This window comes from Phasianus colchicus, chromosome 6 (genome assembly GCF_987193195.1).
Source record: "Phasianus colchicus chromosome 6, bPhaCol1.hap1.1, whole genome shotgun sequence".
Classification (NCBI taxonomy): Eukaryota; Metazoa; Chordata; class Aves; order Galliformes; family Phasianidae; genus Phasianus; species Phasianus colchicus.
The window spans coordinates 13,472,262-13,601,822 of NC_143441.1; the positions used below are offsets into that span (position 1 = coordinate 13,472,262).

The 129,561-nt window shown below is 41.2% G+C and overlaps 4 protein-coding genes and 2 long non-coding RNA genes across 9 annotated transcripts; 4 read left to right on the top strand and 2 right to left on the bottom strand.

Annotated features, from left to right (window-relative positions):
• The first annotated feature begins 4,585 nt into the window (after positions 1-4,585).
• On the top strand, positions 4,586-26,584 carry DYNC1LI1 (dynein cytoplasmic 1 light intermediate chain 1). The gene is made up of 13 exons (XM_031590263.2): positions 4,586-4,795; positions 5,007-5,080; positions 13,859-13,975; positions 15,868-16,098; positions 18,481-18,650; positions 19,800-19,893; positions 21,483-21,618; positions 21,988-22,099; positions 22,883-22,942; positions 23,073-23,117; positions 24,096-24,216; positions 24,367-24,516; positions 25,644-26,584. The coding sequence occupies exons 1-13, from the start codon at positions 4,680-4,682 to the stop codon at positions 25,754-25,756; spliced, it is 1,539 nt and encodes a 512-aa protein (XP_031446123.2). The 5' UTR covers positions 4,586-4,679; the 3' UTR covers positions 25,757-26,584.
• Positions 26,585-31,286: 4,702 nt separating this feature from the next.
• Positions 31,287-44,771, top strand: CMTM6 (CKLF like MARVEL transmembrane domain containing 6). 3 transcript variants are annotated; one of them, XR_016467706.1, is made up of 5 exons: positions 32,394-32,681; positions 36,972-37,148; positions 38,584-38,682; positions 40,098-40,321; positions 42,397-44,771. XR_016467706.1 is itself a non-coding variant. In XM_031590264.2 (4 exons), the coding sequence occupies exons 1-4, from the start codon at positions 31,904-31,906 to the stop codon at positions 40,245-40,247; spliced, it is 552 nt and encodes a 183-aa protein (XP_031446124.1). In that variant the 5' UTR covers positions 31,287-31,903; the 3' UTR covers positions 40,248-41,260. The 3 variants fall into 3 exon arrangements, 2 of the variants coding, with proteins under 2 accessions (XP_031446124.1, XP_089998635.1); XM_031590264.2 differs by lacking the exons at positions 32,394-32,681; positions 42,397-44,771 and adding an exon at positions 31,287-32,029 and having other exon boundaries at positions 40,098-41,260; XM_090142509.1 differs by lacking the exon at positions 42,397-44,771 and having other exon boundaries at positions 40,098-41,260.
• A 5,125-nt stretch (positions 44,772-49,896) lies between these two features.
• On the top strand, positions 49,897-53,752 carry LOC149917437 (uncharacterized). The gene is made up of 3 exons (XR_016467707.1): positions 49,897-50,574; positions 51,772-51,898; positions 53,670-53,752. It is a non-coding gene; the product is annotated as an uncharacterized LOC149917437 (long non-coding RNA).
• Positions 53,083-78,076, bottom strand: CMTM7 (CKLF like MARVEL transmembrane domain containing 7). Its single transcript, XM_031590265.2, has 5 exons — positions 77,842-78,076; positions 59,421-59,594; positions 56,211-56,309; positions 55,175-55,256; positions 53,083-54,827 (listed from the first exon to the last, which is right to left on the bottom strand). The coding sequence occupies exons 1-5, from the start codon at positions 77,995-77,997 to the stop codon at positions 54,814-54,816; spliced, it is 525 nt and encodes a 174-aa protein (XP_031446125.1). The 5' UTR covers positions 77,998-78,076; the 3' UTR covers positions 53,083-54,813.
• Positions 78,077-78,217: 141 nt separating this feature from the next.
• Positions 78,218-91,028, top strand: LOC149917438 (uncharacterized). The gene is made up of 3 exons (XR_016467708.1): positions 78,218-78,655; positions 86,344-86,511; positions 90,924-91,028. It is a non-coding gene; the product is annotated as an uncharacterized LOC149917438 (long non-coding RNA).
• Positions 79,456-118,442, bottom strand: CMTM8 (CKLF like MARVEL transmembrane domain containing 8). 2 transcript variants are annotated; one of them, XM_090142510.1, is made up of 4 exons: positions 118,220-118,442; positions 89,876-90,049; positions 85,591-85,707; positions 79,456-80,621 (listed from the first exon to the last, which is right to left on the bottom strand). In XM_090142510.1, exons 1-4 carry the CDS (start codon positions 118,382-118,384, stop codon positions 80,595-80,597), a joined length of 483 nt encoding a protein of 160 aa, XP_089998636.1. In that variant the 5' UTR covers positions 118,385-118,442; the 3' UTR covers positions 79,456-80,594. The 2 variants fall into 2 exon arrangements, with proteins under 2 accessions (XP_089998636.1, XP_031446122.1); XM_031590262.2 differs by lacking the exon at positions 79,456-80,621 and adding an exon at positions 82,423-82,967.
• Positions 118,443-129,561: the final 11,119 nt, after the last annotated feature.

Below are 129,561 nucleotides of genomic sequence, written 5' to 3' on the forward strand. Positions count from 1 at the left end.
GGTGGGGGGGAGGGTAGTAGAGGGGCTTGCTTTCAAGTGAGAACTATTACTGCTACTATTACTCCTCACATCATATTAAAAGCTTTTAAAAAATCCTTAGAACTGTGAGGCAGTTCTAAGATAAATATTATTTTCTTCCCCATATGGACTATTTTTATTTTCTATCCGAGACCTATTTTTTGGTCAGTTATCAGATTACACTCCATGTGCTCATATTAACCAAAGTAATCCATTTATGCAGTTCAGAGGATGAGGACTCTAACAGGCAGTTCTATTGAACACATCTTCACTGAAGATATTATTCACAATTCACAGAAAGAGAAATACAGAAAAGAGTATCTTCCTCCAACATAGAACACGCTGCTCAGCTTTAATAGCAGCCCATCACCCAGGAACACAGGTGGATGGATATTTTTGAGCTCTGTAGACCTTCAGTGACTAGGCTTTTAAAGGGAAAAATGGAGGGAATTGCAGAAGTTTGCATAAATAAAAGAAACATATTTCAAAGTTTTTGCTTTTGAAGGCATATCAAACTGAAAATAGAGCTGCCTTGGAGAAAATAACAAAACAGAGCTTTCTGAAAAGAGATAGGATATAATGGTAGTAGTCTTGAGGTCATTAAGCCAGTGAGATGATGAAAACATAAACTCAGAGTGTTTAACACAGTGCTCACATAACTGGAATATTTCTTTCCAAGGTAAGTGGTGTGGAATGCTTGCTCTGATGACAGCTAAAAGCCCTCCTAAGGAGGGCTAAGGATTTTCCAGCATGGAATGGTTGTGGAAATCCCAGCTAAGGGCTGGAACCAGACAGAGGTTGAAGACTGAACAGGCACTGAGTCCTGAGGGTGAAAGGCTCTCAGAGCACACAAGGGAACAGTGGCATGACATCTTGGCAGCCTTTATTTAGAAGAGTATGTCTGAATTCATTATTGCAAGGTAGTCAGAGTACAGTTTACACTTTTAGCTATTCTGTGGTAATTGTCTCTATGAACATTCTTATTCTGCAGTAAATGGAAGGTATCTTACCTTATTCCCACTCAAGATAGAGCAAATACAAATGTCTTCAGAGATACCTAGAGACAACATGCACAATCTAGCTATGACATCACTCAGGAACATACTTCCTTGCTTTATGGTAACCCACCTGCAGCCATGCTGCCTGAGAACCAAACAGCCAGCATAAAGCAAACCACCTACTTGAGAAGCAGTTGCCCACCTGCTCTGGGTAAAGAGCCAGTTGAAGGTAGAGCAGAACTGTGAATGATACAGAAGGAAGTGATGCTGCTGACCATCTGTACCCTAGGCTGAGAAATTATATGTATTTACATGCAATAGTCTTTATCCAGAATAAAATACAACTGAGACATTTATTTCCATGAAGGAACAGTCCTGTTCAAACCAAAGGAACACGCTCATACTACATGCCCCTCAGAGAGCTGAGCATGCCCTGAGGTGACACACTTGCCATCCAGCTCCTTTCCTTTAGACCCCACACAGTTGCCTTCCAAACATACACAATGGGTACATACTAAGGGCTGGAGTACCTTTCCTATGAAGAAAGGTTGAGGGAGCTGGGCTTGTTCAGGCCGGAGAAGAAAAGGCCTTGGGGAGATCGCATTGTATCCTTCCAGTACTTGAAGGGAGCTTATAAATACAAGGGGAACTGATTTTTCACATGTTCTGCTAGTGATAGAACAAGGGAGAATGGCTTTAGACTAAAAGAGGGGAGATTTAGATTAGTTGTTCGGCAGAAATTCTTTACTCAGAGAACAGTGAGGCCCTGGCACATCAGCCCAGAGAAGTTGTGGTGGCCCATCCCTGGAGGTGCTCAAGGCCAGGTTGGATGGGGCCCTGGCAGCTGAGCTGGTGGGTGGCAGCCCTGCCCACGGCAGGGGGTTGGAGCTCAGTGATCTTGAATGGTCCCTTCCAACCCAAGCCATTCTATGATTTGCCAACCAGACAAGTACAGCACATTCTAAATTCTATTGGTTCCTAGTAAATTTAGGAGTGTACTTAAACATATATTGAAGATGCTCTGCTACCTCAGCTGCAGGATGCTAACCAGTTTAGATTAAAGAAATAAAACAGCCTCTGTCTCTGTGAAATTCCTTTGTCTGCTTTGTAGCAGACCGTAATACTCTGCTTTGTAAAATTACACTTAAACCTGCATGTATCCAAAAACTTACAATGAATATGTAGTAAATAAATGCAGAACTCAGCGGTCATACTGATGCACATCTCTGCAGAACCAGCTATCAACAACCAACAAAAACATTAGAGGATGGATAATGCAACCTGCACTTGGTCTAAAGAAATAGGTAAGACAAAGCTGGTCATAGTCTAATACTTCTTATGGATTCATCCCAGCAAGTCTCAGGAGACGTGCTTGTTCTTCCCAACTATTATGCATACTTTAAAAATGTCAGCATCCAGGCTGAATATTCAGTCTGTGTTGATGTCGTCCCTTTGCAATTCGCACTACTGTCAGTTATTCAGCCCAGTCAAACAATATTTTTTGTTTCCTGAAACAGAGCTTTGTATACAAGAAAATAATCAGCAATTCACTTTCAAGATTCACTTCAGATGACTGCGGTTAAAACTACCAAAAAGATCACTTTCAAAAATCATTAATGTCTTCATGAGCACTCTCTGAATATTACCTAGGTACAAATTCACATCAACAAATAACGACAAATCACACTTGTCTTTCTTTTCAAGGCTTAGTTTTGTAGCTTTTAATAAACTGTAGCCAAAGGCAACAAAATACCTTGTGGAAATTCTACTTACTCAGCTTCTCCACTGCTGCCTCTTCAGAGAGATGCTTTCTGCACAGTGAACCACAGCACATATAGAGCACTGCGACCTTTGTGATTTTGGTTTCAGCAACAAGGTCAACAATACTGAGAAGAACAGCTTTGCCTTAAAGGTAAAATCTCTCCAACAATCTAAAATGGATCTTTTAAATGTAATTGAACTATAATAATTCATTTCCATAGGCCTATGAACAAAATGCCTCCTAGATTCGCAACCAATTTTACAGTATTTGGCCACTGACAATACATGTAGGCAGAGAAGCTGGACTATTATTTCTCAGATTTCATGCAATGTTAATTCAGACAAAAATTTTTAGGTGAAGCCTGACAACCAACAAGGAGCCCTGTACAAAGAACAAGCAGATGAATACAGAATGATCCAAGCCTGTCAGAGGCAGGGGAAGGCTCAGAACAATGGGGAAGCCAACACTCCACTTCTGCAGTCACCAACCTCTGCACCCAGGAGGTGCCTTTCTCTGCTGCCAGTATGACTGGTTGCTCCAGGACTGGCTGCCTCAGGGTACCTCAGAGAGGTCCTTAAACCACGGACACCCCTTTTTCAAGTTAAAACTGTTGCTAACAATCAACAGCAGAAATGAAGTTATTTGTCATCATAACTGAGAGACCTAATTCTTCATTATTGTTTTACATCCCATACAACAGATCTACCCCTGCAAGCATAATGGTGCCTGGGTACCAGAACAGAACAGTAGTTTTGGAGTGGATATATTGACAGCACAATATTTTAAGAAAACATATTTTAAATGTGTAAGTTTAATTTTACAGTTTTGCACTGTGGAAAGCTCTTCTATTTAATGTGCGAGGATAAATCCCTGCAGGTTGGGTGAGGCAGCAGGAAGGGAGGCCTGCACATTCGCTGGGTGCCGTTCCATTACCAGCAGCCCCTGTCTGCAGTGCCCATCGGGTACCGGCTGCATGGAACAGCAGTTCCCATACATCCCCATGACTGTCTCTGCCAGATTACCTTACAGAAGGGGAAAGGAAACAACATTTTATAGATTTTCATTCTTTCCTACGGTTGCTCCATCCTCACTACAGGCTTTTCTAAACCTCCTCCTCCATCACAAGCACAGCTAACTGAGTAGTGCTCACCGTATAGCAGCCTTGCCTGTTAACAGCGTGCGTGCCAGCACACCGCACAGCCGATGAAGGCTCAGTTCTAGCATACAGGCTTCAACCTTGCTGTTTTATCCCCCAGACTGAGCCTGGAGAGCGCGATGACCAAGCACTTCCTTGTGATTCTGCGATTCTCCGCACTGCCTGAGAGCGGAGCGAAAGGAGAAGAGGGAGGAACGGCTGCTGGTGAAGGCACCGGATACGCAACATCACCAGAGGCGTCAGGTGCCCACCTGTGGTACGAGTCCTCCGGGCGTTCGGACTGCACACCTCCCACATCTCGTGCAAAGGCACGCAGCCGAACCCTCCACGACTGCAGGAGACGGGGAAAGCCGCCTCGAAGTGGGGACGGCTGAGGGAAGGAGGAGGGCTCCCATCGCGGTGAATAAGCTTTAGCACACTTACGACCACCGGTGCGCGTTTACCGGTCCGCAACACCGGTCCCCGTGAGAGCGGGCGGGCAGGGGAACGTGGCTCCCTCTCCCAGCCACAGGGCTGTGCCGGCAGGAGCTGCTCCCCGCGCCCTCCCAGCCCTCGGGCCGCTCCCAACCGGCGCCCGGCTCAGGGACGCCCGCTCCGCCTCAGCGGGGCGCGGCGCGCCTCCCTCCGCTCCGCTCCGCTCCGCCCCCGGCTCCCCACATCCGGGTTCCTGTCAACCGCCGCCGCGCCGCCGCCCGCTCCGCGTTTCGGGGAGGCGGCGGGGCGGGGAAGGGAGGAGGCGGCGAAGATGGCGGCGGTGGGGAGAGCCGGTTCCTTCGGTTCCTCCTCGGCATCCGGCGCCGCGAACAACGCCAGCGCGGAGCTGCGGGCGGGCGGCGAGGAGGACGACGGGCAGAACCTCTGGTAATCGCCCGCCCCGCCCCGCCGCCGGGCAGCGGGGCCGACACGGCCGGGCGGGCGGTGGCTGCCGGCCCCGCGGGGCGGGGAGGCGGGGGCCGCGCTGCGGGCGGGCGGGAAGGAAGGAAGGGAAGCGAGGGGAAGGGAAACGAAGAGAAGGGGGCCGCTGCGCGGCGGCCCCGCAGCCCCGGCTCAGCCGCGCCTCTCTCCGCCGCAGGTCCTGCATCCTCAGCGAGGTGTCCACGCGCTCCCGCTCCAAGCTGCCGTCGGGGAAGAGCGTCCTGCTGCTGGGTGAGCACCGCGGCCCTCCCGCGCCACCGCCACGACGAGCCGGAGGGCTGCGGGCTGTGCGCGGGCGGATCGGCGGGCTCGTGCCGCTTCCCGCCCGGCCGGCCCTCCTCGCTCCGAGAGCTGCGTGTCGGCGGGTGGGAGCGTGCCTGAAGCCCGCGGGAGTCGTGTGGGCTCTGGGAGCGGTGTGGCTCTTTGTAGCCGTGTGCTCATCCCTTTCTCGAGGGCTTTTTCCCGAGTGCTTTCTCTCATCATAGAGCTGTCTGTGGCTGCGACCCTTCCTGCTCTGAGTGGTGCCTTCGAACTTCCCAGCGAGGAGAATGCTGTGCGGGGATTGTGGGGCTGCTTGCTGAACCTGTTACAGAACTTCTTGCCCTCTGATTTGTTGCTTGTTACGTGATGTAACTGAGTAGGCTTTTGAGATTGGAGGTTCTGCTGATGTTAAAGAAAGATTGCGTAATAATCGAGAGCGTTGTATGTGATCCTTGGAAATTAAATTGGATAGCTGTTCTTGGTGGAGTTGGAAGGTTTCTTCCTTCCAGTGGTGATCCTTGCCAAGAAGATTACGCTGTCTTTCTCTCTTCGTAGCGTGGTGTATGGGATACTGCTAATCTTCAGTGATCAGCTGCGTGAGTCTGTGTTTCCTGCAGCGCTTGAAGGCATCGTAGAATGGTTTCAAACACTCGTTCTGTTTGTTTAGTCTCTTGTATAGAGATACGCTGTTTATTTTTTTATGTAGAGCTCGTAGGATGACTAAATCAAAGAACCATTAAGGTCGGAAAAGACCACTAAGACCATCTAGTCCAACCACCAACCCACGCCACCATGCCCACTGCCCATGTCCCTCAGTGCCACATCCACACAGTTCTCAAACACCTCCTAAACGCAACTCTTCTTTTTAGCTGATGCCTTTTTTTTTTCTTTTTTTTTTTTTTCTTTTCGGTTGTGTGATTGTTGTTGGATTTTTTGTTTGTTTGTTTTGGTAAGAATTCTATGTAATCTCTATATTCAGTTGACTGTTCCTTTGCGAGCCAGGGTGCTGTCCCTGAAGCATGCTGCCAATGGAAGAGGAGAGCTCATGTGTGTGCTGTACTGGACAGATTGAGGTTGGAGTAGGTGAAGCCTTATAGCCTTATCTCTTCAGGCAGTTTCTCAGTTGTCCCGGGTTTCCTCTGTTTTTAATCTTTCTTCCTTTAAGTAGTTCTTATACTGGCTTTTTGTTGTTCATAAGGATCACTTCTTGCCATGACTATTTCCAGTTTTTTTACTCTGAGAATTCTTTTAAGCAGGAGTGGTAAAGTACATTTTCACATACTTTGTGTTGAGCAGTTATAATATTGGCATGTTAATTCTGCTATTTCAGCATTTATTTTTAACCGTGTTAACATCTCACTTTAAAGAACCAAGAAGACATTTCAAAACACCATAGAAATAACTCAAGAAAAGTGGGATACCAGATGTCAGTTTCTGGGTATGATGCACTGTTTTGTGAAATGAAGGTTAGCATATAATGCTGGTAATTCTTTACTCAAAATTGACAAAATCCAGCCTAATTTATAGTTGTATTTCTGCAGAATTGTTTCAGTCTTAATATGAAGACCTCAAACTTTGATCAGCACTGCGTGTAGTATAAAAGCATTTTTCTGTGATTGTATGAACTAATAATAGAAATACAAGCTTTCCTAAACAATTCCGTACAGCAAATATGCTCTGATCCCTAAGCAGTTCTGTCAGAGCAGCCTTAGCCACCTCATTTAGCACATCATAGCAATAGAAAACATGCCATCCCTGTTTTCTTAAGGAAATGGGCTCGTCTTGTGGCCAATTCTAGGTACTATTTTGAAGGCAACTGGAAGCGTGTAGCTCTTGTCGTTGGCATTTTTTCATTCTTTTTTTTCCCCCAAGCTCTCCCTTCTGCTCACTTGTACGGTAAAGGTGCTGAGCAGAGGAGACTGATACTTTTTCTTGAGTGTGATGATAAAGCTGATGCTTACCGAGAGCCCTCTTGTTCATTCCTTCCTGCAATAATTAAACCTGAACCAGCAAGTGGGATAGACAAAACAGCTGAAATGCCACCACTGCGGGTTATGGATGGAATCCATAGCAGCACAGAATGTGTGAAGACTTGAATTCAGAGGCCTGAACTAATCATTTATTCAATAAATTGCAGCATGTATTCAAGCAGTAATGTGCAAAGTCATTCCATGATGCATGAGAAAACAGGCTCCATAGCTTGCAAGCCAACTGAATAGCTGCTTTCTAGCAGGCTTTGTGTTTCGTGCATTCCGATCTCTGAAGCATAGCACAGTTCTTTGCCTGCAATTCTCAGGATGTCAAACCATCCAGTGACACGTGCACCCGACTGTGTCTTGTATTGCACACTTACACTGCCGTTGAATCATTAGTATTTTGGCTTTCTCTGTGCTTTACTCCACTCTGTAATAAAGGCTCTGAACAGAGTGGGCAGTCAGCACTCAGCTGCCTCGTGTGCACATTTTCTCTCTTTGCAGGGCCAGACCTGTCTGTTTGAATCTTTGAGCTCTGCTCCTGTCTATTGGCTGTCAGGGTGCTTGAGAAGAAGTTCCCACAGCTATACAACTAATTTGCAGGCGCGCTTTTCTGCGTGAGCGTGTTTTGGGAATGACTTACTGCAGAGAATGGGTATATCCCAAGGAGTTGTTTCAGCTTGTTGCTTTTCTTTAGTGGATCCTTGAACTATAGCAAGCTTCACCATTACATTTTGAGACAGCAGATTGTCATAAGACTACCAAAGATAATATGAAATCTTTTTACTTAATTTTTAGCATTGAACACAACTTTAATTGTCCATTTGCTTTTTTTTTTTTTTTTCCTGTTCAAATGTCTGGCAGCTTTTCCACGATCACTTCATCATTTCAGCTGATGACATGTTGCTTGTTGATTGTATCCTGTTGTTCATCTTGAACGATTTGTAATTCTCTAGTCTTGCAAGAGCTGCCAGATAGCTTCTTTTCTTCCTCTTCAAATCTAAATTTGAACTTCTTCACCTTCTGTGTGATAAGGTCTTTCCAAATGTAAGCCATGTTCCGTTTCAGTCAACAGAGTTACTGTGCTAAAGTATCAGTTGTTTTGATGGGATGTTTACCTAGATAGTGTAGCAGCAAAACAACTAGGTTACTGTTTCACAATGAAGGTGTGCTTTTGGGAATGATCTTCTTCTAACTCGTTTTCCAAGAGGCCGGAATTAAATGAAAGTTGTATAGTAAGCCATATTTAATCATAACAGCATGGCAAACTGTGGAATTCTTGAACTGCATTTATTTAATTTGTCTCCACTTTGCCCGTGGTGTTGCTGATGTCTGGATCTATCTCAGAAATAGCTTTGAAGGTGATAATGGGGAAGGAATTGTGTTTCTGTACTCTCCAGGTAGGCTAGTGATGGGAATGCTAATAAAGCCATCCCTTTGATAGTAGCACAGGATTGTTCTCTTTTGGTAGTGAACCTGAGTTAAAATGCAGTAGATGGCTTACTGCTGTGTTGTAGGTACTTAGTGCTTGCCTTAGAGATGTGCTGCCTGTATTCAGCACACAGTAGTACTGTTACTGCTCTACCTGTTTCCATGGTCAGCCCATCTGTTCTTGTGTTGCATGACTTCACAAAAGGATGCTGGAATAGTTGTTTATGCTCTGCTTTATATTCTGCTGTTATGCAGAAGTACAGTTTCTGTGCTCCTCAGAAAAGCTGTTTAATTTTTTAGTGCCACTGTGAAACCAAGTAAATGATGTGTGAGGAGAAAAATGTTTTCAGTGGGGTAAAACAAAGCTTTTTGTCTAACAAGTGAAGTCTAATTTGGTGGTGAGTTATTCCAAGACTTGATACGACCTACTGACTGCAAACTTGCACATTGTTTTGAGGAATTGTGAAGAAGAATCTCATCAGCATAATTAATTTTGTTCCTCCATTCTCTGAAAGCAGACTAAACTTGGCTTACCCTGATTATTTTGGTCTTTGTCCACAGAAGGCATTCTTCAATTAGAATAGTATGTGTAAGCAAATCTCTTTCACTGATTGATATGAGGCTGTGGAAAAGGCAGCTACTAACCTGTGCTTGAGAGAAATGTTTTATCTGGAAAATAGCTATAGTACACATGCCCTTGACTGTAGTGTGAAGGCTGTTGTGTCTCCACTCTGCTGGGTTAGGGCTGGGAGGTTCCACACTGCATAGAATAGAGATCACTAAGATTCTGGGAAAGCTGCTTTGCCCTTGATAACTCAGTTTCAAGTTCCATCAAGGAACCTTTGGCATTATGGTTACATGTGCAGCTTTTCAGCAAGTCCAGAGCTTTTCAAACTATTGCCAGGGAAAAGAATCAGAGCCCCTCACAGAAGAGGGGTAGACCAACAATACCAATAAAAGAAACATTTTGCATTGTGTTTGTTGATTTCACATATTTTGAACACATTTCGTATTTTGCAGTGGAGAAGATTTACATAAGTGCAAACTAATGCCTGTTGTGGTGATAATGATACTCAGGTTCTTTGTGCAGTATGAAATTAATACATGTTTGCCTTGTTATAAGACAAGTGATAATCTGCTTCTGCTTTCGTTTCCTAAACTGGAAAAAGAAGTGGAAGTATGAGTAGTAAATATTGATAATTATCAGTGTTTAATGAAACAGAAGTTCTGTAACCTAAATTTCCTCTGGATTTGGGGCTGGACAGCACCCAGCAGCAGGGAGCAGGGCAGGGTTTTGTAGCATGCTGCCTTGGTGCTCCTGGCCAGGAGTGCTTGAGTGGCTTGTCAGGGAGTGAAGGAGCAGCGTGGGTATAGAAGTGAGATGGCTTTTGTTCAGCTGAATGCAAGGCTCTCCTTTTGCTTAACAAGATGGTGAAATACTGTGTAAGCAGATTGCTTTGACTGCTTCCTAGCTCGGCTTCCGGAAAAATTAAATCTATTGTCTCTCATGTTTGTATTCAGCTTTAGTGTACAGCACTGCTTGCTGGCAAGCATTGCTTCTGTTTCCTCTCTGTATGATTAATGTACAAGTGCAGCTTGATGTAGTGGAGAGTTCTAGTTCTTTAAGATTTATCTTAGAAAAGGAGGGGTTTTGGTTACTTATGAAAACAGGATGCAAAATCTTACATGTGCATCTTGAGTTTTATTCTGCCTTGCAGTTCTAGGGCAAGAATTGCATGTCAGAAATGTTTTGCTCTGTGAGCTTATGTATAGAAATTTGATTATCATATCTTTTGAAAGCCAAAGGATTTTCTGTCTCAAAATTTTGGAGGGAGGAGGGGTATGATTATTACTTTTCCTGGAGGTGCATGATAGCACTCTGTCTTGCATAGTGTTTCAGTAGAGCTTCAGATAAAATGAAGCACCTTATTTCATAACTTGAACAGGCAGTAAAGTTTAAGACTTAGGGATACGAACTGTCCCTTTTGTTTGAAACTAAGTACCACTGCTTTTTTACGTACTTCAGGGTTACCCAGAGACAGTGACAAAAAAATATTCTTAAGTATGTTAGGGTTCAGAATGTCAAATGCTACAGCTGTGTGTGTATCCATGTGTTCTTATTTAGAAATAAAAGGGTATGTGCACACTTTTATGTATGTGCCTGGCAGTACCTACACTAATTGTGTTATGGTGCTGTCTGTTACCCCTCAAACTTAAAATAACCAACAGACTTTCACTTCCTAACCAATATTTTCCTTGTCCTCTGGTGGAGGAAAGCTTCAATACATACTAAAAGCATTACAATAGAAGCTTTGGCTTTTTGGATGCCTTAGAGGTTAGCACTGCATGCAGGTAGAATGTGCTGAAAAGTTACTAGAAAACAGAACTATACTGCTGCTATTTCCCAGCATAACTTGGGTATATTCAAAATTGGTTGACTTCTTGGGAGTTTTGTTTTGAAGGCTTTAGGAAGAGGAAAAAAATAGATGAATAGCGGGGATCAAATGTATTTGCAGCTATCACAGTTGTAAAAGGTATGTCCAACATGCTTAAGAAATAGAAGCAGAATGGAGCATCAAGACTTTGTTCTCTTGTTAAAGGCAATCTTTTCTTACTTCCAATGAATGGTGTGTGCAAGGAGGAAGAAGTGCTGATGTCATACACCATGTCCCCGTTTTTACTTTCTGGCAGCTTTTTCCAGACATTGACTCTAATTTGGCTTATGAATCTTTTGGGAGCTAAGGATGACCTGTGGGCTGGGGCACCTTTGGCTGTGCAGCCATCTTGCACTCTTGTGAGTAGTTGTGTTTGTACACTGCTTAGTTCATGAGTTGCTTGTTTTGGACCACTTGCCAGTGTTCTTTTTAATGCCTTTCTTTGTGTATCCTTTGGCTTCCTTTATGTCAGCTGCGCATCTCACTATTCTCTTCATTTACCTGACTAGTTAATGAAATTAAGGGTTTCTTTTGTGATGTTTGGAACTTCTCATGACCACATATGTTTCTTAGACTCAGGTTGCAGGCAGTTTTGTTGAGAACTGGCAGATGAACTTTACTGAAGGTGCTGAACTTTCTCAATGCAAATAAGTTGTAAACTTTGTTACCACATATGTGAAACAAAGTAGAATGTAAGAGAACTTAGCTGGAGGTCAGCTAGTGTGAGCAACCTGGGAAGTGGCAAACTGCTATCCTCTTCGAAAGGAATAAGGATTGTTTTGTCTTTCGAGCATTCGGAACCAAAGCTACCTAGTTTTGTGTTTTTTTTTTTTTTTTTCTTTTTTCTTTTTTTCTTTTTAATTTAAGCCTGGTAAAACATACAGAAAACTTTAGCAATAGTAACTGCACCTTCTTGCAGCATACCTTGCCAGTGCAGCAGCTCAATAGAATCTCCACAGTTATTTGTAGATGACAAGTTCAAGAAGTTGGAGTATTTTGGTGAAGGCAAGGGAAGAACTATAATTCATCTGGGGTGAAGAGGCTTCAATTGTTCACCTTTCAGGCAGGATTTCTTACTTAAGAGAATATTCATATGAGATGAGGAAAAACTTTGTGTGAATAGAAACTTGCTGTGCTTTCCAGCATTTAGTTAAAATTACCTGTAATTGTGTTTTCTTGGGTGTGCCCAGACTTAATAAAGTTAAGGACCTCACAGACTAATTTTCCAAATAAATTTAAAGTTTAACTGACATCATTTCATTTTTTTCAGTTTTTACTTTTCAGTTTTTACTCTGAGTAACCCAGTTAGCATTATGCTTTCTGATAGCTTGTAGACTATTGGTCAAATCTGAAGCTGAACTCTACACTGAGTATTTCCTACAGCAACCTTGGGCATTTTGTGTTGGGAAAATTCAACATCAGTCAATCAGTATGATTTTTCTGCTGTCTTCTGTGGCTGTTTCTGTGGTCTTATTAATCTGGGTGTAATATTCATCTAGAGGATGATGCCCAAGTCCCTCTAAAGGGAAAATTCATCCTTATATGTAATAGCGAAAACTATTGCCCTTGCACTTTTTTCTTTTTTACGTAGTGCTTACACTATTTACGTATTGTTGAGACTTGAAAAAATGCTCTTTTTGGCATAAGGCTGATAAGGTACTAGGAACCTGTTATTAATTTTGATTTTGTAACCTGTGAGTGAGCTGTGGGAAGTTACTAATCTCCATCTTCACTAACTCCTATTATGGAATCAGAATCCTTGGAGTTGGAAGGGATCTTTAAAAGCCATCTATCCCAACTCCCCTGCAATGAACAGGGACACCACAGCCAGATCAAGTTGCCCAGGGTTGATCCAGCCTCACCTTGAAAGTCAACAGGGACAGGGCATCCACCACAACACTGGGCAATCTGTTCCAGTGCCTCACCACCCTCACTGAAAAAGACTTTTTCCTTATATCTGACCTAAATCTCCTCTTGCCCAATCACCACAGACCCATCTAAAGAGTCTGTCCCCTTCTTTCCTGTAGCTCCTCTTTAGCTACTGAAAGGCTGCTCCCAGGTCACTTTGAAGTCTCCTCTTCTCCAGGCTGAACAGCCCAGCTCTCTCAGCCTGTCAAATGTGCTCATCACATTATCAAATTAGAGAAGCAAAACCTCTGATCTATGTCCAGGTGTACTTAGGTTACTCTTTCGGACTTGAAGAATGGTGCATGAAGTTTTCCAGCTCGAGGATGTGTACTAAGAAGATTTTCAGGATGAGTCTTTGGCAGCAGTTGAGCAGTTTATAGTGTGCTTATGGTGTAAAGTTCACTGGCAATCTGAGGTCCCTTTGGAGGGGAGGGAATAAGTGGGCATTAAGAGTGGGATCAATGGATCTGGACTGTAGGCTGCGTCAGAATGTACAATAGTTTCCTGTTTTCCACCTCCTTTAAAGCTTCTTCAGAACTGTAGAAAAGATTCAGAGAAATCAGCTCATAAAATTATAGGGAAACAGTTTTACCCTATTCAGCCTGGTGTTCTGCCCTGTTTGACTGGGGAGAATTGTCAATGGTATTCTTCTGATTGTGTGGTGAACTTACTCTCACTTGGACCTCTACTTCAGAAAGAATTTGGTTACAAGTGAAAGACTGAAATTGTTGCAAGTGATAAGTTAGCTTGTAAAATATATATAAAAACTTTATTCAAAATGGATATGTACTGTCATAACTGCCTTTATAACTAATTAGAGATGAGACTTGAAGATGAAGCATGCACTTTAAACAAATGGTTGAGTTGGGCAAAGCCCTCCATATTTTGAAAATTTAATGAGCTCAGTTGTCTTGTTAAAGAATGTTTCCTTCTTGCCACAAATGATTTTTAAATGTAGCTGAGTTTAAAGATTGAGTGCTGTCTAATTTCTGTCTCTCCAGGTGAAGATGGAGCGGGTAAAACTAGCTTAATAGGAAAAATTCAAGGAATCGAGGAATACAAAAAAGGAAGAGGCATGGAGTATTTGTATTTAAATGTGCATGATGAAGATCGAGATGGTAAGTTGCTAATAATATCTTAAACCAAAGTAGTGGTTCAGTATTGTGATGTTTAGAATGAGAACGGGATGGTTTTCTTTCTCAGGAGAAGGTCAGTTCAATCCACAAGCAATTTGTTATAATAAGGTTTCTCATTCTAATCTCCTTTACATATATCATGAATGACCGGGCATGAGGAGGAGAGGAGCCAGTTAAAAGGCTGAAAAGGCCAGAAGAAAAGCAGTCTTTTGCAACATTCTGAATGGATGGTAGGCAAAAGTGCACTTGTCAAACCTAGAGGAAAAGGTGTTTAAGACTCACACTACAGATATCTGTACCTGTGGAATGCTTTATTCCACCCTGATGCTTAAATTGAGGGGGAGAGGGCAAGGGAAGGAGGCTGTAGACTATTTATGCGCTGTATTATAAAATAGTTTGGGTTGGAAGGGACCTTTTAAATGCCAGTGAGTTCTAACCCCCCTGCTATGATCAGGAGCACCTCCCACTAGACCAGCCTGCACAAAGCCCCATCCAGCCTGGCCTTGAACACCTCCAGGGATGGGGCATCCCCAGCTTCTCTGGCAACCTCTTCGATTGTCTCATCAGACTTTGAGTGAAGAATTTCTTTCTAACATGTAACCTAAATCTCTCCTTTTTCAGTTTAAAGCCATTGCTCCTTGTCCTGTCACTGCGTGCCTCTATAAGAAGTCCCTCCCTGCCTTTCCTGTAGGGACCCTTTAGGTACTGGAATGTCACTATAAGGTTTCCCCACAGCCTTCTCTTCTTCGGGCTGCACAACCCCAGCTCTCTCAGCCTCTCTCCATAGGAGAGATGGTCCAGCCTTGCTTGTGGCTTCCTCTGGACATGCTCTACCTGATCCATATACTTCCTATCTTGAGGTCCAAGGCTGAACACAGGGCTGCAGGTGGGGTCTCACCACTGGCTGATGAAATGTAATGAATTATCTAGAGGCAATGCTTAGAAGCAGCTGAGTGTGAAAAAGAACATGAAAGTACTTCTGGGTAGAAACAACTTCTCTGTGCTATGAAAACAAATGCAGGTTGAAGGAGAAACAGAAGTTAGTTCCTTTTACCTTCTGAAATCACCTACTTTCTTGACTTCCACCTCTGGTCTCAAAGATGACTTGACATCACAAAGTTAAGAATTGGTTCTGAATGTTTTTCTCAGCTTCTTTATCAAGCAATGAAAATTTACCCAAAGGGAAAATGTAATGATGCTATCTAATTTTGAATCACTGGCTCTTCATTTACTTCAGAAGTTAAGTGCTTCTGAGTGTAGGAATACACTCTTTTGGTGGAAGAAGCAGTAGGATGGCCTATTTGCACTGTGATTGTCCTTCTGCAGATCTGAAGAATAACTTTCTTGCCTGTTCACTCTCCATCTAAATCATTAAAACTTATGACAGAAATTTGCAGTTCTGCTTCAGTTTTCTGATGGCCAAGATACAGTTATACATGTACATCACATTGAATGAATTCAGCCATCCCTTTTCAGCCCTTGTCTGCTCAGCTGACTGCCATCTCCCCTTCAAAACTCCCCCTTTTAAGTTGCTTTTCCAAGAGAACCATTTTCCTTCTCAAATGGTGAAGATTAACATAGGAAATATTCCATTTTTTCCTCTGACTTTTCATCTTCAGGTACTGTGTTCAAGATCTTCACTTATGGCCATTAAGCTGAATTCTTCAAACTTCATTGTTTCTGAGGGGCAAGGGCTCTCCACAAGCTGCAGTTTGCTGGTGTGCGTGTGTGTGTGCATGTGTGTGTGAAGCTGACTAATTAAAACGTTTTTTAATTTTCTTGACTTGTATTTTACATACCTAATGAAAATGTAATAATTATTATGGAGTGGAGCGTTGCAAGTGAATCTCAAAATGTTTCTTCTTTTGTTATAGACCAAACAAGATGCAATGTACGGATTTTGGATGGTGACCTGTATCACAAGGGTCTCCTTAAATTTGCAATGGAGTCAAACTCACTAAAGGACACTCTAGTTATGTTGGTAGTAGACATGTCAAGGCCTTGGACTGCAATGGATTCTTTGCAAAAATGGGCAAGCGTTGTAAGAGAACACATTGACAAGTTAAAAATTCCTCCTGAAGAAATGAAAGAAATGGAACAAAAACGTGAGTGTTCTGAAGATATTTTAAATTCCACTTAAGTCAAGTATGCTTAATGCCTTCTGCACAACTTAATCTTTCCATTGCAGTCTTTTTCTCTTTTGTAAAGGTGGCTTAAAATCAGGAGTTCTGGGTCGAATTTGTCCTGTTTCTTAGAGAAACAAGATAAGATTTATCAAATGAAAAAAAGTAATGGCTTTCCATTTTATATTTAATTATTTTAAAGGCAGATCTTGATCTTTTACACTGCATTAGCCGTTTACTTGTTCCTGTGATCAATCAGGATAGATGATTTTGGATCTTTTTTGTGTTTAACAAAAATGTAAATGTTGAAAGCACTCAGGATTATTTCATGCATGGTAATCTTTGGGCCCTTTCTGCTTGAGGAGTTATTCTTGACACAAATGCAGCTATGTATGCTTTAGTTTGGTTTTTTGTTTTTGGTTGGTTTTTTTTGTTTGTTTGTTTTTTGTTTTTGCATGAATATGCTCTATTGCTTTCATATCTTTTTAACTTAAATATGCAGAACACAAGGTTATTGCAGAATTCCTTGGACTATCTGACTGAGCTTGCTAGCATCATAGCACCTACTAGTTTTGGGCAGCCATCGTACTTCACTTGGGGTACTAAATCATGAACCTTGCCCCTTCACCTTTCTGAATTACAACAGCAAGCATTTGGGAAGACTGTGTGTCAAGATCAAATAGTGTGATTAAAACTTTATTTATTGAAGTCTGAAGTTTGTCTCTAGAATGGTTATGTTCTTAAGCACCTGTTAGATAGCTTTTTTTTTTTTTTTTTTTAATCCAAGTTGTAGCTGTGCTATCATTAAATGGGCAGTAAGGCAACAGCTTACTTTTTTTTTTAAGAGATTATTCTTAGAGGAGTGTCATTCCTGGGAGTCATCTTAGATTCTTATTGTGAAAAATTAGGAGAGGGAGAAGAGTGCTTCTGAGTGTTGGTCATTTTGTTTTGTTGGGGGGAAGGGAGTGTATTAAAATCACCAACTTTTTTGGGGGGGATATGATTTTACTGGATGAAAGTAGGGATGCAATACCTTTGCTATCAAAGCTGTGGAGAGCTTTGCTTCTTTACTGACTGACTGAGCAGAATAGCAAAATTTTACAAAATCCAGAAAAAAATATTCCAAGGTCTCTGAGTTGATACGGTATGCTAATCCTTTTTCTTCCCTTGAGTTGCTGGCATATCCTGGTGAGAACTCTGGATTAAAACATAATCAGTCTGGGAGGCTCTCAAAACAGACTGAAGGGGCAGCATTGCTTTAATAAGAGCCTCAATCAACTATTGAAGTAGAGATGATGATTTGTACATATGCTTCTTTTTATTCTGAATTTTGGGTAGAAGAGCTGAATAACTTCAGCCCAATGCACTTTTATCCTGGATGCTGGATAACTCGGTGTTCTGTTAATTCACCCAATGCTTTTCTAGGTAGGAACTCAAGCCTTCAGTCACTTTGGAAAAGGTAGGGATGGATGAAGGCAAATCGGGACAAAGCAGTGAGAAAGTACTAGAGTAGTGAGCTGCTGGTGTGTGTGATTCAGCTGTGTGATTCAGCTAAGTCATCTTGCTGCCTGGATTTTTGGCTGATTCAAGCAGTGCTACTCATGGAAAAGTAATGGAAGTGGTTTGGGATAGAATCCTTTTTCTGCTGGGTGAAATCAGACACTTGATGTGAAAGGTACAAACATCTGATGCCTGATACTGCATCCCTGGTGGGAAGCACATTAAGTGACCTTGTAATTAGAGCCTGGGCATTTGCATCAGAACTTGACAAAAGTTGCACTTATAACCTTGTCTTTTTTTTCTTCTAATTCTTGTTGGATTCTGACTTGCCTTCCTTGTTAAACTTTAATATCTGATCTATTGTAAAATCATGCCAAATATTTAACATGCTGCTACTTAATAATCTAGTTATTAACTAATGTTTTTGTTTGTTTGCTTATTACTAGTATAGATTCATGGTACAGAAAACCGTGGATGGGGGACTTTTAGGTCAAACCAGCTAAATGATCTGTGTAAGGCTTGCTGCTGCTTATGACAGATTTCTGCTAATTTCACCAAGAACAATGCAAGGGACCTTTGTTCTTTAGGAGATTTATCAAGCAATGATAGCTAATAGCAACTGCCCAGCGGTTCTTCCACAGTGCTAAAAATTAAAATGGGTTAATGTTGTCCTCATGGACACTTAAAACTGGCCGTGTTCTTCTGTCTATCCAAATAAATGAGTGGTGCTTGCTGCATGTTCAATTCTTTCAATCTAAAGAAGCACTATGCTGTCAGCAGTACTAGAGATCAATGGCAGTGGAAATTAATGTTGAAATACTAAAGTAGATGATTTTTTTTTAATATAACTTTTTTTATTTTCAGTGGTAAGAGACTTCCAGGAATATGTAGAACCAGGCGAGGATTTTCCAGCTTCTCCACAGAGAAGAAATACTTCATTACAGGAAGACAAAGATGACAGTGTGATTTTACCCCTGGGTGCAGATACACTAACATGTAACTTAGGCATTCCAGTAGTAGTAGTTTGTACAAAGGTTTGTTTCACTTTTTAGTTCTTTTGTATGTTTTATTATGGGGATGCTTTAAATTGTGGATTTGGGGTGGGAAACTCTTGGTTCTGAATTCATTCTGAATACTCTGGTTAAGAATTCTTATAATAAAGAATTCTTATAAATAGGTTTTATGTTGAAGGTTGGAATCTTCTGGAAGCCCTGTTTGCATGTTAATTTGGGTGTTTTATTTCCTGTGGTATTACCAGCTTTCAGGGAATTGAGAAATACCTCAGACCTGGTTTTGCTCTCAGAGTGAGCTAGTCAGTAAGCAACTAAAATTCCCTTTAATTTACACAGCCATTCTATATTCTGCAAACAATGGTTTGGATTTTTAAATACTTCTGCTTTTTTTTATGTGAAAGAAAATAAGTTTCAGGGTGCAAGCTAGTAGAGTGCTGCTCTGCTAACATTGCTCAGTTCTTAGGGTGTTTCTGTGACCTGATTTGATTTCTATTAAATACTTCACACTTTTAGTCTAGAGAGAAAGTAGTGTGGTTCTCATGTTTTGTTTTATTATCCCATGGCTTTTCAGTTCTCATTGGCATTAAGCATACTGCATCTGCAGCCTCTGCTGGCCCACAGAGGAAGAATAGACCTTTTGATGCATATGCTGTTACTTTTAGCGAAGGCTGACCCTCTCATTTGAAAAGCACCTGTGTTGTTTTTTTTTCACCTCCTTGGTCTCCGTTATTCTTCCTTTACCACAATCACAATTTTTTTCTTCTCATTTCCACGCTTCTTGCTTTGGCTTACGTTTGCAAAGGGCGAGCAACTAGCCAGTCAAAAAGATTGTGCCCTGTGATAGCACAGCGTGTAAAAGCATTGTGCAGAAAATGCTTGTATTCAATGGATTGATGTTCAATAGAGATGTTGGTTTATTGCATAACGTGGTTGCAATTTGGAAGAGAATGGAAAATGGCACACTTTAACTCCCAATTTAAGGCAGCCCACGCTACATGCATGCCAAGATGCATATTTAAAAAAAAATATTTATGTTTCAAAACAATCTCAGGAGGTTTTTGTTTTTTCACTTTGCCTCCTGTGGCCCAGTTGTGAACAGGAGGTGCAGCAGCACTGCTATTTCAACAGCTGGCTGGAAGTGGTATATTAATTCTGTGCTTATTTCAACAGTGCGATGCCATCAGTGTTCTGGAAAAAGAGCATGACTACAGAGATGAACACTTTGACTTCATTCAGTCACATATCAGACGGTTTTGCTTACAGTGTATCCTTGAACACATCATGAAGATGATAAGGACTCAAAGCTTTGCATTAATTGTGACCAGCTTAAAAGAATACTTGCATCTCTATCAAAACTGTAGACAACTCTTCTTTGTGGCTGGACATCTGCTTTGGTTATTTCCTACATACAATGCTGGGTTAAATATTTCTTCATTCTGTTGAATAATTTTAACTAATTCATTACAGATATGCAAGAGTCTGGCACGTTCCCTTACTTTGAATTTCCTTCCTTGCCATTTTCATACTGAAGAATCAGTTCCTAAATCAGCAAATCTTAACCAACAAGCTCCCTAAGATAGCAAGAAGACAATTCATTTTAGCATGAAGTCATTTCAGATGCCCAGAAGATGTTCTTTTTGACCGAATATGTGGTTCAGTAATCCCACAGAATAGGGTGATGAGGGAAGAAAGAAAATAAAAATTGCTGTGGGTCAGATCCCCTGGCTTTCCCATTAGTAGGCACAACATATGTAAACTGTCACTATGCTATGTATAAAATGTTGTTTAGGTAGCTAGGTGTGCTCAGATCTAGATTTTAGATGCCAATAATGTACCTTCATTGTGTCATCATAATGTGTGCTGTAGGAAGTGGGAGTCTAAATACTACTGGAGAGACAAACATTAACAGATGGAAAGGTAGTTCAAAACCCTGAGATATCATTAAAGTACTGTGATGGCACTTCCTTTGGATCTAGTTTTTCAAAATAGAGTTACAGATAATTGCAGTAAGTTCTGTAGAAGAAAAGGAATATGAAAGATTAGTAGGAATTAGTCCATGCAGTTGCCATATGCAACTCAGTACTCTATTCTGAACCTCACTGAATGGGAATCAGATCTTGTTAGATTACTTACCTCTTTTAGAATTTGAATTTCATCTCTGTAGAAACTGGTTAGGGTTTGGGGCATTTTTATAATCTCAAAGTGACAACTACTTGAAAATTCCCTTGCTGCTTTTATTAATTTTGTGTGTAAATAATCTTCCTTTGGTACTGAACCACACGAGAATAATAATCATTCTTTTTAGTACTAACGTAGAGCACAACTCATTTACCTTCCTTTCAAAGAAGATCACTCTCTAATGTAAGATCTTGGTCCCAAATTTAAAAACCCAGCTAGGAAAGTGAACGACCTTTTGTATTTTTGGAGCTACTGATGTTAATGCTGTAGTATCTATGTCACATCTCTGTGTAGTCCTGCAGGATGGGAGAATGATGAGATAAGGATATGGCATGAAAGTTTTCATTTGCTGAAAGCAAAAAAAAAAAAAAAAAAAAAAAAAAGTTTAAAGTTTAAAAGACATCAAAGTGAAGCTATTGGTATTGTGGGCTTTGAAAGTGAAAAGCCTTTACTCAAAAACCAACAGATGAGTTGCCCTAAAATATATGCAGGAAGAGAGACTTAAATTCTTAAATAGCTTATTTCAAAAAATAGCATTGGAAGTTGCTTGACCTATTTGATTTTTGTATTCCTCTTAAATGTTTCAGAGGAGATAACCTTTAAAACAACAAAATGGTTATTTTCCTTTTTCTTACTGACCACTAAAATGGAGTTTTCTTTAACAAGTGTACTCAGATGGGGCTGCGCTTATTTACACCTCGGTAAAGGAGAACAAAAACATTGATTTAGTCTATAAATATATAGTCCAGAAGTTGTACGGGTTTCCTTTCAACGTTCCAGCTATTGTTGTGGAAAAAGATGCAGTATTTATGTAAGTTATCTGCACTGTTGTGTGTATATGACTACAATGTACATTTGTACAGGACTGCAGAACCTTTTTTGTCCTATGTTTTTGAAAGATGAGTGTAACAGTCTGATGAGCTGGAGGATTTGGAGAGGGAAGTTGGCTGAGATAACAAATACTCACTGCCTCAAAGAGAAATGATAAACCAAGAGACATTTCCTTACTGTTATGGTGAACTAGTCCCTGTCTGTAGCTACCTGTACTGGTCAATAACCCCCTTGCACAGAAGAAAGGAAAAGACAACTTTCTGGACTGAAGTTCCATGTAGATGAGAACTGCGTTCAAGATAACCTGAGGTAATGATGGAATTTAAAGCCAAATGATCCTTCTTTCTAGTCCTGCAGGTTGGGATAATGACAAGAAGATTGGCATCTTGCATGAGAACTTTCAAACACTAAAAGCAGAAGACAGTTTTGAAGACAGCATAAGAAAACCGCCGGTCAGAAAGGTAAAATGAGATGTTTTAAAAATGGAATACATTTTGTTAATATTTTTGGCAGCTTTTTATTTGCTTATCTCCCTGTCAGCTTTCAAAGCTTTGCTTCCAAGAATACGATAAACTTATTTTTGCTTATTTTGTCTTTTCATTTCGTTCTCAACATTTTCTTAGTGTTTTGTATACCTCTTCTCCAGCTTACACAGTATGTTCAGAACTTCTTGGTGTATTTCCTCTCTCATACTGTTTAAGAAAAAAGGCTGAACTGTATGGAAAACATGGAGGGATTAAACAAAATGCCAGCAAAGCGGACCCCATGTATATGTAGAAGTTATTGAGTCACAGAAATATTTGCCTTCTTTCTAGCAAAGTTAAGAGTTTGGGAGTGATCGTTTTCCAAGTGTGGGTTATTTCAGCTGAGAAAACTTAATGCTGTGTCCTTCTATAATCTTCAGGGGAGAAACCAAGATGTACACCAATGTGTTGAGTACTAAGAATCCAAGGGAAGTGTAACTGGCAAACTTTTTGCATGCTTATATACTGTAGATTATAAATTTTGGTATTTGCCTTACTTGCTTTGGCAAAGCTTGTGTTTGGTGACTTGCTGTGTAGACCTGGGATCTAAGATGTTTCTATTTCTTATGTCACTTCATCCTGGTGCAAAAGTTACTAAAAGTAACGCCAAGCTTAGGCCAGGTTAAGGTAACAACATGCATCTGTGAACAGATACTAAGCTTTGTGCTGTATTCTTGCAGATCCTGGTATTAGTGGTTTTTTTTTTCTTTTGTGTTGCAGTTTGTTCATGAGAAAGAAATTGTTGCAGAAGACGACCAAGTGTTTCTTATGAAGCAGCAGGTAATATTCTGTTTATAAAACAAACAGCCGATGTTTTATCTAACAAGATTCTTCAGGAGAAAAAAAAAAAAAGTTTTGTAATATCTAATAATACATGGGTTTATTGGTTGTTTGTTTTTCTTTTTTGCAGTCTCAATTGGCGAAACAGCCACCTACTGCTGCAGGAAGGCCAGTGGTTAGTAGTAACAAAGTACTTCCAATACCATCACCTGTATTTGAGGGCTGTTTGTCTCTTAACTGTGTGATCAAATAGTTTTGATCAATTTATTTGTGTAAACTATGTAGTGTTTAAAGCCTATTTCTTACACTGCTCTAAAATGATGACACTTCTTCTCAGCTAGGCATGACAACTTGTATTGGCAGCAAGGGCTAAATGCTGTGGCTTTACTTTTCATATGTTAGAGTGCATCTAAGCAGTTACTTGACTACCCTTTCCATCCCAAGAGTGTGCCAGGGAGCAAACTGTATGTCAGCTGAATTGCTTTGGTGAGTTTTATATCCAAAATTTAGCACTGTCATTCTAGGAATATTGAAACTCTGGGGGAAAAATATATATATGGTTAAGTGAGGATTATGATGTCTAAATTCAAAATAATTAGAAAGTAAGAAGTTTAATAGGGAGCATACAAATTTTTAGAGATTACTTCAACTTTTTTTAGATGAACTGCAATTTTACAAAAACATCTGTTATTGTTGAAGAACTGAGTAATGTTTTGGGGGGGTTATTTTGTTTGGAGCTTTTTTTGTTCACTTGTTTTTTTCCTTGGACTGCCTTTAGTCCTTTCCATGTAATTGGTGGCATGTGTGTTGTCTTCCCAAGAAGCTGATTTTAGGTCCTCTACAATCTCATCGGTGCAGTTTTCACTGTGGTCAGAGGAACTATAAAATAACAGCTTCTTCTTTCTCATTGAGGTTCCCTGGAAGGAAACTTCAGCAGTGCTTCAGTTGCACTGAAGTTAATATTTGTAATAATGTCATAAGTGTGGAAAAAAAAAAAACATAAAATCTAATCTTGCCTTATTTCAGTTGTGAGGGAAACTTATTAAAAAAGAAGTAGAACTGAGAAGCAGGTGCTTAATTTCACATGCAATTACAGTGCATGATTTGATTCTTTGGAAGACTTTTTCTAATTTTCTCCTCTTCCTTTGCACAGGATGCCTCACCAAGAGTCCCTGGAGGATCTCCTAGGACACCAAATAGATCTGTAACATCCAACGTCGCCAGTGTTACACCTATCCCTGCTGGGTCCAAAAAAATTGATCCCAACATGAAAGGTACTTTTTTCTTTTTGAGGACAAGAATTAATCTGGGGAAGTACCTTTCTTAAGTATGCTTATTTAGCATAACCGAAATATTGAATTGCTATTTATCTGGACAATGTTTGGATGTTTTTTGTCTTCCCCCCCACTCCTGTCTCCTTGTAGCTGGAGCTACCAGTGAGGGAGTCCTGGCAAACTTCTTCAATAGTCTGTTGAGTAAGAAAACTGGTTCCCCTGGTGGTGTTGGTGGCAGTCCTGGAGGTGGTAGCGCAGGAACTACTGGCAGCAATCTACCACCATCAGCAAAAAAGTCAGGTATGCTAAAAAGATCAGCTCACAATTTAGACTGAGCTGTGCATCATTCAGTGTAGTTTATCAGAAGTATCAGAAGCTATTACTTTTAACTGCATGTTTCATTGGATATGGCTTTTTATTCTCACAGTGATTCAGTATTGCCTGCCCTTCTTATGGCTCAGAGAATCAAAGAAAAACTTCTCTTGTAGCTGTGTAAGCAGCTTATGCCATAAGCGATCTTAATATTATTCAGATACACTGGGACTTCATTTCAAAGTGATGTGTATTTTTATCATCGATGTTAAAATGACTTCAATGCTTTTTAACTTCTTATACCTTTTAAACTTCCTTTTGCCTTTCCTTCTGATTTGATGAAGGTTTTGACTGAGTGACTTCAGCAGTCAATCAATTTAGTATTTTCTTTCGACAGCATGTTTAGTATTTATCCAAAATGTCTGATAGTGATTCCTTTAAAGCGAGATGCATGCAGGGCTGGGGAATAAGAGTTACGAGTGACCTAGTGGAGGGGCGGAGGGGGGAAAAAAAAGTTGTATTGCAAGCTAGGGTCAAGTTTAATTGTGAGTGTATAAATGTTTGTGCTATCCCAAGTTATGGGGGAGGTAAGCAGGTGAGGAGAGTGAGGGATTTGCCACCTGAAGGTGTGCACAGACCTTGAGCAGCAGTGTCAACTTCAGATGACCGAGTTCGTGGAACAGACTCTGGTCTGTGGTAAAACTCCTTATTTCTATTCAGAATTACTTCAAAATACAGCTGATACAGCAAATCGTTCAGAAGTGTTCATAATTTATAGAATACAGAGAAGTGTATTTTTTAGATTTTACATTAACTCTTCATATGCCCACAACTTTATATATAGTTATGGAAGTTACTTTGAAAAATCCGAAATACAGGACGTGACTATATTTCTTTTTTTCCTTTGCTGCTGATTTTTGGCCTTAGGCCTTTACTGCATGCTTTGGGTTGCAGAGTAACATTTCTAGGATTTGCCTGAAGCAATAACAGGTTGTTTTTTTCTTTGGCTTTTTTTGTTTGGTAGATTTGCAGATGCTTCTTGAGAATTGAAAATACAAAGTCTTCCCCAAAATGGTTTCATTAACATCACTGAGTGATGTGCATTTCTTTTGTAGGTCAGAAGCCAGTTTTAACAGATGTTCAGGCAGAATTGGACAGAATTTCACGAAAACCTGAAATGGTTTCTCCTACATCTCCTACGTCTCCCACAGAAGGTGAAGCATCTTGAAGACACCAAATAAAACCAATTGTTCAGTTTTCTGGGGTAATTCAAACCTGCCTCTGCCTCTTCCTTCAGTGACTGGAACTAAAGAACTGAAACGTCGTTTCAGAACACAAACAGTTTGTCTGTCTTTCTTTCATGTGTTGCCCAACTTTACAAAAGGGAGCTGTACAGGTGAAAAATGGTATCACATCACGTAGGACTACTGTTCACAGTGCAAGAATAGTAGATAAATTTCTGGGTTTTGTTAATAAGTCGGTGTAATTCTGTGAAACTGGCAATTATGTCCACTTACAGATAGAGGTTGCTTAGAGCAGGAAGCTGATACACACCACAGGCACTTAATTTATACTGATTTCCCAACTTATTAGTTGATTTTAATACCATGTTAAGTAGAGCGTAAACTTCTAAAGGAGACAACTGCTACTAGTTGTTGGAAAATAAAATCACTTGCACAAAACTGTAACGACAAACTCCAAATATCCTTGAATGCTTGATTTGGAGCATGTTTGCAAATCTGTTTGTTTGATCTCCCCTGAGATCTGTACTGCATTCAAAAACCCATGCAAAAATTTCATTCCAGACTAAGATCTTAAATTAGTGGCCAGTTTTTTTGGTTGTTTTCTCTGATTAATTTCAGACACTGAATAAAAGATGTACAAAGAAAAAGCAGAGGTTAGATGTACAGATTATCAGTATCCAGATTTGTCTATATATATATATGGCTCAGCCTTAATGTTCCCCACTATGTTTCCCATATTAATTATGGTTTAAGATTGGTCATCAAAACTGTAATCAGTTAATAAAGTGTTCTCTGCATTCAAATTTAAGTAACTTTCATTGAAGCCATGGTGTTCTTTGTTTACAGCTAAATTTGAGGATGTATGTAAAACATCTTAAATTACACTTTATCTTGTACCTCTCTTTGAATAGTACCACTGGTAGAGATTTAAACTTCCTAACAGCACTGTTTCTGGGAGGAACTGGATAAAAGTCTGCTGTGTTTGTTGCTAGCAGTAAAACTAGCTTCTCAGACTTGTGTGGGTTCTGCTGCAAACACACTAGTTACACCAAGAATCCTGCTGCTGACTCCAACACGTTAGAATGGCCTGGGTTGAAAAGGGCCATAAAGATCATCAAGTGTTGTATTAGATAGCTGACCAAGGTCAGGGCTTCAGCTTTCAGTACACAAATGCTGAGCATCCCTTCACTGTTCTATTTCAAGCTTATGGGCTTTTCCTACTGATAGCCACAGAATATTAAGTGTAAAAAGTATATCCCAATCTAATAATTACCAAGTAACTTAAATGAGTTTAAGGTTTTGTGGTTGCTTTTTTTGTTTGTTTTGTTTTGTTTGTTATTTGTTTTGGATTTTTTAAATAAAGCCTTAATTTCTCCAGCTTGTTTAGGAAACTTCTAAAGGCTCCTGATGAAGGAGTACATCTTCTGTATTTTGAATGCGATGCTAGTCATATTAAATTCCAAATTAGGTTTGCTCCCAATGAAAAAGATTGCAACCCAACAGACTGATAACTACATTTCAGGTGTATAAGTAGAAATTTACAGTTAGTACGGTAGCTAGTCCATGTAACTGAGAAGTCTCATATACATTTCAGAGACTGCCATGTTTTCAGCTGAAATGTAAGAACTGCCTGGAAATAGTGATCTTTTACCCCAAATTTTCAAGCTTAAAATTTGCAGAGCAGGTTTATTACAACCCTCAAATCAAAGAAGTTATATAAGAATGCAGAGGAAAGGAAATCCCCTAAAAGAGTTTATTTTGTTGGCAGTTGGTTCCTTAACTACACAGGTTTAGCTCTGAAAGTGCAAAGTAACTTCTTTATTGTGTAGTGGTTTTGCAGTATTCATACTGCGAAACATTTTGAAATACTGCTTTATGAAAAATCATCATCTGCTCTTCTTGTGTGCTAGGCCAAAGTAACACTAAAGGTATTAAAGGCATGCAGGAGTGATTAGAAAAGCAATTGATGTTATTGGTGCTGTTATTCCTTGTAGAACTGAAATCATTGCGCATCTCACAAGCCTACAGTGTAGGGCATGGAAGAACAATAATGAATAAGGAAGAGGTATCCTTTCCAAGCATCCTTTCATTGTTTTCACCAATGGGTGGCTTTGGTGCGCGCAAGAAGTGGAAATAGCCCTCTGTCACAAAGCTTCTTGCTTTGCATGCTGCTTCTGGTAAATTCCACTTTCTTCGTCTGCTGTTGTCAAAGCTGTCCAACCAGCATAAACAGGCTGTAGATAGTGATGGCAGCCTAAAGGGAACTTAAACTTGAAGTAGGCAGGCTGGCTACTTGGATGCTGTTGAATAGAAAGGCCAGGTAGAGAAAGTCCTTTCTTAGCCTTTTTGTAAAAAGTAATAATAATAAAAATCTTTAAAAACCAAACAGCTAGCAGTGGTTAGGGAGGTAATATATTTAAAACTTTTAAATACACAGAAGTGACTTTCTGTTTCTAGAACTTCTTTTTATGAAGTGAAATTTGAATGAGTCATTAGTAAGGTTTTCCCCGGTCCCTGCCTCCACAGAAGAAGAATAAAAGGCAAACCATCTAGTTTGATGGCTTCTAATATATTGTCTAGCTTTCCCAGTATTCTGACGGTGATGCATGCCCTGCATCCCTGATGGGAAGCTTATCCCACCACACCTTCCAGGTCAATTCACTCCATGCAGTTGTTCATCAGCAGGTCATGCATTTCTCCATGTGTCACCTTTGCTGAATCACCTCTGAAGGCAGAATTGTAAGTACTGCAGTTGGAGCAATTGATTGATGATTAGCGGTCCCTATGTGCCAGTCCACTATTCAGTATCCCGAATTAAACGTATTAAGTATGGCTAACTCTTTAATGAGAACGTATGTTGTCCCTTCAGCAGATTGAAATAAAACAAATAAAATTCTTGTATTTTGAAATAATACTACTTAATTTGCAGTTGTAGAATCATTAGCTGTCAAATACCTCATGGCTTTAGGATTCTTTTTATGCAGATGCATTGCAGAAAACCAGTAACAAGAGTTATTCTAGCCCAGCATTTGGGAAACATGGAGAGAGTTGTGCATTTTTTTTATTTTTGTGCCACGAAGGCTACTCAGAAATAACTCTTAGAAATACCAATTCCTGATCTTTGGCTGTTTAAAAATCCCACCTTGGGGCTAGTTAGTACGGTGTTCAAGCTTTGTGAAGTTCAGCTGCAACACTGAGCCCAGACATAGAGCCTTTGGAGCTGAGCAAGAGGCAGGAGATGCAACATGTGCAAGTCTTGTCTGAGTTTGTCTGCTCGTCGCAGTCCTTGCTTTGTGATTCCCATGGCTAGCTGGTCATCTCACGCAGAGAACTTGTGTGAAAGAGTGCTGTTAGATGCCTGCATGGGAACTGAAACCAGGGGAGAGTCGTGCCTATAACTGTGGAGTTTCTGTGGAGTTTCCCAACTCGTTCTGTGGTGATCTGCCTCACCACTCTTCAAATGAAATGGAGCCTGCCTCCTTTGGTGGTTTGGGCTTTTAAATTGTTTTCCTATTCTTGTACTTCCTTCTCTTTTGCCCTCATTGAAGGAAAGTAAAAAGAATTGTATTTGTGAACATGGGAAAATGAGAATTCATTTGTGAGAAGTCAGGTCAAGGGAGTGAGCCTTGCTGCTAATCTTGACTGTGTAGGATTTATGTTTCAGCTTAATCTGGGTAATTCTGTAATACAGTATGAAGCTAGTTCCAAAGGTCTACTGGGGCTTCACTTTATAAAAACTGGGATGATACTTGGCCTGTACTCACCATATCCCAGGAGCTGATATTTATTCAACTGCTTTGTCACTCCAGTCACACTTCTTTTGTAAATTTTTTCAATGCGGTGAGGACTGATATCCATGTTATAAAGCTATACTGATGTAGCTTTCTCCATTTAATAGGTACTGCTTTATGGTCACTGTGGTGGTTATCCTTGGAGAAGATGTAATGCGGGAGAAAACTAGGTCACTCATCACTAATCTGCTCCCACCAACCTCCTACTCCTTGGCTGAGTGGAGATGTTGTGGCAGTTTACAATCTAATTCCAGGACTGCTTTCTGCTGCAGTGTCCTGCTTTAAGCTCAGGCTCTGCCATTCTGGTAGAGGTTGCATGAGTAGAAAAGACTTTATTTTTTGAAAACTCTGTCAGTACATAAAGAGAAGAAATTGAGTAAGATACCCACCTGGAATGGGATTTCTATTACATCACAGCCAGCTAATAGCAGTTGTTGGCATTAAACAGACATTATGTATCACTACTACTGTTTTGATCTGCATTCCCTCTTTAAAGGGGAATGAAGTTTAAAGCTGTACTTGAAAGACAGTTTTAGTGAAAAAGTAAAGAACAGCTCTGGTTTGTGTGCATAGCAGCATTTGCATGTTTTAACAAAATGCTGCAACTATTTTTAAGATATTTTGTCCTATGCTGTCTGGTTTTCATTCCTTCTCTGCTACAGATCTTTGTGGTTGTTTTGCTTTCCATGTGTTGCCTTATAAATAAAAAAAAGCAGCCTAAATAATCTAGGATTTAAATGGCAAGCCAGCTTTTACACTTCCTGCTGAAGGCCTGAGCAGAAAAAACAAATCTGAGAAAACAGCAGTAAGTAGGAGAAGGTTACAATATATTTTATCTTTAGTCAACTTTGTGTAGTTTTTCTATTGGTCCTTGAGAAGCAGCTCCTCTCAAGAGTTGTCCTCAGCAGTAACATCTGTGTTTATCCTTTTAAAAGGCTGTCTTAGGACAAGGTAACAAGACTGGGAGCAGCTACAGGTATCCTTAGATGGTACTAAATACTTACTAAGAACTCACAACTGCCTAAGCCCTGTCTCCCTCAGACAAAAGTAGTCTCACCACATAGGACATGTTGTGGTCATTCAGCCAACTTTGAAATATAAACACGAAATAAAACAAAATTGGGAATTCCTTTAGAAAAGGCCTCTGTAATACAACCTTCCTTACAGCCTACTAATGTAAAAACCGCGATGAAAGCACAGCAGTACTCTGGATCCATAACAGTAAATATCATTCACTACACTTACCTGCTCAGCCCTGCACTCCCAGGATGCTGTATGCAAAACTGCAACGTCCCAGCCCCCAGCAGAAGCTGTGGTGCACTCATGGCAATACCTTCCTTATTTCACTGGGAACTCCTGTGCCTGAGGAATCACATGGTTTGCCGACTCACTTGCCTCTAAAGCCAGCTCCTGCAACATGCACTGTTTATGGCACAAACACACCTGCACCACCCAGCCCAGGGCTCCCGCAGTGTTCCTCTGGGTTGTGTTTTCCTACAGGGAGGGATGCCATTTACAGCCCGCTGGCAAACAGTAGCCCAGAGCACACCCCACTGCCTTTACCTGCTCTGCACTGCGTCAGTTGTCCAGGCGTGGTGGCTCCCAGCAGGCACAGATGGTGCCTGATCTCTCAGTGCTGCTCACATGTCCTGCACTGCTGGGCTGAGACGGGCAGTGTGACCATTCACTTGGCTCCTTCACACAAAGCATGAGTAGAACTAAGGCCAAGAAAGCAAACTGCTGCTTTTCTATCAGTAGATCATACTTAGCAAAGTATATCTGAATTTGACTGTGAAGGACCATAATAGTTCTGTGGATAATAGGCTCATGAAAGTCAACGTGGTACACTTTTGCTTATATACAAAAGGCTTCATCTATTTCCTCATGGCACCAAGAGCTGTAGCTGCCTATGAAATCAGGTGTGGGCAGAGGTACGGCAGTACGTTAGAATCACAGAAGAGAGTTGGAAGGGACCCTTGAAGACCATCGAGTCCGACCACGGCTCCACACAGCACAACCTAAAATCCAAACCCAACGCCTAGGAGCGCTGTCCGAACGCTCCTTGAGCTCCGGCTCCTGTGGCCGCGCCCACCGCCGGTGAAAGTTCACAGGGATGCGTCCCAGCTCCCATGCAAAGGGCGGCACACGGGGCCGTCGGGCCCCCTCAGGGCGGCTCTCCGCTGCCCGCCCCTATCCCCGTGCGCGGGGCCTGCAGGAAGCGCTTTTGTTTCAGCGTCGACGGGCGGGGCGCTGCCTCCGCCTTCCCGTTCCCGTTCCCTGCCGCGCTGCTCCAGCCGCCTCCCTTTTGCTTTCGCTTCTTGCCGGCTCGGCAGCGCGGCCATGGAGAACGGCGGCGTCTACAACGAGACCACCGAGCCGCGGGCCAAGCTGCCCCTCCGCCGCCGCTGCGGCTGCACCCTGAGGCACCTGCGGGGCTGGCGGCTGGCGCACAAAGCCCTCCAGCCGGTGAGTGCCCTGCGGGCGCGGCGGGGCGGGACGGGACGGGACGGGGCGCGCTCCTTTCTCGCGTCCCGGCTGAGGCGAAAGGCCGCCGCCAGCACGGCTCTGCTGCTCGGTGCCGCGGTTTAGAATCCTAAGGGCAGCGCTTTCTGCAGAGGGCAACGGGGGTGAAAGAGGAGGTGGGAACCCTGCTCCGAAGCTCGGGATACGGCCGTGGACTTGGCTGCAACTCACACACCCCGGCAGTGCCTCTCCTGCCTCCTGTAGAGCATCGCACGCACTGATGGTGACGGTCCGGACGGCTGAGACGCTGCTTCTCAGCGGGCGGTCCCGGTGAAAACGCAGGCTCCGCTTTTGCCTGTTTGTTGTCATGTTTTGCGTGCCTTCAGCACGTGGGCGCCCGATTCACGCTGCTGTCTGTCCAGCGGTGCTGGTAACGGTGCAGGGAACAGATAGGGGAAGTACTCGCAGTACGGCTGCTGACTGTAAGTGTGTCGGTGCTGTTTTCCGGCGAAGTGGCTGTTCGGTCAGATGTCTCATGCTCGGAGGAATCATAGGTAGTTTCCAGCCCTCTCTCATGTGCTCACTGTGCAGAAAAGAGGACATTCTGTTTTTAAACTTTGGCTCACACAGAGTCAAAAGGAAAAGAAAGGTAAAGGTAAGACTAAATGCTGCCAAAAGCAATGTTTTCTTAATAGCGTTTTAAAAACATCATGTCCAAGAATACTTTAAATAGACGTAACAGGATGCAAGCTTTTACTTTGTCATTTAGAGATTGAATAAGTAAGATCTGCTAGCTGTTGCTCCCAAACAAGCAGATCATTTATATCAGCAGTGTGATAGAATAGAATAAAATATTACACGTGCAACTTCACCAGTGTACTGAAGTCTTCAACTTGTTACCTGAGCAGAAACATTGCTTAAAAAGCTTTCCAGGTAGGAGAAAGGGAAGTTACGATGGGCCTGTCCTAACCATGATGAGTAGCTGTTTGATAGGCTCCAAAAGTAGTTTGTGATCTATACTTGTCCCACAATGAGAGGAAAAAGAAAACTGAATTACGATAATTCACTCTTCTGATTTCTGACAAATTTTCTCCTTCCTTTTGTTTCCATTTATCAAAATGCACTGTTCTGGAGTTCTTGGTCAAAGCATTTAAAAGAAGCACCAGGAATTACTGAGGGTGGAATCCTCAGTATCCCCAGTAAGAGAAATGTTTTAGGAAGGATTTTTGGAAATCCCTGTAATTTAGCTAATATTAGCATCTATTAGCTGTCTGTTAAAATAGGGATTCTTTGTTATTTTGGGGGTTACACACTGATTATCACTGGGGTGGACAACTAAATAGGGTGTTGGTTTCAAAAATCACCCATCTTTGTTACAGAATAGAATAATAGAATCCTCAGACTTTTAAGGGACCCTTAAAGATCACATAGTCCAGCTCTGCTGTTCTGCCATGAACACCACAGCTAGATCAGGGTGCTCAGGGCCTGACCCAGCCCGGCCTTGAAAGTTTCCACCACATCACTGGGCAACCTGTTCCAGTGCCTCAGCACCCTCACTGAAAAAGACTTTTTCCTTATATCTAACCTAGATCTTCTCTCTTTAAGCATGAAACCATTTCCCTTTGTTCTATCGCCACAGACCCATCTAAAGAGTCTGTCCCCTTCTTTCCTGTAGCTCCTCTTTAGCTACTGAAAAGCTGCTCCCAGGTCACTTTGAAGTCTCCTCTTCTCCAGACTGAACAGCCCCAGCTCTCAGCCTATCCTTACAGGGAAGGTGTTCCATTACTTGGATCACTTTTGTGGCCTTCCTCTGGACATGTTCCAGCAGCTCCATGTCTCTCCTGTACTGAGCACTCCACATTTGTATGCAGTACTCCAGGTGAGGTCTCACCAGAACAGAGCAGAGGGGAAGGATCACCTCCCTCACCCTGCTGCCCACACTTCTTTTGATGCAGCCCAGGATATGATTGGCTTTCTGGGCTGCAGGGGCACACTGCTGGTTCATGTTCAGCTTCCCACCCATCAGTACCCCTAGGTCCTTTTCAGCTAAGCTCAATCCTTTCGTTCCCCATCTTGTATTGGTAATAGGGTTTGCCTTGACCCAGGTGCAAGACCTTGCACTTGGATTTGTTGAACCTCATGAGATTCATCTGGGCCCACTGCTCAAGCCTGTCTAGATCCCTCTGAATGGCATTCTATCCTCCTGTCCCTCTGGTGTGTTGACTGCACCCCACAGCTTGGTGTCATCCACAAGCTTGCTGAGGGTGCACTCGACCGTGCTGTCAATGTCATTGATGAAGTATTAAAGAGTATCAGTCCCTGCAATGATCCCTAGGGGATACCACTTGTCACTGATCTCCATCCAGACATTGAGCCATTGACTACCATTCTCTGGACTTGATCCTGCAGCCAGTTCTTTGTCCATTGAACAAGAAGGTCAAGTATTTTATAAAATACTGTGAAATCACCTGCAGAAAACTTCTTTCTAGGTGTGGGTTTCTAGATTGCTGTTTTGTTTTACTTTTACTATAGCTGGATTGTTTTGTTGTTGTTTTTTACTCCATGATTGGTTCAAATTCAGCACTAAGTTAAATGTCACGGTGCCTATTGTGCCATGGTTGAGGTAGAAATGAGTTCTCATCTAAAGCAGTAGTATTTCTTATTAGCAGTTATTTTGCTTTAAAAAAAGTACCTTAACCAGAAAGGAAAACTGTAATTCAGCCTCAATCTGCTATTTGTCCTGAACTGTTTGCTTCCTATAGTAGCCCTCACCTTGGAGCAGTACAGAACTAACATATGTGCTTTTCTAAACTGGAAGGTTTGTGCTGGGAATACCACTGCTGCTTGCCTGCTGGCAAGTTCATTGATTTACTTTAAATTTGCAGCATTTCTTTGTGACCTTTTCTTTATTAAACCCACCTGAGAAACGTGACATTTGTGCAGAAGCTTGCAGTAGCAGTAATGTCAGTGTTGATGAAAAACTTCTTGCTGGCAAAGGGCAGAGGAAGATATTTATTTTCTGTAGGAGAGGGAGGGAAGGTGGGAGCTGCCTGTTTGTGTCTTAAAGTGTGACCTTGGTCTTCAGTGCGAAGGAAGCTCTGTCCCATAGGTTTACCTGAGCTGCCGCTCTCTGCTCATTGCTGACAGCTTGGAGGAAAACAGTTGTTGATATTCTGTCCATTTACTGCTTGGATGTCTCCATAGGCACAGTGTGGAGAAGGCAAATGTGAAACTAAAGCAAAGGACAAGTCCCATAAAAGACTCCAGTTGATCAATCCTTTTAATTTTTATTTTGACATGGAACCCCTTTAAGTACTCTTTGAATGTGATTTTCTCTCCCTTGCTTGTACACTCAGCCAAGAGGTTGGTTTTTTTTTTCTCAGTTACGGTTACCTGGGATACTGAAGTCTTCTGAGGGCAGGTTTCCAGAAAGGCTTTTACTTTCCTTCTCGTCTGTTTTGTTTCTGGTGAAAGTGATGGCTGATATAAAGAGTGCTGATATATAAAGGGGTGGAAATCTAAATCGCAGAAGAGAGGGGAAGAAAAATAAAAACGTACCTCCTATTTTAGCTCACCTTGCAAAGAATGTGAATTAGTCATTGGACACAACTGTAAGCTGTGTAAGTAATCTTTTGATTATTTTTAAAAAAAACTCTCTAAAAATTGGAAATTCAGAGCTTGATACGTTCCGTGGGCATCCATTGTAATCACTGATTTAGGTGTGAGTGTTCCTGAGCAATGTGCCTTTGCCAGCAGCTGCATGAGGGAAGGGAAGTATGCTGAGGCCTGATTGTAATATGCAGTTTCCCACCTCCAGTTCTTTCCCTTTCTGAGATCCTGTTTACTTTATACATGATTGTGTATTCAAAATACAATGGTTTGAAGTGCCCTTCTGAGGTGTGACTTAGTTGGTAGAATGTGTGGTTCTCATGTGCTAAGTTGCTTTTCTTATTTTTACTGTCAGAAAGCCGAAACCGAGGACAGATAATCATTTTCCAAAATAAGGTGCAGATAAAGCACCTGCAGCTGTTTTTACATGCCATATCTGGAAAATGACAATTCTAAATTCTAGAATTCAGTGTTTTTCATAGAACTGTCACCCTCCCACATGCTGTTATTAATAATGTGATCATCCTTGCATCACTCTTGATTTTATGACCGACTCTGGTTCCTAATCATTGCTTTGCTCTAATTTGCTGAACTCTTTACTGCACGGATCCATATCCTGTGTCATCTTTACAGGATGAAGAAAACCAGCGAGAAGTGGCCACAAGGAGGGATTATTTAAATACAGCAATATTCTTTCCTGCACGAAAAAGTAGCAGAAAATCCAACAGCAGATGCATGACAGCTGTATGGGAATTAATTCATGCTGCGTCATCAAAGAAGGACAGTTGCAGGAAGGCTGGCATAAGCTTCTGCACAGATTAAACATTGTCCAGCATAGCTTAAACGTAGCTTAAACTTTCTGGTTCCTGCAGTTGAGCTGCTGTTGTTACAGGGTTCTAAGTACACAAGCTACGCTTTCTGTGAAGTTGATCAAGAGAGGCAGTTGGCTCCAAACCGAAGTGCGTTTAAATTTAAATACATCTATTAGTGGTAAGCAGTAGAGATTGTGCTTCTCATCTGCCTGGTTTGCTTCCTGCTGCCTCCTGCACAGCATCACAAATCAAGAGTCTTTACTTTCTAACCAAAAAACGAGTTTGGCAGCATGTGCTCAGCTTAACCGAGTGTCGTTCACTGCCTGACTTTAACATCAAGACAAAACTGCGTCCCTATATTTCTGCATGTAATGAAATAGAACAGAATTTTATGGGGTTCTTTTTAAATCCAGTGTTTTCTTACAACTGTCTTTATTAATATTGATATCAGAGGCATTCAGACATTCATTTGTTAAAGATATTGATGAGACTTGGTACGATTGAAGTATGTTATTTGTTTGCAGGTCCTCTCTTTTCTGGCTGTTATTTTTGAAGAAATTGTGGAGGATTGTATCAACTGTCATGGGCTGTACTTCTTTGAATTTGTAAGCTGCAGTGCTTTTCTTTTGAGCCTCCTGATCCTGTGTGTGTATTGCACTATTGCATATGAAACATTTGGGAAAGATAAAGTAAACAAAATGGTAAGGAATTTTATTTGTTTTAAATAAACCATTTAATGTAAGCTCTTCAAAACTGCTTTGGAATCAAAAGGCTGTGCAGAGTGAATCTCCTATTATTCTCCATTTAAAAAGTAGATTAAAGGAGGTTATATTACTTTCACTTTTTCAACTTTAAGAGTCTTCTTAATATTGGCAGTTTTCCAAAATTGTCCTACATGCAGGATGTTAGGACTTGTGTGAAAGTCTTTCATAAAGGCTTCCACTATTACACTGTTATAATAGGTCACTCCAAAAGCAATGCCTCCTATTTATTTCCATGGAAACTACAACAGATACAAAGAGCTCAGTAACACTGTGAGATAGAGCAAATTCACTGCTAGAAAATGCCATTTGTCATCACAGTCACTGCTGTCATCCATGCATTTTCACCAGAGATGAACAAAAGCCTGCATGTCACGCTTGTAAAAAAAAAAAAAAAAAAAAAAAAAAAATTGCACCAGTGGAGGTGACCTACTGTTGCTGTCACCACTGCTGAAACACACCATCCACCACCTCATTGTGCCAACATTTACTGTTTGGTCTCCATAAACATTCAGCAAGTGCCAATGAATGTCAATGGGTGCCATTTTTTCCACATGGAAGAATTCAGTTCCACCCCATTGCTTCAGATGCACTCCCATGTCAGACACCTTTCTGTCAGACTGCCCCTTTGATGCCATCTGTCACATAGCAACAACACGTAATGGGATACTGGTGGGAAGGTTCAACCTCTGCTGCCATCCATCAACATCTGCCTGCCTCTGACCTTGTGGGTCATCATAATAAATTAGGAGGCATTACTTTCAGAGCAGCCTTCATATGTATGATATGGTTTTCTGCCAGCATGGTACTTGAAATCTGTCTGCAGTATCTGCTTTCCTACTGAGTGTAGCCTACCTCCTTTTTGATAATAATTGTGCTGGTTACTGCTCATGCTTTTATGTTTCAGAAGGTGCACTGGTGGCACAGTGTTGCTCTGTGAAGTCAGGAAGGCTGTTGTTTTTGGACTGTCCTTTCAGTGCAAGCAGTAACATTATCATGTGAAGATACAGATAAGAGAGTGTAGTCAGAGATTTGAATGAGCACCTTCACTTACAGGTTTCTAGTTTCCCAGATGAAATAATGCTAGCATGATTGACCTGCACTTGAATTTGACTGTGGAAAAAGGTTAAATGTAATGAGAGAAGTACTGAAAGAAGATTAAAGAAGAAAAAGGATTTTATAAAGTTGACTTTTAAAAATAGTTAATGATATTGAATGTTGGTTTGTAGTGAAATCAGTTTCCTGAATCTCCCACGAACTTCAGTGTTTCAAATTGTAAATTCATTGTCAGATTAACTTGGTTGCTGTTAGGATGTTTGTTTGTTTTCAGGTAGCATATCTACTTTTGTGTAACATTCATTTCTTTTATTTGCAGAACTTTTGGACCATGCTCATTATAGGTGCCTTTTTTCTAATAGCTTCAATAGTGCTTGCTGCAACTAGCTCTGGGTCTGCTTTTGAAAAAGCTGCTTGTGTAAGTCTTATAATTGTATCATTTACTTTACATTTAAATTGTATCTTAATTTTTCTGCTCTTTAAACCTCACTCAGTTTGCAGGCAAGAAGCTGGGCAGGGAACAGACGTCAGAGCATTACGTTGTTTCAGGAAGAGAGAGCTATTTTGGAGCTTCTACAAACTGGAAAGCAGGCATTCCTTAGGACTTCTGCAAAGCTCTGTGTACTCTTGAGCTCCCCAGCATCTTCGTTCCTCGCTTAATTTTGCTCCCTTGGCTCCATACTCTTCCCTGTCCTCTGCCACTGTTGACAACACTGCCTTCTCTCACCGCTCCCTGATAATCTCATCTCTGAAATGCAGATCAGCTGCATTTCCATAATATCTTCCAGTTGTAAAGTCAGCAAGCAACCATATCTTTTGTCAGGCATTATAAAACATATGTAGAGAATGCTGGCTTGTAAAGGTTGCGATAAGAATCACAGTTTCCTTAGTGACAGAAATAGAACAACGGGGCATGCATCTCCCGGGAACAATAAAGAGGCTCAGAGCAATGCACTGTAGAGGATTTGTGGCATAGTTTCTTACTTATTTGGCACTCTTTTTAAATAACCTTGAAATTGTGAGTATGTGAGTTTAAAAGATCAAACTTTGATTTTTATTCTTGAATGAATTAAAAATGGATTAGAAAGGAAAGTGAAATACTTCCACTCCATAGGCAGGATGAGCTATTGGATACGCACATTTTCGTGTGGTTCTCTGTTTTGACGCTGATATACTCATACCTCATGGTTTGAGTATAAAGGCTCCTCATTTTTTGCTTTTTTAAAAATTATTTTTGGCTGGAAAAACAAAGAAATTGTGATTTAAGACTTATTAGTGTCTAATTGCTTTGGGGAAAAACAGCTGCTTAAATTCAGTCAAAATGAGTGTAAATGTGTACATTTGATTCCTTGCTTGAAAGAAGGTGCTAAAACCAACCTTCTGCTTATCACTCTTCTGTTATGACTAATAATGAAACTTGTTATCCCTACTTACTGACCCAACAAGGCCTTGCTGAGGTTCTGCTGGTTTATCTCTCTTCACCTTTCATCTGTTACTCTTCTTTGCTTGGTCCTTCTAAACTGCATCCCTCTGTTGTATAACGGTTCTGCTATACCATCAATGCTATACTTCTTCATTAGTTTTACTGGGGAAAAAAAAGAATATATTTATATATTTATTTAGAAAATATTCTAGCATCCGTAGCTGGTTAAGAGAATGAGAACTGTAAAACCTTTTACGTTTTATATGCTACAATATGACTCCCAACCCATTGCCAATTTAAATGGAACCAATGACTTAATATATGAGCAGTATTAACATATCTCTCCAGACACTTAGAATACTGTCAATGTTTGTACATTTTTAATTCCTGTATTCCTTTCACTTTCATAGGTGTTTGGATTTTTTGCAAGTGGGGCATTTTTAGCTGAATTTATATGGGAACTTTGGTGCAGTCGGAAACAAAGCACTGAAGAATGCTCTGAAAATCCAGGCCACACTCAAGGTGCCACAGAAGATCAGCCACTGAATAAGCCAAGCTAAACTTTCTGAAATTAGTTTTTTTTTTTTTTTTTTTTGAGTGGAGCAAACTAAAACTAAGTTTCAGTGCTCTGTAGGTAATAACTTCTGTCTCTTCCTTCTAATCAGTTTTGTGTGCGTTGTAAGTCACAAAAATTTAAAGATCTGTAGGCAAGTAATGACATCTTGAGCATTCTGCTTTATTTAATTTTCTAAGTAACTGGTCCTGCCACCTATTTAGGTGGCATGCATTAAAAAAAAAAAAAAAAAAAAGTGTAAATAGAATAACTGAAGGACAATAGTGTGCTGATTTGATTTTGGTAGAAGTGACTAATAAAGGGAAATATATGATCCATAAATTCTTAGTTATGCTCTGAAGACATTTTCTATATTTCTTGGACCAGATACTTCTCTTACACGTTCCAAGTTAGAAGAGCAGAATTTATTCTTATTGGTCAAGCAATAATGTAAGAGACAACTAATTGCAGCCTTACAAAAATTCTTATCCTTATGTAAGAGTGTGGGATTTTGTTTTTACTATTCAATCTCTTTCTTCAGTTCTGCCTGTGAGATCAGTTTAATGAAAGCATAGAGTTTTTATGCAGGGCGTAATGTAGTTGTTTATTAAGGAGAGAGCTTTGCACATCGTGATCATCAGTGTTCACACTTGTATGACAGAATGTTCTTTCAGTTTCAAAACCAAGAAAATTTGCAGGAATAAAGAAAAGCTAGCTGTGAGAGGAAAAATTGAAGAATAAGTATTTTCACAAAGTAACCCTAAATTAGTAATTTGAACATCAATGGGAAAAACGTTACTGGGAAAAACATTACTTCACACTGGTACTATCCAGGTGAATAGGATTTGCAAGGTTAATGGAATACACAACTTGTCTATGCATAATTAATGGTGAACTTTACTGGAATTGTTGTGGACCATGTTATTTTCTTTGCTCTAGTGCACTATGGCACTGGTATAAGACTTCTTAATACTGGCTGGCTCAGCTGGTGAGCAGGTAAATAAGTACATGTACCCTAAAGCAACAGGCCATAGGACTGCAAGAAACACTGCTGATGCAGCATGTATCAGACCAGTGATGGACATATCAGGCTAGATGCTGATGGCTATAAATAAAATGGAAAAAAGGCATTTTTTAGATGTCTGAGGTAGAAGCAAAATTGCTAGACATCATGTAGAGGAATGCCTTCAAAAGTAGGGCAAAATGCCATAAGCCAAGAGATGTTCCAAAAATACCACAGTACGTGAGAAAAAAAAAAAAAGCTGATTATGCAAAAACAGTTCTTGTTTGAGTTCTCATGACATCTGTAATGTCTTCCAGCATTAACACCATTTCATCAATATTCTTGTCTGACAAATTTATAGTCCTGTAACCTGTTGTGGCAGCGCTGAGACTAAGCCCTCCAGAAATTGTGCATGAGAGCTGTATTTGGAAAGGGATGAGGAAGACAGTGTAAGAGAAAGCAGTGTAAAAGGTCAACTTTTTTTTTTCTATTACTGTTACTTTCAGATGAACATAAGTTTATGATGTTCTCTCCCTAAGCTCTGAGCCTTAACTTTAACACTACACTTTGCTTGAGGAATGTAACATTTTGACAGCTGGCGTGAAGCACCAAGTTTAAGCTGTTTCTTGGTTTCAGAGCCATGCATAAAATACATATTTCCTTGTATGAAATTTCTTGCCTTGAAGATGAAATGTTATTTGGACTGTCATTTATTTTCTTGTATTTATTAGAATCCATTTGCACTAACCTGATCTCAGTGTAGGTGTACAGAGCTTGTTGTAGCTGTATCTGAAAACTGGGTAGATTAGAGATGTGTTTGTTTACAATAGGCAATAGGAAACTGGTCCTAGGGAGAAATATCTCTGCTGCAATTCGCAGTGTCTGACTTTGGTGTATTTGTTCACAATGGTGATTAGCATTTTAGGTTGGTGTGAGTTTTTTGTGTGTTTGTTTTTGTTTCCTTTTTAGTTTATTGCCCAAGATTCTTCTGAATTCTTTTGACATTGAGATTTCTGTTGTTTCTTAATCTTGATGCTCTAAATACAGTGTAAAATTAACAAGGTGCTGTTGATATTATTTAAACAATGCAGGACTATGACAAAACTTTCATCTTGGGGTAATTTTCCTTTTTTTTTTTTTTTTTTTTCCTTAGCCTAAAATATATGAAGAGAGTTCTGGGTTTTGATTACCTTCTCTATTGACTTTTCTCTGCCTAAGTGCTTTGCTATTGGCATCTGTTCCTGAATTGGAGATGTAGGTACCGAGAGGGATCCATGAAGCCATTTTTCTGCCTTGGGCCTCCCTATCCTATCTGGTATCTACCACTGATTCTTTACAGACAAATTGGAATACAAAAGTTATTTTTACAAAAGGGTGCCACAAGCATTTGGTGTCAGAAGTCTGGAGCTGAGTTCTGACTCCCACGACCTGTGTCAGACCTTCTGAAACAGAAATATTGCCAACCTTTGCAGAATAGTTTGATGGATTCTCTTGCTATGTACATGCTGGCATCCCTGGTGTATTTCAGGTTGTTAAGAGTGAGGATTTTTTAACATACACTTCATTTTCCTTGTAGCTGTTCCAAGCAATTAGTGTTTACACATTCTCTCACCAACTGACTGATCTGTGTATGGGTTTGAGAACCAAATTCTGTTGACTGAAAGGGATGAAAGCATTGCCACCAGCTAATGAAAATGAGCAGGTAGTTTTCTGGAAACTGGTTAGATCTGTTTTCCCTTGTCATAGGATTTTCCTAATGGGAGACATGAAATTCCTTAAAACAATACGTAGTGCTATATCCCAGATACTGTTTAACTGGTATTCATCTGTCATATAGTAAAGTAGTTAAATACCACATATGAGCTATGAGTTTGAGGTAATTGCTAAACTGTTGCTACCAAAACAGTTGTTTGTTAACAAAGCAGTTTCTGTATGGTTGTACTGTTAATCCTAGGCTTTTAAGCTTGAGGGTAGGGTGTAGTTTGTTTTTTGTTGTTGTTGTTCAGAAATAGTTGGGAATGAGGTTTGTTTGTATCTATGCAGTTCTCTGCTGCTGCTTAACTCGCTTTGTCAGCTCCCCAGGGTACAAGGGCAGATGTGTGTCTCTGCAATCCTCCAGGCCAGGTAGGATGAGCCACATCCAAGCCACAGCCAAGCATAGTGGTCTCCTGCTGTCCTGATGTGTTCCTGTCATGCTCCTGGTGTTGGTTGCAGGCTTTGCGTGTTTTTCCTCCCATTAGGCTGATCCCAAAGGATGGCACTGGATTAAACATCAATTTTTGCAGATGCTCTTTCTGGCTGTATGTCTCCTACACTCCCGTGCATTGTCAGCAAAGTGGTTTGCAGGTTTCCCAGCCTGTTCCTCATTAAACCATTCTGCTTTCTTTAAATCAGCTATTTACATTGCTAAATGAAGTTGGCTGAATTTAACTGAAGTGGATTAGGAATTATTCAGGAAAATGGTGTGAGCTTTAGCAGAAGGGCAGTTATGAGAAACTATCTTAAATTTCTTTTCCTGATCACAAAGCAGCCACACTTGTACAGTCTTAACTGATAGTAAAACCTGTGGAAAGGAGCAGTCAGCATGGTACATCAAGCTGAAGATTGTTTTCACCTTCTTCAACACTGTGCTTGGCAGTGGTGCTGCGAGCCTGCTCAGACACAGTCAAAGCTTTAGCCTTCTCCAGTCGAGCCCATCCAAAAATATTTGAAGGCTCTGCACTGACTCTCAGGCATCTCTTATGCTTATGGTGCTGTGAGAATCACTGCAGAGGGTTCTCCAGGACATGTGAAGACTTGCTGTTAAGTAGTTGAACTGTGAGTTTTTGCTCTGAAAAGCCACATGTACATTATATAGAGTATGAATTTTTAAAGTGTTATGCACATATTAAAATCACAATGCTAGCAATGCCCTTTGGATTCAAGTATTTGAAGGAATTGTGCCCTACAGCTTGTACTCTGTGCTTGAAAACAGCAGGGCAGGGTTGTGGTCCTGTACAGCTCAGTTCTACCACTGCACCCACCAACTTTAAAATGCAGTGAACTGCAATGCTAAGAGCTCAGCACAAGATGTTTTTGCATAATGGCCATTGTGGTAATCCTCACTCTGTTCAAATTTGTGCAATAAAAATACCAAGCTTACTACACTGAAGGGAAATATTTTGTGAGATATTTGAGGGCTTGTATGAAGTTGTAATGAATTAATATGCTGGTAGTGCCTTTGAGATGGAAATTCATCTTTGTTTTATTTTATTGCTGTAAGCAGCAGGAGATATCTAGATTAAATTTTATGCTGTTCAGAACTATCACTTTCATACCTTTGAGAACTCAAGTGCCTTTTAATGATTATTAAATCAGAATGATAATGCAATTGTTTTATATATATTAAAAATTTAAAAAAGCATATAGTTTCGTAGCCAGCATTGCCTTAAACTTCCATTAAAATAATTGTGAAATATTTAATTATTTTTCCATTCTAAATCTGTCATCTTTTTAATGTATTATGTTCTTTTGGTCCTTAAAGATGTTTTGTAATCATTTTTAAAATAAAATATTAGTAAATAAGTTTCTTGTTTCTACTGCTAATGATTCTGTATCAGTATGTAGTTCTCCCAGAACAAACCATAGGAAATAACATCATTCTTTGTTCCTGGTTTGGAGGAAGGAGCTTGCATTGTGTTTGCCTGTTACTGGGGAAGAGTGTCCAACTTGCAAATCTGCAAAGCTGGATGTTTTTAGTGGAAGCTTCCAGGAAGAAAGGTCCAATAAGGTCAGTACTGTTCCATGGATAGGGTCTAACCAAACTAGTCAATGACAGACTTCACACCTATTATGGCCTAAGAGTTACTGCAACAAGTGTAATTCAAGTGCTGGTTTCCTGCTGTCTTGATTAGTTGGAGATGAGAAATGAGAGGTAAACTTGTTAAAGGAAGGAACACAAATAAACATAAGGTGTCATGAGCAAATTGTATCTTTTGGTGTAGAAGAATGCAGATGACTGAGCTACCAGGTTGAGGAGGAGTCACTGGATCCTTTAGAAATGTTTGTCTGATTGTTGGTGGCTTGGGTATGGAAAAGGAAATAATAAACTTGCATGCTTTCTGGCTGGGTAACTTTTTTTGTTTTATAATCAGGTTGCTTCTTGCCTATTCATCTTTGGAGCAGGAAGAGAATTGCACTTTTTTATCCTCTATACTGAAATTGGAGTAATGCACCATATTTTTCTTTATATCATTTATTAAATGTGAAATTCTCTATGATGAATTTGTAAACGTAAGAGTTCATGAGGGGAAAAGGCCTCTAATACCATAAACTAAATTAAATTTGAAAACTAGGTGCAAGCATACAATAAGGGCAAAATGTAGTAAGAGGGAATTTCAGTGGTGGATTTACAGAGCGAGTTCTAAGAAACTTGATAAAGATTTAATAATTAGGAGCATAACCACAATTTGTCCTGTTACTGCTAGAACTGTGACAACTCCTTTCTCAGCAGTGTAATCCAAATTAATTTACTGTAAGTTACCAGAATGGCAGAGTAGGGTTGAACATAGATTGGTAATCTGCATCTTTTCTTTGTGAGTGGCACAGTCACCTCCTGATTGCTGCTGTGTGCTGACCACCTGCCTTATAGCACAGCCTCCTTCATGTAGCTGTGCAGGAACCTCCTTGGCTGGGTTGTGGTTTTGACTTCCCTTTGAATTCAGAATAGCTATTCTTTGCTTGCTTAAAGGAAGCACAAGGAAGTCGAGTAATGTTTTTGCATTCTGTTGGTGCTGCCCACTCGGTGCAGCTGTTCACATATTGCTGTCTGCATCTGCTGAGAAGCTGCAGGAGAAAAGTTTGCCCACAAGAGGGCAAAGACGATCGGGTAATTGAAATGATCTGGTCCGAAGGACTTTGTTCTCTTCCGACATGTGTTTTCATTTGAGCCGAAGCCCATTTACTCTCTGCTTTTGTCAGTGTGATTATAAATTGAACAGAGTATTTTAGTGATCATTTTTAGGGTCACTTCTTAAAATGTAGCTTGGTGGATTTCTGGTAATAGATCAATATTGTTTCAATGCAATACTTCAGCTAAGCAATTTGGAACAGTAAAGGTTATGCTTTTATTCCTTTTGTTTTGTAACCTGTCAAGAGATCTCCAAGTTTTCCTTATTTTTGTTATGAAGTCAAGCTTCAGCTGCATGATGACTCTGTACCTATAACGCAGTATTGCAGCTTTGAAGACTTTTGTGTCTGTATTATGCTGTGGCTTTCGGTTGAAAGGCCTGTTGATCCTGGGTAGGTGAGGAGGCAGAAGAAAGGAATGGGGAGTACCTGTGCATTTCTTAGACTCTGGAGAAGCTAAGTGAGAGAAGCTTATTATCAAAACAAATGCAAATGATGCATGCTGGAAAAATGTCAGGGTCCACAAACAGAAATGTTGGCACACACAGCCGTAAAGCATGCCTGACAGGGCTGCTTGCATTTCCAGTCCTCCACAGGCACCACAGCAAAACTTGCTTTGAGCCACTTGCATGTTCTGATTGCTCATTCAATTTATTTCATATGACCTATTATCTGTTGGCTGAATATTAGAACAGGACTGGAGAAATGAAACAGCCTGGGCTGTTTTGAAGTTGGCACGTCCTGAGGTGAGAGTCGGCTTCACAAGGAGGTGACAGCATAAGCACATTCTTCTGTAGCACAACTCATTTGCAGCTTGATGAGGACAACACACAACAAGCATATCCAGTCAGGTATCTGTTGCTAGATATTCTGCACAAAAGCATGTCGCCGTCTGCAGTTTGCCAAGTTTGGAGACTACTTCACAACTCCCTTTAACCATCACTTGTGTTTGTCATAAGACTTACTGAAGTCATAATATTGTACAATGTAAGCATTACAAGATTTTTATTATTATATGCTCTACACTTGCTTAGAGAATTACTAGGTAAAGTGTTGCTCAAAATAACCCATCTGACTGTCTTCATTACAGCCTTCCTTCTAACTGCTTCCTTTGCACTGGCTGTCATTCTTCTTCCAAAAATCTCATGCAGGCACTATTCTGAAATCCCTGCTCTGATCTGTATGTAAGGGAAGAGTGGTTTGTAGTCTCTACACAGCTAACATAAGACTTGGAACTGCTGCTTTATAGTGCCAAGAGCTTTAGCTTTAGCTGCATCTCTGCTGGTTTCTCAAAGCAGCTGGGATAAAGTGACTGTGGAGGTCTAGCTGAGGGGGTACAACGCAGCATTAGAAACCAGTCCAGTTAACGTAGGTCTGCCTGCTTTCTGTCTCACAGTTCTCTTGCCCAGAAAGGCTTGTTTTATGAATGAAAAAATGTCCTTGACTTGGTACAGTTTTTTAATTGTTAACTCTTGTTTCTGGCAGTGGCCCCTCTCATTTGAGGGTAACGAGGGCATAATTATTCAGCTCTCATGCATCACAAACTGCTGAGCATGAGGTATTAATGGAGTGCTTTGCCGCCACCATAGCTTAATAGCTACAGCTGCAGTGTTGTGCTCTTGTTTGGCTGGGGCTCATGAAAAAGTGGTATGCAGATCATTAAGTTTTATGTTAGGAGTGATTTACAGGCATAGAAATAACAGTAGATTGTGCTAGATGGACAAAGCACTTCTGATATAGAAGGAGCTATTATACCAGCAGAGCTGTGATTCACACCCATGTCAGGGAAGCCATCAGCACTAGTCTACCTTGATACAAGCCCCAGTGATCTCAGGAAAAAAAAAAAAAAGAAAAAAAGAAAAAAAAAAAGCTGTGCTCTGTAGTTGTGTGTGCTGCAGGACTGTACTGGGGGGAGGTGGGAATCAAAATTTAAACTGATGCTTTTGACTGGCTACGGGCTTTGAGGTCATAGTATTGTAGATATGATACACAGCTCCTAACTTGCTCTCTTTACATCCACCCAGATACTGCATGAGCTTTATTATTAGCCGAGAGGCACATGCTGGAATGGAGGTGTGTGCTGCTGTAGCTCCACGTGGTAAAGCAAATCTACTCCAGCCCTACCCTGAGATGTTCCACTCCACGTGGTAGCTGATGGAGGAAGAGGCACATCGAGAATTAGCAAAAGAATAATGTATGCTCCTGAGTCACTGTGCTGCTGTGAATCATTCTCTGCTCTCCTCTTCATTGAGTGCACAAGGAAGAATGGCTAAGTATTAAGGCCAGTCCTAAACAAATAGCCTCCAAGAGACACATTGCTTGTCATTGGCAGGATGAAGTTTATTTACTCTCATTGGGCTGTGAAAAACAAGGATGATGTAATTTCCTAGTCTGTCCCTGTTAGGGTTAGGTGCCTCTGAGGCTACACCTTTGTTTTCTTCCTCCAGGTTTCTAGAACCTTGCTGCACTTCCTCCTGTGCCATAAGGCTACTTGACTGCTGTTGCTCTTCCTGCACAAGTGCAAACATTTAAGAACAAAACACATGTTTCAGACACACTGAATTTACAGCTGGCTCTGTTAATGATCTGGTGATATTCTGTTCTGCAGAGATAAATGATCCACCGCTCTGCTTGGCCTACTATGTCATCCACACACCAGCTCCACTTCAATTGCTGGGGCATTTTCGTCTTTCTGGCAGTCTCTTCATCAGCCATAGAAACACACAGATGTTTCCTTCACCACCAACCCTTACTTTATTCTGCACCTGGAAACACATACACACTGAGCACGGGTTACTCAGTTCATCGCTTTCCTTCTGTGCAATTCCCTCTCTTCTGCAGGTGCTTGGTTTGCTAAGCAGCTGTACGGCTTTGGAGGGTTCCAACCTATGGCATGCCTCTGCAGTCCCAGGGAAGAGGAGTTCTGAGAGTGATTTACAGGGCAGTACCTCTGTGCACCAGAACAGGACTAACATCATTTTAAGGGCCAACCAAAGCAACGTGTATACTTTGCAGCAGGAAGTGTTGGCATGGGACACCTGTGCTTCACACTGTGCCTCAGTGTTACTTCATGCTGCTGGCTGAATTCCCTGGTACAGGGAGGAGGGTAGGACTGCTGTGCTTTTGCTAATATCTTAGGTTACAGCTTACTAATTTCAAATGGTTGCTTTGTGCACTGCTGTTATTCTAGGTCTATAAAAATCTAAAGATCAATATAAAACATCCACAACACCTGGGGCATTTTGAATTTAACTCAGCTCAAGCCAGGATCCAAAGAAGTGCATTTCATTTGAATCAGCCAGTTTATCTACTTCCTTTCTTCTGCTTCAAAAGCTAGGGCTTTCCTGACTGGGTAATCTCTGCAAGACTTCTGCTGCTCAAACACAAGCTGTACCTGAGAGCAGTAGGCATGTACCCACTGATAAAACTGCTTTTGAAAACATTTATCATATGCTCCTTTTCACAAAGCTGCAGTTCAGCACTATGGAACAAACAGGTGCCACTGGAGGTCGTGTTCAGGATGTGGTAAGAAATCACTAACCCACAGAACAGCAGTGCTCTGAGCTGCTCACTTGGGAAATGTTGGGTCACTTCGATTTTGGTTTCATTTGCTCTTTTTTTTTCTAGCTCTGCTCTCTTCAATTCCCAGTACCATCGCCCTAAACGGAAATGGTTGGTGTCTGCCTCATTGTTATTAACCCTTCCTATCACGCAGCTGTCCCAGTAGCTTTAGCCAGCACAAAACAAGCAGCTGCAGTATCATGACTGTGGCTACTCTGTATTTCTAAAGCCTAGCTTTCACACCACCAAAGCCAGAACAGTACCAGAGATTTCAGAATCTAAATTCTGTTTCACTGTAAAGTTGAAAGCTTGTCTTGGCAGCTACCTTGCCCACAAGGGAGGAAACTCCTTGGGGCTGCAGCGTGGCTGGGCCTGGCAGGTGATGAGAGCTTGGTTGATAGTTAATAAATTGTAAAGTCATTAGTCCAGTAAATCAGTGCAGATACAAGATGACAGTAAAAAAGAGCATAAAGCTATTTCATCCGTTGTTTATGGGCTTTTCCTTCGGATTCAGACTCCAAGCTGGTGGGAACCCACTGCATACGGTCAGTCTCTACTAATAAACAATGGCACATGCTTACTGTGTACCTACAGGGGACTGGTTGAGACTGTTGGACTTTGGGTTCAGGGACAGGCAGAATAGAAACAAACTTCAGAGCGGCTGTGTATAGGAAGAACAGCTTTTCCTGTTTTCCAGCTACTGTCTCATGTTGGAAAAAAAGTAATCATCCTTCTCCAGAAGGGAAAGACAACAGTGTGAATTTCTGACCTGCTTCTATGGAGTTAAGCAAGTCCTGGGACCAGGGACCAAAAGCATAAGCTGTGTGTTCCCAACAGGATGACTGTGAGAGTGTAGCCCTACGCATCTGCAAAAGAGAGAAAGGTAAGCCAAGGGCACAGACCCTGCACCTGTGCAGCAGTCTGAAAACTGAAACAGCCTGAACATGAGGGGTACACACAGCCTGCTCAAGAATACCCCAGAGCTCTGCAGAGAGGGCACTCTCCTGCTCCATGGGCTTAAAGACTGGCAGGTTGGCCTCCCGCAGGCCCCTCTCACTGTCTCACACTATGAGGAGCACCTCCAAGGCTCCAGCCAAGTGCTAGGCTCAGCAGTCGGGCCTACTGATGCATAATTGCAGCTTTCCTTATCCCTGTGGTGAAGAAGTCCAAATGCAGCTGTGTAACCCTATCATGAAGGGTGCATGAGGCCACTGTCCAGCACACAGCCCCTCCAGCACCGCAGCAGCACTTCTCTTTCTGTTGTCTCTAAGAAAAGTTAAACAAGGCCAAACATGTGGCAACTTGATGATATTCTCCTCAGCCTCTAGGTCAGGTTTATTGCAGCTTCTTTAAGCTGTAGCAGAACATGAAATTTCTAGACAAAGATATGTAATACATATGCTGTGGGAAAGCAGAGAAGAGAGACTTTTCTATCACTGCAGGCAAGTCTGCTGTTTAAGCTCTAATGCAGCCATGAACTATTGATATCTGCCAGCTCCTCTGACAGCAAATAATGTGCTCACATTAGATCCTACTTTTTCTCCTTGTGCCCTGCACCTTTTTGTCCTAATGAGTGCATAGTCCTCTTTCCTGGAGCATCACTCAGCATTCCCTCCTTCATTAAAACCATGATATTAATTCATTTTTGACCCAACATCCTGTCGTCTCATATCCCACAGTGATGTATTCTTAAATCCCCTTTAGAAGCAGAATCCAGCCCCTTGCAGTAAACACAATGCAAAATGCAAGTATTTTAGGGCAACAGAAAAAACTGTCACATAACCTGCAGTCTTCATCCAGTACTGTGCTCCTCAAGCTTTTCAGAACCATCCTTCCTCTTTTTTTCTTTTCTTTTTTTTTTTTTTGTTTTTTTTTTTGTTTTTTTGTTTGTTTTTGGTATAAGTTTCATTTCCCCTTCTCACTTACCCAGTTCTTACCCTCACAAAGGCACTATTCAATCTCTGGCTCTTCTCAAATCCCCAGAGGTCAAACACCAGCTTTTTCTTTTTTTCATTATGAATCAGTTTGTTACTTATTTTCTTCTCTTCTCTCTCTTTTTTTTTTTAAATTCAATTTTCAGCAAAACTGAACCCCAAGATCTACCTGTGTTGACTCAAAGGAACAACAACACTCTTCATGGGTCTGAAGAGGATGGACATTTCTGTGTGGTACAGTCAAGAGACCAGCACATCTACACACCTCGGAAGGTGAATAGTTTTTTTCTGGGGCTCATAACATCTTTCATCCTCCAGAATACTTCCTGATGCTCCCCAGACAGAAAATCACTGCACTGGTAAAGGAAAAAAAAAAAAAAAAAAAAAAAAAAAAAGGAGCAAGATAACCCAATTATCATTACATCATCCAAATAGCTAACAAACATAGTTTATTTTTAAAACAGCTGGAATCTCATATTTGACAAAGTCAAAGACAGATGGAGCTTTCAGAACAAGGCTGACACTGAAGGAAAGTTAAAATGCTTTTGCTGGCATAGGTACAGTAGTGAGGTGCCAAAGTCCCTGTCAGACAGAGCTGTCATTCAAAGTTCTGCTAGTAGGTTTTGATATCACCAAAAGCTGTGCTTTTTTCTGGTAGACATGTTTCACAAGAATCTGGGAGAAGCAAGGAAGTTATATCAGCATAAATGTCAGCTTTCCAGCCTGAAAGCATCCTGCTTTAAGAGCTTCTGGTAGGTCTATGAACCCAACAGTGTCTCAACAACAAAGGCTAGAGGCATATCTTAGACCTGTTGATGGGCACAAAACTCAGAAGGGAACTTTATGTCTCTTGATCCAGTGTAAACAAGTGCAGCAAAACAGATTCTTTGGGTGATCAGACTGTGTCATCCAGAAATCCTTTGGTGGTTGGACCCTCCCTCCCCACCCCCCCCCCCCCCCAAATAGTAGCAAGAGACAGAGTCAAGAGGGAGGCTGAAAAAAAAAGATAAAGAGATGAGTGTGCAGTGCACAGAGAGGGGCAAGGTTCCAGCAGAGCATTGAAACAGCCTGTTCTTCACCACAAGCTCAGCCCCAAGCCCAGCCTTAGCAGATGCATCTCCCCATTGCTGCATTCATGCTGAGTGCAACTGAGCACTTGCTTTCCTTTAGATTGCCAAGATGGGTGAAAGCCTGTGGAAGGTGCCTAATATCTATCTGAGCAGTATTCTCAAGAGGCAACGGTGCTACCGTCAGAAACAGCACTTTCCTGTTCTCCCAGGGGAAAGAAGAGATTGTTTCTTTAAATACCTACCATGTCAATCCAAACTGAAGTCAGGGTGCTGATTTCCAAAAACTGTGGCTAAGCCAGTCTTGGCAAGCGAACCAGTGAACAACCACCCTTTGTGCCAAAAAATAAAATCAAACCACATATATATATATCATAATCTTCTGCAGTCTTTTCAATCAAAGTAAGGTTTATTTGAATAACCTTCTGTATTCATGCTGAAGCAGTTTATCTTGGAGTGAACACAGGTTTCTTGATCCACAAGAAGTAGACTTCTTTGCATTCAAACTGTTTCCTGTTCTGTGCTGTTTTAAGTCACTTAGGGAAAGAAAGCAATAAGAATCACAGAAACCATGCACCACAAGAAGGGAGATTCCTGCCTTTCCAGGTTGTCTGTTCAGTTATTTTCACTTTCTCAAGATTCTTAGAACTTTAGAAGTTGGCCCTTTTCTCTTGTCAAAGAGTGAAAAACAAATAAAATAAAAAAATCAATGCAGAGACCCATACATAACAAATGGCAACGCACGTTGATGTGCTACAGGGCACAAAAACATTTCTCAAAAGCCAATCATTAAATTAATGATTAATTAAATTAATTAGCAGTATTTTTGCAGAATTTATGACAGGCAGAAAAATGAACAGCGGGCCAGGAAATGCTTCTTTCCTCCAGTCTGGGTCTGGTAAAATATATAAATCCTAATTTTTAATTTATTTTATTTTGCCGAAATGCGCTGCACTGTCCTGCAATTGTCCTCACAGAAAAGACCAGCTTACAAATGCAAGTTCTGCTTCACAGCAAGACATGAAAGGGAAGAGCACCAAGGAAGAGGACTTGAGCTTCACTTTTTTCTGCAAAAAGTTTCCAGTTCACCAGAAATGGAAAAGATCAGAAAGACAGAAGTGCAAAGCAAATAACAGCATTGTCTCCATCTTAAATTTACAAACAGCTTCATAACAATATCAGGTTGGAAAAAACTCTGTCCAGGCTCTGAAAACATGGATCCCAGCATAGTCAGAAGGGGGAAGCCACATGTAAGAGAGAGAAAGAAGCACGCTGCACTATTTGCGATGGGCTTTCCATAAACACCATTAGATTCCAAAGAGAATAACATCTTGGAAATACACAGAAATTTCCTACAGAACAAGTCTTCAAAATGTCCATTCCACCAACAACTATTTACGAAAAGGAAAGAAAAAGATCCCGCAAACCATTCAAGCTTATTCTTGAATATGTATTTCCTGTACTTGGCTGAGAGAATTTTTTAATAATAATTTTTGATTGATCTGATTTCATTGTGTACTGCCAGGGCTAGAAGGGAGTATTTGCAATGATTTATACAAGTTGCAGTTCATAATTTTTGATAGGGCTGAGCTGCTGTTGGAAAAATTCCATGGTTCTGAACTTGGGTCAGCTTATCCATTCACAAATCAGTTTGTAACAGTTCCTTTGTTGAAAAACCAGCCTTGGAAGTTAAGAATCAGGCAGAAATTTGCAGTATTTCCCTTCTGTAAACAGATAGAGGAAATCAGAAGCACTTTTTTTCATCCCTTTGAAAAGAGAACCAAACAACTCTCCAAATGAGTTTTAAAGGCACTTAAGGCAAATAGCTGGAAATGACTGCAGCCCAGCTTGAGAAACAGAAGCAGCAGTTCTCTGTAAAGCTCAGAAAAAAATTGGTTCTCCATTATATGCTTCTTCTGGGGGGGGAAGTAAACTTCTTTGGATGAGGGCAACAAAAAAACTTTGGTTCATAATGTTGTTTTGCATAAAACTTCAAGTAGATCTTCAAAAGCCACTGACTGTCCAGACTAATAACAAAATACCCACATTCTTTCCTCAGTGATGGACGGTCCTCTTTGGTATAGTATTTTGTAAGGCAGACATCTTGCTGAGATGAAGGAGTCATACAGCTGCATCTTAGAAAAGGAAGACAGTGTCACTTGTACCACCACAAACAAATGAATTTACTTGATTAAAGAACGCACAGGAAACCTTGTTTTGGTGGGAGGGCAGGGGAGTGTGGAAGATGAGACAGCACCGATACTTGCTAGAGGCAAGTTATTTTGCTCCACTAGTTAGCTGTGAAAAGTTGTCAGCAGCTGTGACACATGTTTTGACCAAAGTGTAGAATTACTGCTTTGTGAGTAATTTTGAGTAACAAGGAATAGGCTGTTAATAAATCCTTCCAGGCAGATACTGCCATGGGAAAATATAAATATTCATTTTGTGAAGCACTTTGGCAGGCACTAAGCATGATACTTACTTGTTGACTGCGTGATGCAAGAAACCTTGTAGGATGACCATATGCTTAAAACACAAAGGACTGTAGCTAGGAATCCAAACGTCTGAATGAAAAAACAGACAAGCCACAAATACTTACCATTAGATGACACATAATCCATGAATGTATGGACTCCTGCATATTCAAGTACATATTTTATGATGTTAACAGACCAAAAATGAAGTTATATTTTACACCATTCTGCCAACGTGCTAAAAAAAAATAGTTACCATAGAATAATAGCAGCTTACGCCTTGTCAAACCAATGACTGAAAATCATATAGAGTAGAGAGAAAAAGCTGGACAGCTACACAGTGTCCCACCTGCTAGACTTCTCATTAGGACACTGCGTTAAAGAAAAGACTTTTTCTGACACCTCTGATTGTTGCTCTTTTGGCAAACCCCAGACAAGTCTTTATTTGTCATCTGCCAGATAAATAAGTTTCTCCCTCTCCATCTGCATCTACAAATAACCACTGGGACCAAGCTTGTGAAAGCAACTCTTTATCCTAGTTGCATTGCATTTTAAGTTCTGTTGCCCACACTCAAAACTCACATCTCTGAAGAACACTTCAGCCAACAGAGACAGAATACATCATCCAATACATAGATCCAGGATGACAAAGGGTTTTAGCTCAGGAGAAATAATCTCTATTCAGGTGCAGAAGATGCAAATGCAGAAGACTAGGATGAAATACTAACTTGCAGTTGTTACAACAGCCATTTGTCAAACCTAAATTGTCTTAATTCTTCCCCGAAACACATTTGTCTTTATGCGTTAAAGCTAGAGGCTTTTGTTTCAACACATATTCATTTTAGTGGTGAGATTGGAGTCTCACAAAACCTTTTTGTTGGCATTATGTTATGGAACATTCACTGAAACGAGATAGAAGACAGTACACCAACCAAGAAACAAGCAAGGCAAGTCTGTAAGAAATCAAAGTGATGAGCAATAGGTTTCTTGCACTCAACTTACATTGCAATAAAAAAGTATCAAGACTAATAAACAAGACCTTACCGCTCCAGCCACTAGTCCAGTCAAATTGTAACTCTTTGATGCTGCTACAATTGATGCAATGAGAAGCAGAATTGTACCAATTAAATAATGGAGAAATTCCTGTAAAGACAAGCAAGCATAGATTGCTTCAGAAGGAAAACTTATCAGAAAAGCATTTCAGTATCCATCAGAATCAGAACAAATTGGCAGTGGTTACTCAAAGTTAAAAAAAATAAAGAAAAAAAACCCATAAAAAACAAATGACAAGTTTCTGTTTGAAAGGGAAGGACCAATCTGCAGCTCTACTAAATATCACTGGAATAAAATCTAGTGGGTATGGACTCTATTTTTTTCATTCAGTATGGTACAATATGGGGGGATAAACATGTATATTTATTGTACCAAGAATGCAATTTACTCAAAGACACCATTCTGAGGAAAGGAAAAAGCCTTGGGGCACATTTCTCTAGCCTACATACATGAAATGGCAAGGAGTAGCAGAGGAAATGCAAGAGCTTCTACTTCTAATCAAAAAATAAGCTGGATTTACTAACAACTTCCTTATATCAACCAAGCCTAGAAACAGGAGAGAAACCACAAAAAGCACAACTATGCAGACATTTGTAAGCAACATCAGGTTCTAGAAAAGCTGCCCAAGTCTTGTAAGTTGCAGCTTAGTAATGCAGTAAATCAAACGTGATGCAACATTTTTTTTTTTTTTCTGAGAGCACTGAGGCACTACATTCTAGATTTTCTCTGGTGTGACAAATATCAGCCTAGGAGTCAATTTTGCCTCACAGTATGCAGAGTTATCTGTGGATTTAGGTTTTGAATCTTCATGAAGGTTACATCGATAATACAGGTGTCTTCAGAACATTGTGTAGTAGGATGTCCTGGTGGGATACATGAGTACTGACTTTGTACTGCACTACTGCATGAGCCACACAAATACCATGTGTAAGGGAGACAGGAGATTCCTTGTCAAACCAAAACAGAGAGTATATAGACCCAAAAGAAAATTGTTCAATGAAATTCCAGAAGAGAAACAGTCTGTCAAACCATACCACAATTTCCCTCTGCTCAGATTTTTAAACAACTGAAGAGGATCTTTTCTATAAAGCAGGTTCTCAGACTACAAATTACTTTTTCCTTGTAACCTCGTTTCAGGTGATCAAGATCATAACCCCTGTTTTTGCTAGAATAAAGTATTTCTATTACAAGTCTCCTCTGGTTAGTCCACATCGCAGCAAGCAAATTACGTATGCTGTTTCTTTCTTAGAGACATCTATTACAGAGTGTACACAGCCTGCTATTTTCACGGAACCCAAGGGATGGAGACAAGTTGTAAGTGAATTATCAAAGGCCATGTTACATAGAGAATGAACCCCTGGCAGGACCAGGACAGTGCCATTCTGGAAAAATGCTTTTGCAGCTTTAAAAGTTGTCATTACAGAACAAACTCCTCAACCGCCACAGCTTTACTGATTGTAAGGCACACCTCTGATTGCAATGCAGGGATCTTGCCAGGAAACTCAGCCAAACACTAATCCAAGTTTCCCAAAGCCTCTTACAGGCTTTTCAATTCTGTTCCAAAGATACTAAAATATTTGTCTGAAAAGGAGATGGTTGTAAAATCAGGGAATCACAGAATATCTCGAGCCCAACCCCTGGCTCCACACAGCACCACCCAAAACCCAAACCCAATGTCTGAGAGCGCTGCCCAAACGCTCCCTGAGCTCCGGCACTCAGTGCCGTGCCCACTGCCCTGGGCAGGCTGTTCCGTGCCCACCGCCCTCTGGCACAGACCCTGTCCCTAACTCGCAGCCTGATTCTCCCCTGACACAGCTCCATTCTCTTGCATCTCATCGCTGTCACACACAGCAGAGCTCAGCGCTGCCCTCCGCTCCCTGTGAGGAGCTGCAGCCACCATCAGGCCTCCCCTCAGCTCCTCTGCTCTGAGCAAACACAGGGACCTCACTTGCTCCTCGCACACCTTGCCCTTCAGAGCCTTCCCCATCTTTGTAGCCTTCCTTTGAACACAAACAGCAATGTATAAGCATCCCATTTCATTAAGTTATCTGAAACTAAACAGCCACAAACTGCAGTGCCTTAAATTCACCAGTGCAGTGTGGAACATTTTGAAATGAACAAACAGATAAGAAAAAGAAAACGTAGTGAATGAAAATGTCAAAGTGGCAGAGTTCTGTCATTCACACATTAAATTTTGCTTTACAAAACTCTTTCCTTTTTCCATGCAAACATATTATCTCTAAATAAGGACAGAAGTACTTTCTAGAAACAAATACTAGAGGTACATATTTTAAAAAGTGTTGCAAGTCTCCATTTAAAAAGAATTTACTTTTTTTCTTTGTTTAGAAGTGGAATAAATTGCTACCTCACCTCTGTAAACTATTTTCATAGCTTCCATTAAAAGCCATTTCAAACACTTCTTGAATTTCAAAACTTCCTCTACATCTCTCTGTTTGGCTTTCCTCACCCCCTTAGCTCTTTCTCTGTGGGATTAACAGGTCACTATGCATCCAAGAGAGATGTTGTCAGAGGTTACTAAAATCTGTGATCCCACAGCAGGACAGATGACTTTTTTGTTAGCTGATCTAATCAAAGCTGTTGAGGAAGTTCAGGTCTCCCATTTTCTGTGGTGCTTGTTAGCTCTCTGCTAGGATATAAGAGATGGATGTACAGAGGAAATGGTGGAATGAGGTAGGATATCCTGCAGGAAGTTCCTAGTGAAGGCCAGGCTATGAGCAGTCAGGCTGAGGATCCTATTTCTCACTATTGTTTAAGTTACCTATAACCATACTAAAAAGAGACACGTTTGATTTAAATAGCACATATAAACTTTATTTTGAGACAGGATGTATTACATGAATTCTAATGCAGTGAATTGGTACTCTAGCAAACATGTAGCTACTATAAACGACCAGAGTTAGGGCCCATCTGCTGACACTTTTTTCCAGTTGTCTCAGAATAACCCAATTGCCTTCACTGGGGCAAACCTGGATTTATATCTGTGTAAAGGAGATCAGGATCTGATTCAAGTGAGCTAAAAGACTTAGAATTACAACACCTTCTGAACTCAATACTAGTAATAAAAGCAGCAAAGGGATTTGTACATGAAAGAGAGCCTATCAACATGTGACAGCACAAGAAAATGAACCAAGTAATCCAGATATCAACCCACAAGAGAAGCAAAAAATCTGACAGACTTACCGCAAGTGGCCAGCTAACACAAGTGAGTGACCTGTAGATTCTGAAAATGTGGATTATGTAGAAGAACAAAATCATAACCAAGTCGCACATGGTAACAATCTGAAAGTAGCTGTATGCACTGTAATCTGTCCACTGAGAATTATTTACACTGATGAATCCGACCAGCAGTGAGATCTGAAAGACAAAAGACACATAGAAGGTTTTTAGAGTGGTGCTCAGAGGCCTATGAAGATGACTTCAAACACAACAATATGTCATTTAAAAACAGAAGGCAATCATCCAGAGTAAACTGGATGGTCCCAACAAAATGGAGGACAAAGTAACAGGTACAAAAGTGTTCAAAGCTGAGAAAGAGCCAGCTGCTAAAAAGAAAGCAATGATCCCTGCGGGATCCAAACTGAAGAAGTCTGTATTACAAAACAAGAGGTCTCAACTAGAGAACAGGTGCTGAATGCCTGGTGTTACAGCAGCAACTGAAGGACCTAAACCCTATGGAATTTCAGAAGGACATGGATGGCTCACTGCAGCTGAAATGACTAAGTGCTGTACAAATGAATATGCCCATGAACACCTTTAGTTCTGTTTGATGGGTGCTGGCTGTAATTGAGATAATAATTTCACTCCTCTTTTTCTATCACCTATGCAGCAGAATTATCAGTAGATTGCGAGGTAGTACTGTAGGAAATGATGTAACCATGTGAAGAAACCTTTCAAAAGTTTTACTATGTTAGCAGTGTTACAAAAAACCACAACTTCTGTTACTTGTAGGCTTGCAAAGGACCTGCCAAGCATGGGTGATTGAAAAAAAAATCTACCCAGGATACAGCCAAATATTTTATTATTACAGGCTTTGGTAAAGTGCACTTTCAGCCTCTGTAATTTTTAGCTCACCCAAAACCAGACAGGAACAGTAATGATTCACACTTTAAAAGTTTCTTCAAGACACAAAAAAAAAAAACTTTCTGAGGAAGCCTGTACTTCAGTACCGCACGTATAATCAACCTTCAAACTCCTAATCAACTCCATCCATTATCGTTTAATTAAAATGAAAAGGAAAAAAACACAACACCCAAATAACATAGCTCAGATTCTTCCTACAAAAGAGCCAATTCATTGTCACAACATGATGTGGCTGTTTGGATAGAGTTTGGTCAAAATATCAATTTATTGTGAAGTTCTGATGTGCATATAGAGCTTTTGCTTGCACCTGGGAGTGTGTTCTGTTTAGCCTACCCACCTAAGCAGGTGGAACTGGGCCAAACATACAGCAGGAAGAATCTGAACTCTGTTGTTTGGGTGTCGGATTGTTTTTTTCCCCTACCTTTCAAAATGCATGATACAGGTCAGTCCCTGCCTCCCCAGCTAGTTTCTGCCCTCTAGTTTGGGAGTTCAATGCTGCAGCATCCCATCTGTTTGGTACTTCTCTCTGCATCATGCCTATTCTCTGCCTCCCAACTCAGGTCTCACAGCTTAGCCACTGGGTAATCCTAAATGCACAAAGTCTTGCATTTTAGGTATGGTGAAGATTTCAGAGATGTTACATTTCATAGAAGATGAGAAGGAAATGCTCTCCACAATTCAGCATTTCCTACTTTCAAGCCAAGTTCTTGAATTTTGAGATCATTTTAATGATCTCCCCCAAGTGAGGGAGAACAAGGGAGTAGTTAGAGCTGCAAGGGAAAGGATGGGAAGCAGAAGCCAGGCTGGCTCAGGTTGATGTCTGAGCTCCCTGAATCTGTCAGCTGAGCTGAGACACCTGACTGAGCTGCTGGATGACTTGAACTGTCAGGTGGAGAACAGCGGGTCATTTACCATATCATCTAAGAGATCATTTGCAGTGATACAGGACACGCTCCTAATAATTCAATAAGAAAATGAAAATCACATTCACTGACTTTAATTCTAAAGAAAGACTCAACAACAAAATCACAGCAAGTGCTCATAATTCATGATGGGATGAGGACAATGGCTGTCTAAAGCTAAAAGGAGTCTCTCTTATTCGGGTGCTTTTACAATGACCGGTCTTCAGTTTTTACACTGTACAAACCAAAAAAGGTTCACAGAAATGGTTTTACACTGAACCAAACCAGTTCACAGAAATGTTGAATTTGCCTATTAGCTCATTTCACACTTGAACCATTTCCTTTATCAACTTTTTTACCGTATATAAAGGGTAAGAAGGACTGGGGCCCTGAAATATAGCCACCGTCTGAATAAGCAGCACTGGTAAACCTTACTTACTTTAAACATTACCATATCCAGTTGCTAAGCTTTATAAGTTGAAAGCAGGAAAGCATAAAGGTTTCTTTTTCTTCCTTTTAGATAGCAGGTATAAAAATTTCAGAACAAGCAGACAGAAGAATGAGAGCGATCCAATGACAAGATCAGCAAAATTCCTCTGAGGAGTTGCATTCCTCAGAAGATCCAAGGGAAAAAAACATCTGACCAGCTTCCAAGAACACGGTAGAAACTTGGATTTAACAAACATGCCTTCCATTCCAAGTGCCAATTCTCAATTAAAACAACATCCAAAACAATTAGCAAAGATTCCTCCTTTCTTGCTTTCAGATGTGCCCCGGTTTCCCCCATAGGTAGGAAATAACTATGGGGAAGATGCATTTCTTTCAAATATTTCCTTTCTTAAAATAAATTTCCCAGCACAAGATTTACACACAAATTCTCAAGAGGGCTCTCTGATTAGAGGCACATAATGCTGTTTAACAGAACGGGCACAAATGGGACAGGATCAAGAACTTTATATAATGCTATACCATGCTAACCACACAACATTGCCCATATGGCTGGCAGGTACATTCAGAGTTAAAAAATCATCCATTAAAAAAAACAGAATAGTAACCAATGTAGCAAGTAGAGTCACAAAATTTTGCTTTTTCTTTTAAAAGTGACAAATACCAAAGTTTCTTCACCAGGTATCAGAATTTATCACAATATACTGATACCATAAATAGGCAATGACTATATCTCACTTTCTTCTCTTTAATTTCTGCTTCCAGAAAACTTGGGAGTGAGTGGTAAAATGATTAACACGTAACTGTCTGAGATAAGGTTTAACATATACCTCAGAAGTCAGTTTGTGGCACAGACCACATGTAGATAAATAAATATATACTGAGAGAGAAATGAATGGCAAAGTGATCAAATGTTATGAGCATTCTTTATGCATCTGAGCTCAGTGGAACAGGTTAATACATCTTGAAAATAAAACCTAGAGCCACAAAAAATTGAGAGTGCTGCCATTTCCATTTCAATATAATATTTCAGATTGTGAAAGCAGCAGACTTGGACCCCCAGCCAGCAGGCCAGTCACACTAGAAGAATGAGGTAAAAGTTGGTCAGCATTACTGGAAATATTACTACACAAAATGGAAGCAGGCTTCTGACCTGCATTACTCAACGGGTGAGAGATGTTTTGCAGGACATTATTGATATGTTTTCTGGTTTCTGAAAAGCAACACAAAGAACATATGCATCAATCAACTACAAGGGACGATTCTGGGGTTTAAGTTAAGCTCCGTATTTATTCTGTTTCACAAAAGTTGATTAGCTTAAATTAATCCACTTCTTGACTTCCTATTGAACCAGATGCTATAGTTGAGTCATTAAGATTTCAGGAACGCTGGATATTTTAGGAACCATCTCCCAATGAAGCCAACATGACCTAAAGGCAATCAGCAACTGCCAGAAGGCACTCAACACCTTACCAGAGAGAACAGACACTACACAAGAAAGATAGTAAGAGTCCACGTTCTCTTCTCTATTTTGGGCTAGAGAAAAGTCAACCATCTCCTCTGCAATGTGCCTGTGGAAAATGCTAGTCCTTGAATAGCTGTGACATACGCTCCCAAGCCTAAACACTGCTCTGATTTGAAGTGAGCCTAGCTCTACCAAAAATTAAACACTTAGCTTTCGCCTAATACAGTCTTCCTTCAAAAGCCAATCCATGTCCCCTAAAAAAGGATTTTTAGTGTGCATTAATGGGAGATGGGACATAGCTTGGGAGATCTGATCTTCAGATCGGGGACCAGAGTTTATGGCGCCGCTGCCTTTACTCAGTGAGGGCAAGGCTTAAGACTGTTCTACTCTCTGTGGTGGCTTCACTTGCTGAACAAGCCAGACACAGGCCATGCTAATCAGACATACCTAGGGCTGACAGGAAAGAGAGGAGCTGCAGCAGCACGCTTGTTTTAACCATGCAGGAAATGAAAGGCGTAATCCAGTTATGCGTTGGGTGCTCTTAGCAAAAATCACAAAAAGACTGAGGCTGGAAGGGACCTCTGGAGGTCATCTGGTCCAATCTCCTGCTCCAGCAAGGACACTCGAAGCAGGTCTGATCATGTGGTAGAAGACTGTAGTTTATCTGACCACAGAACAATTTTATAACCCAAGAATAAATCTGTGCAAGTGCCTGGTACAATCTTTTTCTACTGTCCCACTTTAATGGATGTAATAAATAAAGCCCTGACTTTATTACCAATACTTAATTCTTTTGTAACATTTGGAGAGAACTAAATTTTCTTCAGACACCGCTACCTGCACAAATATAAATCCAGCATGATCTCCAATACTGACATGCTATAAAAAAAAGCTTAATGTTCTGAGCATTAGAGACACACTTCCACAGACAAATACTGACAGAAGATGGGAGGAATTGAACGTCAGTGCCTCCTGAGTTCCAGTCTCAGTTTTGTAACCTTATTACTGCTTAGATTTGAGTAAATTATGTAATGTTGTGCTTCAATTCCCCCATTCACCAAATAAGGGCTAATAGAATAGAATAGTTCAGTTGGAAGGAACACTGAAAGACCATTAAGTCCAACTGTCTGACCACTTCAGGCTAAACAAAGGTTAAAGCATGTTAATGAGGGCACTGTCCAAAGGCTTCACTGACAGGCACACGGGTTACCAATCACCTCTATAGAAAGCCTGTTCAGTGTTTGATCATCCTCCTGGTATAGAATTTTTTTCTAATGTCCAGTCTGAACCTTCCCTGGTGCAGCTTTATGCTACTCCTAAAGACTTGTCCTAAAGTTCTTCACCTTCCAAATACTTCAGACATACAGAACAAGGCAAAATGTTGAACACTGCAAATAAACAATCAAGATGTTTATGACCCAGTCAAGATGACTGTTTACATTTATAGTGTAAATGAGAATAGATGTCTACAAAAAACAAAATGGAGCAGCAACAACAAACAAAACAAACAGCAGCAACAACAACAAACAAAACAAACAAAATCCACCAATAGATTGATGCGACAGATAAGTGTGAATTAATAATATATGAAAAAAAAATTCCTAAGAAGTCCAATGGAGATGTCAGGGAACAAGTAAAAGAATAGAAAAAGATTGGTCTTTTGGGGTTGCTTTTGGGTTGATTCATTGCCATTACTCCACACGATTAATAAAAATGAGTATCTTAGCTTACTGTAAAATTGGTAATTAGTGATTAGTGTCTGTTTCCTGACTACTGCCATCTGAAATCCAGGAATAAACTCACTAACTCCAATGACTCCAATGTGGTGTTGGTAAGCAGGCATTCTTTACTTACAAAGTTGGATGTGCAAGAGGCTATCTCCACACTAACCATCCATACCTTGCACAAAAGACCTTCAGCTTATATTTGTTACTTGTGTTACACATACAAAGGTTTCCCCTGGGCAGTACATACATACTCAGTAATTCCCTCCAAAATCATTAACATAGGGTCCTGCCTCCTTGCACGTGGTCAGTGATTTTGGGTGGTGGTCTCAAGACCCTCAGGGGATGAAGCAAGCAGTTGTCTTCTTCATGACCACAGATTGCCCTCCTCTTCTTTTTTCAAGTTGGCAGTTTTCCATAGCTCGTTTGCAATGATGAGCAACACTTTATATCTTCGCTCCCTGTTTTTCTAACCTAGCAATAATTCCTTGTAGGGTGATATACTGGAGAAGGCGCCCGCACTGACTTAGATAACAATTATATACTGGGCTCCATGAGTAGATAAAGGATGTTATGCTTAGCATCAAGTATATTTTGCTTAGTATCAGACAATTAAGACAAGTGTGTTTTGCTTAACATCAGCTAGTTTTGTGAAAGCATGTATTATTCAATTAAGGATATCACTATCACTTACTTACAGTAAACTCTGATATCACGTGTTGCAAAGAAAACACCCAAAATACATCCCAAATAGAGTCCTGTTTTCAAACTGGAAACATAAGCTGCAAAGTTCAGGTCACTATTCGTCCTCTTGACCGCTCCTGACTGTTCTTTCCCACGCATTATCACTGGCCTGTATCTAGCTGTTCTTTCACTACTCCAATAATGCCCATGGAGTAAGGGTTACCCTTTCCCACTGTGTCTGCATAGCACCCAGTTCAGTGGCTGTGTACTGGGTCTGGCTGGGAAGGAGTTAACTTCCTTCACAGTAGCTGACACGGCACTGCGCTTTGCCTCTGTGGTGAGAAGAGCGTTGACAGCACATCAGTGTTTTGCCTATTGCTGAGCAGTTCTCACACAGTGGCAAAGCTTTCTCTCTGCATTACACAAAGCAAGAAGGCTGGGGGTGGGCAAGAGGTTGGCAGGGTACATGGCTGAGCCAGCTACCCAAGATGGCCCCAAGGATATTCCAGGCCATGTGATGTAGTGCTCAGCAACATGCTCAGAGCAAGGAGAAAGACAGGGTGATGTTCGTGGCCATTGCCTCTGTCTTACCAAGCAACCATTATGTGTGCTGAGAGCCTGCTCTCCAGGAAGTGACATGGCATCTGCCTGTCAATGGGGAGTAGGTGAACAAATTCCCCTTTTTGCTTTGCTTTTAAGCACAGCTTTTGCTTTCCTTATGAAACTGTCATTATCAAAATCCACGAGACGCATTTCTATTTTCTCTCCACCCCAGAGGAAAAGGGAGCACATGAGAGCCAGGCTGGGTGTCTGGCTGTTGGCCATGGTCAGCTCACCTCATTGGCTGTCAAGGTCTGGGACTTCCAGCTGCTGCTGTACTAAAAATCTTAATTCTTCCAAGTCTCAAGATCATATCCTGACCTGATAGGTCAAAACTGCAGTCTTGCCACGTGACTTTTAGATATGGATAATAGTTTTCTTTCGCTATATAGAAAATAAGATGTGAAATGCCAGCTAAACTGCTGGGAAGAAAGATAATGTAGATAGGAAGCAAATCTGCATCGAGATACCCAGTTCTAGAGAAACACTAACTCTTATCTCAAAGATTTCGAGTAATACCATGACACACACACTGACACGTACAATCTACCCATCACTGCATTATCTTTCCATTTATTTTACTATGTGATATAAAACCACTTCCTTGCTTTTCTCTGTGTATCTTCTTTTCTTTCTTGACTATACTCCCCTCTGATCTGCTCTCCCACAAGAAGTTTTTTTAATTCCATGGATTTTTTCCTTCTTTTTTTCTTATTATTCCTCTTTCTTCTTTGCTCCCTACATGATACTCTGTACTTCCTCTCTTATGTATCTCATTTTTCCAAAGAATCCAAATGTCTCTTCATGTATCTGAAAACACAACATCTCCCTCTTTTAATATATCCTAGCTATCTTCTCTATGCCCTTGCATCAGCACATGCATTGCAATTAGGTAAATAAAAATATTTCCAGAGGGATAAAGTTTGATGCATTTAAGCCAAATCTGTCAATCCCAAAAGCAATTCCTACCTTTCTACTCAGCCACTTTGTGCAATTCCAGCACAGAGTATCGTGAGGTCAAAGAAAACTGAAGAACTGACACAGCAACACAATGACTCTGCCTGTGTTTATGTCCTCCCCTGTGTATGAATTGTTTTTCCAGCTGTTATCTGTTCTATAATTAGTGCAGGAACACAACAATGGTGCCAGTGCAAGAGGAAAGGTGACAGAGGGAATGATATAAGCAGTTGGAAGAAGAAACAAGGATATTCCTTTCAAGTGGCAGTGCCAGCCAAGGTGCTCACAAAACTAGAAGCCTCAGAAGCCCACTAACCAAAGTGCCATTTACTACACAGGTGCACAGGCAAACGAGACATTGTCTCAGAGCACCATTCAGGGGAAAGAGGTCAGGGGACAGGATTCAGCATGCTACTACATCTGTACCAATACCGTAGGCAGCAGCTCTGGTCTACCAGCCCCCAGCTTGTAGCTGATAATGTGTGAAATATCAGAAAAAGCTTTTATTTCCATCCTTCTTTGGAAAGGAATTTGATTCTCTAGAAGACAGATACAGCCTTTTTTTTTTTCCTTCTTCCCTCAAATGCTATAAACAGCAGTGAAAGGAGACTTCTCCATTGCACTTGGTGAAGAACTGGTGAACCACTGTACCGCTTAAATGCTCCCTCCTCCTTAATCTAATTCCTTCTCTCTTAGAACTTACCCAAGTTCCGTGCAAACAACCGTACAGAAGCTGTCTGTCTTCAGATTTGGAGTAAGGGACAGTGGTGACTCACATCAAGTTTTATTACAGCCTTTTTAAAAAAGCAATATAATAAGAGCTAAATGCTTCTTCTATTTGAATGAAAAAAGTCAAAGCTTTTAGCTTGTGACACCAGTCAAAATAGAATGTGGAATTTTCCATCCTAAGCGTGCCAATGAGGATAGCCATGTCCTGTTTAGGTGTCCTGCACAGAGAAGAGCTGTCACTGACTGCAGCTGCACTACCACATTTTGTGTATTATGAATGTTACACCACAACACAGTGAAGCAATATCTATATTATTAATTACATATTTCTGGACAGAATCAAACGGTTTTTTGAACTGTTACTGTTACTCCCAAAGCAGTAAGATAGACAAAGCTCAGGTCAAGGTCACAAGCATAATTCATGCAAGACCAGCTCAGCTAATTTAAGCAACAAAGCTGGCTGATGCCATAACCAAAATCTTCTTCCAAAGGAAATGGGAGGTCTAACAGCCAAGCACACACTAGAAAGATTCAGAAAAGGAAAAAATGATAAAGAACCCAGTACGGCTAAAACCTCCCTAATGACAGATGAAATCAGCAATCTTCAAGTGCATGGATCTGTGAAGCAGTCAGTCTCTGGTTGCACAACAGTCTCTCAGCCCCTGCGTCTGGGCAGATTTCCTCTTGTCTGGCTGGTTTGCTAAAATAAGGAGGCTGCCTGGCCTCTGATAAGTGACTTCTCTTGTGCACGGCCATCCACAGCTATTTATTGAAGATAGGAATGATGGGAGGGTGAGAAGAAGGCAAAATAATCTTATTTGACCCTCTAAGACTCAGATAAGAGGACAAGCCTCAGTATGAGGAAGCTATACTCTTCATTTATTAATAAGTTATTTATCTCTTCTGGCACAGGTCCCAGCGATAGCAAAGGATGTGAGGTAATCACAGAACCAGCGTGTGAATGACAGTATTAAAGAGCCCTTGTTGCAGGATGGTAGCCACGATTACTAAAAAAGCAATTCTCTGTAATGACCAGCGAAGTCACACCTACTGCAGAGCACAGTGCAAGCAACACATCAATCCCACCTCTGTCACCTCAGCCAGCTCCCTGCCTCACACCCAAAGCTGCCTGCACCACCACACCGTGCTGCACTGAAAGACACCCGCAGGACTGTCCTTCATTAGCTGAAAGCTGAGAACTTCACCGTTATATGGCAAAGAACAAGCTGCATTCTCATCTAGCAGTGAATTAATTTAAAAGAGCAAAGTAAGTTTGTTAGCAAGAGTTTGTTAACAATTTATTTCTTGTCTCTCTAAACCAATACTAAAAGATTTAGGATCTGCTTGGTTTCATAAATCAAATTCAGTTTAAAATGCTCCAACTGTAAAATCATTATCAGCAAGTTTTTGCAGTTGTGTAAAAACATACGTGCAAAACTCATATTACTGCAGCAATATGTGAAGTCATAATTGAGTAATGGCACACAAGAGCCATATTCAAGTCACAAACAATTCCCAAAACATATAAAACTCATTGCAAAGGATTATTAATAGAACAGCTGACTTTTAAGATCTCTGCAAAGGATATGGCCAGAATTCTAAATGCAGCAAATGTTCTAGCAGGATTTTAACTCTGGAAAAGGCAAACTGCTTTCCTTCTAGCTCTCGAAGAGGCCTTATGCCTTTCTAGGCACCCACAAATCCTGGAGATGCTGTTCTGGGCAAGGCCAGAAGGCCAAAATACTTCGTGAACATGTTACTCCTTGTGCATGCAACAGCCCCAGCAGAACAGCCACCCACTCCAGCAATCTCTCCCAGCTCACCTGTATTAATTCCTCTCAGTCTGCCAAGAAGAAATACTTGGAGGATGAGCAAGGTACCTCCGAAACCACCATTCTGAACCATTCTTAGTGTACACTGAGTTGTACTGTTTGCTTTTCAGACAGCTAATGAAGTCCCATATTATAAGTATTATACACAAAGCAGGAAGAGTTTAATCCATACTTGTGAGCTTAAGAGCTCTTGTACGTAAAGGTCATGGCTGTCTAAAAACGCATGCAGCAATCATGCATGGCAGTACCACCTACAGAGGAGCCCACGCTGGCTGGCCAGCCAAGCCTGGCTCGGACTGTCTGTCTGCATGAAGTCCAGTGTATGTGGTGCTCTTGGCTAACAAACATCCCCACAAACTCTGCACAACAAACTGCAAAGCCTCCTACTTGATCTGGGTATCCAATACATAGCTAGCAGGACACACCTACTTTAAACTCAAATGGGAACACATAACACAAAACTAGCACCTTGTGGCAACCAACTCCCTACTAATCTATCAAACCAGATGCACAAAAAATAAAAAGCGTATAGAATCTCATCTTCCTGAAAGCTGCTACTGAGATAAGGAGCACCTTGCAAACTGCTCAGGAAAGTCTCAGTGCCCATGCCTGTAACCCTCAGCAAGCAATTTGTTCATCCTTCTTCTTATGGATGCTGCTCACAACACAACTTGTTCTCATTGTCTGAGGCATTTATTGCTTGGCTGACTCGAATCTTCAGTTAGCACCTGCCATCTCTTTTCCCAGCCCCAGAGAATACCACACTGACATCTGGCAATCGCACAGAGAGCTGTTAAAAAGCCTGTATCTGTCATCTTCAAAGGCTTTGCGAGCCATGGCAATGGAGCCTTAAGCAAGGTCTCCTCAAACAAGAGGAGATTGTTAACATCACTGAAGTCTATGTTGTTAGCTGTGCTGGTACATCATATTTTTTTTAATCAGGAAAAAAACAGGTGAGTGTTCCCCAAAATACTAACATCGTGACTATTTCCACATCAACCAGCATTATCACAACCCAGTTGGTGGATTAGACAGGGCCTTAGCACACAGAAGAACAACCTCTTGTAAGCACACACACTTTGTGCCTGGCAAGGCATCGGAGAAGTGAAGGGTGATGAGATAATAGATGAGATTCCCCAGTGGTACCACTGCCTGGCAGGTCACACAAACAGGGATGACACTGCCCTTGCTATTAGGAAGCCACACTCAAGCTATCTACAAAAGGCTCAATTAGCCAGCAGGTGACAAACATCAGCTGGGGACTGGGTTTTTCTCTTGTAGATGAGAGGTCTCTTCAAGTGGCCTTCCCAGTTTCAGGCAAGTGTGATTACAGACTTACAGGACAGTATCCAAAGCCCTTCTGCAGTTCTGCAGTTGCTACTGATTATCTCAGGTCAACACTCTCTTTCCCTTCCAGCTGTCAGTGTTTGTTTCATGAACTCAGAAATGGTATTGCAATAAAACCAAACAACATTCCGAGAAAATTCCTCTTGAAGCAGCTTTTCAATCTTGTCACTGTCACACTTCCATTTTCCTTGAGTCAAGCTATGAGCAGAAGAAGCCCTAAGTACAAGAAAAGCAAATCAATTTGCTACAGCTTTGAAGGCTGCAGCCACATGGCTTGGGCCAGTCAGACATTCCTGTACTTGCCATTATATTCATCAAATTCCCAGCATCGCAGCGCGGAAAATTGTTTCGGCTGTAATGGTTCCTTTGGAATCTGAGTTATGCAGAACAGAGGAAGCACGCAGGTGTGTGGAAGAAAATCACAGCAATTTTAAAGTTTCATCTCTGCATAGAGAGAGCAGCAATTTCTGGCTACTGTATAGTTTACGTCTCACCACAAACGAGGAGGACAAGCCCGCAGTGCACGTGATGTGACAACAGTGCAAAGGAGAGGCTCAGCCACAGGACTGAGAGAATGCCCTACAAGTACACCCAAGGGAGGGGAGCTGAGGAAACACTTACTCATAGTAGCCAAACACTGTCTGGCTTGTGGGGCCGATACTGTTTTGTCCAGGCATTGTAGAGCTGTTACCTAACATCATCGTGGTCAGGCACACTGACCTCACTGAGGTATGTCCACAAGTCCCTGATCATGATGAAACACATAGATTGTTCCAGGGCTGCAGGTGCAGGATCTGCTCAACAAGGGAATTTTCAACATTTTTAGGCTCTGAGCTATTAAAGGCCACACTTGCACTGAACTGGTTTTCATTTTTCTTCAGCAGGAGAAGCAGATGTTCAAAGGGACACTGTCTCCAAAGAGAGAGGAGAGGGGATATGGCACATTAGCAGTTCTTAGGAAAGTCACAGAGCAATAAGAATCCATGCTTTTCACATCTGACAACACACAGACACCATGCACACCTGATAGAGATTTCAGAATGCTAGTGCAAATCTAACTTCCTGTGAAACACATGCGCCAGAAAACCACTGCCAATACTTCTCTCTGCTCTTTCAAGCATGCTAAACACATCTCAGGAGATGTGGTAAATTTCTAGGCTTCACTTCCTGTTTTTTTCTGGTTTCAGAAAATGTACTTACTAGACCTTGTTCAGTCACAGCTACACAAAGAGCACTACATGCCATGAATGTATTACAACAAATCCTAATGGCTGGGCCAAGTGAGCAAAGCATGGTAGCTCCAATTCTGTGCTTGCAGGTAGCCTCTTCTGGAAAGAAATAAAGCATTCACTGATATATTTGGAACAGAGATTCCCTAATACTTAAAAATAGCAATATTCTGGACTTGACTTTTGAGCCTTTTCAAGCAGTTGAATCATCAGAAAATTCACTTTTTTTTTTTTTTTTCTGAAAACAATTAGACAGAGAGTAACCTAAGTAATTAAACCTTTCCCTAACAACAACAACAAATAACAGAAAAGGACTAAACTCTTAGCTTGTGGCTTGAAGCATGTGGAACCAATTGATGCTTCTGCAGCTCCTGCCATTCTATCCCAGACACTGGCTGCTCCTGACAACAGTCTCTGTGGCTGCACTGTTCCCTCAAATCTCTTACAAAAGAAGAAAAGTGAAGGAGAGTTGAAGTAAAGCTACATCAGTTCCCTCGTTTGGCATATTGCGCAATCTTGTAAACAGCTGCATCACCGCAGCTGAGAATGGCAGCACAGAGAGAAAATTCCTTCCACTGCCATTGCCTCTGAAGTTTTGACCCATCAAATAAAACCGTGTCAGCCTACCACCAAGCATTACTTAGCACACAGGGAACATGCTGTCTGCTCCCAGCTCATATGCAAATACCTGGGCAGAAATTGTATGGCCAGCCTGAGCAGAGGAATGGAAAAAGTACGCCTGGCCAAGCCAGCCTGTTGCGGTGATCTCAGAGTGTAAATAACAGGACTTCCCAGACCTGTGGGTTTTAATTACGAGGCTTGGGCATTCCTCACTCAAACGCTCATTTACTTTTGAGCCACCCATGACATAGACAAACTTCTATCTCTATGGCCAGCATGCCAAGCGATGTCCCTTTACTGCAACATCTAGCAGAACAGCAATGAGCACCTACAATACATGTGTCTGACCTTGGCCTGAGAATAATAACTTTGCTGCTAAAATTAAAAAATAAATTCAATTCCTTATTCTTTAGCCAGTCATTTGTCACACAGTTGCAGGCTGAGGACACCTACACATTTTCAAAGTGCTTTTCCTCATCTATTACTTTATCCACTACTTCATCAAATGCCTCCAGTAAGACTTTTTGTGTAATACACAAGGACATCACTATTAGCTAGAACAGCAGCATTTTTTCTGTTTTCTCTTATCAGCTGGGATGAAGAGACAAGCAGAACACAGACTTGTTTGAGTGTAAGCTTAGCAGGTCAGCATCTGGCAACTTTCAGCCGAGCTTGTTACTTCTGGCCACTGCTCTCCTTTGGAAGAAGTATGGACAGAGTAATTCTGGGAGAAAGTTGAAAGCACAGTCTATGTAGGATAAAAGTTTACAATTTCAGCATCTCTGCACGTATCTCCTGACTAAACAGTCTTATTAACATACAAGCAAAGCCATACATCACTAACACACTGCTGCAAAGAACTAGATCATTTACTTCAATCAACTCCATAGACAAAAGAAGTTTGGGGCTCAAGTTAAAAGACTAGAGTGATTAGAGAGCTACTCCAACAGCATTTGCTTTTGTGCATTTCCTTTTTCTATATCAATGGTTTTGACTTGGAGTTTTTATCTTCCACCAACAGATCTTGCTTTCTTTTCGTATTTTAACATCTTCTGAATGCAACTCCCCAGGAAGTTTGGCTGATACCATCCCACACATTTAGAAGTTGATCTTGGCTCTAACAATCTAGCTACCAATGTTTTTTTGGCTTTCTGCATTAGATATATTATGGTTTTAAGCTGAGGGAAGGGAGATTTAGGTTGGACGTCAGGGGGAAATTCTTTACGGAGAGAGTGGTGAGGTACTGGAACAGCTGCCCAGAGAGTTGTGGATGCCCCATCCCTGGAGGTGTTCGAGGCCAGATTGGATGGGGCCCTGGGCAGTCTGGTCTAGCATTAGGTGGAATGGTTGGTGGCCCTGCGTGTGGCAGGGGGGTTGGAGATTCATGATCCTTGAGGTCCCTTCCAACCCTGGCAATTCTGTGATTCTGTGATTCAACTGTATGTTTGTATATAATAATCCAAAGAAGTTTCAGCAAACTTTAGTGTTGCTAGAGGCTGCGTGGTGGGCTGTTCAGATATCAAGTATGCTAACTGCTTTTGTCGACACTTGGGAAATGAAATATTTACTCAGCAGAAGAGCTTTAACTATCACCTTAGCAACTTTAATGAGTTAAAAACGATGCTGTTAAGTCAACTTCCATTGGTTTTATTCTACTTTCCCTAGCTTTGAGAAGATTTCTTCTTTTTGTGTCTGGTGAAACTGCTCTTTTTGATTCAGATTGAATAAGATGGTCCTTAGTTTAAAACACTGTATACTATGGCTGTGCCTGCTGTATCAGAACCACTGTCTGCTCAGTAGCAATGGCCTTATTGTGGGGACATCCTCCTCAGTCTGGACTCTGGTTACAGTTACCTTGGCCATCTTGAAGAAGGAGCAGAGAGGCCACGGGTCAACCCCATTCCTCTCAGCACCCAGAAGCAAGGAACAGTCCTGGAATGGTTTGAGAAGTCTGGGACCTACAGAAGCACATACTGTGCTTCTTCTTGTCTGATGTGCTTCTTGATGTCTCTTCTTGTACACAAGAGCTCCAAACAGTCTCCAAGGACACAGGAGACCTCAAAAGGTTTCCTGGTATCCTTTGAGAACTACCCAGTTCTTTCTGAGTACCCAGAAAGTCCTGCAATAAAATAAGCCAGCAGTAGTACGAACACAGAACAAACTTGCTTCAAACAAACCAGCACTGTCAGTGGGGTGTACTGAGAAGTGCCACATGTGGCAATTTTGCTGAGCTGGCTTCATGTCAAGTCCCTTGTAATCACGTGGACTGTGCACACAGAGACACATACCCCTGCACTTGGTGAGCATGCTGCTGCTCTAGAATCACAGAATCACCAAGGTTGGAAAAGACCTACAAAATCATCAAGTCCAACCATCCATCTATCACCAATAGCCCTCACTAAACCATATCCCTCAACACAACATCCAAATGTTCCTTGAACACCTCCAGGGTCAGTGACTCCACCACCTCCCTGGGCAGCCCTTCCAGTGCCTGACTACCCTTTCAGAGAAGTAGCATCTCCTAACATCTAACCTGAATCTCCCACAGCCTGAACCACGGCACGATGCTGCATGTAACACCCTGAGTATGAAAGGTACTGGCAAAACTGCAAGCACAAAAAAAGAATGAAAAGGACGAACAAGAGGAAGAGCAATGTTCAAACTAGACCAGTTGAAGGCAGAAGCTGAAGATACGTCATAACTTCTTGTTAAAAGCACAGCATCAATTCAGACTGGATTTTGAAAATGGAGTCCCTATTAACATTAGTGTTGCTCATACATGAAAAACAGCTGTCAAACTGCCTTATTGCTATGTAAAGTGCACAAATAACAAACTATTTTTCTCCTCCACTGTATTGTCAAAATACCTATATAGAGCATTCCTTGCATATTTGAAAGTCAGGAACTCAATGCAGAAAATGCATTACCTTCTCAAAGCTGTAATTATGCAAAATAAAGGAATGTACGTTGGCTCACAGGCACGAAACATACTTTTAAATTCCTAATTTCAATCTATACTAGATGCTACAGCCAACACGAGCTTTCATATCACCCACAAGAATTTAAAGGGAAAGAATTGGTAACATGGAGTCAGTAATGATCAGATTCCTGGACAAGCTCCTCATCTTGCACAAGATTGCTGAATTTTAAGGCTTGTGTTAAGATCCTTCTCATAGAAGAAAACCTGTGACATTATCTTCTGTTTCCTTGGTACAGTTATCTTAGCATGTTGATGCCATCTATTAGAATAATTTCATGCATACAATCAAATTATTTATGCTTGCAAACAGCCTTTAGCATTACTATGAATGAAGAAATAAAAACATTTGCTTCTTGTTCTCTCTCATACCATTTACTTCTTGGCAAGGAAGAAGGAGAAAAGAGATGCAGTAGTGCTCCTTCGTCATAACCAGAACCATTCAGAAGTCCAGTACTCTATGTAGCACGTTGTATGTCTATCTGAAAACAACTTACCTTTGTCCTCTGTCAGCATAATGGTTCTCCTTCATAAGAAGCCTGCAGTCCCACCACCCCCACTAATATTAATCCAGGAACGTTTACAGTTTTGTCACGGAGAATTCTGATCAAACACAGATATTGTCAACACCAGAAGAACTGCATACTAATAAAAGCAGATTCATAGATATAGTGAAAATAATCTCTGAGAAAAGATGAATTTTAGATAAATGTTGAGGAGTTTATCTAAAACTAGCTTGCCTTGGTCATTTCTACACACTGCAGCACAAGCGTTTTGTTTTCTTTGAAAACTGTGCAAGAAGAATACATTACCAAGATAATGCATCAGAAGAGTTTAACCTGCCCAAAGCTCCCTGGATAGCTGAAGTAATTTCTACTGATGTTATTTATAAGCAAGCTGAAATGCAGAAAAATGTAAGAGGTAAAGTTGAAAGCAGGCTCATGGGAACTTGTCAAATCAGCACAGAAAACCACTAGCTTAAATTCTAATGATATTGAACAGCATTCATAAAATATTATTTCATATAAAATATGTTAAATATTACACTATTACATACATTTAAATACATTTATATATCTTGAAGTATGTAAAGTATGTAAAGCACACATTCCACACTTTCCATGCACACCAAAACTGAAACTTCAGTGCAAATACACGCACTTGTGCAGGTGTTAAGAGTAACAAGTAGGAAGTTTCAAGTAGTGAACAAGTAGTGAAGACACATCAGGATGGACACAGAGAGGACTAGGTGCTTCTAGTCCATAAAAGGAATTGTGCTTTCCACAGTGGTGAAGACGAAAAGATAAGTGGGCTTCTCGTTAGTCAGCAAAGCACAAGGCTACAGTTTTAGGACTGCAGGGTCACCGGCGATGCAGATGTGCGTTCAAAAGAGCATCATTCTATCTCCTGAAAAGATCCTCACGATGGTTTGGGAACAACCAAGAGAACAGAACACAGCAGACAGCTGTCGGCACTCCTACAGAGCTGAACTCACAGTGAGGGACAACAGCAAAAAGTACAGAAGCCCAGCGTTTCCCCAGTCCCTGCTGTGCGGTGATACCTCACCTCTCCTGGCCCAGGAGCTCACCCCGACCCCGGCCTCACAGGCGGCCCTCGGCCTCCTCTCCCGAAACTTACCACAGCCAACGGACCGCTGACGCGCGGCACCCGATGCCTTCCCGCTGCCGTGCCAAAATTACGATTAACAACAAAGAGCTGTCAACGCTCAACATTGCCACTGGCTCCGGACGTCCCAGCAGCACAGCGCGGCACTCCAGCAAGCAGCGTTCCCCCAGGCTGACACGCATCCGTCTCCACCAGCGAACGAAAAGCGGAGGCTGCTTCTGACGGGAGTTCGCGCTCGGCGTCGTGAGAGAAACCGGGCTCCCTCCTCCTCCCGCCAGCTGCGACAGCTTCAGAGCCAAAACCGCCGCTACCCGCCGCCCCGGAGGAGCCCCGGGACGGGCCGAGGGTCCCGAGGCCACCCGCCCCTGCCCGGCTTCGTACCATCTGGGCCACCTTCAGCATGCCGGCGCACGAGCGGAAATAGGCGCCGTCCAGCAGCTCGGCGTCCGAGCCCGCCGAGGAGGCGGCGGCCGACGGCGGCGCGGCGGGCCCCGCGCTGCTCACCCCGGTGCGGATCACTCGCGCCCCGTGAGACATGGCTCCGTCCTGCCGCTCCGCTGCTCTGCTGCGGCCCGGACCGGGAGAAGGGGTACCGGACGGGACGGGATGGGGCGGGGCGGGGCGGGGAAGGGGGGCCGGGCGGCGGCCCACAGCTGCGGAGGGCCGGGCGGAGCGGAGCGGCGTACCTCCCCGCCGGCCGGGCGGTGCCCCGGGGCAGCGGGCGGGGCGGGGCCCGGAGGCGGCGGGAAAGCGGAGGCTGAAGTTTGTCAGCGGTGCTCCTCAAGCGAGGCGGCTCGGAGCTGGGTGGCGGCCCGCGGCATCGCCCTGCGCGGCGTGTGCGCGTGGGTAGGAGAGCGCGTCTTCCGATCCGCCGTGTCCCAAAGGCAAAAGGGTGTCCTCAGTGAGCAGCGGCAGGAGGGGTTGTAGCGATGTCGGAGTGGCTCGGCTCCGCAGCTGGAATTCAGTCATGCGGAGATACAGCTCGGCAAGGGGAGCTCTACGTTTCCTCAAGTTTAAAAATAAGCGGTTGTGCTTTCTGACAGGGCGGTAAAGCGGCCCCTGAGCTTAGCGTCTGTTGCTCCTATAGAAACATCATCCTCTCGTGTTTTGTTCTGCAGTTAGAATGCCTATCTCGTTCATATTTAATATGGAATATCTCCCTGAACAACAAAGGCTGCCGTAGGAGTGTACACAGGTAAGATCAGATGACGTCCAGCATAAGGAATTGACGTGGGTGAGATGGGGTAGGTGAGTGTAAGCAACCATAGAATCATAGAGTCCTTAGAGTCGGAAGGGGCCTTTGAAGATCACCTAGTGCAGCTCCCCTGCCTGAACAGGGACACCACAGCTGCATCAGGCTGCCCAGGGACTGATCCAGCCCGGCCTTGAAAGTCTCCCGGAATGGTTCATCCACCACATCACTGGGCAACCTGTTCCTGTGCCTCACCACCCTCACTGATTTTTTCCTTACATCTAACCTAAATCTCCCCTCTTTGAGCTTAAAGCCACTCCCCCCTTGTCCTGTCACCAAAGACCCTGTCCCCTTCTTTCCTGTAGCTTCCATTTAGATACTGAAAAGCTGCTCTCAGGTCTCCCCGCAGCCTTCTCTTCTCCGGACTGAAACAGCCCCAGCTCTCTCAGCCTGTCCTCATAGGAGAGGTGTTCTATTCCTGGGATCATTTTTGTTGCCCTTGCACTCCAACAGCTCCATGTCTCTCCAGTACCGAGGACTCCACATCTGGATGCAGTACTCCAGTTGAGGTCTCACCAGAACAGAGCAGAGGAACAGGATCACCTCCCTTGCCCTGCTGGCCACACTGTCTTTGATGCAGCCCAGGATACAGTTGGCTCTCTGGGCTGCGAGGGCACACTGTTGGTTCATGTCCAGCTTCTCATCCACCAGTACCCCCAGGTCCTTTTCAGCTGGGCTGCACTCAATCCTTTCATCCCCCAGCTTGTATTGGTAATGAGGATCACCTCATGAAGCTCACCTGGGCCCACTGCTGAAGTCTGTCTAGGTTCCTCCAAATGGCATCCTTCCCTCTGGTAGGCTGACCTAACTGATAGAATCATTAAGGTTGGAAAAGACCCCTAAGAACATCTAGTCCAACAGTCCACCTAGCAAAAGACCAAGCAGTGCGCTCTTTATTTTCAGAGAGGAAAGCTACTAGCTGCAATAAAAGGCAGTACCTCTCCCATCAAATTTTAACTCCTGTTATTAGATATCAAAGGTACAACAATGCCAAATCACGGAGAAGTAAAATGCTAGCAGCTGAGATTTTAAAACTGGTTCTCTTGTAAGCCTTATGGAGGAAGGTTCTAGTTACCTCTGTACTTCCCATTAAAAAATATGTTTTTCTTTCCCGCTGACTCAGCTGCTTTAGTTCTTAATTTCTCATGAATTTCTCATTTCAACCCAGTGCAATAGAAATGCTTTTACATTAATGCACGTAGAATAGTTGTATTTTCCACTCAAGAACACGGCCATCTTCTCTAAACCACTGGCACAAACCCAAGTCTAAAACACTTCTGAATTTCAAGTTTTGATTATTATTCTTCTGCTGTTTACTTGTATCATGGTAAATGCATTATGTACGATGATGATGACACACCAACAACTCTTTAATTAATGAAATTTGATGGCCAAAGTTAACAGCAAATATCCTTACTCTCCAGCACCTCACATGCCTCAGATTTTTCAGAGATACCTTTTGTCTGGAACACATTATTTACGACGTCAAATACTTTTATTTTGCAAGTTGCCTAACATTTTTTTTTTTCTCAATTCTTCTCAATATCTCTGTGTTAAGAATTTTGCTAATGATTTCATCGATTCCTAGATGTACTTTCAAAAAAAGCTTCTTACTATCTTATGAACACAAAGAAATGTCTACAGCCAAAAATCTTCTAAAAACTGTTTTATGATAAACTACTGCTAGGTTATCTTCTTTATCAATATTAGGACATATGGAAACATGGATCATAGTTGGCAAATCAGTGTTTAAGATTAATGCACCTGGAACAAACAGATAACCTTCTGGAAGCTTTTACCTTTCATTAGGCCTGAAATAGGAGCAGCAACCTTCAGAAGTAATTCTCAGCCTTTACTGATCCCTCCAACTTTAACTAGATATTCAGATTGCTTGAAAAACAGTTGGTAGCTGCAGAAGAGATGAGAAATAAGATGAGAAATAGCATACAAGGTAAGATGGTTATCCTTCTTAAGAACAAGGCAGATTAAGTTATGATTTGTAAAACAAAGAAAGCCAAAGATAAAATACATTCCCACCTAGTACTTTTAAAAATCCAGCAGAATTAAAAATTTAATTCCCAGATTTGTCTTTGGGAGACATTCTGCATGTCTTCCCTTGAGAATTAGGGCTGAAGACTCAGAGAGGACGCATTTTGCCAAAAGCATTCCCTAACCTACAACTGTATGTTTTTGTCTTTCATTCTTGGGTTTACTCTAACATGGAGTGACTGTTTTCTAGCACACAGTTTACACAATAGTTTTAGGTATACTGGATAAAACACATTGCTCTCTCTGAGCTCATCTCTGTCTTTTTACCTCTATCCACAAGTGTTTTCTGGGCTATGATGTTAGACCAGCCCATCACAGTTATCATGAAACATTTATGCAAACACAGTCATGTTCTTTAAACGTAGATATGTATATCAAATATCATTCGAGAAAGATTTTTTCTTACTACTCAAGCATTTTCACAGATGGGAAATCACTCATGAGATTTTAATTTTGGCTGTTTCTAGTCACATTTACCCAGTTGACATTTGTATCATTTTTATGCCTTTGATTCTTTTCCAGCAATGGAAAATAGCATATGGGACTTTAATGACACATTTTATCTGTGTAGATAAAATGCATAGTTGGTAGCCCTTCTTCATTCTCAGAACTGGATGATATTAGTAAGCAGGAGACAGCTTGACCTTTGTTGTACAGACCAGATGCAATCTGCAGACAAATATAGGTATTTAAATAATATCTTGGCTTCCCTTGTATTGAAATCCTGTGACTCTGACAGATAATCAAGAACAAAACCAGGAGATTGAGAACAGAATTAGCTGACTGCTGATAAATCTTCCTAACTGCAGGGTGTGCACGTAAGGAAGCACACAACATTTATTCACAGGGAAAAATAAAGATTTTCAAGCAGTGAGATTTCTCTACTACCAAATATGTTAGTGCAACAAAGTTTTTGAAGACTGGAAAAGTCCAAATCCCCTTAGTGCAAAAATAAGGGATTTACTAGCAGTCTTAAATGAGAAAACTTTAAATAATCACAAAATAATCAAAATCCTGCTCTTTACATAATTCCAGAACAGATTCCCTAGGTAATTTTTATTTGAAAGTCATTTGCAAAGGTATTTGTCTTGGAAGTCATAATCTTCCATCATACTTCTGCATAACTCAAAGATATTTAAATATGAGTCAAATTAAAAACTTGATTTGTTAAACTAACAACTCACAAATGAGGCTGGTAAAAAGGGAATGAGTGAGAAAATTATTTGTTTCTACTGCAATGGTCTTAACATTTCTTCTATAGATTTAATCTTTATGTCATTTGATAGCATTTTGAGGCCTACATTTTCAATATTACAAACTAACAAACTAGCCTCAGTTCTCAGAGAAACAAGAATTATTACCTTTAGTACATATTTTGTGATATTCTCTGTAGGTTAAACATTGAACATTAAGGGTCTGTTGTCTAGAATTACGCCTTGGAGTCTGCTAGATTTGAGAAACCTGTTAAGATAATGTGCTTCATACATACAACTTCTTTAGCAAACTTTAAGTCTATGTTGTTAATAGGTTTCAAAACCAACCTCACAATTAAAATCGGCTACTGGAATATGTGAGCCGACACAATCATCAGAGTTCTTAATAGTACATATGTGCCTCTGAAAAACAGACAAAATAAGCAAACCCCTACTCCCAGTTTACAAAACATTCAAAGTTGGGTCAATTATTTATTTATCTTTAAAGCTTTTTGGTATTTTTCACAAGGTCACTTTGTATACATATAATATCAATCTTAGTTTTGATTTGTAGCATTCGTTATCAAAAGTACACAGGTGACATTTAAAAAGTTAAATTTACAAAACTGGCACATAATCTGAGTGAAGTTTATTAAAGGTTTAGTTATAATATCTATACAATGTCTAGAAAAACACCATGTTAACTTTAAAAGCAGTATGAAATTTTATTATACAGTACAAAGTCAGTGTTAGATGTCACTAAATATGATATCATATTATAAATATTCATTGTATTCTGAGTTTAAATATATTTGTTCAATTACAACAGAAATGCTCCAGAAGACCTAAAATCCTTGTTCCAAGCTTCCATCAAAAAGAGTATAGTGCTCAAGACATTTTATTCTACAGAATTCATTTTAACACAATTTTTACTGCAAAGTTCTTGATCGCCAAGATATAAAGCTAAAATATGTATTTCCAGCATAGCAGGAGGTAACCACAAAGGCAAAGAACTGTGGAGAGAAGAGTAAAATACATGTCAGAAAAATATTTGAGAGCATTCTCATTCATTTGAAAAATTAATGATGGTATTTGGATAAAAGTAGCAGAATTACTAAAACAGTGGTCTCTGGCCTTCTTGTACTTGGGCTGCCATCGCAGTCAACGTCGTTTAAATAAGCTTTGTGTAGGAATATGGGCCTAGAAGCAGCTAAAACATAGACTATTTTAACACTTATCTCCACATTATATTGCCTCAGAAGGGATCCTACAGACTGGATGCCCACCAACCGTATACTTGCAGCTTTTAACATCAGTTGTTGGTAAGACCAAGGGATGCTGTGAGCTCAAACTAATGCCCCCACAGTGCTGCTGTGTGCCAGGAGCTGCCTAAAAGCCACCTGTGCCTCAGTGTGGCACACTGCGCATCCAGATAGGTCATTTAGAGCAAACCTAAATTCAAAATTCAGGCCCAGGCATATTCCCAAATGATAGTAATTCCAGTGGTCCTCTACTAATGAATTTATTTCTCAGTGCAGAAAGTGGAAGCAACCACATTAAGATATTACTACATTATCAGAAAGTGACTGCAGAAGAAGCATTCTATAGCAGGCTAGATTTATTTTATATTTGAAGATTTTTAGGAACTACAGAATATCAGTGGTGTTGTTTCTGAATTCCTCACTGCATATGCACCCAGAAGCAACAGAACAGCTGTGAACTATTTCAGTTATACTGATAAAGTTCAATTCAATGCCAGTGGTTAAGTTCCTGCTAATCACTGCATGTTGTTCAAAATAGCTGATGATAAGACCAGAATGTTTTCTGTTGGTAACTGAACCAAATAAAGCTGACATTGCAAACAGGGCAAACACTGCTTTTCTTGGAGGTTGGCAGTGGTAGGGACAAGAGGGAACAAAAACAAGTTACAATAAGGGAAATTTCAGTTTGATATTAGCAAAAAAAAAAAAAAAAAAAATCACTGTGAGAGAAATCAAATATGGCAATATGGCCTTGAGGCATTTTGGAATATCCATCCTCAGAAACGTTCAAAACTCAAGCAGACGAGGCCCTGAGCAACCTGGTGCAAGCTAACCCTGTGCTGGGGGAGGAGAGGTTGGACCAGATAATCTCCAGAGGTCCCTTCCAGCCTAAATATATTTTGTGATTCTAGTAACACTTCTTGCTTCTGTCACTGGCCTAGGTAGGCACTGCAGTAGAGCAAGGCACTACTAGGCATATATACAAGGCAGTAAATCTGAGCCTTTTGGGTGAGTCTTATCTCATGTAAATTTAATCTGTGGCACCAAAACTTGTAGATGATGATATAACAACTGGTAACAATAGAAAATTCTAACATTCTTCTTACCAAAAGAATGTTACTTCTTAGAAACTAAAAGATCCATCCAAAATCTTCCCAGTAGAGAACAAGTATTGGAGATGGATGATTTGCTAAATTCTCACAAACATATATCCACAAAACACTTAATGTGTACAGAGAGCACTATTAAACTATATTTAATAGTTTATTTAGTGCATTAGATGAACATTATTAAGGGGTATTAGAAGAGATTCCAAATATCCCATGAGCATTGATGTATTTTGCATAAAGCATGAATCAGCATGGAAGATAATCTAACAGCAAGCAAGCTCCTGTCAACACTTTTGGCTGAGAAGCAGATCAATAATTACAAACTGCCAAGAGGTGAAGATCCTGAACACCACTGAAGTGACAGGGACATAGTTACATCATTCCCAAGATAAAAACAGAGCAGGTGTTCAGGTCTCTGTGTTCATCACTGTGTAAAATAAGCTTCAGGCAGAAGACAGAATTTGTGAATAGTCCAGAAAGGACAATTGCAGATGCATTAACCATCAGCAAAGTAGCTGTAATTCAGAGTTACTCCAATAAAATTGAATTTGACTGCTGTTACCAAAATGTTCAAAGTTCTTCTGCAACTCCTTTAACTTAGCTAGAGAATATCTTCACCTAATCTGGTCCTTATAAAATGATTTTTTTTTTTTTAACCCACTTTGAATGCTTTGGATTTCCAAATCTAAGTAGAAGGTCAGTAATGTCAAAAACAGTTGGAAGTTACATGATTTTTCAAGTGTTGCCCAAGATTATCAAAAGGTGAACTTGGAAGTCACTGTAGAAATGGTGGCACCGTTTCAGGGCCTTCCCACAGTGCCCTGTGCATAGCTCAGCCAACAAAAAGTTGGCACTTTAACCACATCAGTGCAAAGTCAGCTGGGTTAGTTTAAGCTGCTTTGGAAGTGGCATGAGTGCACTAAAGTAACTTTGTGTTCACCCAATTTGTTCACTTTGTGGTAGAGGCCATAACTTCTGCTAGAAAGCTAGTAATGAATGGGGGCAGGGAGGGGAAACAGTCTGATCTTAAAACCATTACAGCCTTTGCAGATGTGACTGTCACCTCCTGGTTGAATTCCTAGTTGCCTTCAAAACCTATAAACTAAATTACAGTTATCAATAGATTTTGTGTGTGAGTCCCTACTCCAATCTGCAGCTTTTTGAAATCCAGAACGTGTGCATTTCAACCCTCACATCCAGAGAGGCGTTGTTTGATATCACTTTGTTAGACATACAATTGTGACTGAAACAAAAAATGAACTCACTGAAGAAGCTGCCCAACTGTTGTAATTGTGACTGTCCAGTTCTTTGGTGACTGAAGATGCATCTACAATGGCGGCAATGAGGTACAAAATGAAGGCACTCCCATTAAAACACAGACCCTGTTGAAAAATAAAATAAAATTAGCAATTTGTATGCAAAAGCATTTGTTGCCATTTTGTGTTCCAACATTACAAAAATCTCCTCTGAAACATAATGTGCACATCCAATGTGCACACAAAATGTGATTCTTGATGATTTTACCCTCTTTTAACTTTCTCTCTGTAAGATTAGAATTTAATTGCTTATTTTTAATATTCATGAACATTAGAACATGTTTTGGACCAATTGCTCTTTCCATCAAACTAAATACTGAAAAGTTTAATTTAAAGCCAGGTACTCTGATTTTCCAAAATTGAAAACAGGTACACAGATTACTTATTGCAAGCTAAATATTAGGCAGAAAGAATATGAGACTACATGAAAGACAAACAGACAAACAAACAAAACCCAACTCCCCATCTGCAATATTTATGGAGCTTCCAAAACTTTGTCTTCATTTTTGAAGGAAATAAAGTGGGTACAATTTTTTTGTTGAGCATTCTTTCACCATTGAGTAATTTTCCCTTCTGCCTGTTTCTGAGAGAAGAAAAAACAAACAAACCACAACATAAAACCAAGGAGGAGAACACTCTGAATGGACTACATGGGTCATTGAAAGACCCATCCGTGGCAGACACTGCATTTTTTCTTCCCAGGAGAAGAGTTAAGGTCTCAGGGAATCTCTGCTGATTAATATGAAAGAAGCAAAGCAGATTGACCTGATCTTACATAAAACTACAGAGAATAATCAAGGACAGTTTATTCTGGTTTTGCATGTGAGAGACAACAGGAGGACGAACATCTGAGAAAAGGTAAACAAAAAGGTATGCATTTATTTTTCATTAAGTAAGTAACTTTAATACTTTGACATTAATTACTCATTGCTTGCTCGTGGCTATAGGAAATTCATTTGTGTTTTAAAAAAGTCCCCCTAAAACTCCCCCTGCTGCTTGTCTAAGGCATATGAATTTGGCCACAAAATACAGTTGCAGTTCAGATGTCAGTGGAATACCCATGATACTCTTTGTACCTAGTTACAATCACAGGAATTAGTAACTGTGAATTTAGACAAAGCCCTAGTGTTGTACATGGTCCCCTCCCTTCAGCTTCTGGCCCTCTGTTTGCACCTCACAGTATCACACACATATCATAAGCCTTAACTCTGTTGTCCCAGTTGTCTCTAAATGATGCAGACTGGTGCATCTCCAACTTATTAATTTCCATGGTGTGACCCAGTAGATGCTGGGGATGTACATCAATTGTTCATGACTGAATTCACCAATAATGAATTCTGTCATGATCTAAAAAAAAGGAGAGAAATTCAGAAGGCACCCGTGTCTGTCTCAGCAACTCCCTCAGTGCACCAAAGCACAGATCAGCAGATTGCAGTGATTGGTATGGGAACTCCTCACCTCCTTTTAGTTTGATTCAGAAAGACCTTAATTCAGACTCAGTGGAGCCTGGCCCATGCCCCAGTTCTAATGACAGACAGGGTTCAAACCTTCCTGAAGGGAAGCCATTCCTCAGAAACTTGCTTTCTCAGCTACAAGCCCTTCCAGAGAACAGCATGCTGTGCTGTCATCTGTTATCCACTCAGTTTATGAGAGGTCTGACCAAATTCGTGCAAGCTGAAGAGAATTCACATTCTCCTGTGATTCTAAGTCCTTGCAGCTTCAGGACATTTGGAAAAGATCCACTTACCTACACTTCTGCAGAGAACACAGGGCAGTGCCTCAGCACACGGCTGAAGCCCAGCACTGGGGACTTGAGGTTTTATTCACACACTTGTGAGTGGCTTTTATCTCGCCTGTAGCAGCTCATCTAATAAAACATAGTATCTCCTTGTACAAATCTCACCTCTTCTATCTAGGCATTACAGTAATAAAATATCAAACAATCAATTTTAGGACAGGGTGCCAAAAACTGGAAAGCACAACTTCTGCAATGCACCGATTTTCCAACTTCAAACTTGATTGCCTAGAATATTTGTTGTTGTTATTTTTAAATTTCCTGTTCCAAAAAGACTCAATTACCTTGGAAAGCTACAAATCCCTGCAATATCTTGTCATGAAGAAAAAAAAGCACATAATTTTTTAGAAGTGCTGCTCTGGGAAATAACACTGCTAGGGAAGATGGAATGCACTGCAAGCTGATTGGGCCGTTTACTGCCAATATATTACTCAAACCAAATGGTTCATGCTAAATTACCATCTGCTTCTTAAATTCAAATCTACCCGATTTTAAAAGCTTCCATTGATTGTTTTAGCAAAGAACTGGCCCTATTAAGGAGAGTCACTTCTGAAGCACATACTTTGGGTTAATTTGCAGTAAAGTAACTGCATCTTAAGCAATTTGGTAATGTGCTTAACCTGCAAAAACCCAGTTTATGACAGAGTAGTCCAGATGTAATTTTGGATACTGCACACAATAGACACAGTTTTAGCTAACTGTTGCCTAAGGACGCAGAGCAATAATTAGCAAAGATTGATACTATGGAGAATGGGGAGAAGGTGGCTGTAAACTCTCTCAAAAGGTGTGTCATTCAAAAGGTGTGTGTCATGCCCTCCTCAATGAAAACATTAAAAACATCTCTCTGAACACCTTGGTCAGCCATGAGTGGCAGAGGTTCAATTCACAGGCTGCTCCCAATAGCTGTTTTGATACCTCAAGGCAAAAGAAGCTGAAATGCAAGCATCTTTAGTTTGTTTTGCATTTTCTTTTCAAATTATCTTGTACCATGGAGGGAGAGTACCTTTTGGACCTACACTTGGGTGATCTTATCTACAATACATTTGGAACTCAGAGCAAGAAATATTCTCACTTTCAAGCAGAAATTAATCAAGCTTGTCTGCCACACAAATCAGGGGCAACTCATTTACTTGCAGCTGTTGCCTGATAATAGTGTTAAACTGATAAAAGAAGGGTAATAACTAAAATTGTAACAAAATGGATACAAAGATGTTTTCCTTTTGAATGTACTTTACTTACATTTAATGGAATTGGAGGGAAAAAAAAGCAACACACACTTCTAACCATACCCAGACACATTACTGCTGTAATTGAAATAATCCAACATTTCTATAGCGTTGTTATAGCCGTAAAGGTAATTGCTGGTTATGAAACTTGAAAACAGAGGAGCTATCTGAACATAATCCTCGTTGTTGTTATTAGTAATTGCTATAGCTAGCTATTTATTACAGCAACAAAAGGGAAGGTGAAAAGTGTATTCAATTTTAGTCACATACACTGTTTGCAACACAGAAGTCAAATATATTTTATCATAACAATGCAGAACTCTCACTAATAACCCTTAGCTAGTAGAAAAAGAGAGAAAAGCAGTATTTCACTGTATCAAACAAATGCAAAATCAAATTTATGTTAATTCCTGTATGGGTCACAAATAGCCAGTTGGCTTACATGATGATGACATTTAGAATCTATTCTCTTGAAAATCAGCATATTATGAAAATCATGCAAAAATATAACGCTGACTTGTATAACTAGCAGGATTTCTTCAAACCACAAAACGTAGACCTGAATTTCAAATGCCTGTGATTTTTTTCTCTAATTACATTAGTTGTTTACCTAATTTTCATTTAGTCTTGAGCTAAAAGCAAAGGATTTCATGGCAGGCATTTTACATACATGTAACACTAATAATTTGCAGCACCATTTTCACTCTAGGCTGTACATGGCTAGTGAGACTGCTGCTACCTCTCTGAGCAACTTTTTATTTTCATTTGGCACAGGAAGACTCATGCTTTAAGATCCATGGTACCATTTCCAACTCATGGTGTTGAGTCCTGTAGGGATTTCTACTGTTTAAGCCATACAACTAGGACTGTTAGCTCAGACGCAGTGACAGATTCATTCTTCATGGGATGTAATCACTAAAGGGTGAAAAATGGGCCACTGTGCATAAATATGACTCACACACACATTATTAAAAATCAAGTCACTAAATCGATCGATGAACAAAACATCACAAGACAAGTATTTTAAAAGGGTAGTAGTTTCTGAGTAGTATGTGAAGGTTAAACACTGCAGGGATTCAGAAACAGAAATTAGGGGAAAAAAAACTGCAAAAAGCACCAGTACAATTGGGTAACTGCAGCTGTAGAATGCATCAGTATTTTATTTTCTTCACAACCCAGCAAATCCAAAACAACAATGATTAGATGTATTTACCACTGTGGTCCATGGCACCTGGGGGATCCTGGTGTAGGTCATGGTCATGTAGATGATCAGAAAGAAGACAGTGAGGACCCAGTAAAACACAGCCACAAACATCACCCAGCCAAAGGCTGGATATAGAAAGTATTCTGTTCCAGCGATCAGAGTCCACACCAGCAGCCCTAATATCTGCAAAATTATGGAGAAGAAAGAAATCAGTTACACAGTCTTAGACTTCTCACATTTGTTCTAGGTCAAAGAACAACATCACTGTCAACAACATAATCATCTCATGAGCCGAGCTGGGGTGCTATACTGATCTAACTATATGTAATAGTAATCTAACAAAACTATACGTAATACTAATCTAACAAAAAGGAAGAACAAATAAAACTGGTTTTTGCTGCAGCAGGAGGTTGCAAAAAGAAGGGCAGAACGATGCATCTCAGTCTTGATTTAGCCCACCTTTCTCTATTATGAGACCATACCTGTGGTGGTTTTACAGCTCGATCTCAAAAGTGTTGCTCATTTTGAATAATATTTAAAAAATAAACAACCTGAGAAAACATCATAGATAATTGTGTTTGAATTCTACCCCACTAGCTTACACGCATTACTCTGCAGTCAGCAAAAAGCCTGTGAAGGACTGCCAGGACCTTCAGGTCCCACTTGCTACAATCATGGGTAACCAAGCAGTTGAGGCCTAGGTCAAAATGGCCCATAAAACAGAAGCTCTGTGGAGTGTCAAGCACTACAGATGTAAAACAAGTCTCAGGACCTTATTAAAGAGGTAGCAGTACAATATCAACAGCCACCACTGTAATGCACTGCTGGACCAGGTTGGGTATATTATCATATGCCACAGTTCTTGAAGCATTTCTTGAGTGACCAGCCATAAGAAGCAGAATACACACTCAAGCAAAGTCTATGAGCAAATCTTAATCCATCAGTATGGGGAAAAGAACCTTTCCTCTTGATCCTGAACCTGGCAATCTGTTCACATCTGACTCAAACAAAATACATAAGCCGGGGATTTTAACATGCAATCTTCTGTTTCCTATAGGGTTAGCTGATCTCCAGTGCATTAAGGGAGATGCAAACAAATCAGAAGCCAAATGGATGACAAAGAGATGTGCCAAGGACAGAAAAGCTGTGTGTATTACAAGATCTCCAGAAATTATTAAATCTCAATTTTGAAAATAAATTTTTATTTTAAACCTTTCATATATTTATATATTTAAAAGCAGTTTACTGGAATCTGTTTTGGGAACTAAAATCCTTTTGTTTGAAATAAGGCTCACCTCTTCTTGCTATCTGGACTAATGTGAAATTGCCTAGCAGAGATAAGTGGGAGGAAGACAAAATTAAAGAAAACAGCACTTATTAAACAGACAACATCCATAGCAAACCAGACTAGGAAATCTTCTATGTTAATATCTTGTCTCTGGCAGTGGTTAGTAACAGATGCCTGAAAAAATACATAAGAATAGATGACACAGCAGTAGCATTTCCTTGGTCTGCCTCCCAGGCTTTCAGGAACCTGTTGTGGAGAGCCTTTCTGAGCCAAAGTGATATCCTTGTAGCCCTTGGGAGGGCAGTTCTGCCATAGCTCCATCTGCATCAGTGCTGGCCCCATTCCCATGCAACTTGTTGGCCGTGATACCATTTACTCTGCAATTGCAGAATTCTGCATGTATTCATAATGATACATTTCTAAACATTACAAGATAAAACTATCCTGTTAAACAAGAGTTTACTACAATCTGTCCTGCTAACTTTTAGCAGCTGATACCTATTTACTTTGTCTTCCGTTCACCTTCCAAATTGCCAGACAAACAAAACTCAGCCTTCAATTTGTTGTTTTGGGCATTCACAGTATTTTCCCATATAACTTTCCTATTTTCATCTACTTCCACACCATGCACTCCTAAAAGAACCACAAAACTGTACAATTTTTTTTTTTTTTGTCTTTTTAATAGAAAAAGCACAAAATGGTATTTTAAGCATTTCTTTCACCGTTTTTTTCCAGCTTAGCAATATCTGGAGCACAAGTTTTATGGGGAGCAGCTGAGGGAGCTGGGATCATTCAGTCTGGAGAAGAGGAGGCTCAGGGGAGACCTGATCGCTCTCTACAGCTGCCTGAAAGGAGGCTGTGCTGAAGTGGGGGTTGGCCTCTGCTCCCACGTAACAGTGATGGGATGAGAGGGAATGGCCGCAAGTTGCACCAGGGGAGGTTCAGGTTGAATATTAGGAAACATTTCTTCTGAGAAAGAGCAGTGAGGCAGTGGCACAGGCTGCCCAGGGAGGTGGTGCAGTCACTGTCCCTGGAGGTGTTGAGGAACCGTGTGGATGTGGCACTGAGGGACGTGGTTTGGTGGGTGGTGTTGGTGGTAGATAGACAGTTGGACCGGATGATCTTGGAGATCTTTTCCAATGTTAATGATTCTATGACTCCATGATTTGATGCACTAGAGCTGAATTGGGCTGGGCTAACAATTCCCAATTCATGCCAGATACCAGGTGAGGGCAGCATTGCCTCACAAGAACAGTTCTGCTGGCATTAACAGGATAGTCTAAAACACAAAGTTACCAGCTCAAAAATGCTTCTGACAGTTCACTCTAATTCTAGTTCCATTCCAACCACATTTCACTAATAGCAGCAATTCGGTTAATAATGCCTTAAATTACACAAACTACACATGATTAGATTAAAAACCAACTCAATTTTAGTGCAGCAACTGCTTTCAGATTATACAATCTTGATAGGCCATTTAGCTCACAAAATGCCCTTTTCTTGCAATACAAAGATGCCTCCTGTTGTGCCCATGCTCATTAACCCACATTTAAATTCATTATCCATAAATTATATCAATGAATAATTGGTCTCATGCTTAATAAACAGCTATTAAAGACAGATTTATCCTCTCTCTGAGTTCCTGGTACAACACCATCAAAGGAAACTTGGGAGACAAAGAAAGCAGAGAAATGTAATGTCATTAAACACCAAAGAACAACAGTGTTGGTTCTGAGTGAGCTTTTAAAAACAGCCAGATAACTTCAGTATAACAGTATAACAGATAACTAACTTCAGTACAAATGAGATTGGTCAGAACACCTCAGCTTATGCAACGATTTTTTCTGAAAATGGTAAAAACTTTGCAAGCAGCAAGTTATTAAAGAAGAAAATTCCAAAGTTACACGAGACCACTAAACCTACACAACTGCACAGTGCAACTATTCAGACATGGACCACAGCAGTGGTGGTATTCTCAATTAACTTTCTTCCAGTAAAATTCTAACCTGCGATTACTCTCCGTCTTTCAAGAACTTTTTAATATTTAAACAGCCGTACACCTTGCTTGTATCTCAAAGAGTTGTTTTTAATGCGTGTTTGTAGCTCGCCTGCATCAATGGCAGACCAGTTTGTCTAAGGAACTGAGATGCACCATGGGTTTCTCAGATTTATATTCTTTACCAGTTCTTGGTTCATATGCATCGTAACTTTGATGGGTTGCATATTAGAGTGCCCCTGACATTTTCAGTTAGATCCAGATACTCTTACCGCATATTACTGGAGCTGACAGGCTGAAATAATATTTCAGATTTCTTGATTAGACCCGAAAAGGTCAGACCAGCTCATGGTCAACAATTCACTCTCTGTGTAGTTAAATGATATGGCAAACAGTTTTATTGCCGATGTAAACACATGCAATAAATTGATTTAAAGTTCACGCTGGCCGACAGTACCTACAAAATACCTAAGGTGTCAAAAGAACAGAGACAGCTAGACAAGTCTTTCATTATTAGCTTGTCTTTTCAGCATGTTAAATACTGAGATGGCTTCTGTGGTGTAAAAGCCTGTCTCCTAGTGTTTTGATTGTCCCTTACATTACATGTTTGCTGTTCAACAGATCAGTACAAAGTGGATGACACTCGTGCATCTGATGGAACCAAGAATACCACTTCTACTGATTTAGTAACGAGCCTCCCTGCTGGGAATAAGGGCTATGCCTACATCCAAATGGCATCTCAATCAGCTCCTAGTGCACAGAACGTGGCAAATGAGTGACAGGTAGGCAACACTGTAAAGCAGAGACCAGCAGCTGCAGCACCTGGGGAATGCTCATAGCCACTCAGTGTGGCTATGAGCTTCATGACTACAGATTGGCCAGAAGACAAGGAGAGCTCCATTCAGTAACTGGGAAAGGCCCAGATCTCATAATGCTACAGTGGATTGCTAATAGCCAAGTGTTTCATTTACTGACCGGTCAGAATATGCTTATCTAGAGTTATAGGAGCATACTGTGATGCTGTCAAAAAGTCTTTGAGAAAAGGAAGAACAAACATCAAAAAGAGAGAAGAAAACAATGCATGGCAGTGGCAATGCAGTGGCAGCTGAGGGCAGGGGGTGCTGGCTTATCAGACTATCAGGGCTTCTGCAGCTGGGTCTGATATTTCTGGTTGGGTGGGAGATATGGATTTTACTCTTCAGTAAATCATAAAGGCAAACAGTTTTCCCTTGTTCATTGCAGTCTATGATTTCACCTTGAATGTCTCTTTTTTGATTATTTGGCTGCCAGTTGACCAGGTATCTCCATTACTGCATTAATATGTCAAATATTCTAACGCATACTTCAGCAGTTGGCAGATACCATAAAAAGGAAATAACTCTGTAGCAAAGTCCAATATTATTGAGCGTGCAAGTTTAAAATTAGATGCTTAATTGCATATTCAAACTCTTAAATAAGTGCCATAATTTATCTGCAGTGCTAAGAACTTCAAAAGTGTCAGACCACTTAGAGACGTGAGAAACAGAGGCTTTGTGGCCTAGCAGATGAGATGCATCTTGTCTCATGTTGCTGGTACAAGCAAGCAAGTATGAAACAAGAGTGAGCTTCAATCTGTGTATCCGGCTTTGCTTCCAGAAGCAGCCTGAAAACTGCAGAACTGAATTTGTACTTGCAAACTACATTTTAAAAGCCCATGATGTTTTCTGTGACTCTGTTCCAGTGATGTTAATGTTGCAAAATCTGCAGTGTTCATCCTGACTGGTTAACACGGTAACACAGTTAAAACAGCATATGCATCCCTTTCAAAATAAAAAGAAGGCTCACAAGTGGCAGAACTGGCAGGGAGAAAAACCCAAGGCTTGTCTCATTTCATGAAATAAAAACTATGTGACATGCTTGCCTGAAGCTTTTTGTATTTATCCTAGAGATGCTTTCCAAAACCATTTTGGTTAGCCATATGCCTAAGTATTGTAGGATTTATGCAGCATTGCTGCTGGCTGAGATGGAAATGATGGGAGAAGGAGAGATGTGCGTTTGCAGAAACAGTTTTCTCCTGTGCTCAAGGCACCTAAACATGGATAGGCTGCAGGAAACAGAAAGCAAGATGTCTTGCATCTCCTTCCTAAGAAAGCAGATTTACTACCAGAACAAAGAGAGACCACTCTAAATTATTGCACATCTTTATTTCACTCTTAAATCACAATCCAGGAGCTACCTCAGCAGCCTATGAATGTCTCACCCTCAGCCTTTTCTTCCCTTGGCTACTCTGCGTGCAAAAAAAAAGAAGAAAAAAAAACCAAAAACAAACAAACAACCAGGGAGTCTGCAAGCAAGGAGAGTACAAACACTTCTCACACACTAAAATGAAGGATTGGATACCATGAATCAAACTATCCCAGAAGAGAGATAGGGTGAAAAGATAATGAAAGAGAAAAAAAGAAGGAGAAAAAAGGGCATTCCTTCCCTATTGTTCCTGTAAAATATAGCCAGGACAGTCAGTTGTCATAATGGGAAGATTTATTCGCCCTATTTTTGACAGATGCAGAATAATTTTTTTTCTTCCTGCTAAGACTAAATGGAATAAGTGTTTGCACTGCATTTAAATAATCTCTTTAATTGGGGTTTTTGAGCTCCCACACAATACATGAAGCAGTATCCATCAATTTTGTCGACTGCCACTAGAGGGAGAAAAGCCACTGCTTTTGTAGGAAAACGTTTCACAACCCCTCATGAGTTGCAGATGACCATTGGCAGCAGGGAATTGATTTCCCTGCCCAAGAATCACCTGTCCAAAGATAAAGGTGAAGGGGAAGAGATGGAGCAACATACCGAGATTACTCTGAGGCCCCCCTAATACTAAGGGTGCCATTTGCATACAGTTCCCAAACCCAGCAGCCTGGAAGAGTGCTCTCAAATGAAGAGATCCATACGCCAAGAGCTTGGTTGAGTCATGTGGAACAGTACGACAAAGCTTTCAGTCAATTAGAGAGCGTGTAGAACGACTTTGATAGTTTAATTCCATACTGGCCATGATGCACACAGCAACAAAACCAAATGTAAATTCAGCTACGAACTATTCAAAATAAGGCTCATTTATTTGTTTTACTTAAGAAAAAAAAAAAAAAAAAAAAAACAGAAACAAAAAAACCTTCTATTTAAAAACATATTTTAGTGTCCATAGAGGAAGAAAGACTAAGAAAAAAATATGGTGAAAGCATATGAATACTAGATACATGAAATTCCTGTCCAGACAAAAGTACAGCCCAACAACTGCTTTAGTTTAATGCTGGCAAATCTTGTTTTGTGTTTGGTCAGAAGGAAAGGTGACTCATACTTGGCTACATTTTACAGAAATGCAAGATCCTTGCTAAACTACCTCTGAAATGTCAAGGCCCATGTTAATTATTGTACTTTGTAATAATCTAAGCAATACATTGTGTTAGGCTGACCTGCATCTGTCTGTTTCAGTTGCAAGCACTTTTTTAACATGAAACACTACAACAGATTGACATCAGCCAGTTACTGCCCTTCTTGTTACAGATAACACCGCACTGGAAGTATTTATTTTGCTGAGAGATCTCGGTGAAGGGAAGGACTGAAGTCCACCCAGGCTGTCTTTTGTGACAGCTCTGAAGGAAAAAACTCCACTTCTATAGACAAAAATCCTTTGAATTCCATACAGTATCACAGGTTGTACATCAAATGAAAACAGGCTGCTATTTCTGTTGAGAGTTTTTCGGGGCTTGTCATTCCTAACAGAATTCAGAAAGCCACAGTTCTTGCAGAAACATCCAAGTGGTCATAATGGACATACACAGAAAGTATTTTATGATCTACAAAGTACTGCTCTTAGCATCAAACTTGGCCCTAACTATGGAACTCTCTCCTATGTTTGAAAATGTTTCTATTCATAACAAAAAGGTGGAAAAATGAGCCACTTTTTAAGAAATTTCTGAAAACTGTCAGAATAGTTTTAAAATTATTTTTAAGCAATCTTCAAACTTTCTGTCACACTTCTGGCTCCATAGCAGCAACAGCAAGCACACCTCATGAAAGCGAGGGCTTGAAATGCTGGCAATACTCACCATTACTGGAAAGTAGAAATCTCTCATAGAGCTGTTTTTTAGGACAGCTTTCACTACAAAGGAAATCATGGGAGGTGGAAAGTGTCCAAACATGCTCCAGAAGTATGTCTTCCCTACAGTGAACTCTTTTATTTAGGAGTTTAGTCCAAACCCTCCTACAAACCACACAAAAAACCTGCAGATCCAGGATTGAAATTGTTTAACCTGATGCTCACTGGAGGACATTTCAGTCCATAGGGAGGATGGGATGGCCATTTTGGAGTGAGAACTCAAAGACCTTCAAGAGAAGGCAGACAGACCTCTAATGGCTTTCCCACAGCTCCAAACAGCAAGGAAGTCTTCCCCAATAGCTCCAGTTCCCTAGGAAAGAGCCCCAAAGCACCTTCATCTACAGAACAAGGGCTAGACCTACTCACACCTGAGTCAGTAGAGAAGAGCCAGTTCTGAAGTTTAGTATATGATGTTCATTAGCCAGATCAGTCACGTGGTGAGGATGTACTTACATAGCTAGAGCATGTGTAAATAAGGATATGGGCTTAACATTACAACATGAGGGTGAGCCACCTCACAAGAGTGCCCAAGAAACTATAAAGTCTCATTGCAAAGAACTGTGAGAGGGAGGCACCTACTGGCTGGCACACAAAGCATCAAATTGGAAACTTACTTTCTGAACACAACGGGTTGCTATGCTGCAGCACTTACTGGGCATAAAATCAGTAGGACACTCCAATTTAACGTTGACTTAAGATGCCAACTCAGATGAATAAATCACATGGCACTCCTGTTCTCACCTTCATAGATGAGATCACCGACTCTGCTGCAACTCATCAACTCATATAGGAAGAGTCTTCTGCAATATGGTGCTACAGCTCACTGCAACCAACAGCTGAGGAAAAGAACTCGGGAGTGGGAGAGTAAAGAAATTGTCCTGTCCATCCCAGCAGCATTCTACAATACTGAGCTCTTGCTTCATCTGAGAAACATGCAAGGAATGTGCAAGACTGGAGCTAGCACAGGTCATGCAGACTGAAATGAGAAAGAGTGAATGAAAACAACTGAAGATGTTCTCTGGAAAACACATCCCATCCCATATCTGTCAAATTTGTGAAAACAATACAAAAGGGTTTGCTACACTTACCAAGACTTTTTTTTTTTTTTTTTTTTGTGTGGAAAAATTATTGGAGGCAGGATTGTGAATATTCATAAGATAGACAAAACATAAAGTTGAGCTTGGGTTATAATTTTTTCCATATGATCAAAAAAAAACCAAAAAAGGAGCATTAGGAAAGGAATAGAATAATAAAACTCTAACAAACAGTACACATCACCATTCTTTACAAATCAGTAGTGTACCTGCACATTGGGAATGTTCTGCTGAGGCAAACTGGTTTAGCAATAGGGATCAGTATTTAAGTTTAAGGACCAATATATTAGTTTAGCAAAAGGAATCAATGAGTGCTAGTTCTAAAACTTTCAATTTTAACTGCTTGGTGTGTGAACAGCCTTATTTTCCTCAACAATTCTGCTTCACAGGAGCACTGGAGTCACAATAGACTACTTTTATCTTTGCATCCACCAGGTACATGGACTTCTTTCTTGGATTTCACGTATATTGTTTTGAATTATAGTGCACTAAGATAGAAAGCTGCTCATATGGCCTAAGAAGTAATGGAAATTTGCCAAACTGGGTAAAAACAGTGAAAGGTCAGCCAAAAATCACTGTGATGAAACTGATGGAGAAGTAAAAGGGAGGAAGAAGGTGGTTGTACGATCATCTTAGATGCAACTGTGCATGTCCAGAAGGATATTGGCATATCTTAATGAGTCCTTGGAAAACAAAGAATATGTATGCCAATTTTTATATATGTATGTCTTAACTGTTTAAATGTAGAACATGAACTCTGCGAGTGCGTGCTTGATTCGTTGTTGCCCAGTACGTATTGTGAGGAATAAAGCAATGCCACTTTCTAACACCACACTGAAGTCAGAGAGTTTTCTTCCCAGATTTCAGATGACACTGCTCATCCCTCTCTCCCATTTCTAAAATGATTCAGTAGGCTTAAGCAAGGCACCAAGAATGGCTCCTGCAAGAAATGAAATTTAAAGCTGGAAAAAGATGACTTCTAATTTTCTGTTTTAGATTGAAGGAGGATGTGACAGAAGTCTGCAGTGCTGGGTGGCATACAGGGAGCAAGGGGTGGGTTAGGCCTCACAACAGAAGAAAAAGCCAGCTAAGCTATCAGTCAGAAAGCTGGAAAACAAGCAGAAGTAAGTGGTATTAGAAATAAAACAGAAAACAAACAAAATAACACAACCCAACAATAACAAAAAACCAAAATCCAATAGATAGCCAAATTGTGGAATTCGTTGTCACAGGATATAATGGAAATCAGAAATAAGAGAGATTTAAAAAACTTACAAACTCCTAGAAGCCAGGCCAGCCCATGGCTGTTACCTGTATATATGACATTCAACACACAACTCTCAGCTCTGGAAATTCCTAAATGCACAACTTGTCAGAAGCCAGAAAACTCTACCATGGAAGGCTCTTGCTCTGTGAGCTCCCCTTCTCACACTGCCTCATAGGTTTCCAATATTAGTGATTATTAGAGACAGATTAGCAGATCAAACAGCCCAATGATCCTATCCATAACCACCACCATGGTGCACTGCTGGTTTAATTGGCCTTACTTCCCTGCAGGATACCCTGGCAACTGAGCACTGGAAGCTGCAGAATTGTTGGCATACTAGGATGAGACAGCCACACAACACATCAACACAACATTTTTTTCTAATGTAGGGCTATGAGGAATAACCTCATACACCGGCAAAAGAACTGGCCTGAAAGATACCTTTACCAAATCTATCTTCTCAACAGAACACTGGTTGATCATTAACAAGTCATTAAAATGTGTACAAAGCATAAAGATTGGTCCATGTCCCAGGGCACTTTCCACATTAAAAGCTTTAAAGTTTTTGTGGGCTGCATTTGGGAGTACACATCTGCTTACCAGCTGCCTACCAATGCCTGTAAATCCCAGCTTACCGCTTATGTTTTGCCTGAGGAATGACACACACAGAGTGGTTTATATAGGTAATGCACTTTGCCATGCATTACACATGCATTAATTAACTTGTAACATCCTTGCTAGCCATCATTTTACCTATAGAAGCAGCCAGGTCTTTGACCACAATGCTCCTTTATTTGACAAAAATACATTTTTATGCAGGAGACAGCATGATGGATCTTTCCCAGGTCAGTCAGGAGAAAGACCAGAGGTCAGCTTCTGTCCTAAGGCACGCAGAGGTGTTGCATTTGTCTGGCAATGCACTGGTTCCTGCTATCAGCCATTCCATCGGTGGCACGGTTTAATGTAAAAATAAAGAGGGGTGGTGCAAAACCTTGCTGCAGACAAGCAGCCTGCCTTAAAAAACACTTACTTCTCTAGAAGGGCATTCGGTGAAACTGTGGGAAGGGAGTGACCTCCACAGTGCTTAATCTCTAAACCTGACCTCGGCCAAGGAGACTGCCTGGCCTCCTCTCCAGCAGTCATGATAGATGGGAATAAAAGGGAAGGCGCTGCTCCCTCTTCCTGTATGGCACCACCTTCACTTCCATGAGAAACACCTTCCTATTGTTCAGTAATGCCTCTGATGTGAAATTCACCTTTTACAGTCTGCACAGCTTCCTGACACTGCTGGGAGAAGCGGTGCTGCTAGGGCCAACGCCATGGGCTGCAGCTGACGGCATCGTGCGTCTCCAGGCATTGTTCACTGCAATTCCTGCAGTGCTTTGCCCTTCAGCAACAGACACGAAAAAATGTAAGAGTGTGTTAGATCCAAATACGAAAAGATTTGCTTTTTCAGGTGCTGTTTTTGAGTATGAACTTCAAAGTTCTAAAGGAAAACAGTCACAAAGAAACACACTACTAGAAGGGACTGATATTCCTCTGTTTCCTAAAGGTTCCTTTTGTGCTCTTTAAGAAACAGCACACCTGATGATCCAAACACCTTCAGTTTTAAAACTAGCAAATAAGTGCCATGCTCTGATCATTTTTTCTTTCTAAAACCCCTATTATAAATCATCAGAACAGACAAAACAACAAGGTTAAGTGTTCTTGTATTTAACATGCAAATATTAATGCATTTTGGAACTCTGAAGAGAAGCTTTAGCTGATTTCTCTGAGGAATAACGTTCACAAATAGGTCATTTAAATTGCCTTGGTCCCATACAAGCAGTACAGAAGGAAAAACACAGCTCATACGAGCCATGGGGATAATTCACTGAGCTGATTTCTCCTATCATCAAACCTGCATGATGCCTGACTTCAAGTTTAAAATATCTCATGCTGATTTTAATTTTAAGATATCTCTGCACAAAATTACAGATATTACAGATTTGAGAGCTGACATCAATAGCAAACATCAAGTAGTTAAGTGGAAGGAGTTCAAACAGCCTTCCAGGGTTTCCTTGCTACAATTTAAGGTTCAAAACAAACCTAAGCACAGAAACTGGGACACTGTACTGTCACGTTGTTTTTTAATTCCTATTTTGAGATTTGAAGTTGAGATTAGACAAGGCAGGGAATTTCTAGGGATGCAAAATCTCATCTTGAGACAGAAGGGGTTTCAGGAGTACCGATGCATTTTTAACTGCAGGATAGGGTCTTCCCCCACATTCCTCCAAGAGCAGATTTTCAGTTGGGATTTTCTGGATGCCAAGCTCAACATACTACCTTTTGTTTGTGCAAATTTATTGTTTTCTAACATTAGTTCACAAAGATACAGGAGTTCTTCTGTGAGAGACTGCAGACTTTAAAGGCAAGTAGTAGAGATATACTTCCATGGTTAAAGACCATGGTACAGCCGTGGTGCTCTGGGTGTTATTTCTCCTATATAAAGCACCCATACAAACTGTGAGTGTGTAGGTTTAGCCTGCTGCATACACTGAGTGTGTGTTTGTCTTTGGTACTATCAGGAAGTGCATTCTGAGGAAATGACAACCCTTCCACTGAAAAACTAGAATGAAAGACAGTTAGCCTCAGTAATCTCTAACTGCCATCTCCTTTTCTTTTTCTCTTTCATGATGATTTAAACAGGAAAAAAAAGCTCATAAGTGAATTCTGAGCTTAGAAAACACATGATCATATATGTCTGCCTGAACATGTTTTCCCCATTATAGCTATTTATTATCATTATTTTTATTAGTATAGCCATCATTGCCTCTTCAGGAACATAATGGCAGGAAGGTTTGTTCTTTTGTTTTAATAAGTTCATATAAATGAAAACAGTTTGAGGTATTTTTTTGTTCTTCTTCCTTGACCTTATCTCTTTTTCTGCATACAGATTTTTCCTTAGGAAGAAGCTTTATAGTACTCATCTTCCTTTCTCCCTTCATCTTCCAAAAGAGTTCAAGCTCCCTGGGCTAGAAAAATACTGGTTTCCCAATGCAATGATTTGTGTAAGTTATTTTTCAGATTTGGTGCACGTGTACAAGTTAAACACACCCACTCACAAAGAAAGTCATCCTGCCCTCTTTGAACATCAGTAAGGTGAACTATTTTTAAATGTGAATTCCTAACCGTGGTTACTTATGAATTAGGACTGATTATTTATGTAGAGCACTTTGTTTAAATGGTGTCTACTTTCTTCGGGAGAACAATGCAGTATACAGCTGCTTTATTAATAATGTCATTGGCTCTTTGTTGCTATTTTTACATTTCCATCTTCCTGTTAGGCCATGTAAATAGAGCTGCCTATAATTAGCGGACGCACAGTATTGTTTCACAAATCCTAACTGCTACATTACAATAGAAAACTCATTACTTCTTTGGAAATTTTACTTCATAGTTATGAGGCTTTATGACTGTATGTAATATGGTGCAATGGGAAAAACAAAGAAAATATCTGCTAAGAAGCCTACTGCTGCATGCCACTTCTACTCAAACATCAGTAACACCTTAAATGCTTTTTTTTTTATTTTTAGAATGAAACTATTTTTTCATTTCCAGCTGGACACATAGAGATTGGTTTTATACAAAAAAGAAATTTAGCTCCCTGTGAGAGGAAGTCCTCCAATCACCAGAAGTTGAAGCAGTTCCCCCCTGCCTGACCAACTGTAGATGTGAAAATGAGTCTGCATACAAATTTGCTGTATTTCTTGACTATTTCAATATCTAGACCTGTGTACAAATGTCCAACCCCAGGACCCATTATCCATGTTTTTAGGTAAGGACTAAGGATTTTACAAAGACCAAATCACACGCTGTAGAAGCACCTCACTGAAAAATCCTTTTTCTTACTTGAGAAAACTGTTTTCCTTCTTGAATGTATTTTGCATATAATGTGACAACACAGAAGAACAGCATGCTTACATATATTTTATATTTGCACACGACTTTCTGGAAGCATTTCCGTTCATGTACTTCACATTCAGAAAGGACCTTTATGGCCACATGGGCATCGCACAAAGAATTCAACCTACAGAATGCTCTTTGGAAAGAGATGTCTTAATGAAGACATTGCACATGATAGGATTAATCTTATAGAATCATGGTATCACAGAATCATTAAGGTTGGAAAAGCCCTCTCATATCACCTAGTCCAACCATCAGCCCATTTCCCCATACCCACTGCCCACGTCCCTCAGTGCCACATCCACACGGTTCTTCAACACCTCCAGGGACGGTGACTGCACCACCTCCCTGGGCAGCCTGTGCCACTGCCTCACTGCTCTTTCTCAGAAGAAATCTTTCCTAGTATCCAATTTTCTCTCTAAATAAGCTGCCATGCTGCCAATTGCACTAATTACTGAAAACTTCAGCTTCAAATCTGAATTTGTCTAACGTCACTTTCCAGGTATGTCCTTCTCTCACATCTCTGTTAGTGCTGATAAATTAAATATACCTTTGTACTAAAGGCTGTGTTGTTTGATGAGACACAGTTGAGGAAGAGATAATCATAAATTTTTGCATGTGTGTGTTTTCCTTATTATCAGTAGCAGTAGAAAAGGGTTTACTGTGAAGGAATCAGGAACAGGGATAACACAAAATTTTCAGACAAGCCCTATTTAGGAGCCATTATCACTATTCTACAATTAATATTCACAGAGCAGTTTGGGGTGCAAAAGCAACTTTAAGATGAGCAATTCTAAACAAGTGAAAATGTTAATACCAAAGGCAGAAAATTAATTGGACAAACTTGAAAACAGACACTGTGGATCAGACATACTCTTGGAGCAGTCCTTGTCACCTTGCTCCATCAGCTCATTTTTTAGGTTCTGCAGAATAAAGCCCGCAAGCTTGAAGGGCTTCCTACAACGAGCCTGCTTCTTGTGATAAAGTGGTGCATGCAGCATTGGAGAACAAAGTAAAAAAGCTCCACAGGATACCTGACACTTGAAATTCAAACTACCAAAGTCATAAATTAAGTATATATATGCCTGCATGTGAACCAGGGTGTAATGTTCCCCCAACTACTTCAATGGGCCTTGTGTAAACAAAGAACAAAACAACTGGCTGCAAACCTCAGCTTTCTAGTGCAAGAAAAGCAAGTTTCCAATCAAGAAAAAAAAAACTTTCATGGCCTGAAGGTGCTGGCTTATTCAGATTTAAATTAGTGACCAGAGATGATTTAATGCCCCTCAGATGTCTGCTTTGCTTTTCTGACAGAGGTTGCTGCCCCACAAGGGTGACAGCTGCACACAAAGCTGCTCATGAATTACTGCACACTGCAGCTCAGCATACCCAGGGTAAACAAATCACTGGTTTGGGTTATGGCTGCACACTGAACTGTGAGCAGCAGCCAACAGCACGGCACGGAGAACTTTTAAACTTCCTGCATGACAGAGCTACCAGCCTGGAATCGGAGCTTCTGAATTCTCCTCCTGTAATACATGAACAGAAAAATCAAGAAACATTCAAGAACAATGAGTCCCTCATAGCTGCTGCTCTCCCTGTAGGCATTTATGCCTCACTCTCCCCACAAGAAAGCCAATAGCTCTTGGGTTTTATTCAACTCCATTTCTGTCTCTAAACCATATTTTCCAACAGAGACTTCAAGACATCTGCAAACCACTTGGGTTACCATGGATTAATACATGAGTCCCCATCCTTTTGGCTTGCCTGGGCCACAATGAGTGAAGAGGAATTGTCTTGGGCGCATAAGTTGCTCCAAAAGTAATATCTCTTATTTATTTCCATGGAAACCACAGCACAATAACACTATTTGATAGAGCAAATTCTCAGCTACGAAACACTGTAAGTCACCACCATTAGCTATGCATTTTTGCCACCAATGAAGGAGGTGGTGACTTACTGTTGCCACTGCTGGAACACACCACCCACCACCTCACTGTGCCATCATCCAGCGTTCCGTCCTCATAAACATTTGCTAGGCGCTGATGAATGTCAATGGGCACCATTTTTTCCACATGGAAGAATTCAATTTCACCCTTTTACTTCATACACACTTCCATGTCAGACGCCATTCTGTCTGACTGCCCTTCTGCTGCCATCTGTCACAGGGTAACAACATGTAATGGAATACTGGTGGGAAGGTTCAGCCTCTGCTGCTGTACCACCAACATCTGCCTCTGACATCTTGGGCCAACGTAATAAAACAAAAGGCATTACTTTCAGAGCAGCCCTCATAAAATACACAACAATATTACTAATATATACATAACAAAACACCTTAATTTCTAATATTTTTCTTAAAATGTTAATAAAGAGAGGAACAAAACCATAAATCCAGTGGGATATTTGAACATATTTTTGTGAAACTAATGCACCAATCAGGTTTAATGGCAGTGGCTGCAGTTCTTATTAAGCTCTCAAGATGTACTTTGGAGATTTTTGATGAAATTTTTCTCTTCCTGTGCTTCATCCCTGAAAACAGTTGCTCACAAATGTGCGTGTTCCCAAAAAGTGATGACATGAATAAAATGTGATTGTAAAGCAAAGGATACTTATCTCTGTTAAGATAAGGATTATGAAAGACTGGCAAAGAAACATGATCAGATTTTTGAGTTGAATATCTGATTGCAACTCTCTACAATCCATTTGAAGATTTCCAGGTCATGTATTTACATGGACTGAAAATGGTGTCACAAACATAAATTGATAATTTTTTTTTTTGCAGTCTTGAAACCTATTCTCAAATTCCTTCATCAAAACAGAAAGAACGACTGCGTACTTTTCACTGTTCAGAGCACTGTATCTAGCCAGTGTATCACAATGCATACAACTATCTGCCATCCCTTGAGTCAGCTCTGCACAGCGCTGCTCTCCTCGTGCCCTGATTTCAGCCAGCACAGGGTTAATAGGGCACCTATGGTTTGGTTGTTGCTGATTGATGGGTGCGTGCCTGGTAGTGAAGAGCCACCCCCCTTATAGCATGGGCCTTAGCTGTGCAACACTGCCAGCCACGCTGTGCTGTGGGTTGGATATGCGTGAATTAGTGGGACCCCCATGCCTGAGCAATTACAAGGGACAGTGGAAAGGAATTCCCTCTACATTGCCCTTCTTGCTCCTCTGCAGGCACAGCACTTTCCTTTGGACAAGCATGCTGTTAGCCTGCAGACCAGTACAACTCCCAAAGATATCAGCAAAGTGTGCTCACCTTCCCAGCACAGATTGGAATTTTGTCTCAAAGAAGACAAGCCAATCTCCTCATCCTGAGACCCAAATAAATCTAAACAAAATACAAGCCCTGCATGCTTGCTCTCCAGCCTGGCTTACCCACTCGCCCTCAGCCATCACAAGTGCTGAGGCAGAAGGTCAGGACACATGGCTACGTCTCACGTCATGGCTCCATGCATAGCACAGACTAAGCTGTGTGAGGAAAGGACACTACCAGCCACCAGTGGAGGAGTCTAGCTCAGATCACAGCTTACTGTGGCTTAGGGACATAGGGGTGGGCTCCGTCTCTGTCTTGGTGCAGGCGGCCATGAACATTAGACAGCTGGTGGTACCAATTCCCAAAAGTGCAGCAACTGACTTCACTGCGAGCTGTCTGCATTTGACCTGCAGTTCAGTAACAGCAAATGATACAGCGTGAGCACCACGTTACAAGGGAGAGAGCTCAGCATAATGCAACAACAGCCAAGGAGCCGAGGGGGTTACAGGCTGAAGCTTTGCTCTAATTGCAGGCTCTGCTCCCATCCAAGTAGCTCTTCTGGAAAATTGGAGCCTTTTCCTGTAGTTTTGTTTAAATTATAACATCCCCAGTATATACAACCAACTAAATGATATTTGCTTAGCTCACTTCCACACCTTTCCCCTTTCCCTTGCCTCATATTCAGACCACAGCTTTCTTTCCAGTATTTTCATCCCGATGATTACAATAGAGCAGATACAATAAGGAGGTCTTACCAGTCTTTGTTCAAATACACTTTGGTGATTATTTCAGCTATCTACCTCCCCTCAGAAGTGCCTGTATTCCCACTGAGGGGGAAGGGAAGGCCAGGAGCCAGTAAACTGATATTGGCATTTTCTTTAAAAGGTCTGTGTGCGGGGTCAAAGCTATTTAGTATATTTTCCCCCAAAAGCACTATTTTAGTTGTTTCAAGTCAAAGGCAGAAAATTAAATCAAAGAAGGAAAATTCTTTAGAAAGCTCAAAACCAGTAGACTACAAAAAGAAGTACTTTACAGATTCCCTTACTTCAAGCTACCAACTATTCCCACATTAAAATCCTCACACTGAAAACAGCCCACTGAACTGTGCACAGAGGCACATCCTATAACTTCCTGCAGCAGACAAATCGCAGGTCTAGCAAACAGAGCTGCAAGCAGAAAGGAATTAGGCTACCGAAGCACTTCATTAGCTGAGAGCTTAGCTAGATCACACAAAGGGAAAACAAAGAACACAGCAAGTGAAGTGATTTACCTTTGATACAGGAGAATGCATATGCAGCCTTATATTAATCGAGTGATGAGGCAGGAAAGTCATGGGTCACATTCATTTGTTGGATAGGAATAATTTAGATTGACTTCCGTGACACTGTGCAGCTTTGATGCCTAGCATTTATGAATATCCTGAAGGTGATGTGGATGTAACAAAATGACTAATGCTACACCATGAAGCAAGATACTTGTATCTGTAGCATACATGGCCACAGGCAGCTTTAAAGAAATACATACATTAGACATGTGAGTTCAAAAGGGCATGTCTGAGGAAGGATTGGCACAGCTTCCCTTTTTACCACCAATCAGCAGCTCTGTTCAACCAAAAAAAAACCCCAAAACCAACAAAAAATGCATGCACAGAAGAAGTAAACAAACTTATAGCAAGACATTGCTTTGAAGCAATTTTACTGAGCCTTTCATTTTCCCAAAGTCACTTTCAGTACAATAGGTCAAACAAACAAAGGGTAAAGAGTTGGGCCCCTCCCAGTCTCTACTTAATTTGACACTAAGTGCTGCACACAGAGGTCTCAGGGAGGAAAGCCTTGAGGAAGATAGTCTCTTTCATTATACTGATCCACAGCAGAGGCCAAAGCAACAGCCCAGGAACACTTCTTTCTTCATCACTGAACGGAAGGAACAAAGCTGATCCTTCACCAAAGGCAAAAAGTGGGTAGGAAATGACAGTAGGAAAGGAGCTGATGATTTGTAGGAGATCAGCAAACAACAGGCGTGCTGATGAGCTGTGCAACCTCCTTGTAGCCAGGCTTCCCTGGTCTTTGTGCTTCATGCATGGAGATGTCGGGATGTCCGAAGTCAACGGGAATTTTACAGATTTTAGTAGTATCAAAACCCAAATCACTATAACCTTCTCTTCATAATAACTGCTTCGATTCCCATCAACTCATCTGCGCTCTCTTTGCACCATGTCTCAGGATCATCTTCTTGTTTGTGTACACTGTCTATATAATAGAGAAATAACAGCCAGCATGAGTCAAAATCACATGTTCTAAAGCACTGTTCTCTGTGATATTTTGTTGTACATGAGACCTAAATTGAAGAGGTATATTGAAAAAAATAAGATCAGGAGAAAACAGTTTTGAAATGACAATGACCACAGGCACAGTTCTGGGGCCTTTAGGGGCTAGTATCAACTCCTCCACTTAGTAAGATAGTGAAAACTGAACGTAACCAAGCTCAGAGAATTCCATTTCATTTATTGCTCTGTGCTCTGTTTAATTTTAACTTGACCTGGTGAAATACTTCTTAAGATTCCCCATCCCATCCCTGACACACTGTCCTGACTTGCTTACTTTAGGCAAACATTTGCTAGACAGTCCTCTGTTACTGCACAAAGAGAACGTCAAGTTCTTTGTGCAAATGTCTGGTCATGTTTCATGATGGTCAAAGTCTAAAAAGAAATCCCAAATATGAACAAAATGTTTGTAAATCTTATTCTGCATTCCTACACTTATTTTTGCTGAGAAGAGAAAGGGAAAAATCTTTAAACAATTGAAACAAATGACAAGATGTGGTTAGTAACATGAGAAGTTGCTTATCACTATTTTACTCATCATTGAACTATAGTAGTGTAGGCTTGTGTCATATCTTTAAAACTGGTTTTATGCACATTTACACAGAGATCACAATCCGAACAGAAATTGCTCCACGAGAAATCCCATCAAGCGGCTCACTGCTCTCCTCTTGTACACTGCTTTTTTAAAGTCAAGTCCCATTAATATAAGATTTACTCAAAACAGTAAGAACTGTGGTTTTCCAAAACTAAATATAGTAATTTCTCAACTATAATTACCTTCCTGAGCTGTAGGAATTTTATTTGGTATTTAGACTCTGAAAATAGCCGAATTCACATGCATGAGGACAAAAAACAAACAAAAATAACACTAATAATATACTGTTTCCCCAGTGCCACACCTTAGCAATGCCCAGCTGGCAATCCACAAGAGACGTAATGGTTGTGACTGTCCTGTGCATCCCAATGATCACTGTTTATGCACACAGTGAGGCTCCAAAATATAAATCAGAAATTCCAACAGGATCCTGCTTTTCCATGTGTTCAGCCATTTCTTATACCAAAGTACTGTTTAGCTTTTTCTAAAATCTTTCCTTTCTGGGGGATAGCAGTAGGTCTGACCAAAACCCAGGCTGTCCAATCTGCCCCAATGCCTATAGCATTCAGTTAGTACAGCCTAAAGCATCTGTTTACTTAAAAGAAAGCTCCTTGTGCAATGCAAGAAACAAACATGCTACAATAATTCACCAATAACCTCCTAAATCATTGTAGTAATGTTGCAATGTTGTTTTTAAATGCCACAGTACTTTATCATAGCCACAGTTTTGTGAAACCATTAATGATGGATGTCTTACAGTGAGCAGAGCCTGTTCTTTCAGCTGCCTTACATCTCTTACCATAAGACCCTCTTTTGCCCAATTCTTATAGCAGGAGCTGCACCTTCTCTGTGGTCTGCGCCAAGCCCAAGGAAAAGCTATCCTGATGGAGATCCTGCAAAGCAGACCTTTAGCAAGTTGTCCAGAGCTGTGGGGCAGGAAGGCTTGAAGGAAAAAAAGAACGAACCACCTTCTCCCTTCCACTCCCCCCACAAAAAAAAAACAAAAAAAAAAAAAAAAAACCCAATGAAAACCCTTAAAAAATTACAGAATTATGACAAGGACAAAGAGGCAGAGGAGTGAGCAAGTCAGAGGTAGGCACAACCATATGTTAAAATATCTTTCTGTTCAGTAAGCAACAGTGCCAGAGAGAAAGTTCTTCACACATCTTCATTCTATCCCTAGTAAATACACATGGTGCTGCAGTCTGTAATTAAAGGACCACAGATTTTCCTCTCCTCTGTAGCACCACCTGCATGCAGCAGCAGATTGGATAGCTGTCTTCAGAATTTTAGAGAGAATTTTGACTAAAATTAAAGTCAAAAGTATCCATTTCTTGCCAAATTTTTACTGGAACACTGCTTCTTTTTCCCACAATACTTAATGCAGCATTGCACTTTGCTTCTTCTGAACACAGCTCTTACTGACTTGGCTATGACTGCAAATAATCATTTCTTTTGCACCTTAGACCCAAAGTCGGTGACCCAGAAAACAAGGAAAAAAGGGAGGACACTGAAAAGCCCACCTTATTTGCTCAACTAAGCATCTCACAGGAACAATGCACTGCAGGCGAAAGATAAAACTCAGATTTCCCATGGAAGCTACTGGCCAAGAGAGCACCTCTTCTGCTCGAGTAATCCCTTTCCTTACCCACATCTGCCTTCCTCCAGTACTGTACAGAACACACAATACTCTAGTCCACTCCCAGGAAAACCTCCCTGCTCCATAACTGTGACAAAAGCTCCTTGATGAAAGCAGCATGTATCTGCAGAAGCCTGCAGAAGACAACCGTGCATTAGTTTATGCCTTGTAAGCTATGTCAGCAGTAGCAGGCACTCACCCACCCCCAGGATCACCCTCCCTCACCTGATCCTGTCAGAGGTTGCTCTGAAGGGTTTCCAAATGGAGACAGCCAAGGCAGATTTTATCACTTAAGTGCCATTTTAAAGATACATTGCAGAGGTTTAACTTTTGATGGAGACTTCTTCTGGTTGTCCCTCTGCCTCTCGGTGTTTAACTCCTGCCAGAAACATCCTCCACGCCTCCATTTTTAAGTTTCTGCCATACCTCCTCATATTTCAGAACTGCACGACCTTGTGTCATCTATTATCTGCAGCAGGAGTTGCAGCCTTGGGAATAGTGTACTCGTCAAATGGAAAGAGACGAGGCTGCTAAAATACATGTGGAAGGAGCTCTTTAATGTAATCACTACACATCCATTAAAGGGGGGGAAAAAGGATCTCGTTAGTGGCTGTCTCGTTTCCAAGCTGAATGAATGGAGCCTGTGCAGAACAGTGTCACCTTGAATCTATTTAAATGCAGGCCTGGATAAAGCAGGCACATTTGAAGCTGATGACAGAAACCAGTCTTGTTTTCAGGTATGAAGCAGAGGTTTTTACAGGTTTCCTTTTAATTTGTGCACACTGGGCTATCAGCTAAACACAAACAGCAATTACCAGAGATGATAATCAGAGAGCCTTTCCCCACATGGCCCCCTTCCAGCCCTAATGAGGATTTTTCAATACATTTGTTCTTTGTAACTAAATGATGATATATCCAAAGACCGTGACAACAAACTGCTGATTATAACCATGCTTACTTAGTTCATCTCCATTCTACAAAGTCTGATTCTAGCGCATCTCAGATTGAACCAAACCACTGTGGCTGCCCAAAACAAGTGCTGTTACAGCCTTGCTCTAACGACAGCAGGGTGATGAAACCCTTTTTGTTTTGCTTCGGAGGTTTTGTCCCAGCAAACCCGTGGTTGCACCCGAATCACCTGCGTGCATATACCTTGCAAAAACCAAGGGTATGAACACTCATTCTTGTGTTCTAACTCGGTAGAAGTGGAGTCATGCTCAGGACAATTCAATGAAGGACGAACTAGGCTTCCAGCTCTTCCATTTCACTCACGTAAGGTTAGCTCCAAGCCTTCCTCTGGCCAGCCCCAGCTCCCACAAAAAGCAGTGACTCAGTGCTCCCGTTCCTTCAGAAGCAGGTGAATCAGTGCTAGCAGCTTCCACAGGAACTGGCTGAACAGAATGCTTTGCCAAAGATTTGGCAGGCGCTAAAATTCATTTGTGAGTTGATCCTAGAAAAGAGGGCTTGATGCTCTCTCCAAGGGCAGTAGCTCTACTGTTTTTCTGGAATGGAAACAGGAACAAGTGCAGAAATATCACACTGCACAGCACCAGTTCTCCAGGCACACATGGGCGTGCTCCCTGCATCCTAGAGCTGGGAATGAAAGGCACTTGCTGCTGCTGCAGGGGATGAAGCACACTGTTAATGGGTAAGACCAGCAGTCAGGAAGCTGGGGGTCTGTTATGGTTCTGAACCCCAGCCCATTCACCTTTTTGCATTTCTCCTTTCTCTGTGTTTTTACAGTTTTACCAGCAAATGCACCACTTTGTCATACATGGCATGGAAAACAGTTTTTTTCCTGGCCAAGCAGCCATTAGAAATAGTGGGAGGACTATGCATTTTAGCTACAGAAGGCCAAAAAAAAAGAAAAAAAAAAAAATCAAAACTGCCTTTGGGTTGCATAAGAATTTTTGTAGGTACAGAGGAAAAGGATTGTTTTCTAGAGCTTGGCAGAGGTGAGGGAGAAGGAATCGTATTATATTCACTATCCACCCCAGAACAAAATTGATGCTTAAATATGTCTTTAAAGCATTCTTCTCATGAAGAGATAATGGCATTTCATACATATTCCACCTTAACCTTGAGATATTGAGAATATTTTGCATTTTTGACCTTTTGTAAAATATCTGTATTCAATTTGAGAGGCATTTTCACCCTCTTACCACGTCAGACTTCATACTGCTTAACCTGCACTTGGAGCACATTTGACACCATTTCCAAAGCTTCTGTTTTCATGTGTGTCACCAAACATTTTTCTCCTCCCAAGAAAACACCCTGACCTTGTCCAGGAAATCAAAAGCCTCTAGGAAACAGAACTCAAGTGAACAATATGATCCTGGAGGCAGATGGAAATCACACAGATGTACGAATTCATGGTACCAAGGATGACAGTGGTTAGCAATGGAATGATGGCACCTGAAAAAAGTGAGAACTGAAACCTGACTTCAGTGAAAGTTTTGCCTGATCAAGAACAAAGGATAGAGCCTAGACTTTGTACTGTATGTTTTCTTATTCATGTGCAGAAAGATGAAGCTGCTGAATGCAGTGATTGATGAGAACATAGTAGCTTTTTCCCTCAATAATTCAAAGTGAATCATTTTAAGACCACACTTATGTGCACCTCTTTCAGGCAAAGCACTTGTTCAGCACATCAGAAAATGCCTCAACATTGTCACCTTCATGCATGCAAACACGTCTTGATTGCAGTAACAGTTTTACTGCAAAAAGGAAAAAAATCTCTACTGTCAATGATCCCAGAGAAAGTGCTGAGGCTGCTCAGGTGAGGGAAGGGGCTTCAGGAATCTCCCTCTGTTTCTGAGGCTGTTCCAAGAACTAGGGGTGCAGGAGCACAGCATCTATACAAAAGCTCTGAACTGCAGGCACAGAAAAAGCAAAAAAGGAAAATTCTAAGAGCAAAGTATAATTTATGTCTTTAAATTTTCTACAGTCCACGTTCCCACTGTTTTTCTTAACATTTCTATGATTTCATTGCTAACAATTCAAAACCTGAAAACCCGTTAAAGGGTTCTACTTCTACTTCGGCTCCTACTAAAGGGGAAAAAGACTAGACATTTGGAAATGACAGGTTTTGCTTTTGGTAACTTCTATGTTTCAAATTTGACAGTATCTATTTAACATTCCCAGGCTCACCATCGCACTGGAATAAGCAAGTCAAACAAGGTTTCCTGCCTGAATTATGCCTCCAAAGGTTCATTTGAAGAATAAAGAAACAGTCATCAAAATTATTTTTATTCTCCAGAAATGTAAATGTGAAGCACAATTTTATGTGGCGCCAATAACATAAATAAGCACCTCTCAAGCTTCTATTTCAAGCACCTATCGCATTCTGGGCATTTCACACGAAGAGTAATGTATAGCATTAATCTGTACAGTATAAGGAAGCATGACTGTAATTACAATTTACTCAAAATTACACCACCACAAGCTTTCGCTTGCAGCTGCAGCATAACAACCTCCCAGACCTTTTCTAGCTAGGTAATATTTGGTTTTGTTAGGGACAAATAGCCATCACGAGCCTTAGAACGATCAGGGCAAGTTTTAAGAGAGAATCTGCATTTAGCAACACACTGGTGCGAGGCAACAGTCTGAAGAAATCAATGTCATTGTGCTGGAAAGTAAATACCTTTGTAACCACATCCACGGCAACCACAAAAACTCCACTTCTGCAAAGTGATCCGTAATGCTTGACTTGAGGAACTGATTGAAAGCTCAGGAGGTATTGCTTGCCACCATTTATCAGAGCCATAAAATTCCCACAAATAGTCCTCCTGAGCCATCACTGTATGGAAAAGAAACACTCAAAAGACATGTCTGGAAATTTCTATACTTGCTTCTTTTGAAAATCCTGCTCCTTTTTAGGAAGCGTGCTATGGGAATCAGTACCTGCTACCTTCTGCAGGATGCACTTCTACTGCAGCGTTAACTCAGGTGATTGACTGCTGAAGTCATAGAAATGCAGAGAAATTCCTCCTGCTGCCAACAGCCACCCAGTGCACTGAGGCCAGCAAATACAGATCTCCTGAGTCAGGAGCCACTGCACATCATGACTTCTGTGTTAAACTAATTCGGATAAACTTCCACACACCAAAGCTGCATGTTATACTAGTTCTCAAAGGCCTCTCTTAGAAATCCAGCAGTATTATAAATCAACCCCAGTTCTTTCCCTAGCAAACAGCAGGAAGCCTTGCATGCCCTCTGGCTGAATAGAAGGCAATGGATATCTGCCATCACCTGGTAATTTACAGCCAACACCTCCAGCCGCAGCTCTGTGCTCACTCACTGGAGTGCAGTTCCAGACCCAAAGGCATTACAGCATGAGGCTGAACCAGGTGTGGATACACAGCTCCATCACTGCTGAATGTGCACGGCCAACCTCACCCCAGCCTTATGCTTGCTTTAAAGCAGTTACATAAAGACAGATAATACCTCACCCATCTGTCTTTACAAAGCCAACGTATCTTGAAGCAATTGGAAGCAGCAGGTTGAGCTAATGGCAGACGTGTGTTTTACAGCACGGAAAAGAACATCCTCCTAGGAGCTGGTAAATCTGAATGTACCATATCTGGTTACCAGCCCACCTGGAAATGCACACAGCCATTACTCATCTTCACAGCACCCACGCTGGAGAGAAGAAGAATAACAGAGATTTGCCCTTTATCTACACAAAGAAGAGAGCTCTTGTTTCAAAACCAGCAGCCACAAACTTCAGTGTGCACATTGCTGATTGACAGTGGCAGTAATCAAACATGCAGCGCTAACTCTTCAGTGCTCCTGCTTCAAGCCTCTGGCTTAGCTTTAACACAGCATCCTAACAAACGTGGTGTCTAGCTGATGAGTGGGTGAGCAATGAAAGCTGCTCCTAAAAGCATCCCCGTTCCCTGCCCATCTAGCTGTAGCACCTACACAGCTGCTGCAGCTCAGAGCATGGCACGCAGACTGAAAGCAATCCATCAGGTTGAGAACTCCCAAGGTGAAATAGAGACACAGATACAAGCCCATTCCATTTACAGCTTTTGCAACTTTTTAGCAAAGGACAGTGCTGACAGCTGGGGGATCAGCACTGAAGGTCAGAAACACCCTGCACAGCCAATCTGTGCAGGAAAGGCATCACTTGGGACACACTGGATGATCAGAACATGCAGGAACTGACAGATTCGGTGCCAACGTGAACCCAGATCTTATATGAAGCTAGCCATGCTCTGCTAAAGCACACTTTCTCTCAGAAAAAAAATCATACACAACTAGTGGAAATGGTTTGGCCAAAATCCAGTGTCCAATACACAAACACACACACACACATATATAAACACTCAAATAAAATCATTTGATTTTAATAACTTTAGTTAATTCCATCAAAAAGTATTTACTACTATATTTTTTCTTCATTTCACAGAACAGCATCTCCACCTCCTTTAAAATAAATAGGGCTGAGAACCACTGGAATTTCCTTGTGGATACTTTCAGTACTTCTGTAGGCTGGCCTTAATGCTGCTAATCTGCTATCAGAATTGTCCTCCTTTCTCTCAAACAGTCCATCACAAACCTGGATAAGTTTATCTACTTCAGAGACTTCCATCAGCTCCCCTGAGCTAGCAGGGACCACACATCTTCACTCTGTTGATCAGTAAAAGCATGTGAGTGGAAGTCTGAAGTGGAGACACAACTCTTTGTTGGCCTCCAGGGTCAGGTAGCTTTGAAGTTCTTCTCAAAGCTGCCAAACATGTTTTCCCTGAGGTACTTCTGAAATTTAGACCAAACTTGGCTCTAAGTGTCAATGTTTAAAGAAGTCAAACACCTCAACACGCTGGATGAAGAATCATCCTGTAATTATTCTACAAGTCAGGGATGTGTGAAGGAAACAAAGTCCCCCAGAAAACCATCAACCCTTTGTGTGGAAAGGAAAGCCACACAGGTATCATCACCTGTCATCCCAAATGGGAAAGCACACGTTAAAGGGTCAGTCAGTAGGAGCCTATCCATGGCCATGGAGCTTCATCCATATCGGCTTCATCCAGCAGCCAACACACTCTCAGTCAGGTTCCAGTGGGCTGGGGAATGCCCTGGACAAGCCTTAGAGTTTGGATGATGTACAAGAAAAGTTCAGAATTTTGTTGTAATTGGTAACTGAAAAAGGATGGAAAAGATGCTTTTCTTTCCACAACTAAGACCTTTATTCACAGATGCCCCACACAGCAAAGCCTCCCCTACATCTAACCCTGGAAACCCGCCTACAGCCAGACACCTGAAGATTCACTGGGTTATTGTACTGCAAAGTAGCAAGCAGGAGTTGTGCCACAAGCACGACTGAAGCACAATGTTTCCAAATAGAAATGAACCTGATTTAGCATGCAATATTTTCACTACCATCAAAGCAAAAGCAACAGAGGGGAATTCAAAGAAAACAGGCCAGGGCAACAAGCCCCTTAAGCTCCTTAATTACCAGCAGTGCAGGTGAGCAGGCTCAGGATGCTGTGTGCCTGCTGTTGGACACCGAGCCGGGCACCCCGTGCCACCTGCCACCATGGCGCACAACTGAGCCTCAGCACGTGCCTGCTTACAATTACTAACAGAATTACTAACAAACCCACGGGGCTCCCGTCCTGGCACACGTATTTACCTCATCACTGAGAGCACAGGGAAATGTTACCGACTACGAAACGGAGAGAAGCCCCGTGTCTCTGGCACGGCTGTCGTCGGTGCGCCGTGGCGACCGACCGGTTTAAACTGAGGCAGAACTTCTTACAGCGACGACCCGGAGCCGCCGTGCCCCCCCGCCCCGCCGCACTCACTATCTCGGCCACCATGAGGAGCCCGGGCGGGGTCCGCAGGAACTCCCTGTCGTAGGCGAGGGTGCTGGAGCTGGCCGACAGGTTGGCGGTGAAGGAGCTGCTGGTGGTGGTCACCGTGTGGGAGCGCGGGCGCGGCGGCTGCTCCAGAGGCGGCGGCGGCTCCATGCTTCGGGGCTGCCCCGCGCCTCCCGGCCGGCCCCGAGCCCAGCGGCGGGGCGGGGGCAGCAGCGAGGGCGGCCGTCTCGCGGGCGGCGGGAAAGGCTCCGCCGCCGCCCCGCTTTGTGCGGCCCCGGCGCCGCGGGGGGAGAGGCGGGCCCGGGGGGCGCAGCGTCTTCGGACGGGCGGCCGCGCGGGGTGTGCGGGCCGGGATGAGTGCGGAGGGGGAGCCCCGCGCCAGGGGGGGCTGCGTGCGGCCGAACAGTGCGGCCAGCGGGAGTAGGCTCGTCCCTCTGCGCCATGCACTGCTGAGGCCGCGCTTCGAGTGCTGTGTTCAGTTTTGGGCCCGCACCGCAAGAAGGACATCGAGGCCCTGGAGTGTGTCCAGAGATGGGCAGCGGAGCTGTGAGGGGTTTGGGGCACAAGTCTGATGGAGAACAGCTGAGGGAGCTGGGATTGCTCAGAGGAGGCTCAGGGGAGACCTGATCGCTCTCTACAGCTGCCTGAAAGGAGGCTGTGCTGAGGTGGGGGTCGGCCTCTGCTCTCAGATAAGAGTAATAGGATGAAGGGGAATGGCCGCAAGTTGCACCAGGGGAGGCTCAGGTTGGATATTAGGAAACATTTCTTCTGAGAAAGAGCAGTGAGGCAGTGGCACAGGCTGCCCAGGGAGGTGGTGCAGTCACCGTCCCTGGAGGCGCTGAAGAACCGTGTGGATGTGGCACTGAGGGACGAGGTCTGTGAGTGGTCACAGGCATGGGCTGATGTTGGACTAGGTGATCTTAGTGTTCTTTTCCAGCCTTAATGATTCTGAAATCCTATGATTGATACGGAGCTGCCTTCTGATTGCAGACTCTTTACGCACAGAGGTGTTGGACTTTCTTCCAGAGCAGCTGAGGAACACTCTGTGTACCTCACCATTTGGTAGGCCCATCCCCAGCATTGCCTATCTGCACTGTCACCTGCAGCCACCACTGATGGAGACATCCTAGGAACATGAGCTGCTGCAGGTGGTCTGTGGGAGTGTGACCACCACAGAGAGGCCACAGGCAGACACCAGGGCCTGCAAGGTGCAGCAGCTCCCTGAGGGCTGAAATTGGGGATTTAGCTGGCATCTCCCAAACAATCCGGAGTCTCTGTAGTGTAGAAGGCACTGTAAAAGACAAACACTGAAAGACACTGGAAATGGAAAGTATGAGGTCATTATTAAACTACTACCTGACATTGCTGAGCTGTTCCCTGACCTGTATTTGTACTTTCCATTCTAGCCTAAAGTGTCCCCTTAAATAAAAATAAAAATAAAAATGTGGGTCATTTAAGAGCTTCTAAAGCAACCTTCCATTCCACAGAAAGCACAGTGTTTCAAGAAGGAGCCAGCAGGTGATAGCTTCCTTCAGCTTTCAGGAATTCTCATTAGTGAAGCATTTGTAAGTGGCTCAGTAAAACTGAAGTGTTTTCCATATGTCTGGTGGCTATTGTCCTCGAATTGTTTACTGCTGCTCTCCCGCTGGCTAACAAAGGATGGGCTTGCAGTGTTACCTTTCAGCAGGGGACCGAACGAGCTGAGGAGGAAGGAGGAGGATGCAGTTTCTCCCAGCAGTACGGGAAATGTGAATTGCCCAAAGGAACTACTGCTTATACTTGATTTTGCCTCTCTTACAGTGTAAGTGTGTCACAACACAGGCTCCACGGGGATGCTTTGAAGGTGTGCCTTGGCTCGGGATCAGTGGAGCCTCTGCATGCATACTCAAAGGCACGGGTGACTTTGCTTTGAGCTGGCAGAAAAAATGTGGCAGCGTTTTGCAAACATGAGCTGCGGGTCATCAGAATGAGGAGCCGGTTACTCAATGGGGTATGATATACAGATACACTGTGTGAGGAAAAAAAAAAAGTAGATCACACTTAACATCTCATAACATTTAACACAGCATCTCAATCATAAATAAACGGTTTTACACTTTTTACTATCTTTTGTGTGTGTGTGTGTTGAGTTACCAGTGTTTTTGTACTGGTTGCATTCGTGTTTTATTCCTTTTAAAAATAAGAGCTGAGATGGTAAGGAAGACTGTGCATTGGTTTGTGTAGAGACAAGCTTCAGCTGGCTTGCAAATAAAAAGTGTGCTGATTGTTCAGTGCTGCCAAGCTTGCCCCCAATGCCAGAGCCACTGTGAGATGCCCCTGTTGCTGTGAGTGTGGATCCGTTGTTAGCAGCACTGAATCACTTTCAAACTTTCCCATCCACAAGTGAATAAATGTGGGGCTAAAATTTCTATCAGTAGCAACGCAGTAATCCACACAAATTTCCAAATGGTTTGAGTCACTCTCATCACTACCCCTTTGAGAGCTGATTTATTTCCCACTGTATGTATATTCTTGCCGTGTTTTTAGGGCATTTATTCAGTGGGCTTAACTTTGATACATACTGCTAAAACTGTGTATTTTGCTCACTACGCTTCTGGAGGTCAGTGCTGTTTACTTTTTTGGCAAAACATCAGACCAGACATGCCTGTGCTTGTGGTCCTTATGTATATCATTTGAGCATCCCAGGTCCTTGGGAAAAAAAGTTAAACACAGATGCAGAGATTTATTTTGTTTCAACTTTATTAAAACTATTAATATAGCATATATTTTTAATGTCTGCTGAGGATGTCAAATATTGGAACTAATTCAACAAGAAGTGGATGACTACATTACTGGGCAACTTCTCTGAACTCTAGCTACTGCTCTGACTTCCCTAATTAGCAAAATTTTCTCCAGCAAACATAATCAACAAATGAGTTTCACTAAAAAGGCAAATGCTGCAGCAGCTTTTCCAAATTGCTCATATTTCTGGAAGCAAATTTCACCCTTTAACTTGACAGCATAACCCGTTACATTTAGAATGTTAACTTTGAAACTCTTGCTTTTTGTTTTGCATCTTGCACTGAAGGCTTCAACTGAAAAGCCTGCAGGGAGCATCTGAGCTTAGCTGGATTTTTTTACATGTAGATAGCATCAGAAGCAAAATAATTGAATGCTGCCGCTTGAACAATCAACCTTTCATTACAAAACTACCAAGAGAGAAGAAGGTGGCCCATTTTCTGTATTTTAAATGAACCTTTCAAGGGAAGGATTAGTGAGCCTTTCAAACATCAGTCAGGATTCTTACCTTTGTTTGTCAACTCCTGTATCTCCTCACAAAGTAAACTGTGATTAGAAAAAAAATACTAGACCTGTTGAAGCTTTTCTGTTTAATTGTTTTAGTAAAAGCAAAAGAGCTGATGAAAGTATTATAATGTTTCTAAGTAAAGGAATTATTGCTGAAATGTCCTGATATCTAATTAACAGATTCTTCCACTTAAGCTGGTTTGGGACTCAAATCCTGAGGAATCAACATTTTTGAGATTTCTGCTGAGCTCTCCAGAACTACCGTATTAGCAGCAATGTGGCCAACTGGAAGTGCTCACTAAAGTATATTCACACAACCAAGGAGCAGAGATGACTGGAATTTCCTGAACTGTTTTTCTGGTTTTGAAATACAACTTCCCTTCACCCCTCCCAAATCTCAGAACTTCCAAATGTCAAAGTTAGCTAAGCAAAACAAATGAACAGATAAAGAAAAGGTGACTGAAACTTTTCATTAGTCATCAGGACATTTCAGTCAGCAATAAAAAGTTATGTTTTTTAAAACGTAGGAGTGATCTAAGAAAAATAAGTGAGTTTATTCTAAAGAGAACAAAAAAGGAATTGTATTTGCTATGGAACCTAAACTAGATATAAGGAATAGGAATAGGAATAGTGTCGGATGTCCAGGCCAAATATTTTCACCCTTGACATCCGACTATGCTCATCTGAGGGTATTTCCAGTAAGCAATAAATCAAGTGTTAAAACTATGCTTGGAATATTTCCTAATGGCTTTTTGGAACCAGCAATGTATAGGCTCTGAGCTGTGTATTTAGAGTAAATAATTAATAACATACATGACTCTTTGACAGCTTACCTAGCTCTACAGAAAATCTGATTTACACTAGCCCAAACCAGAAATACTTGACTTTGACTTCAGTTGTGAGATATACTATAAACATGCCTGGTGATCAGTCAAGACAGATGACTCTGCACGAACCAGCATTTAATAGAGTAAAATTGGCTTTCATTACCAAGATACCCGGCTCTTCTAACATTACTGCAAGAGAGAGTGAATAGATGATAATCTCTCATTTTCAAAATGGCTCTTGCTCTTCAAATCCGTAGAAGGATTTGTGTTTGTACGTGAGGTTACTGAACACAGTATTTGTTTGGCTCTGCAGCTCAGACACCCCCAAATTCCAAAACCTATGATCAATAGCAACACAAAGTCCATCAAGTAATAAGTAATGAGTTATAAGAGTGCATTGGATTTCACCACCAGATACAAATGTTACCGCCCTAATGCAGGAAAATACAAAATTGGTTGTTTACATTCCATGTGTCTTTTCTTTCAATTATTTCTTTCAGCACATGAAGTTTACCCGCATTACACAAACAGACAGGACTGTAGACACACAGGCATTTTACCTGCCAAAAAGCTGTCTTATTACACATGAGCCACCACGAGAATTAAGTCCATGCTATGAACAGTAACATATTGACTTTTCAATTTTTTTTTCATTTTTGAAACACATTACCATGACTCTAAGTAAACTGTTCATTGACAGAGATTGTGCTAAGAAAAGAAGTCACAAAGTACATAAACCATGCGTTTTATATGCATTAGGCTTTCACCAGCTGTTCCATCTCCTCTGGGAATCTAAGAATCCTTCCCAAATGCAACTGTGCCTTAAATAGTGTGCTGAGGAAAAGCTGCTTACTTCCTCCAGAGCAGATTTGTACTTCACAGTCCCTGCATGCTACACACATATGCTTAACTTCAGGGCAGAGGGTGCACCTACTAAGGGGAGAGATAAAAGTAAGAAGTGTGAAGTCCATGTACAAATCTCAGAATGAATGTTGTTGTTGCATTGTTTATACTGTATTTCAAGTGCTGCTTCTCATTTGTCTTCAGCTGTCCTATAGTGAGTGTGCAATCACAGCTCTGAGCACAGCTGGTGGCCTTGCCTTCTCACACCTGCAGATCACAAGTCACTTGGATACTCAAGTATCCTGCATCATCTTATGTGAGGAAGGAGCTTTTTTGTTCCCTCAGAATGTTCAGACAGGCTGTCCCTGAGGCTCATTCATGAATGTTCTCCATAGGGTCACCATCCCGAAGTAGACCTTTAAAATGCTTTATTTTCAGTCTGGTTTTGTCCAGCCTCAGCTTCCAGCCATGTTATCTGGTGATGCTGTACCTGCCAACTACTGGATGTCTCCTCTATGTGTACATACATACAGAGCAAGGTCATTTCTTAACAATTTAGCATAATAGGTCATGTATTTTAGGTCTCAGACATTTCTAGGTTTTGTACTGATCACAGCAAAGCAAGAGAACTAAACATTAATAAAGCCTGCAAGCAAACCGATGCCGGAAGCTAGGAGGAGACAGTAAATGCTGTCCCCAGCCATGGATGAGGCTGTGAGAAATCACAGTGGAACTGTTCAGCCTTTCATTAATTACCTGAAAACAGGGAATTGACAACTGTCAAGGGTGATCTTTTCCTTCAGCTGTTCCACACTAGCCTTAAGTGCTGTATAAAGATTATTGCTACCATTTAAACACTTATCAGGTTGGATGTTAGGAAGAATTTCTTCTCAGAACGAGCAGTGAGGCAGTGGCACAGGCTGCCCAGGGAGGTGGTGCAGTCACCGTCCCTGGAGGCGCTGAAGAACCGTGTGGATGTGGCACTGAGGGACGTGGGCAGTGGCATGGTGGGGTGGGTTGGTGGTTGGACTGGGTGATTGTAGAGGTCTTTTCTGACCTTAATGATTCTACAATTCTATATTTCTACAGTAGAAACAAGGACTAGTGAACTACAGTACAACCATTTTCACTGAAGACATCTATGGGCTCTTCTTAGTAAGGATGGTGCTTGCATAAGAATCAGCTCTTCAAAGTTTGAGGGTTAGGGTGAAGACAGAAGAAATTGGGCAGGGAAGAGGAACAACAGGCATGTTTTTGTTGCAGTTGGACCAACTGTTTTGTGGCTGAAGGATCTACTGAGAAAAGTAGCAGCTGGTTGGGGAGAGGTTAACAGTCTAACTGCTGAGTCACAGGGGGCTGAAATGATGGAGAGGAGAATGCCTGGCAGGATGTTGACCTACATCTTGGAGAACACAGCAGTGGAAGGAGAAGGCAGAGAAATGCAGGCAGAAGCTTTACAGTCCTGCACAGCTCTTCACACTGGTTTGCACAGCCATTCTCTGTGGGATAAAGATATTTAACTTCTATTCATTAAAAGAACAAAATTTTACCACAGAATGGTCTGAAATCTCAAATGACTGAGAGATACGGTATCAGAATTCTGAAATCAGCCCTTGCCTGTAGAACAGTGTCAAAATACTTCTGTGAACACAAAGTGACCCTGTTATTATTACCACAAAGTGATCCATAGAACAGACTCAGATCTGAAACACAACGAAACAAAAAAAAAACAAAAAACAAAACAAACCCGAAGAAACAAATATCTGTAGCACAAAATAGAGTTAAGTTTAACTCAAAGGACACAGAGATGCATGTACCTTTAGAAAATACGACTATAAATTATTATTGGATGTTTTCAAAGCATTAGCGTTGCAGATATGCACAAAAGCAGCATGCAAAGCTGCTCATACTGGCTAAGTCTTGTGCCAGTTCATGAAAAAATAAGTGCAGTGATGCAAGACACTTTTACGTGCTTCCATTCTAGGCTCCTGAAAGCAGCTATTGCAGGAAAAATAGGAAGCCAGAGAAACAAGATAAAGAGAAGAGAATGATTTTTCTGTTAGAACTCATATATTTTGGGGAAGAGAGTGTGTTCTGCAGCAAAACCTGCTGGAATTTTTAAAGGAATCAGAAGATGGATTTTGTTAAATTTCTTAATTCACTTAGTCTGCTTTGAAAACGGCAGGCTTTGGACTGTGTAAGAATGGTGCACTGTGCCAGCCTACAGAGCAGCCAGGGGATGGGAGACAGGCTGCATTTTGGAGGGACTGGAATTTCCTCAGAACAAAGGCTTATCCCATTTATGACATGTCTTGAGAAAGCTTATCCTGTCAAGTCATTTATCACCCTACTAACCAGCTACTGAGCATGGATAATGCTTCTTTGCTAGATCAGCGAGAGAAAAGAGAATTTCAGAAGAAAAGGTTTTCATTTGGGGATTTTAGGAGAAGAGCTGATAGGAGTTAGACTATCTAAGCTCTTTGAACCATGAAAAACATACCAAGGAGGATTTTACTAAATGCTCATATTATAGCTAAAATACAGCCTTTCTATTGAAGGCAACCTCATTACCTAGGTATTTGAATGTGAATTTAATGCAAGTTGGCACAGCCCTGTGGATTGTGCTATTAGATTTGGATACTCTGAGATGGATGGGGCCCTAATTACTAATATCAAGGTGAATTAAACCCACCATATATTCATGAATGTCTGGCTTAGCTTGAACTATGAGACAATTCTGACAGGAGATTTGGTAAAACGTAACCATCTCCATAAACATCACAGTTAAGAAGCTTGGTTTACTGTAGACTTTGAGGTTGGATGACGTTCACATTCAAGAAGGTTCAGACTCTGCTCTAAATACTTGCTGCAGTAGGGGTATTTATAAGGTCAATTTACTCCAAGTAGCCTTTTTTTTTTACTGAGAGGGTGCTGTCAGTTGCAACGTTTTCTTAACATTTACATCAACTTCAGATTTTTTCATACTCCTCCATTTTTCCTGTTCAGGAATTAACCAAGAGGTGAAAATACTTTGCAGAATGATGAGGACAGTGTAAACACACATCTGTATAGTTAAAGGATTGTCTCCTAGATCTGGACAAGTATTAAACCCCCCCCTCCCCTCTTCTCCCCCCCACTAAATATATCAAATACATCATCTTACAAAAGCAGTGTGGTTTATATGCCAATCAAACCTTTTTTTTTTTATTTGCCTTCCTCAGAAGAATTCAATCAGAGAACCAAGCAGTATTGGTTTGTGCAAATGAAGGTCATGCATCAGACTTCTGTGCTACATCTGTTTAAATGATGTTATGATTACAATTACAGCGAAGTACTAATCAGGGAGATCATATTTTTGTGATTCATTGTTCATGCTGGCAGTACAAGGAAAAACATCAGTTAGCAAGGATATATTCAAAGCAGTTATTGCTTTGATGAAATCTGAGGTTATTTCTTGCATGCAATCATCCTTCTTGTTCTAGAAGCCTACTTCTATGGACTGTACAAATTCATTACTGCAAGGTTTCTCCATATAATTCAGCAGTAAGAGAAATAGGGGTTACACAATTACATAAATTTATCACTGCTAAAATACAGGACTTTATAAATTACCTTCATAAATAACAAGGCACAACACTGGGACATTCTATCATATTAAAATAAGAGGAATTTAAGAAAATTACTTATAATTGAAATCCTCTAGCTTTCAAAGTAAAGCAACTGAATGTAAGGCAATCAACAAAAAGAAAGACATGCACAGGAAAGGGAAAAAAAAGATGCTGGTAAAGGCATCTGTGCTAAGTATGTGGTTATGTCTTCTTGTAAGAGCTCAATGGGAGCTGCAAGCATCACAGCTGCCTCTCCAGGAAGGGGGAACTCAGGGGCAGCAGGGCTACAATGTACCTTGTGTGCAGCACAAGTGATGCAGTTCAAGCCCACTTCCAAATTTTGGGAAGTGATAAAGAGGCAGACTTGAAGGACTACATATCTCCCAAATACTTGCCTTGTGTGTGTCCCTGCCTGGAAAAAGACACTGTTAGATCACAGTATTTCATAAGTAGAATAAATGTGATCGAAAATAACTTTTTGCAAGCATCAGCCATAAGACAAGCAGCAGAGGGGTGTACTTTCTCCATTAGTGCTACACTGAGAAGCAGACTGACCCAGTATTTATGTTGGTAGTGAGTCCCCTGACATAAGCTGTGCTGGAAAAAGCCATCAACGCATTATAAGCAGTTGAAGATTCTGGACTAATGCAGAGAGACTGTTTGCTCAAAGGCAGTACTGAACATACAAAGTTTGCCAGCCCCAAACACTGCCATCCCAAACATTCCAAATCCATATGAGGAAGAACAGCACATGAAAAAGAGCTATTCTTGGAGATTTGCTTACTGGATTTCTATATATTTTACTAATCATCTCAAGCCAGATAATACTTTTGAAATCAAAATAATATTTCCAAAACTCTGTCTAGCTAAACACAGACTTGTAACAGATTGAGCCCAAGAATAATGCACAGCATAGAGATAAATCTTATGTTAGCACTGTAATACTTCAGAACTGAAATCAGACTTGGCAATTTTCCCTGTTCAATTGCTGTCTGTGCATGTGCACATCTCCATTCTTTACAGAAGTGTACTTGACACACAGAGATATTTAGACAGCAAGCAATCCTGAGAAACAAATTCACCTGTTCCTTAGGATGCGTTCAGCACTGTCAACAATCCCAGGAATCTCCCTTTAACAGCTCAGAGGAAAGGCTTCAATCCTAACTCAAGCAGCCTCCCTTGAACAGTTCAGGTTCAACACTTATCCCCTATAACTTATATAACCATGTTGTTTTCAGTGATGTGTTGATGAGGAACTCATCTGACTACCTGCTGCAGAGTTCCCATTTGTAATGAGTTTTAAATCAATCTAGTCCAAGTTAGTGATAAAAACAAGGTATCTGGAGCTATACTTCACCAGTTTTCCACCCTGTTTCCTAAAATCTACCAGTCCATCCACTCTGAACCTAAATTCTGTGTCAACACTAGAAAAGAAGAGATGTTTAGGCCGACTCCTCAAATGATCCCCTTACTCAGCTCCTGTGCTGACCTGACACATTCTATCTAAATGCGCTTGGCTCACCAAGTGTTTTCCATGTCCACAACACCATAATATGCAAAAATTTACGAATCCTGGAACCAAGTTCTCTAACTTTTCACTTTTAAATTAATGACAAATTCAACGAGAAAACCAGTCATGCTGGCTTTGTACTAGAAGAGAGCTTGTACATAGCGCACATTCCCAGCTAAAGGACCAGCAACATTGCCAGCTCAACTTGTGGGTCAGGACCTATTTTAGACAGACAAAAATACATCAGCAGCATTCTTCACAATTTATATCCTTTGACTTCAATCTCTGGTGACACCAGGCCACAGCTCACTTGATTGTTAAGATCACATGAAGGTCTTAATAGCTGGAGCTACACATACCTTGTTTTCCCTGGGGCTTCCCCTTCAAGTTCTGAACAGAGGGAAGAAGATTCTCTCAGAATTTCAGGAACAGAATTTTCAGGAGTTCTGCTTTGAGAGCCTGACTGCTTCATCACACTTAATCCTTCTTAATTTAGTTTTGAGAAAATCACAAACTGATGGAAAGGCAGACAACACGTCTGATTATTTCTCACCTGTTAAATGCAGCGTGTGTGAGAAAGAATGGGGGTCTTTACCCTAAGGAGCTTGCAGCTCACAGATCAGCTCTTGCCAGCCTTTCTGCTGAGTATCTCTGCATTCTTCTGATCACTCACAATCTCACTGCAAAGTGAACAAGGTGCATATTTCCCATCTAGAGTGCATGAACAGCGTATTTTTCTAATCTCAAGTTTTCCGTATATTACTTGAAGATTGATACATGGAAGGGAAGGGGAACTTCAACCGCAGTTGCTCTCAGTGTGCAGATATTTTGAGTGTGCTTGTGGAATCTCCCTTGCACTTCAGCAACTGCTACACTGCTAAGGAGACATTTTCTAGGTTTTAGTTTTTAAAGAGAACTGTGTTACTGTGAAGCTGTGCCTGATGCAGAATGACATACCAAAGGGGGCTTAAATCAGCTCTCCAACAGCTCTGCCTGGACTCCTGTATTTTAATGCATGTTCTTGGCTTACCAGCTCTTGCACTGGTCTCACTCTGTCTTTTCTACTCTCTAAGGAGTGCAACACTTCGAATTCTGTTCCCACTCTCCTCCACAGGACATTTGAAACAACTTACATACAGGATGGGCAGCTCAGATCCAGGCCACTCTCTTCCCTCATCGCAGATCTGATCTAATTGCTTTCTAAAAGCAAACTGTGCCTGCTAGCAAACAGCTCTTTTCATCTGCTGCTCTACA

What these genes read in the sequence shown, in the direction of transcription:
- DYNC1LI1 (XM_031590263.2), top strand. Translation starts at nt 4,680, where the DNA reads ATGGCGGCGGTGGGGAGAGCCGGTTCCTTCGGTTCCTCCTCGGCATCC. An exon ending in GAAGAGCGTCCTGCTGCTGG is followed by an intron (nt 5,081 to 13,858) that starts GTGAGCACCGCG and finishes CTGTCTCTCCAG; the next exon opens with GTGAAGATGGAGCGGGTAAA. An exon ending in GAAAACCGCCGGTCAGAAAG is followed by an intron (nt 22,100 to 22,882) that starts GTAAAATGAGAT and finishes TTTGTGTTGCAG; the next exon opens with TTTGTTCATGAGAAAGAAAT.
- CMTM6 (XM_090142509.1), top strand. Translation starts at nt 32,394, where the DNA reads ATGTTTTGCGTGCCTTCAGCACGTGGGCGCCCGATTCACGCTGCTGTC. An exon ending in AAAGGAAAAGAAAGGTAAAG is followed by an intron (nt 32,682 to 36,971) that starts GTAAGACTAAAT and finishes ATTTGTTTGCAG; the next exon opens with GTCCTCTCTTTTCTGGCTGT. An exon ending in AAGATAAAGTAAACAAAATG is followed by an intron (nt 37,149 to 38,583) that starts GTAAGGAATTTT and finishes TTTTATTTGCAG; the next exon opens with AACTTTTGGACCATGCTCAT.
- CMTM7 (XM_031590265.2), bottom strand. Translation starts at nt 77,997, where the DNA reads ATGTCTCACGGGGCGCGAGTGATCCGCACCGGGGTGAGCAGCGCGGGG. An exon ending in TGCTGAAGGTGGCCCAGATG is followed by an intron (nt 59,595 to 77,841) that starts GTACGAAGCCGG and finishes TTTGTCTTTCAG; the next exon opens with ATCTCACTGCTGGTCGGATT. An exon ending in CTGGACTAGTGGCTGGAGCG is followed by an intron (nt 55,257 to 56,210) that starts GTAAGGTCTTGT and finishes TTTTTCATTCAG; the next exon opens with ACGTTTGGATTCCTAGCTAC.
- CMTM8 (XM_031590262.2), bottom strand. Translation starts at nt 118,384, where the DNA reads ATGGAGCCGCCGCCGCCTCTGGAGCAGCCGCCGCGCCCGCGCTCCCAC. An exon ending in TCCTCATGGTGGCCGAGATA is followed by an intron (nt 90,050 to 118,219) that starts GTGAGTGCGGCG and finishes ATAATTTTGCAG; the next exon opens with ATATTAGGGCTGCTGGTGTG. An exon ending in ACAGTTGGGCAGCTTCTTCA is followed by an intron (nt 82,968 to 85,590) that starts GTGAGTTCATTT and finishes TTCTCTCCACAG; the next exon opens with TTCTTTGCCTTTGTGGTTAC.